This window comes from Saccoglossus kowalevskii, chromosome 15 (assembly GCF_978046115.1).
Source record: "Saccoglossus kowalevskii chromosome 15, keSacKowa6.1, whole genome shotgun sequence".
Classification (NCBI taxonomy): Eukaryota; Metazoa; Hemichordata; class Enteropneusta; family Harrimaniidae; genus Saccoglossus; species Saccoglossus kowalevskii.
Genome location: NC_140655.1, coordinates 11,682,958 through 11,804,853, shown reverse-complemented (window position 1 = coordinate 11,804,853; position 121,896 = coordinate 11,682,958). Strand labels below are relative to the sequence as shown.

At 34.8% G+C, this 121,896-nt stretch overlaps 6 protein-coding genes, 7 long non-coding RNA genes and 1 pseudogene across 13 annotated transcripts; 9 read left to right on the top strand and 5 right to left on the bottom strand.

The window, feature by feature from the left end:
* Nucleotides 1-1,818: 1,818 nt before the first annotated feature.
* On the top strand, nucleotides 1,819-2,207 carry LOC146733945 (uncharacterized). The gene is made up of 2 exons (XR_014931664.1): nucleotides 1,819-1,892; nucleotides 2,092-2,207. It is a non-coding gene; the product is annotated as an uncharacterized LOC146733945 (long non-coding RNA).
* Nucleotides 2,208-5,617: 3,410 nt separating this feature from the next.
* Nucleotides 5,618-10,223, top strand: LOC146733944 (acidic leucine-rich nuclear phosphoprotein 32-related protein-like). Its single transcript, XM_085508427.1, has 4 exons — nucleotides 5,618-5,634; nucleotides 7,445-7,490; nucleotides 8,272-8,426; nucleotides 10,112-10,223. Exons 1-4 carry the CDS (start codon nucleotides 5,618-5,620, stop codon nucleotides 10,221-10,223), a joined length of 330 nt encoding a protein of 109 aa, XP_085364553.1.
* Nucleotides 10,224-13,110: 2,887 nt separating this feature from the next.
* Nucleotides 13,111-15,669, bottom strand: LOC146733943 (tripartite motif-containing protein 2-like). The gene has a single exon (XM_085508426.1). It carries the CDS (start codon nucleotides 15,465-15,467, stop codon nucleotides 13,245-13,247), a length of 2,223 nt encoding a protein of 740 aa, XP_085364552.1. The 5' UTR covers nucleotides 15,468-15,669; the 3' UTR covers nucleotides 13,111-13,244.
* A 5,153-nt stretch (nucleotides 15,670-20,822) lies between these two features.
* LOC146733939 (uncharacterized) lies at nucleotides 20,823-72,258 on the top strand. Its single transcript, XM_085508424.1, has 7 exons — nucleotides 20,823-20,863; nucleotides 21,388-21,487; nucleotides 21,688-21,909; nucleotides 23,040-23,182; nucleotides 69,408-69,453; nucleotides 70,222-70,376; nucleotides 72,137-72,258. The coding sequence occupies exons 1-7, from the start codon at nucleotides 20,823-20,825 to the stop codon at nucleotides 72,246-72,248; spliced, it is 819 nt and encodes a 272-aa protein (XP_085364550.1). The 3' UTR covers nucleotides 72,249-72,258.
* Nucleotides 25,669-28,030, top strand: LOC144362782 (uncharacterized). The gene is made up of 2 exons (XR_013422616.2): nucleotides 25,669-25,945; nucleotides 27,785-28,030. It is a non-coding gene; the product is annotated as an uncharacterized LOC144362782 (long non-coding RNA).
* On the bottom strand, nucleotides 31,999-32,695 carry LOC146733942 (uncharacterized). The gene is made up of 2 exons (XR_014931663.1): nucleotides 32,597-32,695; nucleotides 31,999-32,073 (listed from the first exon to the last, which is right to left on the bottom strand). It is a non-coding gene; the product is annotated as an uncharacterized LOC146733942 (long non-coding RNA).
* Nucleotides 41,612-42,007, top strand: LOC144346128 (uncharacterized). The gene is made up of 2 exons (XR_013419477.1): nucleotides 41,612-41,649; nucleotides 41,843-42,007. It is a non-coding gene; the product is annotated as an uncharacterized LOC144346128 (long non-coding RNA).
* On the bottom strand, nucleotides 51,367-52,722 carry LOC146733941 (uncharacterized). Its single transcript, XM_085490771.1, has 3 exons — nucleotides 52,635-52,722; nucleotides 52,020-52,177; nucleotides 51,367-51,496 (listed from the first exon to the last, which is right to left on the bottom strand). Exons 1-3 carry the CDS (start codon nucleotides 52,650-52,652, stop codon nucleotides 51,367-51,369), a joined length of 306 nt encoding a protein of 101 aa, XP_085346897.1. The 5' UTR covers nucleotides 52,653-52,722.
* Nucleotides 64,526-66,893, top strand: LOC146733940 (uncharacterized). The gene is made up of 2 exons (XR_014931662.1): nucleotides 64,526-64,808; nucleotides 66,648-66,893. It is a non-coding gene; the product is annotated as an uncharacterized LOC146733940 (long non-coding RNA).
* A 2,998-nt stretch (nucleotides 72,259-75,256) lies between the features above and the next one.
* On the bottom strand, nucleotides 75,257-78,685 carry LOC146733938 (tripartite motif-containing protein 2-like; annotated as a pseudogene).
* A 226-nt stretch (nucleotides 78,686-78,911) lies between these two features.
* LOC146733937 (uncharacterized) lies at nucleotides 78,912-82,086 on the bottom strand. The gene is made up of 2 exons (XR_014931661.1): nucleotides 81,892-82,086; nucleotides 78,912-79,161 (listed from the first exon to the last, which is right to left on the bottom strand). It is a non-coding gene; the product is annotated as an uncharacterized LOC146733937 (long non-coding RNA).
* Nucleotides 82,087-90,141: 8,055 nt separating this feature from the next.
* LOC146733936 (uncharacterized) lies at nucleotides 90,142-90,996 on the top strand. The gene is made up of 2 exons (XR_014931660.1): nucleotides 90,142-90,502; nucleotides 90,649-90,996. It is a non-coding gene; the product is annotated as an uncharacterized LOC146733936 (long non-coding RNA).
* Nucleotides 90,997-99,333: 8,337 nt separating this feature from the next.
* LOC146733935 (uncharacterized) lies at nucleotides 99,334-105,494 on the top strand. The gene is made up of 4 exons (XM_085508290.1): nucleotides 99,334-99,421; nucleotides 99,879-100,036; nucleotides 100,561-100,748; nucleotides 105,283-105,494. The coding sequence occupies exons 1-3, from the start codon at nucleotides 99,404-99,406 to the stop codon at nucleotides 100,688-100,690; spliced, it is 306 nt and encodes a 101-aa protein (XP_085364416.1). The 5' UTR covers nucleotides 99,334-99,403; the 3' UTR covers nucleotides 100,691-100,748; nucleotides 105,283-105,494.
* Nucleotides 105,495-107,333: 1,839 nt separating this feature from the next.
* LOC146733934 (uncharacterized) lies at nucleotides 107,334-116,248 on the top strand. The gene is made up of 5 exons (XM_085490446.1): nucleotides 107,334-108,938; nucleotides 109,272-109,322; nucleotides 109,694-109,842; nucleotides 110,142-110,249; nucleotides 112,729-116,248. The coding sequence occupies exons 1-4, from the start codon at nucleotides 108,728-108,730 to the stop codon at nucleotides 110,220-110,222; spliced, it is 492 nt and encodes a 163-aa protein (XP_085346572.1). The 5' UTR covers nucleotides 107,334-108,727; the 3' UTR covers nucleotides 110,223-110,249; nucleotides 112,729-116,248.
* Nucleotides 116,249-121,896: the final 5,648 nt, after the last annotated feature.

Sequence of the window (121,896 nt, the reverse complement as noted above, 5' to 3'; positions counted from 1 at the left end):
CAAAGCTAGCTTAGAATGTGCACTATCAGAATTAAAAGAAAAAGAAAACCTTGAAAGTTAGAAATTTCGAATAGTTGTTATTCAAGTTGTTACCTCAGGTCTTTATTTTGATGTGTATTTCGTGATGTCATCAATTCATGTGTAGGTACGTTTTGTGGAGTTTGGCAGTTTCTCGATGGCATTTTACTGTATGTGTTCAGCATTACATAACATTACATTACCCCTGCACACTACGATCCACGCTGCAACAACTAAGAGTGCCACATCAATCAGGCTGCCATGGCCAATGGGAAACAATATCTTATCGGCACATGATTAGCCTTAGCAACTATTGTCACACTAAGAATGACAACATCCTGTATTTTCGAATTTTATTGTTTCAGCTTACTGTCTTCACACTCCACTCGTGGATAAATCGATGTCGTACGATTCGACAACTGCGTTTAGATGTGTCGTCGTTCTGCATCTAAAATATTAGTAAAACCTCTAAGAATATAAGACCTCTTAATTATTAGACGACTAGAAGTAACAATATCGACGCTTTGACCGGCCAATGTGACACCCATTCACATCACTGAAACGTTTCTTCGATATCTTCATTTTTGATGTACGTCAACTACTAGAAATATAATTCTAAACCTTTGCGATGACTATTCATGTGAAATTCACTGAGATCACTGATCTGATAGGCACTTTTATTGTTCTCGTTCAGCTGTTGCTAGTCTTTGACTTTTTATTCTGCTTTTGTGACTTGAATTTGTAGTGTGAACCATACAGAATTATGACTAGGTGACTCACTGTTTTCTTCATGTTTTGAACGCTATATTTTCCCCTATTTTAAAAGTGTCACGTTTTCAATTTGTTGATGTGTTTGAAGAATTATTTTGTTTCGGATCAAAAGGATCACGTGACATGTGCTAGCAATGGCTGCAGCGAATCACATCAAAGCGTGACAGACCAAGATGTGTTCGTCGATATATGGAAATTAGTATGATATGATAATGATAACACACAACAGGACATTGTTGTAATTATATAAACTAATTCTGCAATTTCTTGACATGTCTTCACGTTTTAGCATCAAAGAGACCGCATACTCCTTATGTCAGAGGCGTTGATTTAATATAGGTTTCACACCATAATTAGAATGTGCGGCGTGAATTTATTTTACTTTTATTGAACTTGATCTGTCAATCATGCAGGATCATTTCCGTCGTTCAGTCGACTCAACTCCAGTGTAAGACCCCAAGTTAATTATATTCATTTCAAAAGTTTCCCACAAAACTAAAAAAAAAACGTACCACATACATGCTGAAAAACGTTCTGAAAGACACATTGTCTTATCAGTAGGTTCAAGATATTCACACTGACCTAGAATACCTACCCACTTAAACTTGTTTCAATGGTGTTTCCTCAATTTCCACTCACCATTCAAATTAGTAACAAGTCGGAAGATCAATTTGTGGGTCAATACATTCTAAAAGGAAGATATATTATTTTTCGGGGAAGTGTTAGAAAGGGGGAATTAGCAATTCTTAGGGGGTCATTGCAAAAGAAGGGACCCATTTGGAGAGCAGCAATGATCCTCGTATCTGTTGCTGTTGCACGTGACTTGATCCTCATGTCTGTTGTTACATGTGACTTGCAGCTGTCAACTGTGTTCGTACTTCGATGCCCGCTTTGTCGGCTATGACTGGCTTCCGTGTGAGGTAGTATTGTTGTGTCCTGTTATTGGGGCGACTTGAGTTCTTGATATACTGAAGCTGCTGTTATGTCTTTAAACTTGTATTAGTACTACTGCTGTATCGCTTACTGGCAATGAACCAAGTGTGCCCTCATTTGCCACAAAGGAGCCAAAACTACCACCACCAAACAGACTGGACTCCACTCAGGTAAGTTGGGATCTTATTGGAATTGATCATGGTGCATAATAGCATTAATAACATGTTCTGTCTGATGTGCTATTTGGAGATTATATTATAGCATTATGTAGCCTACGATAGAAGCTTGATGAATTATAAAATACATAAATTACATGTACTAGTATAAAATACAATTTGAATTTGTCTGTACACATGTTTGCTTTCACAGTTACCGTCCCATAAATTACGCCATTCGGTATGGCATGATTTGAGAGAAACCGACGTGAAGGGAAACGAACTAAACTGTCCACGGGTTAGGAAAGCACCAGAGAAAAAAGAACACAACTTGTACAGAGTGACAGATGAAGACAGTAATAAACTGCATCATTCCAAAGTTGGAAAGGATAAATTAGATCACCGAAATAAAACTGAAAACTGGGAAAACTGTACGGTGAGTTACTCTCATTTATAGATACGTGTTACTCGCCTAAAAATAATGTATTTTACATGTGTTATGTGTGCCAAATGTGACCAGTATTTATATCAGTTATTTTTTTATTAGTCCGCGTTCGGACGAAGTCCAAAAACAGGGACTTATAATTCGGTCTCCGTCCTTCTGTCCGTCCGTGCGTCCGTGCGTCCGTCCGGAGTCATATTTCAGATTCCCTTGGACCGATTCCGTTCATTCTTTGCATGTGCCTAGTACCTTATGTGGGACATATGCAAATGCAGTGGTTTAGCGATTCGATTCAAAATGGCCGACTGGCAGCCATCTTGTTTTTTGAAAATGTTGTATTTTGGACATGCTTTGTCAATTGTCATTCAAACTTGTACATAGATTATACATGTCCATGACGATTTATTTCGCAATTGGAACAAAGATGGTCGACTGGCAGGCATCTTGTTTTTGTTTTTTTATGCGGTATCTTGGACGTGCTCTGTCAGTTAAAATGTACTTTATACATGTTAGGATGCATGTCCATGACAATTTGTTTCAAAATCTGGTCAAGGATAGCCGATTGACAGCCATCTGACTTTTTGGCCTTACTACTATATTTCCACTATTTATGTACTATTTTCATTCGTATTTGGCACATACATCATACATATCAGTGTGTTTCATAATCAGATCAAAGATGGCCGAATAACTGCTGTTTTTATTTTGGTCATATTACTATGATTCAGTGGAAAAGCCGAAAATTGATTAATCATTATCTCAAATACTAATCATCTCATTTTAATGAAACCTCGTACATGGATGTCATAGGACACTGCACAGACCTGATAGTTTTTAGAGTAATATAAGTACATATTAATTACCTAATTTGCATAATTAATTGATTTTTTTTCAATGAAACTTGGTACATACTCAATGACTATGCAGAGATCAATTGTTTGCATAATTAGTTAATTTTCAGCTTTTCCACTGATATCTCAAGTACTAATTGTCACATTTCAATGAAATTTGGTACATAGATGCTCTAAGACAATAGACAGATCTGATTAATTTGAGTTAAAATCTGTACATGTTAATTACCTAAATTGCATAATTAACCAATTTTAAGCTTTCACACTAATACCGTAAAATTCCTTTTTGAGGCCGCAGCTTTAATAGAAGCCGCACCCCTAACTTGAGACATTGTTTCATGTTGAAATTGACAAGTTTTGATCCCAGGGAAAAGTCTGCAATATAAGCCGCACCCCAAACTTTCACAAACCAAACAGCCATCACATATTTCAGAAAAAGATATACCATTTAATTTTAAATTAAGGCATAATTTTTCGAACATTTCAATGATTCCCGACGCTTAAATTATATTCTAATTAAGGTTTTTCGTAGTCATTGACGCTTATTCCAGAGTACAGGTTTATTGTGGGTAACGTGACTGGGTAAACTGCGTTTCGACAATGAGCTGTTATTATCTTCAAAAGTGTTAAATTCTTCTTCAATGCTCAGCTTATCTTTCGAAAACAACTAATTTCTTGATTTAAAAAATAAATCATGCCGTTTTCCCATCAAAATCAAAGCCAAACGATCGCACTACAACAACGGTAAATCTCTTCCGTGTTTCGTTTACCATGAGGTCGCTGAACTACATTAACGTATTTAAAAGCGCTATGGTAATTTAATCACGTTGCCACCATCCAGCGTTTCGATTGGTTAATTAGCGACTTGACCTATCACGTCAACCTAACAGTTTCAAGTCACTACCCTTACGAAAAAGTTCTATAAAACTTCTATAGACTTGTATAGACTTCTGTAGAAATCTTATAGAATCTGAATAGACTTGACTTTTCTGTAGAATTTGTATAGATTTTCTTTATAGCATTTCTATAGACATTTTAAGGATTCTCTTTAGGTCTTTTATAAACTGATTGTATTTACATTAATTCTAATGAGGGGAGATTTCTTATATAATTTTTCATGTTTAAGTCAATATAGTGTATTATTAAAGTCTTATTTCTGATTAGTAGAATCTGTATAGAATTTCTAAAGAATTTCTGAAGAGCAGATCAACTCTGTTTACACAATGAGATTTCATTATTAAATTGTATTCATCTCATTCTCGCTTGTAAACTCAAATCAGGAATGGAAAAATGGTTATAAGAGATGTTTTTCATTCCTACAATTTATAAAAAAATATCTATCAAAAATCTATATGATTCTTTTAAAACTTCTATAAAACCTAATATTGTATGTTATAAGCCCTAAAATAAATGCAAAGCCAGCAATTATTGTAATTTCCACTAATGTGTAGTATTAAACTGAGATGGTCAGTACATGACATACTTGTAATTTGTTTTATTATTAACTTTCATTCATATTGCTTTCTAGGTAAATATTTTATAAAAAAACTATACGATTCTTTTAAAACTTCTATGAAACTTAATATTGTTTGTCAAAAGCCCAAAAATGAATGCAAAGCCAGCAATTATTGTAATTTCCACTCATGAGTAGTGCTAAACTGAGGTGGTCAGGACATGACATACATGTAATTGTTTTACTATTAATTTTCATTCATATTGTTTTCTAGGTAAATATTTTATAAGAAAACTATACGATTCTTATAAAACTTCTATGAAACCTAATATTGTTTGTCAAAAGCCCAAAAATAAATGCAAAGCCAGCAATTATTGTAATTTCCACTAATGAGTAGTGCTAAACTGAGGTGGTCAGGACATGACATACATGTAATTTGTTTTACTATTAACTTTCATTCATATTGGTTTCTAGATAAATATTTTATAAAAAAACTATACGATTCTTATAAAACTTCTATGAAACCTAAAACTGGATGTCATAAGCCATCATTTATTGTAATTGCTACTAATATGAAGTGCTTAACTGAGGTTGTCAGAACATGTGTTTTAAAATTTGTTTTCATTCCTACATTCTGTCAATCTATCCACCACCACCACCACCACCACCCCCCACTACTGAAGCGCCCTCAATTTTCATTCCTGACCAGACTGGGGTTCCCATAATGCAATGCACTTTTCAAAATGGCCGACTGTTGCTTAGTTGCTGTTGATTGTTCTCAGTTCAAATGTTTGAAGCATGTGTGCACCTTGCATTTATGCTGAGGGCAGGCACTCAGTGAAATAGCAGAGTACACATGGATACAAAATCAATGCACATTTATTTGGTGTCTGGAAGGAGTTGTGATCATAACCCAGACAGTTTTCTGGGATCTCCCCAGCTAGACAAGTTTGACAAAGATTCAAGACAAAGGAGATAATGCTGTCAGAGCATTATGAAGCCTGTAGATCGGTAAGTGGTTCAAATGTAATTGTTTTCCTGCCATGTAAATTCAAGTTTCATTTGAGAACAATATAAATGAAGATGGCACACCATATTATAATTTTTTTCTTTCTTTCATTTTGTTCCTTTGTTTACTATTTTTAAAATAGCGCCATGCATAAATTATGCAAATGAGGATTGTAAAGTAAACTTTACAATGACTGAGCATGTGTCTGAGTCTGGTCCTTGACAACTCTGTATTCTTAATTTGATTTTCAAAAATAATGATTTATGAATAGAGTGTCACATTGTGTAATTTGAAACTTCTGAAGTTTATTTCTAATGAATATGAGCTTATACATGGATAACATTTTCCTTAGATCCAGAATTAATTGTTTTTGCATCTCGGATGTAAGTTAAAAATGTGTGTACAACTTCTTTAGATTTTGTGTAAGTAAAACAAGTAAAACCAAAATTAAAGAGAAATTCAACTTTCAAGAAAAAACAATAAAAATTTAAGTTAAAAAATAACTGCATACGCACAATCATTATTGGATTAATGCTAAAGAATTTGATTAATACAACACCCATACAAAACTTTGTTTCATGGTTATTGAAGCCCATTCAAGGATACAAAATCATGACGAAAATGAATAGGTAAACTCTGTTTAACAATTAGCTGATATCGTGCTGAAAAGTGTTAAATACTGTAGAATACTTTATTTTCGCTTGGAATTTATTTTCGCTGAAGGGATGATTCCGTGAAAATAAAATCTAGCGAATATACTTTTTTCCTATATTTCACATTAAACTCATCAAAAATCAGTGGAAATAAATTCCAAGCAAAACACCCAAAAAGCCTTTTCAGTGAAAATTATTTCCAGCAAAAATAAAGTATTCCACAGTACTTTTTCAATTTATCTTCAATTTATCAAAAATTCCTGGATATGTTTAACCCTAACCATTCGGAATTGTTAACAACCAGTTTGACTTATCAGGTCAAATAATGCGTACAATTTCAAGTCAGCTGATGCATAAAATAAACATGGCGGGTTTTATTTTACATTGAGTTTGTGTGTGCAGCGATCATGAACATTTGCTGCTAGAATGAAAATAAATTTTACTTGTACATCTACTTCATGACAAACCAACAAACTGATATTTTATATGCATTTATGATTACGACTGAGTAATAATCAACAATTGCAACAAAACAATTAAGTTTCACCTGTGAAATGCATTTACTAACCCAAATTAAAACCAGTGCATATTATTACATTAAATTAATTAAGTTTCACCTGTGAAATGGCATGATCATTTGCTCCTAATGTACATGTAGTACATTTTTATTTAAGTTGTTTTTACTTGTATTTAATAACCCAAATTAAAACCAGTGCATATTGGTACATTAAAGTAAGAGTACTTTTTGTATTTCTTTGAAATAGGTACATGCCATTTTAATGAATTTGAATTTAGGTAAATGAGTGAATTCTTGAAATTATGGTTTAAATTAGCTAAAATAACATGCTTTAAAGTATTTTAGAACCAGTTGAAGGTCTTAATTTTATTCTCATTAGACGTCTAAAATATAATACCGACTACAATATTCTTGATATCTGCAACCCCTGTCATGACAATTGCATTCCAAATAATTTAGTATATAGGATTTAGGGTTGTGTTCACCTTGAACCTAATCAAGTTTGCTATTTTGAAAACAAAACTAAATATTCCATTGCACAAGAATGATAAAACACTACACACTACACATTTATAAGTTTTGTTTCTGTTGATTTGGTGCTGGGTAATACTAATTCTGTCTTGCTGACGTGATCTATTTCAGATGTACACACCTGACATTGTGCATGAATTATTTTGAACACTTTAAGGTAAGTATTCATTTAACATGTAAACACTATGGTAAGTCTTAATATAGACAATAAAAGTTGTTTTTGTATGCTCACATACAATGATTATGCATTACCATGGTATGTGTACATTACGTCTGGTTTCTATTGCTGGTGCACACAGGCAGTTTATTTGTATAATACTGTAAAACAATTTATTTTTCACTATTTCGATGTTTCAAGCCATTTCACTGTTGTTTTTCTAAGTCCATGAACTTGACAAGAAAACAATGAGTTCTATTGTTATTCTTTATGTTCACATAAAACCAGCAAATAATTAATGCATTTACAGTAAACTTGTTTTCTTTTCTTATAAAGGCTGTACTTCCTTGATATTTTCAAGTATCATTTTTGGGGGTTTAGAATTCATGCTTTTTTTTATCACATGTGTTATTAATGCTTGCTGGACACGAATGTGCTGGGAATGTAGGCTCATAACTTGAACATGCATGAACCAATTTGATTTAAATTTGGTACACATGTCAGGTTGTGGTCTATAATCACCAAGTGATAAATAATTGTCATTGTGGTCTTGTTAGCAGTATTAGCTTTGTATTTTGAAATTGTCACTAAATTTGTTATTTTTTATGAAACTGGATTTTTTTTTATTTTCTCTAATAAAAGCCGTGACTTAGACACTTGCGTGGTGACCATCATATTTTGTCCCGCCCCAAGTTGTATTTGTGACACTTTCAGGTTTCAACGTTTACAGTCATATCAGTTAAAATCTCACATATTGTACACGTTTTATTTTAATTTCCAGTACCTTCCCAAAGCCCCACAATTGAAGATCTTAAACCTTGCTGACAATCATATCCAAACTCTGGATGGACTTGCAGTATTAAGGAAGCGGACACCACTGGAAAGTTTAGACTTGAGAGGTAATCCCCTCGTCTTTACAGATAATTATCGATACAGGTGAGATATTTCACTAAAGTCACTCTCAATGTTATGTTCATTTATGTATACAATGTGTAGAATTTGAATTATAGACAAGGCGTGTATAATACCCAGATGTTGCCATGTGCAGGGCAACCCAAGGACCTCTAAAATCTCTCAAAATTCAAAAGTCACATATGACATCTGTCATTTTTACTCATTTTGCTTATAGCTATGTATGCTAAATTGAAACATGGGGAATACCGGTGTACGCGTTGTTTCATTCACAAATCAATGAAATGAAAACTTCTGGAATATCGACACAATTTATTTAAACCACCATAATTTAATCCAATGAATACCAACATTTCTACAGAATTGTATACTACCGGATTCTGCCGTAAATTTGCCCAGGGCTGTTAAACGGCAGTTCGGGTTTAAAAATAAATTGGGACCAAGAAACCGCCCAGGTCGATTTTTCGGCAGTTTTTTAAGGTGGTATTTTAATCTTTTCTGATGCCTAAAAGTTTCGCCGTAGTCGCCTATTCAAGAGTATGATGTTTATTGCGACTAGCGTGAATGGGTTAGCTTCGTTTCGACAGTGAGCTGTTATCACTGTAAACAATGTTAAATTATTCTTCAAATGCTCAGTTTATCTTTTGAAAACAACTATTTTTTTTTATTTAAAAACAAATCATGCCGCTTTTCCATCAAAATCCAAGCCAAAAGATCGTACAACAACATCGGCAAATCTCTTCCGTGCTGCGTTCAATAACATTAACATTTATATGAGCTATGGTATTTTGAACTCTTTTCCATCGTTTTCATTGGTTAATTATTGATTTGACCGTCAGAACACAGGCTCAGGTCAAACATGGCGGATATTCATTTCTACAGCATCGAGGAGATGTGAGTGCAGAAAATGTGATCGGAATCATTCGCTTACGATGAAACAAGTTGAAATTTATTTGCATTTCATAACAATTCAACAAACGCAGCATAACCGGATTGCGATACCGCGATCATTTGCTACTAAGCAATGCAGTTGCAGTTCGTTTTTATTTGAAATATATAATTGTATTTGGCGCACGAGGTTCGTTAATGTGATTTTTTTGGAGAAAGATGCGCTGTCTACTTTTTAATCCAGCAAGAAAAAAATGTATACAATTTTAGATTAGCTTCTGTAATGGTTTCTTTGGTTTTGGGTGGACCAACTGCCGGCGTTGAAAATCGGCTGAGGTGGATTTTTCAATGAAAATATAAGCCCCCTAAACATATTTGATGATAATTTTTTGAACCCCAAATAAGGGCCCACCAGCCGTGAAACCGCCCAGGGAGATTTTTTGAATGGGCAAATTTACGGCAGAATCCGGTACATGCGAAATTTTAAATGTCGCAGTCATGTTTTCATGATACAGCAGCCAAATGCATCATTTCTTTTAAAATGAAATAATTAATGCCGTTTTAATTTTTATCCACTATCTTCTACATTGACACCAATCCACATAAACACGTTCTTGGGCAATATAAAATCTTTAATTTAGGCGCCGGGGAAGAGTGAAACTCTTTAATTTGGTTCTAAAATAATTGAAAAATGTCAATTAAAAAAATTGTTCGCATTTTCACAAAAAATACTATTTAGTATATTATTCATTTATATTCATCACATTATACAGAATTAAGTATTTATAACTAACACGTATAATATTATGTTATCTTTTCAGAGTATTCAAGACTTTACCAGATTTAAAGGAACTTGATGGTATTCCAAAACTGTCAACTGACGATACACAGGAATATTATGGTGATAATGCATCCTCCTGCGTAGTATCTTAAGATCATTTAACGATATAATGAAAAAGAAATGTAAACAGCAGTGTGGTATGTTCCTTCAATACAGTGGAGAGAATTGACATTCCTATACCAAACTGTATTTGACCTAATAGAAGCACATCTTTGTGAAAAGTGCACACAAGACAAACGTAAACACATTTCTGCTATTTATATAAGCGTATAGTACTAATAGACTCGGTTCTAGTCCTTGGCTGCTGCTCTTACTCGGCTCTCTTGTTTTCACAGATTTGTTCGAACGATAAGTTTGTACCTCAGTAGAAATTATATTCCATTAACTGTACTCGTATCTCTGTGCATGATCTAGTTCAACACAACTGTTTGATTTAGCAATTATTGTCTAGACACTGCCGTCTCGGCACATCAACTGCATCACAAATAATAACTAAAACTACTAAGATTGGTAAGCAGTACACAACATAGACACACAATTCTGGTAATTACCAGTCTGGAATATGGGCTGGTACAACCCACTGCTGCCAGGATTCTCCAGTCTGTGTCTCTGTATATAATTAGTACTATTGAGGGCAGTGTACCAGTAATGCGGGGAGGGACACTGGCTTGAAATAGAGATTAGCTAATAGACAAGTTTTACAGTGGTACCATAATTGCTCTAAGCCAAACCCTATGCGAACTTACCACAATATCTGATTCACTATGATCTGATTTATAAACCAAATACCACAGACTATGGATTCATGACAGTCAGTTATTTGGTTCTTGTACATTTCAATCTTTTTCCTGTTAATCCTGTCCTTGTAATCACAAAGGGAATATCACTTTGGTATTTGGTTTATACAGGTTGAAATGTTTTAAATTACACTTCCTGTTTCTATGCATTTGTTATACTGTTAAAAAAATTGTAAATACTACGTTTGATATTGTACATTTACAAAGCTTATTTTGTAAAATTTATATCATATTTAAGATGTTATTTTACATGTAAATGGTTCTATATTATCTAATTTTTAATCTAATAATTATACATGCAACTTCACCAATGGAGAATTTTCCATTCATTGCATTATACGCGAAATCAAACTTAGAAACAGGACAAACAAAGGTCATCATGTAAGATTCAGTTTTTGACGATGGTAAAGTAAGGATATCTCAACACCATATTAACCTCTGAAAGATCACTTTCTGAGCATTAAACAAATTCTAGTGCAAAATCAAATGATTTGTTTATCGTGACACAATGTTTGGTCTATGCCATTAATGCATTACATAAGATCTCGTAGTTGGCGGGAAAACCACTCATTTGACAAACATACCTCACATTGATTATTGTGATTACATTGAGAAAATCAGTTGGTATGGCAACAAATCCTGAAATATTGGAGCACTAAAGCTATATGATACACTTGACAGAAACACTGTTGTGGTGTCTGTTGGATAATATTTCTTGTGTACTGTACAAAACTAAAAAAAAATCCTTATGATTACAGGGGGTCAGTTGATACAATTTCTGTACAAGCAGGTAAACATGTAATATAGAATGTTTCTTAGTAATTCAAACTTCCTTCATCATAATATACTGTGAACAAATGGTTGTAATGTTTTCACCTGGTAAACAATATAAAAATCATGGATTGATATTCTTTTTGGCTCTGGACAAAAATTATTTACTTATTAGTATGTTGATGTAAATATAATCTGTACATAATAAATACACAACAAATATCACGTATTATATTTATTCATAGATAAAATTTGCTTTCATCTAGTATCAAGATTACTTATATTCAAGGTATTACACTAATGGTTTGTAGAATGCAAGGAAAATATTTCAGTCAGATTATGTACATTTTAAATAAATTTATAGACAACAATACACTACTACAAATATTACTGTTCATTTACAATACATTGTGTTTTTCATTAAATAACCAGCTGGATCTGGTGTTCATTTGACAATTTATTGTACCCGGTATGTTATTTCATTTGTATTTTTAAAGTTTTAAAGAATTAATGGCTGTTCCTTTTTACTGTGGCAGGAGTGAAGCTACTAGCCGTCTATATAATTGTAGTATGAACCAAAAAAATATTAAAATTTACAATTCATTGAGTTGTTAGAATTGTCAGTTCCATGAAAATTGATATTATGACTAACCAAGACATTTTTAAAATTAGCTACAAATTAATTACAAATCTGAATAAATGGGCTAAGAAAGCTGCAGATGCTGATCTATACTCACAACATTGCGTATAATGTTTGGCAAAAGTGTCAATAAATTATGTAACAATGTGCAGACTTATCGTCATGCATGGAGGTTGACATTGGCACAGACTCCCATAATGCATCACACTTCACGTTTGACCAACTTGAAAGACAGAATAATGACACCAGTTCGTATAACGTCACCATACAGATCTACATACAACTAAAATGATTGTACAGTTGATTAAACCTTCAATACAATCAAAATTACTACTGACAATGATTGGATTCCTATAAAATCACCTTGTTTTCTGGTATAGATAAAAATATATCAGAACACAAAGCATACATCTGTGATTTTGTTTTATGTATTGGCTAAAAATAATCTTATGGCTGCTAAAATATGCAAAGTTGTAACGTTATGCCTGAAAGGACGACTCAATGATTCAAAATTATCAACCCTTAGTTACCAAAATTACATGTAACATATTTTGTGAATTTCAACATTTCTGGTCATAAAACCATACTGTGAATGTACAAATTTGTTTATATGAAATATTTTCAAAATTGTAAATTGAAAACAGCTTGACCAATTGTCCAAAATAAATGTTTTAATATTTTTTTTTTAAATTGCCAAAAAATAAATTCACATCTATTAATATAAATTGACAGTTTTACACATACTACATCTGTACAAATAGACAACTAGGTTATATATAATACATAATATGGTCATATGACACATGCATTGACATCAGCCATTTACAAATTGTAATAAAATTGTAGATTTATATAGGAATACAAGGTTACTTATTCAGAACTATTGATAATTAAACTTATTTAAACTATTGTTCAAATATTTTAATACAGTTATTCCCATAATCAGCCACTACAACTTTACCAAATGGTTTATCATTTGTGACACAGATACCATGGGGAAACCACAACCCATCAGCAGGACTATCAATACGACATACAAATTGACCATGGGAGTCATACTTCAGGACCCTTTTATTACCATTTTCACTCACATACACATATCCATCTGTATCAGTAGCTACACCTAAAGGATACTGTAGTTGACCATCAGAATTTCCACGACTTCCAAAATTGAATAGAAATTCTCCTTCACCAGTCAGTACTTGTATGCGGTGGTTCCAGCTATCTGCCACAATGAGATTACCTTTACTATCAGTAGTAATTCCCCAAGGATAATGAAACTGACAGTCCCCATCACCCTGTGATCCGAATGAATTTATATATCCCCCATCTTGGTTGTAGATTCTTATACAATGGGAACTCATGTCAACAACATACACCCTTCCATTCACAGGGCTAATGCTAATACCCCTAGGTGATGTCAGTTTCCCACTGCCAAAACATCTAATTAGTTCAAAATTGTTATTACATACAACTACTTGTTTGTTATCATCGTCTGTTATGAAATAATTACCATCCTGTGACTCTGCTGCACAGTGTGGACAGAATGGTTTATTAAAACCAGTGAATTGAATCATTCGTTTATGTTTTCCATCCAAAGTCAGTAATTGAAGTAGTTTATTTCCACTTTCACAAACTAATACATTCCCCTCACTGGTTATCAGGACACTCTCAGAATAGTTAAACTGACTGAATCTTGACCCACCATAATTACCCACCAACCCCTTCTTAGGAATTACATTAATCTTAACAGGTGAACCCTGCACTGATTTGTTATTCACTAAAACTGTCAATTCATGCACCCCTTCTACCTTAGCCTGATATGTCAGGCTACAAGTCCCGTCTTTATTGTCAGTCACTTTCATTTCTTCTGTCGTGTTGAATGGAGTCTTCATTTCAGACTGGATTTTCTGTTTTAGTGCCATACAATTCACCCCAGTACCACCAGTTGTTGCCATGGTTATGGATACATCATCACCAATCCTATAATATTTGGATACATCTTTTATCTCAAAAATGTATTTGTTGTGAAGTATCTCTCCCAGAGTTTTTGTCTCACAGAAGTCATCATAGCTTTGAAACTCCATGTAGTCGTCTTCAGCTGGATGTTGTTTGGTTTTTAGTTTCAGCAGTTCATCTATCTGTGACGTCATTCCCTTCTTAGCAGACATCAGTTGTGCAGCATTCCCATAATTCATTAGATGTGTGGCAAAGTCACGTGCATGTTTCATATCACTTTCAGCCATTTCCAGTTCTTTCAATTGCGCATGCAAATTCTGTTTTCTCTCACTGAAAACATTGTTCATTTCATGCAATAACGCTTCACCGTTTTTGCGAATTTTAGCCGTGATTTCCGCCACCACCGTCTCAATGTGAACATTTAGTTTATGTTCTTGCTCACTAAATCGATTTTCTAGCAGTTCTGTCATCTGCTGAACGTTTTCTTTGCTCTCCTTCGCTTCTTTTTCTTTCTCTGCTAGCATGTTTGTCACCTTGGTCAAATCCGTGGTATACTGGGAGGCAGCGTCTTTCAGATATCGGTGATTATGATCAGTTATTTTATGATTTAGAGCGGCACACGCGACGCAAATTGGAATATCACAGGTATCACAATGTAATTCCAGTTGGTTACCAGGGTGATGACTACAGTAGACAGGTGGTTGAACCGTAGCAATATCAGCGGATTTTGCAGCCTGGTACGTTTGTAGTGACATCAGGTTATGGGACTTCGTAGACGGAAGTCGTTTATGGGTCGATATACAAATGTCACACAGTCCTATTGTACAATCAATACAGTGGGTGGTCATCGGATCTCGCTGACACCCTTCACATTTTTGTACTTCGTTTGTCTTTTTGTCTTTTTGTTTTCCAAGTAAGACGACCAACTTGTTTAGAAAGACGTTCGACTGCACACTACTGGCTCCTTCTGGGAGGTCATGAACTCGTCTACACACTAGGCAGGGTATATTCTTACCTCCCGATTTCTGTACCAGTTTGTCGACACACTGCTCACAGAAACTGTGCAGACACGGTAGAATCTTGGCATTACGGTATCTCTCAGAACACACCGTACATACAAGAAAGTTTTCATCGATTTTTTCAAGTATTTTCGATTCTGCCGTAGCCATGGTTAGCCAACAGTTGTCACGTCTATCGGTTTTATCTTACAATACTTCCGCCTGCGCTTTGTGTCAAGGTTCAAAAACCACGTGATATAAATACAATAAATGGGATGACGTCGTTGCACAGAAAAGAGTGTTGATGTTACGAATTTCAATAGAAAATTTCAATTTAGTCGATTAGGGTGATAATACATGTATCGCCCTCAGGTCTGGTAGACTGATCTAATCACGTGGCATAAATACTAAGAATTACGACTATTTACTCGGAAATGTCAATCACGTGACTGCATTGAACATACGGGTATTTATCATAAAGTGACATCTACAAATCATTGACGTATACGAGGCCTTGTTCCACATTACCAAAAAAAATTAGGAAACAAGAACATATATTTAATTATTTGAACGAAATATACCATTGTTTTTTTTATTCAATAACAAAATAACATGCATACCGTAACTTCATGAACAGAAATCATAATCATTAACAACATTTTCCCCAATATTATCAAGATTATTGTACGATTAAATCCAACTTACCGATTGTCATGAATCTGATATGGGGTCATTTCGTTGGCTTAAACATATCCGCTCTACGGTTTCCTATCCATTCATCCCTGTATTATGTGGAGGTAGTGACCTGGAACAAATTCAAAATGCCCCACAAGCGCAAATTTTGAACAACTGCAAGACACAAGGGTTCATTCGTATACGTGCTCCCATCGCATGTAGTAATGAGTCAGTCACTTGGGCTGAAATTCAATAAATACTATTTAAAAAAAAAATCATCCGCTATACGCATATAAATGAACTTATTATTTATATTCGTATAGCGGATAACTTTAAAAAAATATAGTATTTATTGATTTTCAGAACCAAGTGACTGTAATGAGTCCCTGTGTTGCCAGGTATAGTATTCCGCTACTCATTTAGACAAAGGTGTGAATTTTAACTAATTTGTAACAACACACATGACGGGTGGCTTTACGAATAATTGACTACTAGTATATATGATTAAGTGGTTGTAGTTTTACAACAGCGTGGCTATCACGGAATTTGTCTGTTTGTGGTTGATATTATTTGAACATCATGAAACGAAACATATGGATTCTCATACCACATATTTACGCCAACATAATTGAAAGTGCATACGTCTTTGATAAATTTATAAACTCATCACTGATTTATACAACATCTTAGGGTCAGATATCACATTTACCTTGCGTGTGACATTCTGAGCAATGTCTGCAGATGTTCGAGTTACGCCCTCTATCGATAAGATTTCAAGGTTGTTGAGCAGAGAAAGAGGGCAACGATTATTAAAAAAGTCTTAAGATTTTGTTTAATCACGAGTGTGCATTGCAAATAATGTTAAGGTGGTTCGAGTTCACCCAGGGACGATGATCATTTTGATTCCGTGATCCAATTATGGCAATTCATACGACTTTATTCGTCTATTTTATTATGATACTGTGTTGTGACGGTCTATCATTATAATTCAGCAAAATGCGATTAAAGTTACACATATTTATATGGTAATCACTTTACGGTGAAGGATGAATCATACAAAATCCGAAAGGTTTTCAGGGGGGAAATTGCAAACATACATTTGTAACAAAAAAATGCAAATAGGGTCAGTGAAATCGGACACAAACAATTTTGTTTTAGATGAAGCAATGATTTGGCAAATTTAATCTGTGCGCGAAGTCAAAAAAAGGTAAAATGTTTATAAAAGGTTCATTTTTCCCTCCAGAATTATACACAGAATAATACACAATCATTGTTTGTATTATATTTACGTAACCAGTGACTATGATGAAATCTCCCGTCCTTCTGAAGATAATACTTTGCATGGTACGTTCACAATTTTATGTGGCAGATCTCAAACTGAGGTCACGTGAACACCATCAAATAGCAAACATGACAAGGGAACGGCCCTATAAATTTAGAAATATTAAAAGTGAGCCATGGACTAAACATTTTTTTTGAAGTTCAATATTACACGTAGGAGTGGATGGGTTGTATAAACAAAAGTAACGTTAAAGTTCATATTTTAAAATATTAAAAATCAAGAAAGAATACAAAATAAAAATTACGATACTGTCACAAATATTATAATTATGAATTGTTAAGCATGTGAAAGGTTAGCCGCCTAACACCAACTGTTTGAGGTCACCCAGAGACGAAGTATTAATTTAATTTTTGTCATGAATAATATTATATGCGTATTAGTGTTTCCATTTAAGGTCGTTATACTTTGTTGGTATTATGTCATATTCACGCAACTCGTGGTGTTACAGAACCGACACTCTCGTTACGTAAGGGCCGTTACGTATGCAGACAACAATCGAATGTCGAAAATATGAAATTATGTAAAAGTAACAAAAACACGTTTACCTAAATTTGTTTGGGGTTTAGGTGTTCTGATGGAACTGCTGTGGTTGCAGTTAATGTAATCAGTTGAAACAACATAATATTATCGTGTGACGAACATAGTTTAATACCAATTTGTTACGCGAAGTATTATCAACACAACAAACCCGTTCCCATCATTTTCATAAACATTTGTAATTTTCACAATTCAAATAAGTCAGGGCAAATTCGTCAAAATCGTGCGATAGAATGACATTGGAATATTTTCAAAGATATCACTTCACACTGGGCTCGTTGATTGGATTCAACTGCTTTTTAAAATTTATAAATATTCAAAAAATGCGGAAGGAAAGGGGTTTGTTGTGTCAACTTATGGGTATAATTAACAAATAGAATAAAGGACGGGTTAGTAATACTAATCAGATGCAGAATACAAATAATTGAGGATGCTTCGACGGCTTGTGGCATTCAGTTACTAACTCGCAGTTTTGAAATTTGAAGTAATTTAACAACGCCACGTGAGCCTGCGTGGAAGTTACGTGAACCATTGTCCTCAAACGTTAAATGTGAACACGTTTGTGAAACGCCGATTGAAAAGTCAAGAAGTTTGTATAAAAAAACACAGTTTTCACGTGCAGATCTACAACACTGATGTTCATGTAAAAAGCTTGGAAAATGAAATCAATGCCTAGACAGAAAACAGGAATATAATGCATTATTTAGTCAATAGCCGTGATTGGTACATGGAATAAAAAATCCTCATCCTCAACGCGCAAGAATAAAATAAATAAAAAAAGGTACATTTAATTTAACAAAATGACAAAATAATGAAGAGTATAACAACTTGAATACGATGTAAAATAAAATAATTAGCGGTTAGCGGCATTAAAAGAAATTTAGAATAATTTTAGAGATTACCAAACTAGTAATGCGGTATAAAGGAGAACTAATAGCTACATGGCTGATTCATGTTTGTGTATACATATTACCGGTGTTTTGAAGACTTCCAGGTGAGGCGTCGATGCTTGGGTGAAACCAGTCACGTAAGGCAAACACTTGGTATGGCAGAGAGTACAGCAACACAATTCAACGGTCTTGGAATGTCCCCAGTTTCACAAATTCACCAAACAGACAGGGTCCTCTGGTAACTTGGCCAGAATCACAGCGACGTCAGTAGACTTGTGGTCTGCTCCTTATGTTGAAACGAAGACTCGTTTTATAGAATATGGACATGCAAATTTGTTACAGTCACTACATCTGGTGAAATGCCATCCAATCAGGTTGCACATAATTGAATAAAGAGTTAACAGTTCACACAATGAAAGATCCACCTGCTTACATTATACAGGCATTGTTTCAGTACACAGACCAATGTTGTGAAATGAATTGTAGATAACACCAGCTGCCTCGTTCAATTAAATCTGCACACGTTTAGAATTATCTCTGGCGTCAGCTCCGTATAAATTTATTCTATGAAAAGATTATGCGGGTGTCACAGTTCAGCAATTCCAAATGTTCCAGCCCAAGTTAAATTAAAGCGGGGGAGTCGTCACCTGCGCATGCGTCAGATGGCCACAGCGTGTCATTGTTTACAAACAAGCGTCTACCCATGAGCCTTTGCGTTTCATCGTGTGTTGTTATCGTCGTTTGGGACTCAATTCTCGCGCGTGCTCAGGTGAAGACCATCCCGATTTAACTACTGTGTATATCATGTGTGCAAGATATTAATGTGTTAGTTAAACTTGATATAGAATACAATATATACAATATGTAGCTGTACTAAATATATATTATTCAAAGCTAGCTTAGGATGTGCACTATCAGAATTAAAAGAAAAAGAAAACCTTGAAAGTTAGAAATTTCGAATAGTTGTTATTCAAGTTGTTACCTCAGGTCTTTATTTTGATGTGTATTTCGTGATGTCATCAATTCATGTGTAGGTACGTTTTGTGGAGTTTGGCATTTTCTCGATGGCATTTTACTGTATGTGTTCAGCATTACATAACATTACATTACCCCTGCACACTACGATCCACGCTGCAACAACTCAGAGTGCCACATCAATCAGGCTGCCATGGCCAATGGGAAACAATATCTTATCGGCACATGATTAGCCTTAGCAACTATTGTCACACTAAGAATGAAAACGTCCTGTATTTTCGAATTTTATTGTTTCAGCTTACTGTCTTCACACTCCACTCGTGGATAAATCGATGTCGTACGATTCGACAACTGTGTTTAGATGTGTCGTCGTTCTGCATCTAAAATATTAGTAAAACCTCTAAGAATATAAGACCTCTTAATTATTAGACGACTAGAAGTAACAATATCGACGCTTTGACCGGCCAATGTGACACCCATTCACATCACTGAAACGTTTCTTCGATATCTTCATTTTTGATGTACGTCAACTACTAGAAATATAATTCTAAAACTTTGCGATGACTATTCATGTGAAATTTACTGAGATCACTGATCTGATAGGCACTTTTATTGTTCCCGTTCAGCTGTTGCTAGTCTTTGACTTTTTATTCTGCTTTTGTGACTTGAATTTGTAGTGTGAACCATACAGAATTGTGACTAGGTGACTCACTGTTTTCTTCATGTTTTGAACGCTATATTTTCCCCTATTTTAAAAGTGTCACGTTTTCAATTTGTTGATGTGTTTGAAGAATTATTTTGTTTCGGATCAAAAGGATCACGTGACATGTGCTAGCAATGGCTGCAGCGAATCACATCAAAGCGTGACAGACCAAGATGTGTTCGTCGATATATGGAAATTAGTATGATATGATAATGATAACACACAACAGGACATTGTTGTAATTATATAAACTAATTCTGCAATTTCTTGACATGTCTTCACGTTTTAACATCAAAGAGACCGCATACTCCTTATGTCAGAGGCGTTGATTTAATATAGGTTTCACACCATTAGAATGTGCGGCGTAAATTTATTTTACTTTTATTGAACTTGATCTGCCAATCATGCAGGATCATTTCCGTCGTTCAGTCGACTCAACTCCAGTGTAAGACCCCAAGTTAATTATATTCATTCCAAAAGTTTACCACAAAACTAAAAAAAAACGTACCACATACATGCTGAAAAATATTCAAGATATTCACACTGACCTAGAATACCTACCCAATTAAACTTGTTTCAGTGGTGTTTCCTCAATTTCCACTCACCATTCAAATTAGTAACAAGTCGGAAGATCAATTTGTGGGTCAATACATTCTAAAAGGCAGATATATTATTTTCCGCGGAAGAGTTAGAAAGGGGGAATTAGCAATTCTTAGGGGGTCATTGCAAAAGAAGGGACCCATTTGGAGAGCAGCAATGATCCTCGTATCTGTTGCTGTTGCACGTGACTTGATCCTCATGTCTGTTGTTACATGTGACTTGCAGCTGTCAACTGTGTTCGTACTTCGACGCCCGCTTCGTCGGCTATGACTGGCTTCCGTGTGAGGTAGTATTGTTGTGTCCTGTTATTGGGGCGACTTGAGTTCTTGATATACTGAAGCTGCTGTTATGTCTTTAAACTTGTATTAGTACTACTGCTGTATCGCTTACTGGCAATGAACCAAGTGTGCCCTCATTTGCCACAAAGGAGCCAAAACTACCACCACCATACAGACTGGATTCCACTCAGGTAAGTTGGGTTCTTATCGGAATTGATCATGGTGCATAATAGCATTAATAACATGTCCTGTCTGGTGTGCTATTTGGAGATTATATTATAGCATTATGTAGCCATACGATAGAAGCTTGATGAATTATAAAATACATAAATTACATGTACTAGTATAAAATACAATTTGAATTTGTCTGTACACATGTTTGCTTTCACAGTTACCGTCCCATAAATTACGCCATTCGGTATGGCATGATTTGAGAGAAACCGACGTGAAGGGAAACGAACTAAACTGTCCACGGGTTAGGAAAGCACCAGAGAAAAAAGAACACAACTTGTACAGAGTGACAGATGAAGACGGTAATAAACTTCATCATTCCAAAGTTGGAAAGGATAAATTAGATCACCGAAATAAAACTGAAAACTGGGAAAACTGTACGGTGAGTTACTCTCATTTATAGATACGTGTTACTCGCCTAAAAATAATGTATTTTGCATTTGTTATGTGTGCCAAATGTGACCAGTATTTATATCAGTTATTTTTTTATTAGTCCGCGTTCGGACGAAGTCCAAAAACGGGGACTTATAATTCGGTCTCCGTCCTTCTGTCCGTCCGTGCGTCCGTGCGTCCGTCCGGAGTCATATTTCAGATTCCCTTGGACCGATTCCGTTCATTCTTTGCATGTGCCTAGTACCTTATGTGGGACATATGCAAATGCAGTGGTTTAGCGATTCGATTCAAAATGGCCGACTGCCAGCCATCTTGTTTTTTGAAAATGTTGTATTTTGGACATGCTTTGTCAATTGTCATTCAAACTTGGTACATAGATTATACATGTCCATGACGATTTATTTCGCAATTGGATCAAAGATGGTCGACTGGCAGGCATCTTGTTTTTGTTTTTTATGCGGTATCTTGGACGTGCTCTGTCAGTTAAAATGTACTTTATACATGTTAGGATGCATGTCCATGACAATTTGTTTCAAAATCTGATCAAGGATAGCCGATTGACAGCCATCTGACTTTTTGGTCTTACTACTATATTTCCACAATTTATGTACTATTTTCATTCGTATTTGGCACATACATCATACATATCAGTGTGTTTCATAATCAGATCAGAGATGGCCGAATAACGGCTGTTTTTATTTTGGCCATATTACTATGGCACGAAACACGTCTGTTGTATCTGCCACTTAGAACTCAAGTTTCAAGGACACACTCGCGACAACCCCTCCGCTTTAATATGACGAGCAAAAAAAGAACTTAACGGGGACTGTGTCATTTTCAATGACTTGTTATTGTAATTTTTCTTCTTGTCTTATAATTGACAATATTTACTGTCTGAATATCATATCATCTGAAATAGGATTCATTGCAGAAATAAGAATGTCCATCATTGCTAATGGCGTTCATTTTGAAATTTATCTGTGTACAGTATATTGCAAAACCTCATCTATGGCACACCTGAAGTGAACGTGTTCACACTTGGTAAATTTCTATAATACCCCCTAATTCATTTTGGTCTGAATCACATTGAAATTATTATAAGTTTTGTCTCTCTTACAGGATGTCAACTTGTCATACCAAGATCTGGGACACCGATATCAGCTTGAAAATTTTGTCCGTGTTTTAAAGAGACTCATTCGTGTGGAAAGACTTAATCTTGCTGACAATACTCTTACCAATTTGCAGTCCGTTTCTTTACCAAGGTAAATACATTTTCATTGACTGCCATGTGCAAAGCATGCAATAGGCGTGCGTGCGTGCGTGTGCGTGTGTGTGTCAAGAACCATACATCGGATTTTTTGATGAAACTTGGTGCATAGATGCGCAGAATTGATTAGTTTTAGGTGAAAATCCGTGCATATTAATTACCTTATTTGCATAATGATTAATCAATTTTCGGCTTTTCCACTGATCTCAAATACTAATCATCTCATTTTAATGAAACCTCGTACATGGATGTCATAGGACACTGCACAGACCTGATAGTTTTTAGAATAATATAAGTACATATTAATTACCTAATTTGCATAATTAATTGATTTTTTTTCAATTAAACTTGGTACATACTCAATGACTATGCAGAGATCAATTGTTTGCATAATTAGTTAATTTTCAGCTTTTCCACTGATATCTCAAGTACTAATTGTCACATTTCAATGAAATTTGGTACATAGATGCTCTAAGACAATAGACAGATCTGATTAATTTTGAGTTAAAATCTGTACATGTTAATTACCTAAATTGCATAATTAACCAATTTTAAGCTTTCACACTAATACCGTAACATTCCTTTTTGAGGCCGCAGCTTTAATAGAAGCCGCACCCCTAACTTGAGACATTGTTTCATGTTGAAATTGACAAGTTTTGATCCCAGGGAAAAGTCTGCAATATAAGCCGCACCCCAAACTTTCACAAACCAAACAGCCATCACATATTTCAGAAAAAGATATACCATTTAATTTTAAATTAAGGCATAATTTTTCGAACATTTCAATGATTCCCGACGCTTAAATTATATTCTAATTAAGGTTTTTCGTAGTCATTGACGCTTATTCCAGAGTACAGGTTTATTGTGGGTAACGTGACTGGGTAAACTGCGTTTCGACAATGAGCTGTTATTCTCTTCAAAAGTGTTAAATTCTTCTTCAATGCTCAGCTTATCTTTCGAAAACAACTAATTTCTTGATTTAAAAAAAAATCATGCCGTTTTCCCATCAACATCAAAGCCAAACGATCGCACTACAACAACGGTAAATCTCTTCCGTGTTTCGTTTACCATGAGGTCGCTGAACTACATTAACGTATTTAAAAGAGCTATGGTAATTTAATCACGTTGCCACCATCCAGCGTTTCGATTGGTTAATTAGCGACTTGACCTATCACGTCAACATAACAGTTTCAAGTCACTACCCTTACGAAAAAGTTCTATAAAACTTCTATAGACTTGTATAGACTTCTGTAGAAATCTTATAGAATCTGAATAGACTTGACTTTTCTGTAGAATTTGTATAGATTTTCTTTATAGCATTTCTATAGACATTTTAAGGATTCTCTTTAGGTCTTTTATAAACTGATTGTATTTACATTAATTCTAATGAGGGGAGATTTCTTATATAATTTTTCATGTTTAAGTCAATATAGTGTATTACTAAAGTCTTATTTCTGATTAGTAGAATCTGTATAGAATTTCTAAAGAATTTCTGAAGAGCAGATCAACTCTGTTTACACAATGAGATTTCATTATTAAATTGTATTCATCTCATTCTCGCTTGTAAACTCAAATCAGGAATGGAAAAATGGTTATAAGAGATGTTTTTCATTCCTACAATTTATAAAAAAATATCTATCAAAAATCTATATGATTCTTTTAAACTTCTATAAAACCTAATATTGTATGTTATAAGCCCTAAAATAAATGCAAAGCCAGCAATTATTGTAATTTCCACTAATGTGTAGTATTAAACTGAGATGGTCAGTACATGACATACTTGTAATTTGTTTTATTATTAACTTTCATTCATATTGCTTTCTAGGTAAATATTTTATAAAAAAACTATACGATTCTTTTAAAACCTCTATGAAACCTAATATTGTTTGTCAAAAGCCCAAAAATAAATGCAAAGCCAGCAATTATTGTAATTTCCACTCATGAGTAGTGCTAAACTGAGGTGATCAGGACATGACATACATGTAATTGTTTTACTATTAATTTTCATTCATATTGTTTTCTAGGTAAATATTTTATAAGAAAACTATACGATTCTTATAAAACTTCTATGAAACCTAATATTGTTTGACAAAAGCCGAAAAATAAATGCAAAGCCAGCAATTATTGTAATTTCCACTAATGAGTAGTGCTAAACTGAGGTGGTCAGGACATGAAATACATGTAATTTGTTTTACTATTAACTTTCATTCATATTGGTTTCTAGATAAATATTTTATAAAAAAACTATACGATTCTTATAAAACTTCTATGAAACCTAAAACTGTATGTCATAAGCCATCATTTATTGTAATTGCTACTAATATGAAGTGCTCAACTGAGGTTGTCAGAACATGTGTTTTAAAATTTGTTTTCATTCCTACATTCTGTCAATCTATCCACCACCACCACCACCACCCCCCACTACTGAAGCGCCCTCAATTTTCATTCCTGACCAGTCTGGGGTTCCCATAATGCAATGCACTTTTCAAAATGGCCGACTGTTGCTTAGTTGCTGTTGATTGTTCTCAGTTAAAATGTTTGAAGCATGTGTGCACCTTGCATTTATGCTGAGGGCAGGCACTCAGTGAAATGGCAGAGTACACATGGATACAAAATCAATGCACATTTATTTGGTGTCTGGAAGGAGTTGTGATCATAACCCAGACAGTTTTCTGGGATCTCCCCAGCTAGACAAGTTTGACAAAGATTCAAGACAAAGGAGATAATGCTGTCAGAGCATTATGGAGCCTGTAGATCGGTAAGTGGTTCAAATGTAATTGTTTTCCTGCCATGTAAATTCAAGTTTCATTTGAGAACAATATAAATGAAGATGACACACCATATTATAATTTTTTTCTTTCTTTCATTTTGTTCCTTTGTTTACTATTTTTAAAATAGCGCCATGCATAAATTATGCAAATGAGGATTGTAAAGTAAACTTTACAATGACTGAGCATGTGTCTGAGTCTGGTCCTTGACAACTCTGTATTCTTAATTTGATTTTCAAAAATAATGATTTATGAATAAAGTGTCACATTGTGTAATTTGAAACTTCTGAAGTTTATTTCTAATGAATATGAGCTTATACATGGATAACATTTTCCTTAGATCCAGAATTAATTGTTTTTGCATCTCGGATGTAAGTTAAAAATGTGTGTACAACTTCTTTATATTTTGTGTAAGTAAAACAAGTAAAACCAAAATTAAAGAGAAATTCAACTTTCATGAAAAAACAATAAAAATTTAAGTTAAAAAATAACTGCATACGCACAATCATTATTGAATTAATGCTAAAGAATTTGATTGATACAACACCCATACAAAACTTTGTTTCATGGTTATTGAAGCCCATTCAAGGATACAAAATCATGACGAAAATGAATAGGTAAACTCTGTTCAACAATTAGCTGATATCGTGCTGAAAAGTGTTAAATACTGTAGAATACTTTATTTTCGCTTGGAATTTATTTTCGCTGAAGGGATGATTCCGTGAAAATAAAATCTAGCGAATATACTTTTTTCCTATATTTCACATTAAACTCATCAAAAATCAGTGGAAATAAATTCCAAGCAAAACACCCAAAAAGCCTTTTCAGTGAAAATCATTTCCAGCAAAAATAAAGTATTCCACAGTACTTTTTCAATTTATCTTCAATTTATCAAAAATTCCTGGATATGTTTAACCCTAACCATTCGGAATTGTTAACAACCAGTTTGACTTATCAGGTCAAATAATGCGTACAATTTCAAGTCAGCTGATGCATAAAATAAACATGGCGGGTTTTATTTTACATTGAGTTTGTGTGTGCAGCGATCATGAACATTTGCTGCTAAAATGAAAATAAATTTTACTTGTACATCTACTTCATGACAAACCAACAAACTGATATTTTATATGCAATTATGATTACGACTGAGTAATAATCAACAATTGCAACAAAACAATTAAATTTCACCTGTGAAATGCATTTACTAACCCAAATTAAAACCAGTGCATATTATTACATTAAATTAATTAAGTTTCACCTGTGAAATGGCATGATCATTTGCTCCTAATGTACATGTAGTACATTTTTATTTAAGTTGTTTTTACTTGTATTTAATAACCCAAATTAAAACCAGTGCATATTGGTACATTAAAGTAAGAGTACTTTTTGTATTTCTTTGAAATAGGTACATGCCATTTTAATGAATTTGAATTTAGGTAAATGAGTGAATTCTTGAAATTATGGTTTAAATTAGCTAAAATAACATGCTTTAAAGTATTTTAGAACCAGTTGAAGGTCTTAATTTTATTCTCATTAGACGTCTAAAATATAATACCGACTACAATATTCTTGATATCTGCAACCCCTGTCATGACAATTGTATTCCAAATAATTTAGTATATAGGATTTAGGGTTGTGTTCACCTTGAACCTAATCAAGTTTGCTATTTTGAAAACAAAACTAAATATTCCATGCACAAGAATGATAAAACACTACTGCATCATAATGACATCAGTTGTATTTAGCATCATACTGTATATGCAAGTAGAATGCTGCTATAACAATGTGTACATTTATTAATTTAGTTATTTTGTTTTGTTTCATTACAGACTGTAGTATCAGCAGTTCTTCAAGTCCAAAGTGTATGATGCAGTTGTAATCATAAGAAAGAAAAGCTTTTTACTCTATTATCGCAATTTCTAGCAAAAAAACTATTATGCGGTTCCTACCATTTACACCTACTTAACCACATTGATATAAGTTTAATTTATTGACAAAGTATATATTTACTTATTGCAATTTTTTTGAGTCTGTATGAAACTTCAGAGGAATTATTTAATATATGACATAAAACATGTATTGTGCTCGTTATTTTTTCAAGATTGGATGTGAATTATGTATGTAAATGCTACAGCATTTAACTTTGATAGACATTGTATATAATTTCTATAGAGATTTATAGAATGTCTATAGGAGTTTTATAGAATATTTATAGGAGTTTTATAGGATGTCTATAGAAGTTTTATAGAATGTCTATAGGAATTTTATAGAATGTCTATAGATGTTTTATAGAATGTCTATAGGAGTTTTATAGAATGTTTATAGGAGTTTTATAGGATGTCTATAGAATGTTTATAGGAGTTTTATAAGATGTCTATAGAAGTTTTATAGAATGTTTATAGGAGTTTTATAGGATGTCTATAGAAGTTTTATAGAATGTCTATAGGAGTTTTATAGAATGTCTATAGGAGTTTTATAGAATGTCTATAGGAGTTTTATAGAATGTCTATAGGAGTTTTATAGAATGTCTATAGAAGTTTTATAAGATGTCCATAGAAGTTTTATAGAATGTCTATAGGAGTTTTTATAGAATGTCTATAGGAGTTTTATAGAATGTCTATAGGAGTTTTATAGAATGTCTATAGGAGTTTTATAGGATGTCTATATGAATTTTATAGGATGTCTATATGAATTTTATAGAATGTCTATAGGAGTTTTATAGAATGTTTATAGGAGTTTTATAGAATGTTTATAGGAGTTTTATAGGATGTCTATAGAAGTTTTATAGAATGTCTATAGGAGTTTTATAGGATGTCTATAGAAGTTTTATAGAATGTCTATAGGAGTTTTATAGAATGTCTATAGAAGTTTTATAAGATGTCCATAGAAGTTTTATACAATGTCTATAGGAGTTTTTATAGAATGTCTATAGGAGTTTTTATAGAATGTCTATAGGAGTTTTTATAGAATGTCTATAGGAATTTTAAAGAATGTCTATAGATGTTTTATAGAGTGTCTATAGGAGTTTTATAGAATGTTTATAGGAGTTTTATAGGATGTCTATAGAAGTTTTATAGAATGTTTATAGGAGTTTTATAGGATGTCTATAGAAGTTTTATAGAATGTCTATAGGAGTTTTATAGAATGTCTATAGAAGTTTTATAAGATGTCCATAGAAGTTTTATACAATGTCTATAGGAGTTTTTATAGAATGTCTATAGGAGTTTTTATAGAATGTCTATAGGAGTTTTTATAGAATGTCTATAGGAATTTTAAAGAATGTCTATAGATGTTTTATAGAGTGTCTATAGGAGTTTTATAGAATGTTTATAGGAGTTTTATAGGATGTCTATAGAAGTTTTATAGAATGTTTATAGGAGTTTTATAGGATGTCTAAAGACGTTTTATAGAATGTCTATAGGAGTTTTATAGAATGTTAATAGAAGTTTTATAGAATGTTTATAGAAGTTTTATAGAATGTCTATAGGAGTTTTATAGAATGTTTATAGAAGTTTTATAGAATGTTTATAGGAGTTTTATAGAATTTTCTAAAGAAGTTTTATAGAACAACGGGCGAAAATGCTATAAAACTTTTATATGTTTTCTATAGAAATTCTTTGAAAAACTTCTATAAAAATCAATAGAAAAATGTTGATAGTAGTAAGTTATTCACTTGTGTGAAACGCAGCATGACCGTTACCGTGATCATTTGCTACTAAGAATGCATTCGTTTTTGTTTTGACTTCTTTTAGAATATACTTTTCGTTATCAAAAATAAGAAAATAAATATATATTACATTAAATAATATACTGAGTATTTTTTTCGTTATCATTTTTTTTATTGACTTTTTTATTTTAATTTCCCCGATGTCTAGATTAAACATGGAATGTACTGTCACTCTGTCTGCACGGTTACTAAAAGAGTGACCGGTGCTAACGAATAAGTCCATTCTAGAGATTGTAGTATACAGTACCGTAATCTGCAAATGCATATAAATCTATTTGTAGATATTATTTATTGTGCAGTATGTTATACAGTGTGAAATTTCGTTTGTGTACAAGTTTGTCTGTGTGTAAAAATTCGAAAGTGCCTTAGAATCGCAACAAAGTTGCAATCGAGTGTCGTGCATCTCATTAGCATATCATTATCCCTTCTGGCCTTTGTTTTCTGAAAAAAATTCCCACTGTTACCGAAGTGAATGCTCTAATTAAAGCCGCAACAAGACTTCACGCATCTAAATTCGTCCATTAATTAAAGCCGCGGCCTCAAAAAGGAATTTTACCGTATCTGAAGTACTAATTATTCTATTTCAAGGGAACTTGGTACACAAAATTTTGCCATTCATGACCTAATACTCCTTTTCTGAATACAACTTCTCAACTTTGTGATCTTAGAATGACGATTTAACAACTCCTGTGTCTTATCAGTAACATTCACTTCAGTCTTGTATATTGACATAGTTTCTAGCTTGCAATCATGATATCCCAATTCCAAACTGGGCTGTTGTTGTAAGCCAATAATCATTTGTCTTGAAAAAACCAGTTTAGCTTTGCTGATGACATTAGATACTAACAGGATCTTTTGAATATTTGGGGCAATACGCAGTTTTCTGAATGAGAGCCGATTTCTATCTGAAGCAATTTTTTCAACTGATATACTGATTATCCTTTGTGCATCAGTTGTATCCATGTTTCTTTTTGAATACTGTAAAGAGATTAAAGGTACATGCTCAGTGAATGGTGGCCCAAAAAACTTGTTTGCTAAAAATATGTTAAAGATTGGGGGGGGGGGGTCTCTCTCATGGGTAAACGGGCATTAACAATTGACTTCTCTGGCCAATGAAAACTCATATTTGGATCAAATGTAGCTAATTAATTAATTAATGCTTCAAATCGTATGGCACATTGTTCATTCATAAATGCAACTTGAACTGTGACCTCTTGTTATATGATTTGAATACTCAGATCTTTGTTATGATTTTAGCAAATTAAATGTAATATTTTATATCATGGAAATTGAAGTCAGCTTATTGAAACACGACTCGAATGACAGAATCATGTTCGGTTGTATTATCCACAGCCATTTGCCAGTGTACCACACCCACATGCTCAACCATTTTTAGCACTGAAGTAGGGAAATTCATAAATTTTACGGGTTTGCTATTGGATTTTTTTTTTCAACACTTCAAGGTAATAAATGCATAGTTGAAATGAACCAATACATTGATTTTAATGACTGTTTCACCAAGACAACTTAAATTTTTTTTTGGTTTAGCAATGAAAAATCAGAATATATATATAATAAATAGTACCTAAATAATTATGGTTCTCAGTCGTCACATTGTTGTACATTATTCCCAGGAATTTTAGTCCAGGTTTGTCCTGTTTTAGCTGATCTTGCTGAATGATAGATATCGGTTTTGACTGTCCAAAACTCAGTATGGGCAAACTAATAGCGAACAACATTCCAAACAATAGGCATTTTCAAACCATTAAAAATATTTTTCTGGATATATCTACTGACATACTGCCATACCATACACATGCAAAATTAACAAATACATGTAGCAAGAGCAAGGTCAGGATGTATTTTAGAAAATTAGAAATATTTCACTCAGTCCATATTCTTTTTCATGGGGAAAACAGGAATAATTATACAAATCTTGAACACATCATGACAAGTCAACGATCAGAAGAAAAAATATCACACCAATGGACTTTGCAAACCAGACAATCCTACTGTACTTGTGTTTGTGGTAGTACATGTGCAAGTGTATGTGCAATTTCGAATGGAATCAGTTAAAGGAATGATGTGAACAAATATTACCTATTTCAGACTTTCACCAACTTCTCAACTGGAAATTGTATATAAATATATTTATAAGGCATATGCTGTTATAACATTATTATGAAAATAAGCATTATCTTACCTTATGCTCCCATGGTAATTTGACTGGTCCATAATCATATAATATTTCCTCATTGACGTCAATGTCTTTTACAGCAAATAGTGCCAGGTATGGCTGTCCTTTTCATTCTTGCATTTGGAAATTTTCTTTCATGGTTTACTAGCCGCCCATATTTAGGTCCATTAACAGGTTCATTAGTAGAATCGATACTGCAACATTGGCAAAATATAGCTTTTGAAAAATATATAGCAAGGTAGATTTTTTTTATGGACTAAGAGTTAAAAGATTATTTTTACTGTCACAATCATTCATTTGATACAGACTTAAGAATGACCAGCAATCCCAAGTTATTGATAATAGTAAATTGCATACAGTCATATATGGTCATCCACTACATTAAAAGAAATAAATGAAGAAATATTCTTTGTGGCTAACATGGCAAAGTTGTTAAAGCTTTACTATTACATAAAATAAGAATTTGATATTTGTTACAAATATTGGTAGATGGGGTTACTGGCCTTATTTGTTCATGTAATTTATTGGTGATAGTAGGTATGAATTAAAAAAACACCACATGTGTTGTGTTTGAGTTTGAATAATTTCTGTGGCTGTGGTACAGGGTCACATAGTAGTCACAACACAGACATGTACACAGTACTATGGGATAGGCTAATATTAAATGCAGTTTAAATGAGTTTCATATGAAAAGATTGTAAAGATGTGGACACTAACCAATATGTCTTATCCTTGAATTTAAAAAAAGTAACGGAATACACTGCCATCAGAAGACTCTTCACGAATCTCTCCCTCCGACCCACTAATAAGTTCACCATCATATTGCAATAAGAAATCTCTTTTCTTGAATTGCTTTCCAGCAAAAACACCTCTACCTGGAATAAAATAAACCATAAATGATAAACTAGTCATTACACTTGTGACTTGGATATATTTCGAAATACAAGTTAACATGAAGCAGTGATGAAGCCGTTCAGTTATTTAGGACATTGAGCACCGTGGTAAACGGCAAACAGTCAGATTAAATATATTCTCATCTGAGGGACATCAAAGAATCGTACAACGAACAGCTGAAATACTTGCTGATTATCGCTAAAAACTATAAACAAACGTCTTTTTCAATATACTGAGATCTGAATGCACAAATCTAACGCAGACTGAAGTAAATTTCGATTCCACTGCCATGGTTCGAACGGCACAGGGTCTTCGAAAAACGTGCTGTCAGTCTTTGGTTTAGAATATAATGTGTTGTCAACTGACAGGAAATTGATTGCATATTATTAATCGCGCCGAACTGAGCACAACAAATTTGTTAATTCTTTACATTATTACCTTCCTGAATAACTCCATTCACAGCATATCAAAAATTCACGGCCGATCAGAACAAAACTGCCATTTTTATTGGGACCCCCTAAGCTCTTAAGACCAAAGACTCCCTAAGTTTTATTATAGAATTTTGTATTTGGAAACTGGTGTAATATCAGTGTTCTTACGGCTAATCTCATTTTTGTGTCTAAACAATAAATCACAGTTATTTTTTTTAGCATGCACTTTCATTGCCGCCAGATATTAATGCGTACTGCCGAAATACAAAAACAAAACAACGAGAACGCGTACAAAATAAAAAAATAATTAGATAAAAAAAATATTGTCACTCAGTTTGAAATTATTTTACAGTAAGTGCATTCTACTATAAAAGTGTTCTGTTTAGATTACTAGTATTCGATATGGTAACACCTACGCGCTTGGTCCCAGCATTTAGCACATTGTCGCTGAAGACAGACAACAAATAGAAACAGTAAAGTGAACAGTGGAACGTCATACCTTTCCATAGCACAATCGTCTCATAAAATCCTGGCTGGTCAGTTTGTTTGGCTATATAATGTTCTGCCACTTTTATTTGATCTTCTTTAGAAGAGAGCAGTCGATGTGACCGTCGTGTGCTTCGAGTGCCCGCCATGCTTAACTTGTTGGCCTTTTCTCCATGCCCATATTATGCGCACGTCCACGCGAGTAGTAACATTTCTTCGCTTTCACAAACGTTTTCCATTTTACATTGAAAGACAAGTACTGGAACCATGTGTTCCCCAATATTCTCGCTTTCGCGGTCTGAGCACCATTTTACCCGCAAAAAAAATAATTCCTCGGAAAACATTAAAGTCCTCGCTTGCGCAATTCTTTGCATTTAACGTGAGTGCTACGTCTTACAGCCGAATTCATGAAAGTTGGACGCACGACATACTTTTGTAACATGTTTACTAAAAAACGCGTTCAGACAGCGCCACATTCAGACACAGTACAAACTAAACAAATGTGAAGTATGGTAATACAATACCATGATGCCAATGTACTCATTAGAAATACTTCATTCACAAAGAAAGATTTTAGTTTTGACAGGTAAATGAACAAACGTCCAGTCCTTGAGGAAGGCGAAATAAGATATCGCATTTTTAATAACTGACTAAATGGAGTAGCTCCAAATTACTTATGGCCAGAAAATGTCCCTAGGAGGGTCTGACCCAGTTTTCAAGAACGTTTCTTTCCTGTGTATTATTATCGAAACTAATTTAAAATACATGATTCATACTCATTTTGCTATATGATCTGAGGACTGTTTTGGAACCTGTCTCCGAGGACGTTTTCTTTTTTGTGTATTATAAAAACCGTATACAAATATATTGCAAGTGTATGATTCTTACTTATTTTGCTATATGATCTGAGGACTGTTTCTAGAACCTGTCTCCGAGGACGTTTCTTTTCTATGTATTATCAAAACCCTATACAAATTAATTGCAAGTGTATGGTTCATACTTATTTTGCTATATGATCTGAGGACTGTTTCTAGAACCTGTCTCCGAGGACGTTTCTTTTCTGTGTATTATAAAAACCGTATACAAATTAATTGCAAGTGTATGATTCATACTTATTTTGCTATATGATCCGAGGACTGTTTCTAGAACCTGTCTCCAAGGACGTTTCTTTTCTGTGTATTATAAAAACCGTATACAAATTAATTGCAAGAGTATGATTCATACTTATTTTGCTATATGATCTGAGGACTGTTTCTAGAACCTGTCTCCGAGGACGTTTCTTTTCTGTGTATGATAAAAACCGTATACAAATTAATTGCAAGTGTATGATTCATACTTATTTTGCTATATGATCCGAGGACTGTTTCTAGAACCTGTCTCCGAGGACGTTTCTTTTCTATGTATTATAAAAACCGTGTTCAAATTAATTGCAAGTGTATGATTCATACTTATTTTGCTATATCATCTGAGGACTGTTTCTAGAACCTGTCTCCGAGGACGTTTCTTTTCTATATGTTATAAAAACCGTCTACAAATTAATTGCAAGTGTATGATTCATACTTATTTTGCTATATGATCCGAGGACTGTTTCTAGAACCTGTCTCCGGGGACGTTTCTTTTCTATGTATTATAAAAACCGTGTTCAAATTAATTGCAAGTGTATGATTCATACTTATTTTGCTATATGATCTGAGGACTGTTTCTAGAACCTGCCTCCGAGGACGTTTCTTTTCTGTGTATTATAAAAACCGTATACAAATTAATTGCAAGAGTATGATTCATACTTATTTTGCTATATGATCTGAGGACTGTTTCTAGAACCTGTCTCCGAGGACGTTTCTTTTCTGTGTATTATAAAAACCGTATACAAATTAATTGCAAGTGTATGATTCATACTTATTTTGCTATATGATCTGAGGACTGTTTCTAGAACCTGTCTCCGAGGACGTTTCTTTTTTATATGTTATAAAAACCGTCTACAAATTAATTGCAAGTGTATGATTCATACTTATTTTGCTATATGATCTGAGGACTGTTCCTAGAACCTGTCTCCGAGGACGTTTCTTTTCTGTGTATTATAAAAACCGTATACAAATTAATTGCAAGTGTATGATTCATACTTATTTTGCTATATGATCCGAGGACTGTTTCTAGAACCTGTCTCCGAGGACGTTTCTTTTCTATGTATTATAAAAACCGTATACAAATTAATTGCAAGTGTATGATTCATACTTATTTTGCTATATGATCCGAGAACTGTTTCTAGAACCTGTCTCCGAGGACGTTTCTTTTCTATGTATTATAAAAACGGTATACAAATTAATTGCAAGTGTATGATTCATACTTATTTTGCTATATGATCCGAGGACTGTTTCTAGAACCTGTCTCCGAGGACGTTTCTTTTCTATGTATTATAAAAACCGTGTACAAATTCATTGCAAGTGTATGATTCATACTTATTTTGCTATATGATCTGAGAACTGTTTTTTAGAACCTGTCTCCGAGGACGTTTCTTTTTTGTGTATTATCAAAACCGTTTATGAACTAATTGCAAGTGTATGATTCATACATATTTTGCTATATGACCTGATTTAGGTTGAGAATTACTTGCCAAGTAACTGAAAAAAACGTACTCAAATAGTATAGAGTATCCGTGTTAGATATTTCTAAATGTATGCTCATTAAAACTTGTGCATTGGTACTCTTGTTTATACCTCTGTTTTCATTTTTCCTGATCACATTGAATTTATGTCCCAGTTATTTGGATTAAACATGTTTGTTTACGGGAAACACCGACATAGCGATATTTATAAATACTAATACGATTGTAACCGTGCCTGTTACATAACATATACTCTGCTTCCCCAAAATTGAATTAACTATCACGTATTAACTGATAGCAAAATACTGATATCCGCCGAAAAAGAATCTTTGACGCATGTGTACGAAGCTTCACCAAATGACAAATCCTACAGACGATGCAAGAGAAAATAAGTTAATGTCTATACTTAATAAAATATATAAGTAAAACAACTTCGCTCATGCAACATACTCCATGCAATTTTAGTCTTTATCGATTTTATGATTTTGGCGTTGTTTGTGGTGGCGGTGGTGGTAGAGACAGCCACATTTATTATTCCTTAAATTGGTCTTGGAAAAGCATATGGCGTTTGACAGTTCGACAAATCATGTACGATAAAAAAGTACAAACTGTTTCAACGAGGTTTATGTTTCTTCATGAAATCAATTGCAGTGGATATTTATACGGCATTTACTAAAGTAGTCTTGATAGGCATATAGCACCGTTAACCTTGGTCCTATTTCCGACAGTGTGGGCAGAATTCTTTCACACAAAAACGTTTCTATAAAGTAACTAACACAGCGCATCATAAAGGTCAATACTGTAAAAAAGATTCTTGGCAAGGAAAACTCTGAAATCACTATCAAAATATCAGCGTGATTGTTTATTTTCGTGTGAAATAATGCATGTTCAAGTTGTCAAAAATTTGCAAGATTATTTTTGTTAAATTGTTCAATGGACATACATTATATTTTCGAGTATTTTTAAGTTTAAGTTGTTAAGACGTTTATTAATACGACATATTTTGATATTGTCGCACTTGATTCTAAATTTTTTGCAGGGTTGTCTATTATTGAGTATTTTTAGAATAGATCTGTTTTTATCTAACGTGTACTCCCAGTATGGGCAGACATCGCACTTCGTATTGTTCAAACCAAAATAAATCACAATGTGAATGCGCACATGAGTTATTAGAACAAAACAAAATTCAATATCGGGATTTTGTTCTGTTTATTACAATGTGTTATTTAGCTTCACACATGTCCTACTACCTTGCGTACAGTGATATCCCATTCGGAGTACTAGCATACAATTCATGGGGCTCAACAATTTGAACTTTAAGTATAGGTTATTATTAGCGGACTGTCTGACATGTCAATAGCATTTTTGATTGTCGATGCTTTTTGAGTACACACTGTGGTTACATGTTCTAATACTTTCTAACAAATGTAATGACAGTCGGCAGCAGAGATTATGCCTACTATCAAAATCGAAATATTTGTAGTTATAAAACGGCATGTTCAACGGGATAAAAAATTGATGAATAAGATAGAGTTGTTACGTGCCCAATTCTAATATTCAAAAGAAAGAACAAAAAAGGAAAGAACTCGGCTACACTTCAGTTAAACATTATCAACGACCACGGCACTACATCGCCTGCTTCAGCAGTTGAGCGGATGTTCTTAAAATACGGCAAATATATTACAAAATAACTAATTAAGACAAAACCAATTAATCCTATTCAAATTGCACACGTTGCTTTTTACGTGTCTAAATTATTATAAAACACGCAGTGCATCAGACCACAGTGATCAGACAGACCTTTTTATTCTCGACCATGTTCAATAGAGTTATCCATTTAAACAAATATCAGTCACATTATAGCCTGGTGGATTTAAAGGTTATTTGTGCCATGGCGGCTGTGTTGGGAGTTTTGTTACTGTAATTGCAGTTTATTCACCGCTTCGCGCAGTGAGATAACGTGATTGGCTATATTTGAATCTATGAATCTGAATATAGAAAATAAAATATATTGTAATATTGATCGGAATCTGTAGCACACCCACTGAGTGTAACATGTTATATATCAATGCACATTTCAAACATGACATGCAATTTTATCTTTTAATATTTTGCCTATTTTGTAGCAGCTGTCCCTCAGTTTGGGAAAGGTTGCTGGAAAACTAAACTGGGGTAGCAAATAGCCGGCATAATTCGTGAGCAGGTGTCGCATGACACCGTGTACCCGCGGCCTAGCCACCCATGGTGGGGAAACATATTATACTTTCATTACAATTCATTTTAATCAATCTCGTCAGCGTTTTGAGTCACCTTTCCCGTAGAAACACGCTTCGTGATTGTCCTTGTAAAATGACTTGTCTTGGACAGCAGACAAATACACAAGTATGTACTTGGTCGTGTTCGCAGCGATTGATCCCTGGCCGATGCACGTGAAGAAACTGTATTCCATTCATGCCAAATATATATATATATGTAGTCTTCAGAATAAAGTTCTACAGTCTTGATCTAATTTACGACAAAATACTGGCCAGGCCTGAAACTATGTTACTTGGCGTCAATGAAATTGTATCCCTAAGTTTCAGTGATAGTTCAAGTCTTCCAGCTTGAGGGACTGCTTGGTCCATTTTTGTATATTTAATTTGGATTCATGTACAACCGGCCCGACATCGTTTAAATACATAATTATCAGGCATCGTTCCAGTGAATTATCTCAAAATTCAAAATTTATATACACCATGATCGAACATGGTTTCCCTAAATTCGATGGATTTAATGCCATATTTGTATCTCAAAATTCACCACTTCCAGACAAGTGTATCGTATTTTTGAGTGAGTGATAAATATATAATTTGTCCAAATTTGCACAATATTCGGGTAAACATCCTGTTAAGGATTCTGATATAACAGGTGTAAGCTTCCTATCGTAAACAGTGCGTGTTTATCTAACGTCCATTGTCAGCATTGTGTTGATCGACGCCCGTCCTAAACTCAGTATGAAGAAACCAACGATATTCCAAACAAATACTAATTAATATTAACAAATACACAAAGAGGTGTAATATTAGGTTTTATTTTAGGCTTAGAAAATATTTTCTTTCACTCAGAATGGAACTGCCATTTAGCTTCATGGTCTTTCAGCTTGTCTTCGCCTCGGAGGAAAACAACAATACTTATACAAAACACATTGCGAAGACTCAATAATCAGGAAAGAAAACCCAGACAACCATGTCGTACTTGTGTCGAAATACATTTTGTATTTCACGTCAGAATATTGTTTAAAATAAAATATTCAGTCCAAGCCAAATCTAGGTCAAAGGGTCAGGTTGCGTGCATATAATTATATATATAGTTAAAACAAAAAGTATTTGAACTTGTGTCAGCTGTTCAACATATATAGAAAACAGAAAAACAATGATAAGGCAATGTGAACCTCGGAATTTTTTTGTTAGTCCGAATGATATTTCGGGAATTGCGCGGTCGAAAATAAAGCGGAAATTGTTCGGTCGAATTCAGCAAGCGGTAGCAAAAGCGAGACAAAAAAGTGATTGGAAAACGGAAGTTTCGTTTAAATAGTTTTATTTTCCAAGTCAATATTCTATTTTACTAATACCATTTTTTCTAACGCAATGGCGAGGAAAAAAAAGCGTTGACAGACGAGGCAAACAAAATCTGCCACTCAGCGTCACACTCTGACACAGCAATTTTTTTTTCACCATGAAACCCGTTCTGTTAGATTTCTTATCAGAGACACTTGAAGGATTAGCTTGTTTGTAAACTGTCAGCGTGTACAGTGGGACAGTAATGTTTGTCAGAGGATTATCCCTCGTTGTTCGTTTGCATAACAATGAAAACCCAAACCACGGTTACTTTTTTAGTAACCGTGCCCGAACGTTCCTGAAGTACGAACTCAAATGCCAGCAATTTTCTTCATTTTTCACGCTTGAAATTATTCATTATATCTGACACACTTTATGAGTTCTATGATATCAGTGGTTAATGTGTTTGGCCATTTTAGTGCATATTTATAATAACGCAGCAAATTTCCAATGTTTTATTATCGAAAACTGTTTTTCGCGTTTTTCTTGAGTTGAAGTTTTGATTGAGTACGACTTATTGGGACCACCGCCAAATCAAGTGCCTTCGGACTAGGACATTCAAACTCGCAGTTAGCATTCAAAAGATAATGATGGTGTGCGAAATATTTCTGGTTTTTTTAGGAAAATGCTTTGTCACAGAATAATAGTATGTTAAAGGTGCCAAGTGTGGAGTAATTAGGGGACCAAAAACAAACCTGCGTAGAAATCGGAAGAATAGGTCTTTTGACTATGGAAGACGCATTTCAATAGACTTGATTACAGACAATGCCTTGCCCAAATTTCACCCGGAAATTCCCTCATTGTACTCTCGCAATCGCAGACTTGGTCATTTTTACAAAAAGTTTTGCCATTTTTGCGGTCACGTAGTAATTATGTAAACATTGACTCTCCAGATTGTGCCAACGTGCCCCTCTATACTTAGGCTTTTGAAATATATAAGCTAAATTACGGTTCTGAATGAGATAATAGACAGAGAATGCTTTAATCAGAAACGTCATCAAACCCTTCTCGCTACCTTTACACATTGTGTATCATGTTTTGGACAACAATGAGGCCTCTCATGTCCCCCGGGGTCCTCGGATCTCACTTAAAACTAGAATTGTGGTAATACCTTTGCTATATGCCATTAAAAGGTGGCGCACTAACCAGTGAGACGCGTTATAACTGTTGAATTGCGTGTATCTTTGAAATGTGTGTATCTGTCAAATTGGGGGCGCCCGAGGCTGAAATGGGCCTCCAACGAAAATGTGTAAATTTTTCACACTTTACGCGTTCTTCGAGGACGTGTCTCAGAATGGTGTCACGTGGTTAATAGGTCATTTGAAGCCATTCTATAGCACTTTAATCCGAGGACCCTGAAAATGTCCTCGCTAGCATTGAGACGTCCTCGGAGGCAGGTCAAATAACCTATCAACGTCCTCGAAGCATATAGTAATGCGAGTACACACATACACACATACACACATACACACACACATACAGACACACTAACTGCAAAGACTCCCATTTTGTGCTTTGCACATGGGAGTCAAAAACGTACCACATACATGCTGGGAAACGTTCTGAGAGACACATTGACTCATCTTTTTGTGTTCTGTTATTAGGGTGACTTGAGTTCTTGATATACTGAAGCTGCTGTTATGTCTTTAAATTTGTATTAGTACTACTGCTGTATCGCTGACTGACAATGAACCCAGTGTGCCCTCATTTGTCACAAAGAAGCCAAGACTACCACCACCATATAGACTGTACTCCACTCCGGTAAGTTGGGTTTTTATTGGAATTGATCATGGTGCATAATAGCATTAATAACATGTCCTGTCTGATGTGCTATTTGGAGATTATAATATAGCATTATGTATATAGAAGCTTGATAAATTATAAAATACATAAATTACATGTACTACTATAAAATACAATTTGAATTTAGCTGTACACATGTTTGCTTTCACAGTTACCGTCCCATAAATTACGCCATTCGGTATGGCATGATTTGAGAGAAACCGACGTGAAGGGAAACGAACTAAACTGTCCACGGGTTAGGAAAGCACCAGAGAAAAAAGAACACAACTTGTACAGAGTGACAGATGAAGACGGTAATAAACTGCATCATTCCAAAGTTGGAAAGGATAAATTAGATCACCGAAATAAAACTGAAAACTGGGAAAACTGTACGGTGAGTTACTCTCATTTATAGATACGTGTTACTCGCCTAAAAATAATGTATTTTGCATGTGTTATGTGTGCCAAATGTGACCAGTATTTATATCAGTCATTTTTTTATTAGTCCGCGTTCGGACGAAGTCCAAAAACGGGGACTTATAATTCGGTCTCCGTCCTTCTGTCCGTTCGTGCGTCCGTGCGTCCGTCCGGAGTCATATTTCAGATTCCCTTGGACCGATTCCGTTCATTCTTTGCATGTGCCTAGTACCTTATGTGGGACATATGCAAATGCAGTGGTTTAGCGATTCGATTCAAAATGACCGACTGGCAGCCATCTTGTTTTTTGAAAATGTTGTATTTTGGACATGCTTTGTCAATTGTTATTCAAACTTGTACATAGATTATACATGTCCATAACGATTTATTTCGCAATTGGATCAAAGATGGTCGACTGGCAGGCATCTTGTTTTTGTTTTTTTTATGCGGTATCTTGGACGTGCTCTGTCAGTTAAAATGTACTTTATACATGTTAGGATGCATGTCCATGACAATTTGTTTCAAAATCTGGTCAAGGATAGCCGATTGACAGCCATCTGACTTTTTGGCCTTACTACTATATTTCCACAATTTATGTACTATTTTCATTCGTATTTGGCACATACATCATACATATCAGTGTGTTTCATAATCAGATCAAAGATGGCCGAATAACTGCTGTTTTTATTTTGGTCATATTACTATGATTCAGTGGAAAAGCCGAAAATTGATTAATCATTATCTCAAATACTAATCATCTCATTTTAATGAAACCTCGTACATGGATGTCATAGGACACTGCACAGACCTGATAGTTTTTAGAGTAATATAAGTACATATTAATTACCTAATTTGCATAATTAATTGATTTTTTTTAATGAAACTTGGTACATACTCAATGACTATGCAGAGATCAATTGTTTGCATAATTAGTTAATTTTCAGCTTTTCCACTGATATCTCAAGTACTAATTGTCACATTTCAATGAAATTTGGTACATAGATGCTCTAAGACAATAGACAGATCTGATTAATTTGAGTTAAAATCTGTACATGTTAATTACCTAAATTGCATAATTAACCAATTTTAAGCTTTCACACTAATACCGTAAAATTCCTTTTTGAGGCCGCAGCTTTAATAGAAGCCGCACCCCTAACTTGCGACATTGTTTCATGTTGAAATTGACAAGTTTTGATCCCAGGGAAAAGTCTGCAATATAAGCCGCACCCCAAACTTTCACAAACCAAACAGCCATCACATATTTCAGAAAAAGATATACCATTTAATTTTAAATTAAGGCATAATTTTTCGAACATTTCAATGATTCCCGACGCTTAAATTATATTCTAATTAAGGTTTTTCGTAGTCATTGACGCTTATTCCAGAGTACAGGTTTATTGTGGGTAACGTGACTGGGTAAACTGCGTTTCGACAATGAGCTGTTATTATCTTCAAAAGTGTTAAATTCTTCTTCAATGCTCAGCTTATCTTTCGAAAACAACTAATTTCTTGATTTAAAAAAAAATCATGCCGTTTTCCCATCAAAATCAAAGCCAAACGATCGCACTACAACAACGGTAAATCTCTTCCGTGTTTCGTTTACCATGAGGTCGCTGAACTACATTAACGTATTTAAAAGAGCTATGGTAATTTAATCACGTTGCCACCATCCAGCGTTTCGATTGGTTAATTAGCGACTTGACCTATCACGTCAACATAACAGTTTCAAGTCACTACCCTTACGAAAAAGTTCTATAAAACTTCTATAGACTTGTATAGACTTCTGTAGAAATCTTATAGAATCTGAATAGACTTGACTTTTCTGTAGAATTTGTATAGATTTTATAGCATTTCTATAGACATTTTAAGGATTCTCTTTAGGTCTTTTATAAACTGATTGTATTTACATTAATTCTAATGAGGGGAGATTTCTTATATAATTTTTCATGTTTAAGTCAATATAGTGTATTATTAAAGTCTTATTTCTGATTAGTAGAATCTGTATAGAATTTCTAAAGAATTTCTGAAGAGCAGAACAACTCTGTTTACACAATGAGGTTTCATTATTAAATTGTATTCATCTCATTCTCGCTTGTAAACTCAAATCAGGAATGGAAAAATGGTTATAAGAGATGTTTTTCATTCCTACAATTTATAAAAAAATATCTATCAAAAATCTATATGATTCTTTTAAAACTTCTATAAAACCTAATATTGTATGTTATAAGCCCTAAAATAAATGCAAAGCCAGCAATTATTGTAATTTCCACTAATGTGTAGTATTAAACTGAGATGGTCAGTACATGACATACTTGTAATTTGTTTTATTATTAACTTTCATTCATATTGCTTTCTAGGTAAATATTTTATAAAAAAACTATACGATTCTTTTGATACTTCTATGAAACCTAATATTGTTTGTCAAAAGCCCAAAAATAAATGCAAAGCCAGCAATTATTGTAATTTCCACTCATGAGTAGTGCTAAACTGAGGTGGTCAGGACATGACATACATGTAATTGTTTTACTATTAATTTTCATTCATATTGTTTTCTAGGTAAATATTTTATAAGAAAACTATACGATTCTTATAAAACTTCTATGAAACCTAATATTGTTTGTCAAAAGCCCAAAAATAAATGCAAAGCCAGCAATTATTGTAATTTCCACTAATGAGTAGTGCTAAACTGAGGTGGTCAGGACATGACATACATGTAATTTGTTTTACTATTAACTTTCATTCAAATTGGTTTCTAGATAAATATTTTATAAAAAAACTATACGATTCTTATAAAACTTCTATGAAACCTAAAACTGTATGTCATAAGCCATCATTTATTGTAATTGCTACTAATATGAAGTGCTCAACTGAGGTTGTCAGAACATGTGTTTTAAAATTTGTTTTCATTCCTACATTCTGTCAATCTATCCACCACCACCACCCCCCACTACTGAAGCGCCCTCAATTTTCATTCCTGACCAGACTGGGGTTCCCATAATGCAATGCACTTTTCAAAATGGCCGACTGTTGCTTAGTTGCTGTTGATTGTTCTCAGTTCAAATGTTTGAAGCATGTGTGCACCTTGCATTTATGCTGAGGGCAGGCACTCAGTGAAATGGCAGAGTACACATGGATACAAAATCAATGCACATTTATTTGGTGTCTGGAAGGAGTTGTGATCATAACCCAGACAGTTTTCTGGGATCTCCCCAGCTAGACAAGTTTGACAAAGATTCAAGACAAAGGAGATAATGCTGTCAGAGCATTATGAAGCCTGTAGATCGGTAAGTGGTTCAAATGTAATTGTTTTCCTGCCATGTAAATTCAAGTTTCATTTGAGAACAATATAAATGAAGATGACACACCATATTATAATTTTTTTCTTTCTTTCATTTTATTCCTTTGTTTACTATTTTTAAAATAGCGCCATGCATAAATTATGCAAATGAGGATTGTAAAGTAAACTTTACAATGACTGAGCATGTGTCTGAGTCTGGTCCTTGACAACTCTGTATTCTTAATTTGATTTTCAAAAATAATGATTTATGAATAGAGTGTCACATTGTGTAATTTGAAACTTCTGAAGTTTATTTCTAATGAATATGAGCTTATACATGGATAACATTTTCCTTAGATCCAGAATTAATTGTTTTTGCATCTCGGATGTAAGTTAAAAATGTGTGTACAACTTCTTTAGATTTTGTGTAAGTAAAACAAGTAAAACCAAAATTAAAGAGAAATTCAACTTTCATGAAAAAACAATAAAAATTTAAGTTAAAAAATAACTGCATACGCACAATCATTATTGAATTAATGCTAAAGAATTTGATTGATACAACACCCATACAAAACTTTGTTTCATGGTTATTGAAGCCCATTCAAGGATACAAAATCATGACGAAAATGAATAGGTAAACTCTGTTTAACAATTAGCTGATATCGTGCTGAAAAGTGTTAAATACTGTAGAATACTTTATTTTCGCTTGGAATTTATTTTCGCTGAAGGGATGATTCCGTGAAAATAAAATCTAGCAAATATACTTTTTTCCTATATTTCACATTAAACTCATCAAAAATCAGTGGAAATAAATTCCAAGCAAAACACCCAAAAAGCCTTTTCAGTGAAAATTATTTCCAGCAAAAATAAAGTATTCCACAGTACTTTTTCAATTTATCTTCAATTTATCAAAAATTCCTGGATATGTTTAACCCTAACCATTCGGAATTGTTAACAACCAGTTTGACTTATCAGGTCAAATAATGCGTACAATTTCAAGTCAGCTGATGCATAAAATAAACATGGCGGGTTTTATTTTACATTGAGTTTGTGTGTGCAGCGATCATGAACATTTGCTGCTAGAATGAAAATAAATTTTACTTGTACATCTACTTCATGACAAACCAACAAACTGATATTTTATATGCATTTATGATTACGACTGAGTAATAATCAACAATTGCAACAAAACAATTAAGTTTCACCTGTGAAATGCATTTACTAACCCAAATTAAAACCAGTGCATATTATTACATTAAATTAATTAAGTTTCACCTGTGAAATGGCATGATCATTTGCTCCTAATGTACATGTAGTACATTTTTATTTAAGTTGTTTTTACTTGTATTTAATAACCCAAATTAAAACCAGTGCATATTGATACATTAAAGTAAGAGTACTTTTTGTATTTCTTTGAAATAGGTACATGCCATTTTAATGAATTTGAATTTAGGTAAATGAGTGAATTCTTGAAATTATGGTTTAAATTAGCTAAAATAACATGCTTTAAAGTATTTTAGAACCAGTTGAAGGTCTTAATTTTATTCTCATTAGACGTCTAAAATATAATACCGACTACAATATTCTTGATATCTGCAACCCCTGTCATGACAATTGTATTCCAAATAATTTAGTATATAGGATTTAGGGTTGTGTTCACCTTGAACCTAATCAAGTTTGCTATTTTGAAAACAAAACTAAATATTCCATTGCACAAGAATGATAAAACACTACTGCATCGTAATGACATCAGTTGTATTTAGCATCATACTGTATATGCAAGTAGAATGCTGCTATAACAATGTGTACATTTATTAATTTAGTTATTTTGTTTTGTTTCATTACAGACTGTAGTGTCAGCAGTTCTTCAAGTCCAAAGTGTATGATGCAGTTGTAATCATAAGAAAGAAAAGCTTTTTACTCTATTATCGCAATTTCTAGCAAAAAAACTATTATGCGGTTCCTACCATTTACATCTACTTAACCACATTGATATAAGTTTAATTTATTGACAAAGTATATATTTACTTATTGCATTTTTTTTGAGTCTGTATGAAACTTCAGAGGAATTATTTAATATATGACATAAAACATGTATTGTGCTCGTTATTTTTTCAAGATTGGATGTGAATTATGTATGTAAATGCTACAGCATTTAACTTTGATAGACATTGTATATAATTTCTATAGAGATTTATAGAATGTCTATAGGAGTTTTATAGAATATTTATAGGAGTTTTATAGGATGTCTATAGAAGTTTTATAGAATGTCTATAGGAATTTTATAGAATGTCTATAGATGTTTTATAGAATGTCTATAGGAGTTTTATAGAATGTTTATAGGAGTTTTATAGGATGTCTATAGAATGTTTATAGGAGTTTTATAAGATGTCTATAGAAGTTTTATAGAATGTTTATAGGAGTTTTATAGGATGTCTATAGAAGTTTTATAGAATGTCTATAGGAGTTTTATAGAATGTCTATAGGAGTTTTATAGAATGTCTATAGGAGTTTTATAGAATGTCTATAGGAGTTTTATAGAATGTCTATAGAAGTTTTATAAGATGTCCATAGAAGTTTTATAGAATGTCTATAGGAGTTTTTATAGAATGTCTATAGGAGTTTTATAGAATGTCTATAGGAGTTTTATAGAATGTCTATAGGAGTTTTATAGGATGTCTATATGAATTTTATAGGATGTCTATATGAATTTTATAGAATGTCTATAGGAGTTTTATAGAATGTTTATAGGAGTTTTATAGAATGTTTATAGGAGTTTTATAGGATGTCTATAGAAGTTTTATAGAATGTCTATAGGAGTTTTATAGGATGTCTATAGAAGTTTTATAGAATGTCTATAGGAGTTTTATAGAATGTCTATAGAAGTTTTATAAGATGTCCATAGAAGTTTTATACAATGTCTATAGGAGTTTTTATAGAATGTCTATAGGAGTTTTTATAGAATGTCTATAGGAGTTTTTATAGAATGTCTATAGGAATTTTAAAGAATGTCTATAGATGTTTTATAGAGTGTCTATAGGAGTTTTATAGAATGTTTATAGGAGTTTTATAGGATGTCTATAGAAGTTTTATAGAATGTTTATAGGAGTTTTATAGGATGTCTATAGAAGTTTTATAGAATGTCTATAGGAGTTTTATAGAATGTCTATAGAAGTTTTATAAGATGTCCATAGAAGTTTTATACAATGTCTATAGGAGTTTTTATAGAATGTCTATAGGAGTTTTTATAGAATGTCTATAGGAGTTTTTATAGAATGTCTATAGGAATTTTAAAGAATGTCTATAGATGTTTTATAGAGTGTCTATAGGAGTTTTATAGAATGTTTATAGGAGTTTTATAGGATGTCTATAGAAGTTTTATAGAATGTTTATAGGAGTTTTATAGGATGTCTAAAGACGTTTTATAGAATGTCTATAGGAGTTTTATAGAATGTTAATAGAAGTTTTATAGAATGTTTATAGAAGTTTTATAGAATGTCTATAGGAGTTTTATAGAATGTTTATAGAAGTTTTATAGAATGTTTATAGGAGTTTTATAGAATTTTCTAAAGAAGTTTTATAGAACAACGGGCGAAAATGCTATAAAACTTTTATATGTTTTCTATAGAAATTCTTTGAAAAACTTCTATAAAAATCAATAGAAAAATGTTGATAGTAGTAAGTTATTCACTTGTGTGAAACGCAGCATGACCGTTACCGTGATCATTTGCTACTAAGAATGCATTCGTTTTTGTTTTGACTTCTTTTAGAATATACTTTTCGTTATCAAAAATAAGAAAATAAATATATATTACATTAAATAATATACTGAGTATTTTTTTCGTTATCATTTTTTTTATTGACTTTTTTATTTTAATTTCCCCGATGTCTAGATTAAACATGGAATGTACTGTCACTCTGTCTGCACGGTTACTAAAAGAGTGACCGGTGCTAACGAATAAGTCCATTCTAGAGATTGTAGTATACAGTACCGTAATCTGCAAATGCATACAAATCTATTTGTAGATATTATTTATTGTGCAGTATGTTATACAGTGTGAAATTTCGTTTGTGTACAAGTTTGTCTGTGTGTAAAAATTCGAAAGTGCCTTAGAATCGCAACAAAGTTGCAATCGAGTGTCGTGCATCTCATTAGCATATCATTATCCCTTCTGGCCTTTGTTTTCTGAAAAAAATTCCCACTGTTACCGAAGTGAATGCTCTAATTAAAGCCGCAACAAGACTTCACGAATCTAAATTCGTCCATTAATTAAAGCCGCGGCCTCAAAAAGGAATTTTACCGTATCTGAAGTACTAATTATTCTATTTCAAGGGAACTTGGTACACAAAATTTTGCCATTCATGACCTAATACTCCCTTTCTGAATACAACTTCTCAACTTTGTGATCTTAGAATGACGATTTAACAACTCCTGTGTCTTATCAGTAACATTCACTTCAGTCTTGTATATTGACATAGTTTCTAGCTTGCAATCATGATATCCCAATTCCAAACTGGGCTGTTGTTGTAACCCAATAATCATTTGTCTTGAAAAAACCAGTTTAGCTTTGCTGATGACATTAGATACTAACAGGATCTTTTGAATATTTGGGGCAATACGCAGTTTTCTGAATGAGAGCCGATTTCTATCTGAAGCAATTTTTTCAACTGATATACTGATTATCCTTTGTGCATCAGTTGTATCCATGTTTCTTTTTGAATACTGTAAAGAGATTAAAGGTACATGCTCAGTGAATGGTGGCCCAAAAAACTTGTTTGCTAAAAATATGTTAAAGATTGGGGGGGGTCTCTCTCATGGGTAAACGGGCATTAACAATTGACTTCTCTGGCCAATGAAAACTCATATTTGGATCAAATGTAGCTAATTAATTAATTAATGCTTCAAATCGTATGGCACATTGTTCATTCATAAATGCAACTTGAACTGTGACCTCTTGTTATATGATTTGAATACTCAGATCTTTGTTATGATTTTAGCAAATTAAATGTAATATTTTATATCATGGAAATTGAAGTCAGCTTATTGAAACACGACTCGAATGACAGAATCATGTTCGGTTGTATTATCCACAGCCATTTGCCAGTGTACCACACCCACATGCTCAACCATTTTTAGCACTGAAGTAGGGAAATTCATAAATTTTACGGGTTTGCTATTGGATTTTTTTTTTCAACACTTCAAGGTAATAAATGCATAGTTGAAATGAACCAATACATTGATTTTAATGACTGTTTCACCAAGACAACTTAAATTTTTTTTGGGTTTAGCAATGAAAAATCAGAATATATATATAATAAATAGTACCTAAATAATTATGGTTCTCAGTCGTCACATTGTTGTACATTATTCCCAGGAATTTTAGTCCAGGTTTGTCCTGTTTTAGCTGATCTTGCTGAATGATAGATATCGGTTTTGACTGTCCAAAACTCAGTATGGGCAAACTAATAGCGAACAACATTCCAAACAATAGGCATTTTCAAACCATTAAAAATATTTTTCTGGATATATCTACTGACATACTGCCATACCATACACATGCAAAATTAACAAATACATGTAGCAAGAGCAAGGTCAGGATGTATTTTAGAAAATTAGAAATATTTCACTCAGTCCATATTCTTTTTCATGGGGAAAACAGGAATAATTATACAAATCTTGAACACATCATGACAAGTCAACGATCAGAAGAAAAAATATCACACCAATGGACTTTGCAAACCAGACAATCCTACTGTACTTGTGTTTGTGGTAGTACATGTGCAAGTGTATGTGCAATTTCGAATGGAATCAGTTAAAGGAATGATGTGAACAAATATTACCTATTTCAGACTTTCACCAACTTCTCAACTGGAAATTGTATATAAATATATTTATAAGGCATATGCTGTTATAACATTATTATGAAAATAAGCATTATCTTACCTTATGTTCCCATGGTAATTTGACTGGTCCATAATCATATAATATTTCCTCATTGACGTCAATGTCTTTTACAGCAAATAGTGCCAGGTATGGCTGTCCTTTTCATTCTTGCATTTGGAAATTTTCTTTCATGGTTTACTAGCCGCCCATATTTAGGTCCATTAACAGGTTCATTAGTAGAATCGATACTGCAACATTGGCAAAATATAGCTTTTGAAAAATATATAGCAAGGTAGATTTTTTTTATGGACTAAGAGTTAAAAGATTATTTTTACTGTCACAATCATTCATTTGATACAGACTTAAGAATGACCAGCAATCCCAAGTTATTGATAATAGTAAATTGCATACAGTCATATATGGTCATCCACTACATTAAAAGAAATAAATGAAGAAATATTCTTTGTGGCTAACATGGCAAAGTTGTTAAAGCTTTACTATTACATAAAATAAGAATTTGATATTTGTTACAAATATTGGTAGATGGGGTTACTGGCCTTATTTGTTCATGTAATTTATTGGTGATAGTAGGTATGAATTAAAAAAACACCACATGTGTTGTGTTTGAGTTTGAATAATTTCTGTGGCTGTGGTACAGGGTCACATAGTAGTCACAACACAGACATGTACACAGTACTATGGGATAGGCTAATATTAAATGCAGTTTAAATGAGTTTCATATGAAAAGATTGTAAAGATGTGGACACTAACCAATATGTCTTATCCTTGAATTTAAAAAAAGTAACGGAATACACTGCCATCAGAAGACTCTTCACGAATCTCTCCCTCCGACCCACTAATAAGTTCACCATCGTATTGCAATAAGAAATCTCTTTTCTTGAATTGCTTTCCAGCAAAAACACCTCTACCTGGAATAAAATAAACCATAAATGATAAACTAGTCATTACACTTGTGACTTGGATATATTTCGAAATACAAGTTAACATGAAGCAGTGATGAAGCCGTTCAGTTATTTAGGACATTGAGCACCGTGGTAAACGGCAAACAGTCAGATTAAATATATTCTCATCTGAGGGACATCAAAGAATCGTACAACGAACAGCTGAAATACTTGCTGATTATCGCTAAAAACTATAAACAAACGTCTTTTTCAATATACTGAGATCTGAATGCACAAATCTAACGCAGACTGAAGTAAATTTCGATTCCACTGCCATGGTTCGAACGGCACAGGGTCTTCGAAAAACGTGCTGTCAGTCTTTGGTTTAGAATATAATGTGTTGTCAACTGACAGGAAATTGATTGCATATTATTAATCGCGCCGAACTGAGCACAACAAATTTGTTAATTCTTTACATTATTACCTTCCTGAATAACTCCATTCACAGCATATCAAAAATTCACGGCCGATCAGAACAAAACTGCCATTTTTATTGGGACCCCCTAAGCTCTTAAGACCAAAGACTCCCTAAGTTTTATTATAGAATTTTGTATTTGGAAACTGGTGTAATATCAGTGTTCTTACGGCTAATCTCATTTTTGTGTCTAAACAATAAATCACAGTTATTTTTTTTTAGCATGCACTTTCATTGCCGCCAGATATTAATGCGTACTGCCGAAATACAAAAACAAAACAACGAGAACGCGTACAAAATAAAAAAATAATTAGATAAAAAAAATATTGTCACTCAGTTTGAAATTATTTTACAGTAAGTGCATTCTACTATAAAAGTGTTCTGTTTAGATTACTAGTATTCGATATGGTAACACCTACGCGCTTGGTCCCAGCATTTAGCACATTGTCGCTGAAGACAGACAACAAATAGAAACAGTAAAGTGAACAGTGGAACGTCATACCTTTCCATATCACAATCGTCTCATAAAATCCTGGCTGGTCAGTTTGTTTGGCTATATAATGTTCTGCCACTTTTATTTGATCTTCTTTAGAAGAGAGCAGTCGATGTGACCGTCGTGTGCTTCGAGTGCCCGCCATGCTTAACTTGTTGGCCTTTTCTCCATGCCCATATTATGCGCACGTCCACGCGAGTAGTAACATTTCTTCGCTTTCACAAACGTTTTCCATTTTACATTGAAAGACAAGTACTGGAACCATGTGTTCCCCAATATTCTCGCTTTCGCGGTCTGAGCACCATTTTACCCGCACAAAAAATAATTCCTCGGAAAACATTAAAGTCCTCGCTTGCGCAATTCTTTGCATTTAACGTGAGTGCTACGTCTTACAGCCGAATTCATGAAAGTTGGACGCACGACATACTTTTGTAACATGTTTACTAAAAAACGCGTTCAGACAGCGCCACATTCAGACACAGTACAAACTAAACAAATGTGAAGTATGGTAATACAATACCATGATGCCAATGTACTCATTAGAAATACTTCATTCACAAAGAAAGATTTTAGTTTTGACAGGTAAATGAACAAACGTCCAGTCCTTGAGGAAGGCGAAATAAGATATCGCATTTTTAATAACTGACTAAATGGAGTAGCTCCAAATTACTTATGGCCAGAAAATGTCCCTAGGAGGGTCTGACCCAGTTTTCAAGAACGTTTCTTTCCTGTGTATTATTATCGAAACTAATTTAAAATACATGATTCATACTCATTTTGCTATATGATCTGAGGACTGTTTTGGAACCTGTCTCCGAGGACGTTTTCTTTTTTGTGTATTATAAAAACCGTATACAAATATATTGCAAGTGTATGATTCTTACTTATTTTGCTATATGATCTGAGGACTGTTTCTAGAACCTGTCTCCGAGGACGTTTCTTTTCTATGTATTATCAAAACCCTATACAAATTAATTGCAAGTGTATGGTTCATACTTATTTTGCTATATGATCTGAGGACTGTTTCTAGAACCTGTCTCCGAGGACGTTTCTTTTCTGTGTATTATAAAAACCGTATACAAATTAATTGCAAGTGTATGATTCATACTTATTTTGCTATATGATCCGAGGACTGTTTCTAGAACCTGTCTCCAAGGACGTTTCTTTTCTGTGTATTATAAAAACCGTATACAAATTAATTGCAAGAGTATGATTCATACTTATTTTGCTATATGATCTGAGGACTGTTTCTAGAACCTGTCTCCGAGGACGTTTCTTTTCTGTGTATGATAAAAACCGTATACAAATTAATTGCAAGTGTATGATTCATACTTATTTTGCTATATGATCCGAGGACTGTTTCTAGAACCTGTCTCCGAGGACGTTTCTTTTCTATGTATTATAAAAACCGTGTTCAAATTAATTGCAAGTGTATGATTCATACTTATTTTGCTATATCATCTGAGGACTGTTTCTAGAACCTGTCTCCGAGGACGTTTCTTTTCTATATGTTATAAAAACCGTCTACAAATTAATTGCAAGTGTATGATTCATACTTATTTTGCTATATGATCCGAGGACTGTTTCTAGAACCTGTCTCCGAGGACGTTTCTTTTCTATGTATTATAAAAACCGTGTTCAAATTAATTGCAAGTGTATGATTCATACTTATTTTGCTATATGATCTGAGGACTGTTTCTAGAACCTGTCTCCGAGGACGTTTCTTTTCTGTGTATTATAAAAACCGTATACAAATTAATTGCAAGAGTATGATTCATACTTATTTTGCTATATGATCTGAGGACTGTTTCTAGAACCTGTCTCCGAGGACGTTTCTTTTCTGTGTATTATAAAAACCGTATACAAATTAATTGCAAGTGTTTGATTCATACTTATTTTGCTATATGATCTGAGGACTGTTTCTAGAACCTGTCTCCGAGGACGTTTCTTTTTTATATGTTATAAAAACCGTCTACAAATTAATTGCAAGTGTATGATTCATACTTATTTTGCTATATGATCTGAGGACTGTTCCTAGAACCTGTCTCCGAGGACGTTTCTTTTCTGTGTATTATAAAAACCGTATACAAATTAATTGCAAGTGTATGATTCATACTTATTTTGCTATATGATCCGAGGACTGTTTCTAGAACCTGTCTCCGAGGACGTTTCTTTTCTATGTATTATAAAAACCGTATACAAATTAATTGCAAGTGTATGATTCATACTTATTTTGCTATATGATCCGAGAACTGTTTCTAGAACCTGTCTCCGAGGACGTTTCTTTTCTATGTATTATAAAAACGGTATACAGATTAATTGCAAGTGTATGATTCATACTTATTTTGCTATATGATCCGAGGACTGTTTCTAGAACCTGTCTCCGAGGACGTTTCTTTTCTATGTATTATAAAAACCGTGTACAAATTCATTGCAAGTGTATGATTCATACTTATTTTGCTATATGATCTGAGAACTGTTTTTTAGAACCTGTCTCCGAGGACGTTTCTTTTTTGTGTATTATCAAAACCGTTTATGAACTAATTGCAAGTGTATGATTCATACATATTTTGCTATATGACCTGATTTAGGTTGAGAATTACTTGCCAAGTAACTGAAAAAAACGTACTCAAATAGTATAGAGTATCCGTGTTAGATATTTCTAAATGTATGCTCATTAAAACTTGTGCATTGGTACTCTTGTTTATACCTCTGTTTTCATTTTTCCTGATCACATTGAATTTATGTCCCAGTTATTTGGATTAAACATGTTTGTTTACGGGAAACACCGACATAGCGATATTTATAAATACTAATACGATTGTAACCGTGCCTGTTACATAACATATACTCTGCTTCCCCAAAATTGAATTAACTATCACGTATTAACTGATAGCAAAATACTGATATCCGCCGAAAAAGAATCTTTGACGCATGTGTACGAAGCTTCACCAAATGACAAATCCTACAGACGATGCAAGAGAAAATAAGTTAATGTCTATACTTAATAAAATATATAAGTAAAACAACTTCGCTCATGCAACATACTCCATGCAATTTTAGTCTTTATCGATTTTATGATTTTGGCGTTGTTTGTGGTGGCGGTGGTGGTAGAGACAGCCACATTTATTATTCCTTAAATTGGTCTTGGAAAAGCATATGGCGTTTGACAGTTCGACAAATCATGTACGATAAAAAAGTACAAACTGTTTCAACGAGGTTTATGTTTCTTCATGAAATCAATTGCAGTGGATATTTATACGGCATTTACTAAAGTAGTCTTGATAGGCATATAGCACCGTTAACCTTGGTCCTATTTCCGACAGTGTGGGCAGAATTCTTTCACACAAAAACGTTTCTATAAAGTAACTAACACAGCGCATCATAAAGGTCAATACTGTAAAAAAGATTCTTGGCAAGGAAAACTCTGAAATCACTATCAAAATATCAGCGTGATTGTTTATTTTCGTGTGAAATAATGCATGTTCAAGTTGTCAAAAATTTGCAAGATTATTTTTGTTAAATTGTTCAATGGACATACATTATATTTTCGAGTATTTTTAAGTTTAAGTTGTTAAGACGTTTATTAATACGACATATTTTGATATTGTCGCACTTGATTCTAAATTTTTTGCAGGGTTGTCTATTATTGAGTGTTTTTAGAATAGATCTGTTTTTATCTAACGTGTACTCCCAGTATGGGCAGACATCGCACTTCGTATTGTTCAAACCAAAATAAATCACAATGTGAATGCGCACATGAGTTATTAGAACAAAACAAAATTCAATATCGGGATTTTGTTCTGTTTATTACAATGTGTTATTTAGCTTCACACATGTCCTACTACCTTGCGTACAGTGATATCCCATTCGGAGTACTAGCATACAATTCATGGGGCTCAACAATTTGAACTTTAAGTATAGGTTATTATTAGCGGACTGTCTGACATGTCAATAGCATTTTTGATTGTCGATGCTTTTTGAGTACACACTGTGGTTACATGTTCTAATACTTTCTAACAAATGTAATGACAGTCGGCAGCAGAGATTATGCCTACTATCAAAATCGAAATATTTGTAGTTATAAAACGGCATGTTCAACGGGATAAAAAATTGATGAATAAGATAGAGTTGTTACGTGCCCAATTCTAATATTCAAAAGAAAGAACAAAAAAGGAAAGAACTCGGCTACACTTCAGTTAAACATTATCAACGACCACGGCACTACATCGCCTGCTTCAGCAGTTGAGCGGATGTTCTTAAAATACGGCAAATATATTACAAAATAACTAATTAAGACAAAACCAATTAATCCTATTCAAATTGCACACGTTGCTTTTTACGTGTCTAAATTATTATAAAACACGCAGTGCATCAGACCACAGTGATCAGACAGACCTTTTTATTCTCGACCATGTTCAATAGAGTTATCCATTTAAACAAATATCAGTCACATTATAGCCTGGTGGATTTAAAGGTTATTTGTGCCATGGCGGCTGTGTTGGGAGTTTTGTTACTGTAATTGCAGTTTATTCACCGCTTCGCGCAGTGAGATAACGTGATTGGCTATATTTGAATCTATGAATCTGAATATAGAAAATAAAATATATTGTAATATTGATCGGAATCTGTAGCACACCCACTGAGTGTAACATGTTATATATCAATGCACATTTCAAACATGACATGCAATTTTATCTTTTAATATTTTGCCTATTTTGTAGCAGCTGTCCCTCAGTTTGGGAAAGGTTGCTGGAAAACTAAACTGGGGTAGCAAATAGCCGGCATAATTCGTGAGCAGGTGTCGCATGACACCGTGTACCCGCGGCCTAGCCACCCATGGTGGGGAAACATATTATACTTTCATTACAATTCATTTTAATCAATCTCGTCAGCGTTTTGAGTCACCTTTCCCGTAGAAACACGCCTCGTGATTGTCCTTGTAAAATGACTTGTCTTGGACAGCAGACAAATACACAAGTATGTACTTGGTCGTGTTCGCAGCGATTGATCCCTGGCCGATGCACGTGAAGAAACTGTATTCCATTCATGCCAAATATATATATATATGTAGTCTTCAGAATAAAGTTCTACAGTCTTGATCTAATTTACGACAAAATACTGGCCAGGCCTGAAACTATGTTACTTGGCGTCAATGAAATTGTATCCCTAAGTTTCAGTGATAGTTCAAGTCTTCCAGCTTGAGGGACTGCTTGGTCCATTTTTGTATATTTAATTTGGATTCATGTACAACCGGCCCGACATCGTTTAAATACATAATTATCAGGCATCGTTCCAGTGAATTATCTCAAAATTCAAAATTTATATACACCATGATCGAACATGGTTTCCCTAAATTCGATGGATTTAATGCCATATTTGTATCTCAAAATTCACCACTTCCAGACAAGTGTATCGTATTTTTGAGTGAGTGATAAATATATAATTTGTCCAAATTTGCACAATATTCGGGTAAACATCCTGTTAAGGATTCTGATATAACAGGTGTAAGCTTCCTATCGTAAACAGTGCGTGTTTATCTAACGTCCATTGTCAGCATTGTGTTGATCGACGCCCGTCCTAAACTCAGTATGAAGAAACCAACGATATTCCAAACAAATACTAATTAATATTAACAAATACACAAAGAGGTGTAATATTAGGTTTTATTTTAGGCTTAGAAAATATTTTCTTTCACTCAGAATGGAACTGCCATTTAGCTTCATGGTCTTTCAGCTTGTCTTCGCCTCGGAGGAAAACAACAATACTTATACAAAACACATTGCGAAGACTCAATAATCAGGAAAGAAAACCCAGACAACCATGTCGTACTTGTGTCGAAATACATTTTGTATTTCACGTCAGAATATTGTTTAAAATAAAATATTCAGTCCAAGCCAAATCTAGGTCAAAGGGTCAGGTTGCGTGCATATAATTATATATATAGTTAAAACAAAAAGTATTTGAACTTGTGTCAGCTGTTCAACATATATAGAAAACAGAAAAACAATGATAAGGCAATGTGAACCTCGGAATTTTTTTGTTAGTCCGAATGATATTTCGGGAATTGCGCGGTCGAAAATAAAGCGGAAATTGTTCGGTCGAATTCAGCAAGCGGTAGCAAAAGCGAGACAAAAAAGTGATTGGAAAACGGAAGTTTCGTTTAAATAGTTTTATTTTCCAAGTCAATATTCTATTTTACTAATACCATTTTTTCTAACGCAATGGCGAGGAAAAAAAAGCGTTGACAGACGAGGCAAACAAAATCTGCCACTCAGCGTCACACTCTGACACAGCAATTTTTTTTTCACCATGAAACCCGTTCTGTTAGATTTCTTATCAGAGACACTTGAAGGATTAGCTTGTTTGTAAACTGTCAGCGTGTACAGTGGGACAGTAATGTTTGTCAGAGGATTATCCCTCGTTGTTCGTTTGCATAACAATGAAAACCCAAACCACGGTTACTTTTTTAGTAACCGTGCCCGAACGTTCCTGAAGTACGAACTCAAATGCCAGCAATTTTCTTCATTTTTCACGCTTGAAATTATTCATTATATCTGACACTCTTTATGAGTTCTATGATATCAGTGGTTAATGTGTTTGGCCATTTTAGTGCATATTTATAATAACACAGCAAATTTCCAATGTTTTATTATCGAAAACTGTTTTTCGCGTTTTTCTTGAGTTGAAGTTTTGATTGAGTACGACTTATTGGGACCACCGCCAAATCAAGTGCCTTCGGACTAGGACATTCAAACTCGCAGTTATCATTCAAAAGATAATGATGGTGTGCGAAATATTTCTGTTTTTTTTAGGAAAATGCTTTGTCACAGAATAATAGTATGTTAAAGGTGCCAAGTGTGGAGTAATTAGGGGACCAAAAACAAACCTGCGTAGAAATCGGAAGAATAGGTCTTTTGACTATGGAAGACGCATTTCAATAGACTTGATTACAGACAATGCCTTGCCCAAATTTCACCCGGAAATTCCCTCATTGTACTCTCGCAATCGCAGACTTGGTCATTTTTACAAAAAGTTTTGCCATTTTTGCGGTCACGTAGTAATTATGTAAACATTGACTCTCCAGATTGTGCCAACGTGTCCCTCTATACTTAGGCTTTTGAAATATATAAGCTAAATTACGGTTCTGAATGAGATAATAGACAGAGAATGCTTTAATCAGAAACGTCATCAAACCCTTCTCGCTACCTTTACACATTGTGTATCATGTTTTGGACAACAATGAGGCCTCTCATGTCCCCCGGGGTCCTCGGATCTCACTTAAAACTAGAATTGTGGTAATACCTTTGCTATATGCCATTAAAAGGTGGCGCACTAACCAGTGAGACGCGTTATAACTGTTGAATTGCGTGTATCTTTGAAATGTGTGTATCTGTCAAATTGGGGGCGCCCGAGGCTGAAATGGGCCTCCAACGAAAATGTGTAAATTTTTCACACTTTACGCGTTCTTCGAGGACGTGTCTCAGAATGGTGTCACGTGGTTAATAGGTCATTTGAAGCCATTCTATAGCACTTTAATCCGAGGACCCTGAAAATGTCCTCGCTAGCATTGAGACGTCCTCGGAGGCAGGTCAAATAACCTATCAACGTCCTCGAAGCATATAGTAATGCGAGTACACACATACACACATACACACATACACACATACACACACACATACAGACACACTAACTGCAAAGACTCCCATTTTGTGCTTCGCACATGGGAGTCAAAAACGTACCACATACATGCTGGGAAACGTTCTGAGAGACACATTGACTCATCTTTTTGTGTTCTGTTATTAGGGTGACTTGAGTTCTTGATATACTGAAGCTGTTGTTATGTCTTTAAATTTGTATTAGTACTACTGCTGTATCGCTGACTGACAATGAACCCAGTGTGCCCTCATTTGTCACAAAGAAGCCAAGACTACCACCACCATATAGACTGTACTCCACTCAGGTAAGTTGGGTTTTTATTGGAATTGATCATGGTGCATAATAGCATTAATAACATGTCCTGTCTGATGTGCTATTTGGAGATTATAATATAGCATTATGTATATAGAAGCTTGATAAATTATAAAATACATAAATTACATGTACTACTATAAAATACAATTTGAATTTAGCTGTACACATGTTTGCTTTCACAGTTACCGTCCCATAAATTACGCCATTCGGTATGGCATGATTTGAGAGAAACCGACGTGAAGGGAAACGAACTAAACTGTCCACGGGTTAGGAAAGCACCAGAGAAAAAAGAACACAACTTGTACAGAGTGACAGATGAAGACGGTAATAAACTGCATCATTCCAAAGTTGGAAAGGATAAATTAGATCACCGAAATAAAACTGAAAACTGGGAAAACTGTACGGTGAGTTACTCTCATTTATAGATACGTGTTACTCGCCTAAAAATAATGTATTTTGCATGTGTTATGTGTGCCAAATGTGACCAGTATTTATATCAGTCATTTTTTTATTAGTCCGCGTTCGGACGAAGTCCAAAAACGGGGACTTATAATTCGGTCTCCGTCCTTCTGTCCGTTCGTGCGTCCGTGCGTCCGTCCGGAGTCATATTTCAGATTCCCTTGGACCGATTCCGTTCATTCTTTGCATGTGCCTAGTACCTTATGTGGGACATATGCAAATGCAGTGGTTTAGCGATTCGATTCAAAATGACCGACTGGCAGCCATCTTGTTTTTTGAAAATGTTGTATTTTGGACATGCTTTGTCAATTGTTATTCAAACTTGTACATAGATTATACATGTCCATAACGATTTATTTCGCAATTGGATCAAAGATGGTCGACTGGCAGGCATCTTGTTTTTTTTTTTTTTATGCGGTATCTTGGACGTGCTCTGTCAGTTAAAATGTACTTTATACATGTTAGGATGCATGTCCATGACAATTTGTTTCAAAATCTGGTCAAGGATAGCCGATTGACAGCCATCTGACTTTTTGGCCTTACTACTATATTTCCACAATTTATGTACTATTTTCATTCGTATTTGGCACATACATCATACATATCAGTGTGTTTCATAATCAGATCAAAGATGGCCGAATAACTGCTGTTTTTATTTTGGTCATATTACTATGATTCAGTGGAAAAGCCGAAAATTGATTAATCATTATCTCAAATACTAATCATCTCATTTTAATGAAACCTCGTACATGGATGTCATAGGACACTGCACACACCTGATAGTTTTTAGAGTAATATAAGTACATATTAATTACCTAATTTGCATAATTAATTGATTTTTTTTAATGAAACTTGGTACATACTCAATGACTATGCAGAGATCAATTGTTTGCATAATTAGTTAATTTTCAGCTTTTCCACTGATATCTCAAGTACTAATTGTCACATTTCAATGAAATTTGGTACATAGATGCTCTAAGACAATAGACAGATCTGATTAATTTGAGTTAAAATCTGTACATGTTAATTACCTAAATTGCATAATTAACCAATTTTAAGCTTTCACACTAATACCGTAAAATTCCTTTTTGAGGCCGCAGCTTTAATAGAAGCCGCACCCCTAACTTGAGACATTGTTTCATGTTGAAATTGACAAGTTTTGATCCCAGGGAAAAGTCTGCAATATAAGCCGCACCCCAAACTTTCACAAACCAAACAGCCATCACATATTTCAGAAAAAGATATACCATTTAATTTTAAATTAAGGCATAATTTTTCGAACATTTCAATGATTCCCGACGCTTAAATTATATTCTAATTAAGGTTTTTCGTAGTCATTGACGCTTATTCCAGAGTACAGGTTTATTGTGGGTAACGTGACTGGGTAAACTGCGTTTCGACAATGAGCTGTTATTATCTTCAAAAGTGTCAAATTCTTCTTCAATGCTCAGCTTATCTTTCGAAAACAACTAATTTCTTGATTTAAAAAAAAAATCATGCCGTTTTCCCATCAAAATCAAAGCCAAACGATCGCACTACAACAACGGTAAATCTCTTCCGTGTTTCGTTTACCATGAGGTCGCTGAACTACATTAACGTATTTAAAAGAGCTATGGTAATTTAATCACGTTGCCACCATCCAGCTTTTCGATTGGTTAATTAGCGACTTGACCTATCACGTCAACATAACAGTTTCAAGTCACTACCCTTACGAAAAAGTTCTATAAAACTTCTATAGACTTGTATAGACTTCTGTAGAAATCTTATAGAATCTGAATAGACTTGACTTTTCTGTAGAATTTGTATAGATTTTCTTTATAGCATTTCTATAGACATTTTAAGGATTCTCTTTAGGTCTTTTATAAACTGATTGTATTTACATTAATTCTAATGAGGGGAGATTTCTTATATAATTTTTCATGTTTAAGTCAATATAGTGTATTATTAAAGTCTTATTTCTGATTAGTAGAATCTGTATAGAATTTCTAAAGAATTTCTGAAGAGCAGAACAACTCTGTTTACACAATGAGGTTTCATTATTAAATTGTATTCATCTCATTCTCGCTTGTAAACTCAAATCAGGAATGGAAAAATGGTTATAAGAGATGTTTTTCATTCCTACAATTTATAAAAAAATATCTATCAAAAATCTATATGATTCTTTTAAAACTTCTATAAAACCTAATATTGTATGTTATAAGCCCTAAAATAAATGCAAAGCCAGCAATTATTGTAATTTCCACTAATGTGTAGTATTAAACTGAGATGGTCAGTACATGACATACTTGTAATTTGTTTTATTATTAACTTTCATTCATATTGCTTTCTAGGTAAATATTTTATAAAAAAACTATACGATTCTTTTGAAACTTCTATGAAACCTAATATTGTTTGTCAAAAGCCCAAAAATAAATGCAAAGCCAGCAATTATTGTAATTTCCACTCATGAGTAGTGCTAAACTGAGGTGGTCAGGACATGACATACATGTAATTGTTTTACTATTAATTTTCATTCATATTGTTTTCTAGGTAAATATTTTATAAGAAAACTATACGATTCTTATAAAACTTCTATGAAACCTAATATTGTTTGTCAAAAGCCCAAAAATAAATGCAAAGCCAGCAATTATTGTAATTTCCACTAATGAGTAGTGCTAAACTGAGGTGGTCAGGACATGACATACATGTAATTTGTTTTACTATTAACTTTCATTCAAATTGGTTTCTAGATAAATATTTTATAAAAAAACTATACGATTCTTATAAAACTTCTATGAAACCTAAAACTGTATGTCATAAGCCATCATTTATTGTAATTGCTACTAATATGAAGTGCTCAACTGAGGTTGTCAGAACATGTGTTTTAAAATTTGTTTTCATTCCTACATTCTGTCAATCTATCCACCACCACCACCCCCCACTACTGAAGCGCCCTCAATTTTCATTCCTGACCAGACTGGGGTTCCCATAATGCAATGCACTTTTCAAAATGGCCGACTGTTGCTTAGTTGCTGTTGATTGTTCTCAGTTCAAATGTTTGAAGCATGTGTGCACCTTGCATTTATGCTGAGGGCAGGCACTCAGTGAAATGGCAGAGTACACATGGATACAAAATCAATGCACATTTATTTGGTGTCTGGAAGGAGTTGTGATCATAACCCAGACAGTTTTCTGGGATCTCCCCAGCTAGACAAGTTTGACAAAGATTCAAGACAAAGGAGATAATGCTGTCAGAGCATTATGAAGCCTGTAGATCGGTAAGTGGTTCAAATGTAATTGTTTTCCTGCCATGTAAATTCAAGTTTCATTTGAGAACAATATAAATGAAGATGACACACCATATTATAATTTTTTTCTTTCTTTCATTTTATTCCTTTGTTTACTATTTTTAAAATAGCGCCATGCATAAATTATGCAAATGAGGATTGTAAAGTAAACTTTACAATGACTGAGCATGTGTCTGAGTCTGGTCCTTGACAACTCTGTATTCTTAATTTGATTTTCAAAAATAATGATTTATGAATAGAGTGTCACATTGTGTAATTTGAAACTTCTGAAGTTTATTTCTAATGAATATGAGCTTATACATGGATAACATTTTCCTTAGATCCAGAATTAATTGTTTTTGCATCTCGGATGTAAGTTAAAAATGTGTGTACAACTTCTTTAGATTTTGTGTAAGTAAAACAAGTAAAACCAAAATTAAAGAGAAATTCAACTTTCATGAAAAAACAATAAAAATTTAAGTTAAAAAATAACTGCATACGCACAATCATTATTGAATTAATGCTAAAGAATTTGATTGATACAACACCCATACAAAACTTTGTTTCATGGTTATTGAAGCCCATTCAAGGATACAAAATCATGACGAAAATGAATAGGTAAACTCTGTTCAACAATTAGCTGATATCGTGCTGAAAAGTGTTAAATACTGTAGAATACTTTATTTTCGCTTGGAATTTATTTTCGCTGAAGGGATGATTCCGTGAAAATAAAATCTAGCGAATATACTTTTTTCCTATATTTCACATTAAACTCATCAAAAATCAGTGGAAATAAATTCCAAGCAAAACACCCAAAAAGCCTTTTCAGTGAAAATCATTTCCAGCAAAAATAAAGTATTCCACAGTACTTTTTCAATTTATCTTCAATTTATCAAAAATTCCTGGATATGTTTACCCCTAACCATTCGGAATTGTTAACAACCAGTTTGACTTATCAGGTCAAATAATGCGTACAATTTCAAGTCAGCTGATGCATAAAATAAACATGGCGGGTTTTATTTTACATTGAGTTTGTGTGTGCAGCGATCATGAACATTTGCTGCTAAAATGAAAATAAATTTTACTTGTACATCTACTTCATGACAAACCAACAAACTGATATTTTATATGCAATTATGATTACGACTGAGTAATAATCAACAATTGCAACAAAACAATTAAATTTCACCTGTGAAATGCATTTACTAACCCAAATTAAAACCAGTGCATATTATTACATTAAATTAATTAAGTTTCACCTGTGAAATGGCATGATCATTTGCTCCTAATGTACATGTAGTACATTTTTATTTAAGTTGTTTTTACTTGTATTTAATAACCCAAATTAAAACCAGTGCATATTGGTACATTAAAGTAAGAGTACTTTTTGTATTTCTTTGAAATAGGTACATGCCATTTTAATGAATTTGAATTTAGGTAAATGAGTGAATTCTTGAAATTATGGTTTAAATTAGCTAAAATAACATGCTTTAAAGTATTTTAGAACCAGTTGAAGGTCTTAATTTTATTCTCATTAGACGTCTAAAATATAATACCGACTACAATATTCTTGATATCTGCAACCCCTGTCATGACAATTGTATTCCAAATAATTTAGTATATAGGATTTAGGGTTGTGTTCACCTTGAACCTAATCAAGTTTGCTATTTTGAAAACAAAACTAAATATTCCATGCACAAGAATGATAAAACACTACTGCATCATAATGACATCAGTTGTATTTAGCATCATACTGTATATGCAAGTAGAATGCTGCTATAACAATGTGTACATTTATTAATTTAGTTATTTTGTTTTGTTTCATTACAGACTGTAGTATCAGCAGTTCTTCAAGTCCAAAGTGTATGATGCAGTTGTAATCATAAGAAAGAAAAGCTTTTTACTCTGTTATCGCAATTTCTAGCAAAAAAACTATTATGCGGTTCCTACCATTTACACCTACTTAACCACATTGATATAAGTTTAATTTATTGACAAAGTATATATTTACTTATTGCAATTTTTTTGAGTCTGTATGAAACTTCAGAGGAATTATTTAATATATGACATAAAACATGTATTGTGCTCGTTATTTTTTCAAGATTGGATGTGAATTATGTATGTAAATGCTACAGCATTTAACTTTGATAGACATTGTATATAATTTCTATAGAGATTTATAGAATGTCTATAGGAGTTTTATAGAATATTTATAGGAGTTTTATAGGATGTCTATAGAAGTTTTATAGAATGTCTATAGGAATTTTACGAATGTCTATAGATGTTTTATAGAATGTCTATAGGAGTTTTATAGAATGTTTATAGGAGTTTTATAGGATGTCTATAGAATGTTTATAGGAGTTTTATAAGATGTCTATAGAAGTTTTATAGAATGTTTATAGGAGTTTTATAGGATGTCTATAGAAGTTTTATAGAATGTTTATAGGAGTTTTATAGAATGTCTATAGGAGTTTTATAGAATGTCTATAGGAGTTTTATAGAATGTCTATAGGAGTTTTATAGAATGTCTATAGGAGTTTTATAGAATGTCTATAGAAGTTTTATAGAATGTCTATAGGAGTTTTTATAGAATGTCTATAGGAGTTTTTATAGAATGTCTATAGGAATTTTATAGAATGTCTATAGATGTTTTATAGAATGTCTATAGGAGTTTTATAGAATGTTTATAGGAGTTTTATAGGATGTCTATAGAAGTTTTATAGAATGTCTATAGGAGTTTTATAGAATGTCTATAGGAGTTTTATAGAATGTCTACAGGAGTTTTTATAGAATGTCTATAGGAGTTTTATAGAATGTCTATAGAAGTTTTATAAGATGTCCATAGAAGTTTTATAGAATGTCTATAGGAGTTTTTATAGAATGTCTATAGGAGTTTTTATAGAATGTCTATAGGAGTTTTATAGAATGTTTATAGGAGTTTTATAGGATGTCTAAAGACGTTTTATAGAATGTCTATATGAGTTTTATAGAATGTTAATAGAAGTTTTATAGAATGTTTATATAAGTTTTATAGAATGTCTATAGGAGTTTTATAGAATGTTTATAGAAGTTTTATAGGATGTCTGTAGGAGTTTTATAGAAGTTTTATAGGATGTCTATAGGAGTTTTATAGAAGTTTTATAGGATGTCTATATAAGTTTTATAGGATTTCCATAGAAGTTTTATAGCATGTTTATAGGAGTTTTATAGAATTTTCTAAAGAAGTTTTATAGAACAACGGGCGAAAATGCTATAAAACTTTTATATGTTTTCTATAGAAATTCTTTGAAAAACTTCTATAAAAATCAATAGAAAAATGTTGATAGAAGTCTATAGAAAGTCTATCAAAAGTTTTATAGACTTTCTATAGAACATTTTCGTAAGGGTAAAGATGTTTGAACTAACATGGCGGATATCATGGCGGATCGAGCATTTATATGTGACCAAAATCATTCGCTTGCGGTGAAACTAATTTGAATTTTCACAACAATTCAACGAATTTATATTTTGTACATTATTGTAATCACTACTGATTAATAATCAGCAATTGTAACACTTCGAAAACAAGTAAGTTATTCACTTGTGTGAAACGCAGCATGACCGTTACCGTGATCATTTGCTACTAAGAATGCATTCGTTTTTGTTTTGACTTCTTTTAGAATATACTTTTCGTTATCAAAAATAAGAAAATAAATATATATTACATTAAATAATATACTGAGTATTTTTTTCGTTATCATTTTTTTTATTGACTTTTTTATTTTAATTTCCCCGATGTCTAGATTAAACATGGAATGTACTGTCACTCTGTCTGCACGGTTACTAAAAGAGTGACCGGTGCTAACGAATAAGTCCATTCTAGAGATTGTAGTATACAGTACCGTAATCTGCAAATGCATACAAATCTATTTGTAGATATTATTTATTGTGCAGTATGTTATACAGTGTGAAATTTCGTTTGTGTACAAGTTTGTCTGTGTGTAAAAATTCGAAAGTGCCTTAGAATCGCAACAAAGTTGCAATCGAGTGTCGTGCATCTCATTAGCATATCATTATCCCTTCTGGCCTTTGTTTTCTGAAAAAAATTCCCACTGTTACCAAAGTGAATGCTCTAATTAAAGCCGCAACAAGACTTCACGCATCTAAATTCGTCCATTAATTAAAGCCGCGGCCTCAAAAAGGAATTTTACCGTATCTGAAGTACTAATTATTCTATTTCAAGGGAACTTGGTACACAAATGGTCTGTTACATTGTGCAGACCTATTCAGTTTTACACTCAAATCGGCCTTCTCTGTGTTGTGTACAGTCTGGATATGTCTTAGAACTTTAACACCACTCTACGATGATCATTCTAACCTCACTAACTTCAATTGACGCATTAGATTATTGTTTTTTTCTGCTATTGCATAAAAAAGACTACTGCATGCAACAAATTTAGAAAACAATGATTACAATTTTTTTTTATTATAAAAGACTCCACGGATAGCCAAAATGAATTATGGGAAAAACAACGCCATTTATAAGTTTTGTTTCTGTTGATTTGGTGCTGGGTAATACTAATTCTGTCTTGCTTATGTGATCTATTTCAGATGTACACATCTGACATTGCGCATGAATTATTTTGAACACTTTAAGGTAAGTATTCATTTAACATGTAAACATTATGGTAAGTCTTAATATAGACAGTAAATGTTGTTTTTGTATGCTCACATACAATAATTATGCATTACAATGGTATGTGTACATTACGTCTGGTTTCTATTGCTGGTGCATACAGGCAGTTTATTTGTATAATACTGTAAAACAATTTATTTTCACCATTTCGATGTTTTGAGCCATTTCACTGTTGTTTTTCTAAAGTCCATGAACTTGACAGGAAAACAATGAGTTCTATTGTTATTCTTTATGTTCACATAAAACCAGCAAATAATTAATGCATTTACAGTAAACTTGTTTTCTTTTCTTATAAAGGCTGTACTTTCTTGATATTTTCAAGTATCATTTTGGGGGGGTTTAGAATTCATGTTTTTTTTTGACCACGTGTTATTAGTGCTTGCTGGGAATATAGGCTCATGAACCAATTTGATTTAAATTTGGTACACATGTCAGGTTGTGGTCTATAATCACCAAGTGATAAATAATTGTCATTGTGGTCTTGTTAGCAGTACAAATACTGAGCCCTCATGATGCTTTGTATTTTGAAATTGTCACTAAATTTGTTATTTTTTATGAAACTGGATTTTTGTTATTTTCTCTAATAAAAGCCGTGACTTAGACACTTGCGTGGTGACCATCATATTTTGTCCCGCCCCAAGTTGTATTTGTGACACTTTCAGGTTTCAACGTTTACAGTCATATCAGTTAAAGTCTCACATATTGTACTTGTTTTATTTTAATTCCCAGTACCTTCCCAAAGCCCCACAATTGAAGATCTTAAACCTTGCTGACAATCATATCCAAACTCTGGATGGACTTGCAGTATTAAGGAAGCGGACACCTCTGGAAAGTTTAGACTTGAGAGGTAATCCCCTCGTCTTCACAGAGAATTATCGATACAGGTGAGATATTTTACTGAAGTCAATCTCAATGAAACTTAGTACAAACATGCTCTAGGACAATGTACAAACCTAATTAGTTTGGGGTAAAAATCTGTTCATATTAATTCCCTAATAAGCATAATAATTCATAATTTTTTGGTTCTAATCACATTTCAATTAAACTTGGAAACATAGATTTTCTGTTACATTGCACAGACCTCATTAGTTTTACACTCAAATCTGTTCATATTAATTTTCTGATTTGCATAATTAGTTTTCAGCTAAGTAATTTCGAATTATATTTAATGTGTCTCCAATACTCTCAGCACATGGGAGTTCTTTCTAAGCTTTCTTTGATTGCTCATTTTGCTTATAGCTATGTATGCTAAATTGAAACACGGGGAATACCGGTGTACGCGTTGTTTAATTCCCAAATCAATGAAATTAAAACTTCTGGAATATCAACACAATTTATTTAAACCACCATAATTTAACCCAATGAATACCAACATTTCTACAGTATTGTATACTACCGGATTCTGCAGTAAATTCGCCCAGGGCTGTTAAACAGCAGTTCGGGTTTAAAAAAAAAAAAAATTGGGATCAAGAAACCGCCTAGGGCGATTTTTCGGCAGTTTTTTTAAGGTGGTATTTTAATCGTTTCTGATGCCTAATTCAAGCCAAAAGATCGTACAACAACATTGGCAAATCTCTTCCGTGCTGCATTCAATAACATTAACATTTAAAAGGCTATGGTATTTTGAACACTTTTCCATCGTTTTCATTGGTTAATTATCGATTTGATAGTCAGGTCAAAGAACACCGTCTCAGGTCAAACATGGCGGATATTCATTTCTACAGCATCGAGGAGATGCGAGTGCAGAAAATGCGATCATAAACATTCGCTTACGATGAAACAAGTTGAAATTTATTTGCATTTCATAACAATTCAACGAATTTATTTTTTGCACGTTATTATAATCATTACTCGGTAAAAATCAACAATTGTAAAACACAGCATAACCGGATTGAGATACCGCGATCATTTGCTACTAAGCAATGCAGTTGCAGTTCGTTTTTATTTGAAACGTCTTTTACTAATAAAATGAAACAATATAATTGTATTTGGCGCATGAGGTTTGTTAATGTGATTTTTTTGGAGAAAGATGCGCTGTCTACTTTTTAATCCAGCAAGAAAAAAAATGTATAACATTTTAGATTAGCTTCTGTAATGGTTTCTTTGATTTTGGGTGGTCCAACTGCCGGTGATGAAAATCGGCTTAGGTGGATTTTTCAATGAAAATATAAGCCCCCTAAACATATTTGATGATATTTTTTTGAAAATTTGAACCCCAAATAAGGGTCCACCAGCCGTGAAACCGCCCAGGAAGATTTTTCGAATGGGCAAATTTACGGCAAAATCCGGTACATGCGAAATTTTAAATGTCACAGTCATGTTTTCATGATACAGCAGCCAAATGCATCATTTCTTTTAAAATGAAATAATTAATGCCGTTTTAATTTTCATCCACTATCTTCTACATTGACACCAATCCACATAAACACGTTCTTGGGCAATATAAAATCTTTAATTTAGGCGCCGGGGAAGAGTGAAACTCCTTAATTTGGTTCTAAAATAATTGAAAACGTGAATTAAAAAAAAGCAATTGTTCGCATTTTCACAAAAAATACTATATGGTATATTATTCATTTATATTCATCACATTATACAGAATTAAGTATTTATAACTAACACGTATAATATTATGTTATCTTTTCAGAGTATTCAAGACTTTACCAGATTTAAAGGAACTTGATGGTATTCCAAAACTGTCAACTGACGATACACAGGAATATTATGGTGATAATGCATCCTCCTGTGTAGTATCTTAAGATCATTTAACAATATAATGAAAAAGAAATGTAAACAGCAGTGTGGTATGTTCCTTCAATACAATGGAGAGAATTGACATTCCTATACCAAACTGTATTTGACCTAATAGAAGCACATCTTTGTGAAAAGTGCACACAAGACAAACGTAAACACATTTCTGCTATTTATATAAGCGTATAGTACGAATAGACTCGGTTCTAGTCCTTGGTTGCTGCTCTTACTCTGCTCTCTTGTTTTCACAGATTTGTTCAAACGACAAGTCTGTACCTCAGTAGAAATTATATTCCATCTACTGTACTCTTACTCGTATCTCTGTGCATGATCTAGTTAAACACAACTGTTTTATTTAGCAATTATTGCCACGACACTGCCTTCTCGGCACATCAATTGCATGACGAATAATAACTAAAACTACCATGATTGGTTAGCGGTACACAACAGAGATACACAAACCCACTGCTGCCAAGATTCTCCAGTCTGTGTCCTTGTATATAATAAGTACCATTGAGGGCAGTATACCAGTAACTGCGACACCGGCTTGAAATAGTGACTAGCTAATAGAGCAAGTATGGTACCACAGTAAAACTTGTCTAAACCAAACCCTATGCCAACTGGGATCCAGTCAATAAACTGACCACTAATTTCCCAGATTACTTCTAATTTACTTACCAAAATACCTCTGACTGGATTCATCTTATTTCCTGTAAATTCTGTAAATCACAAAAGGTACATCACTTTGGTTTACACAGGTTAAAATTATTTAAATTACATTTCCTGTTTTTACGTTATATTGTAAAAAATGTAAATAGTATTTTTGATATTGTACATTTACAAAGCTTATTTTGTAAAATTTATATCATATTTAAGATGTTATTTTACATGTAAATGATTCCATATTATCTTTGTACATTATCTTTCAAAGGCTGTATCAGTTTTTAATCTAATAATTATACATGCAACTTCACCAATGGAGAATTTTCCATTCATTGCAACATCCTGCATTATACATGAAATCAAACGTAGAAACAAAACAATCAAAGGTCATCATGTAAGATTGTACAAACATAAAAGTATTTTGAGGCTTTTTCGCTCTCAATAATGTCCTATATAATTTGATGGTCAAGGAAGAATATCGCAACACCATATTACCCTCTGAAGGATCACTTTCTGGGCATTAAAAGAAAATTCTAGTTCAAAATCAAATGATTTGTGTATTATCACAAAACGTTCGGTCCATGCCATTAATTCATTATACAAGATGTCACAGTGGACGGAAAATCACCTATTGTTGGGCAAAAGCAGTTGGTATGGCAACAAATTCGGAAATATTGGAACACTAAAGCTATATAATACACTTGACAGAAACACTGTTGCTGGGTCTGTTGAATAATATTTCTTGTGAACTGTACAAAACTCAAAAACGCTTATGATGCTTACAGGGGGGGGGGTCAGTTGATACAATTGCCGTACAAACGGGTACACATGTAATATATCACATCATAATATACTGTAAACAAATGATTGTAATGTTTTCAACTGGGTAAACAATATAGAAATCACGAATTGCTAGATAAAAATTATTAGTGTTTTGATGTAAATATGTACATAATACACAACAAATATCACTTATTTTATTATATTCAAGGACAATTTGCTATTTAGTATCAAAATTATTTTTATTCAAGGTATACAAACACTACTGGATTGTAGAATACAAGGAAAACATTTCCAATGTATGTGTCAACGAGTCTGTAGATTCTGTTAATTTTAAATAAATTATAGACAAAACAAAACTAAAAATATTATTGTTAATTTAGAATACATTTTGTTTTTCAATAAATAACCAGCTGGATCTGGTGTTCATTTGACAATTGATTGTACCCAGCATGTTATTTCATTTGTATTTTAAAGTTGGCTATTCCTTCTTACTGTGACAGGAGTGAAGATGCTAGTACGTGAATCGACTAGCTGTCGTCTACGGACAGCCCTGCTTTTCAATTACATTGTCGTCTACGGACAGCCCTGCTTTTCAATTACATTGTCGTCTACGGACAGCCCTGCTTTTCAATTACATTGTCGTCTACGGACAGCCCTGCTTTTCAATTACATTGTCGTCTACGGACAGCCCTGCTTTTCAATTACATTGTCGTCTACGGACAGCCCTGCTTTTCAATTACATTGTCGTCTACGGACAGCCCTGCTTTTCAATTACATTGTCGTCTACGGACAGCCCTGCTTTTCAATTACATTGTCGTCTACGGACAGCCCTGCTTTTCAATTACATTGTCGTCTACGGACAGCCCTGCTTTTCAATTACATTGTCGTCTACGGGCAGCCCTGCTTTTCAATTACATTGTCGTCTACGGGCAGCCCTGCTTTTCAATTACATTGTCGTCTACGGGCAGCCCTGCTTTTCAATTACATTGTCGTCTATGGGAGGTATAATTCTAGTATGAACCTATAAAGCATTGAGATTCATGTTCAGACACTGTGTCATGACCCCCAAAATAAACTTTGTACAAGTTTGCACTAAGAACTTCTAAACATCATTGGAGAAACTAACTACTATTTTAACCAACTTCAGGCTATACGAAATGTTGCATAAATCTTTCATTAAAAACGAGAAGCAATATTACATATTGTCAGTTCCATAAAATAGATTTCCTGGAAATTGATGTTATAATTAACCAAGAAATTTTTAAAATTAGCTACAAATTAATTACAAATCTGAATAAATGGGCAAAGAAAACTGGATGCTGATCCATACTCAACACCCACCCAACATTGCGTATAATGGTTGTCAAAAATGTCAATTATGCCACAATGTGCAGGCTTATAGTCATGCATGGAGGTTGACATTGGCACAGACTCCCATAATGCATCGTTCTTTTTTTTACCAACTTGAATGACAGAATAATTACATTTCAGATGTCACCAAACAGATCTACATAGGACAACTAAAAATGATTGCAGGATTGATTACACCTTCAATACAATACAATCAAAATCAGTACTTACAATGACTAGTTTATTATAAAATCACCTCGTTTTCTGGTATAGATAATAATATATCAGAACACAAACCATACATCTGTGATATTTTGTGTTTAAACGCATGGAATACAGAAACTATAAATCCATAAAAATTTCACAAATATTAAATTTCAAACTACTTATTTTTTAATGAAAAAAATGGTTGAAATATATATGTATTGGCTAAATATAATCTTATGTCTGCTAAAATATGAGAAGTTGTAGCGTAATGCTTGAAAAGATGACTCAAAATTATCAAATACTGACTTGGATATTTAGATGACGAAATCGCAAAACAAAATTTTAAAGTGACTTCAGATTGTTTGAAATTTTGTGAATTTCAAAATTACAGGACATAAAATTTACTACCAAGGCATAAATTTGTTTTATATGAAATATTTTTAAAATGACAATTGAAAACAACCAATCACATGTCTTGGATAAAAACAGGCGCCCTCTAGCCACGACCTTAACACATGCTTTGACACTGGCTTTGACACTGGCTTTGACACTGGCTTTGACACTGGCTTTGACACTGGCTTTGACACTGGCTTATTTCCCAAAACAGATACGTTTCACATTTCAACAATCTATGCCAAAAAACAATCAGTACAACTCTTGGCAAATATCACTATTTTTAAACAAATTTGATGGTATACATCTTGTGTACATGTCAGTAAATTGGACAATAATGGAGTGAACACTGCAAAGACTCATGGGTAATATGCATTACCAAATGGATTTTACAGCATCTTTAAATTGAAACGTTGGGATCGTCCAGGATAACTATTTTAATATTATTAACCCCCCCAACAAAAAAAAATCACACCTTCTTGCAATGCATGGAAGTTACAATTGAAATTACACATCTGTACAAACAGAGAACTAGGGTATTTATAATATATAAGGTCACATGACACATACAATTTGTAAATGGTTGATGTCAATGTAATAAAATTGTAGATTCATTGTAGAATACAAGGTTAATTATTTAAAATTATTGATAATTAAACTTATTTAAACTATTGTGCAAATATTTTAATACAGTGATTGTTATGATCAGCCACTACAACCTTACCAAATGGTTTATCATTTGTGATACAGATACCACGGGGATCACTCAACCCATCAGCAGGACTATCAATACGACATACAAATTGACCATGGGAGTCATACTTCTGAACCCTTTTATTACCATTTTCACTCACATACACATATCCATCTGTATCAGTAGCTACACCTAAAGGAGACTGTAGTTGACCATCAGAATTTCCTTGACTTCCAAACTTGAATAGAAATTCTCCTTCACCAGTCAGTACTTGTATGCGGTGGTTGCCTTGATCTGCCACAATGACATTACCTTTACTGTCAGTAGTAATTCCCCAAGGATATTTAAACTGACAGTCTTCACCACCCTCTGATCCGAATGAATTTATATATCTCCCATCTTGTTTGTAGATTCTTATACAATGGGAATAATTGTCAACAACATACACCCTTCCATTCACAGGGCTAATGCTAATACCAATAGGATATGTCAGTTCCTCACTGCCAAAACATCTAATTAGTTCAAAATTGTTGTTACATACAACTACTTGGTTGTTACTAGCATCTGTTATGAAATAATTACCATCCTGTGACTCTGCAGCAAAGCATGGATAGAATGATTTATTAAAACCAGTGAATTGAATCATTCGTTTATGTTTTCCATCCAAAGTCAGTAATTGAAGTAGTTTATTTCCACTGTCACAAACTAATACATTCCCCTCTCTGGTTATCAGGACACTCTCATGATAGTTTAACTGACTCAATCCTGACCCACTATAATTACCCATCAACCTCCTCTTAGGAATTACATTAATCTTAACAGGTGAACCCTGCACTGATTTGTTATTCACTAAAACTGTCAATTCATGCACCCCTTCTACCTTAGCCTGATATGTCAGGCTACAAGTCCCGTCTTTATTGTCAGTCACTTTCATTTCTTCTGTCGTGTTGAATGGAGTCTTCATTTCAGACTGGATTTTCTGTTTTAGTGTCATACAATTCACCCCAGTACCACCAGTTGTTGCTATGGTTATGGATACATCATCACCAATCCTATAATATTTGGATACATCTTTTATCTCAAAAATGCATTTGTTGTGAAGTATCTCACCCAGAGTTTTGGTCTCACAGAAGTCATCATTGCTTTGAAACTCCATGTAGTCGTCTTCAGCTGGATGCTGTTTGGTTTTTAGTTTCAGCAGTTCATCTATCTGTGACGTCATTCCCTTCTTAGCAGACATCAGTTGTGCAGCATTCCCATAATTCATTAGATGTGTGGCAAAGTCACGTGCATGTTTCATATCACTTTCAGCAATTTCCAGTTCTTTCAATTGCGCATGCAAATTCTGTTTTCTCTCACTGAAAACATTGTTCATTTCATGCAACAATGCTTCACCGTTTTTACGAATTTTTGCCGTGATTTCTGCCACCACCGTCTCAATGTGAACATTTAGTTTATGTTCTTGTTCACTAAATCGATTTTCCAGCAGTTCTGTCATCTGCAGTACGTTTTCTTTGCTCTCCTTCGCTTCTTTTTCTTTCTCTGCTAGAATGTCTGTCACCTTGATCAAATCCGTGGCATACTGAGAGGCAGCGTCCTTCAGATATCGGCAATTATGTTCAGTTAATTTATGATTTAGAGCGGCACACGCGACGCAAATTGGAATATCACAGGTATCACAATGTAATTCCAGTTGGTTACCAGGGTGATGACTACAGTAGACAGGTGGTTGAACCGTAGCAATATCAGCGGATTTTGCAGCCTGGTACGTTTGTCGTGACATCAGGTTGTGGGACTTCGTAGACGGGTCGATATACAACCGTCACACAGTCCTATTGCACAATCAATACAATGGGTGGTCATCGGATCTCGCTGACACCCTTCACATGTTTGTACTTCGTTTGTCTTTTTGTCTCGTTTTCCAAGTAAGACGACCAACTCGTTTAGAAATACGTTCGACTGCACACTGCCGGCTCCTTCTGGGAGGTCATGAATTCGCCTACACACTGGGCAGGGTATATTCTTACCTCCCGATTTCTGTACCAGTTTGTCGATACACTGCTCACAGAAACTGTGCAGACATGGTAGAATCTTAGCATTACGGTATATCTCAGAACACACCGTACATACGAGAAAGTTGTCATCGATTTTTTCAAGTATTTTCGATTCTGCCGTAGCCATGGTTAGCCAACAGTTGTCACGTCTATCGGTTTTATCTTACAATACTTCCGCCTGCGCTTTGTGTCAAGGTTCAAAAACCACGTGATATAAATTCAATGAATGGGGTGACGTCGTTGCACTGAAAAGAGTGTTGATGTTACGAATGGCAATAGAAAATTTCAATTTAGTCGATTAGGGTGATAATACATGTATCGCCCTCAGCAGGTCTGGTAGACTGATCTAATCACGTGGCATAAATACTAAGAATTACGACTATTTACTCGGAAAGACTGCGTCAATGTCAATCACGTGACTGCATTGAACATAGGGGTATTTATCATAAAGTGAAATCTTCAAATCATTGACGTATACGAGGCCTTGTTCCACATTACCAAAAAAAATTAGGAAACAAGAACATACATTTAATTATTTGAACGAAATATACCATTGTTTCTTTTTATTCAATAAAAAAATAACATGCATACCGTAACTTCATGAACAGAAATCATAATCATTAACAACATTTTCCCCAATATTATCAAGATTATTGTACGATTAAATCCAACTTACCGATTGTCATGAATCTGATATGGGGTTCATTTCGTTGGCTTAAACATATCCGCTCTACGGTTTCCTATCCGTTCATCCCTGTATTATGTGGAGGTAGTGACCTGGAACAAATTCAAAATGCCCCACAAGCGCAAATTCTGAACAACTGCAAGACACAAGGGTTCATTCCTATACGTGCTCCCATCGCATGTAGTAATGAGTCAGTCACTTGGGCTGAAATTCAATAAAAACTATTTAAAAAAAAAAAATCATCCGCTATACGCATATAAATTAACTTATTATTTATATTCGTATAGCGGATAACTTTTAAAAAAAAATAGTATTTATTGATTTTCAGAACCAAGTGACTGTAATGAGTCCCTGTGTTGCCAGGTATAGTATTCCGCTACTCATTTAGACAAAGGTGTGAATTTTAACGTATTGTAACAACACACATGACGGGTGGCTTTACGAATAATTGACTACTAGTATATATGATTAAGTGGTTGTAGTTTTACAACAGCGTGGCTATCACGGAATTTGTCTGTTTGTGGTTAATATTATTTGAACATCATGAAACGAAACATATGGATTCTCATACCATTGATTTGCGCCAACATAATTGAAAGTGCATACGTCTTTGATAAATTTATAAACTCATCACTGATTTATACAACATCTTAGGGTCAGATATCACATTTACCTTGCGTGTGACATTCTGAGCAATGTCTGCAGATGTTCGAGTTACGCCCTCTATCGACAAGATTTCAGGGTTGTTGAGCAGAGAAAGAGGGCAACGATTATTAAAAAAGTCTTAAGACTTTGTTTAATCACGAGTGTGCATTGCAAATAATGTTAAGGTGGTTCGAGTTCACCCAGGGACGATGATCATTTTGATTCCGTGATCCAATTATGGCAATTCATACGACTTTATTCGTCTATTTTATTATGATACTGTGTTGTGACGGTCTATCATTATAATTCACCAAAATGTGATTAAAGTTATACATATTTATATGGTAATCACTTTACGGTGAAGGATGAATCATACAAAATCCGAAAGGTTTTCAGGGGGGAAATTGCAAACATGATACATTTGTTACAAAAAAATGCAAATAGGGTCAGTGAAATCGGACGCAAACAATTTTGTTTTAGATGAAGCAATTTTGCAAATTTAATCTTCCAAAAAATATTGCCTCTGTGCGCGAAGTCAAAAAAAAAGGTAAAATATTTATAAAAAGTTCATTTTTCCTCCCAGAATTATACACAGAATAATACACAATCGTTGTTTGTATTATGTTTACGTAACTAGTGACTATGATGAAATCTCCCGTCCTTCTGAAGATAATACATTGCATGGTACGTTCACAATTTTATGTGGCAGATCTCAAACTGAGGTCATGTGAACACCATCAAATAGCAAACATGACAAGGGAACGGCCCTATAAATTTAGAAATATTAAAAGTGAGCCATGGACCAAACATTTTTTTTTTGAAGTTCAATATTACACGTAGGAGTGGATGGGTTGTATAAACAAAAGTAACGTTAAGGTTGATATTTTAAAATATTAAAAATCAAGAAAGAATACAAAATGAAAATTACGATACTGTTACAAATATTATAATTATAAATTGTTAAACATGTGAAAGGTTAGCCGCCTAACACCAACTGTTTGAGGTCACCCAGAGACGAAGTATTAATTTAATTTTTGTCATGAATAATATTATATGCGTATTAGTATTTCCATTTAAGGTCGTTATACTTTGTTGGTATTATGTCATATTCACGCAACTCGTTGTGTTACAGAACCGACACTCGCGTTACGTAAGGGCCGTTACGTATGCAGACAACAATCGAATGTCGAAAATATGAAATTATATAAAAGTAACAAAAACACGTTTACCTAAATTTGTTTGGTGTTTAGGTGTTCTGATGGAAATGCTGTGGTTGCAGTTAATGTAATCAGTTGAAACAACATAATATAATCGTGTGACGAACATAGTTTAATACCAATTTGGTACGCGAGGTATTATCAACACAACAAACCCGTTCCCATCATTTTTATAAACATTTGTAATTTTCACAATTCAAATAAGTCAGGCCAAATTCGTCAAAATCGTGTGATAGAATGACATTGGAATATTTTCAAAGATATCACTTCACACTGGGCTCGTTGATTGGATTCAACTGCTTTTTAAAAGTTATAAATATTCAAAAAATGCGGAAGGAAAGGGGTTTGTTGTGTCAACTTATGGGTATAATTAACAAATAGAATAAAGGACGGGTTAGTAATACTAATTAGATTCAGAATATAAATAATTGAGGATGCTTCGACGGCTTGTGGTATTCTGTTACTAACTCGCAGTTTTGAAATTTGAAGTAATTTAACAACGCCACGTGAGCCTGCATGGAAGTTACGTGAACCATTGTCCCCAAACGTTAAACTTGAAGGCGTTTGTAAACCGCCAATTGAAAATGGATGAAGTTTGTATAAAAAAAATACAGTTTTCACGTGCAGATCTACAACATGGATGTTCATGGAAAAAGCTTGGAAAATGAAATCAATGCTTAGACAGAAAACAGGAATATAATGCATTGTTTAGTCAATAGCCGTGATTGGTACATGGAATAAAAAAGAATAAAAGAATAAAATAAAAAACGGTACATTTAATTTAACAAAATGACAAAATAATAAAGAATAACAACTTGAATGGGATGTAAAATAAAATAATTACCGGTTAGTGGCATTAAAAGAAATTTTGAATAATTTTAGAGATTACCAAACTAGTAATGCGGTATAAAGGAGAACTAATAGCTACATGGCTGATTCATGTTTGTGTATACATATTACCGGTGTTCTGAAGACTTCCAGGTGAGGCGTCGATGCTTGGGTGAAACCAGTCACGTAAGGCAAACACTTGGTATGGCAGAGATGACAGCAACACAATTCAACGGTCTTGGAATGTCCCCAGTTTCACAAATTCACCAAACAGACAGGGTCCTCTGGTAACTTGGCCAGAATCACAGAGACGTCAGTAGACTTGTGGTCTGCTCCTTATGTTGAAACGAAGACTCGTTTTATAGAATATGGACATGCAAATTTGTTACAGTCACTACATCTGGTGAAATGCCATCCAATCAGGTTGCACATCATTGAATAAAGAGTTAACAGTTCACACAATGAAAGATCCACCTGCTTACATTATACAGGCATTGTTTCAGTACACAGACCAATGTTGTGAAATGAATTGTAGATAACACCAGCTGCCTCGTTCAATTAAATCTGCACACGTTTAGAATTATCTCTGGCGTCAGCTCCGTATAAATTTATTCTATGAAAAGATTATGCGGGTGTCACAGTTCAGCAATTCCAAATGTTCCAGCCCAAGTTAAATTAAAGCGGGGGAGTCGTCACCTGCGCATGCGTCAGATGGCCACAGCGTGTCATTGTTTACCAACAAGCGTCTACCCACGAGCCTTTGCGTTTCATCGTGTGTTGTTATCGTCGTTTGGGACTCAATTTTCGCGCGTGCTCAGGTGAAGACCATCCCGATTTAACTACTGTGCATATCATGTGTGCAAGATATTAATGTGTTAGTTAAACTTGATATAGAATACAATATATACAATATGTAGCCGTACTAAATATAAATTATTCAAAGCTAGCTTAGGATGTGCACTATCAGAATTAAAAGAAAAAGAAAACCTTGACAGTCATAAATTTCGAATAGTTGTTATTCAAGTTGTTACCTCAGGTCTTTATTTTGATGTGTATTTCGTGATGTCATCAATTCATGTGTAGGTACGTTTTGTGGAGTTTGGCATTATCTCGATGGCATTTTACTGTATGTGTTCAGCATTACATAACATTACATTACCCCTGCACACTACGATCCACGCTGCAACAACTCAGAGTACTACATCAATCAGGCTGCCATGGCCAATGGGAAACAATATCTAATCGGCACATGATTATCCTCAGCAACTATTGTCACGGTAAGAATGACAACATCCGGAATATTCAAGATTTATTGTACGGTGTCGTTTAAATCGACAACTGCGTTTAGATGTGTCGTCGTTCTTCATCTAAAATATTAGTAAAACCTCTAATAATAATATACCTCTTAAATATTAGACGACTAGAGGTAACAATATCGACGCTTTGACCGACCAATGTGACACCCATTCACATCACTAAAACGTTTTGTCATATCTTCATTTTGGATGTACGTCAACTACTAGAAGTATAATTCTAAAACTTTGCGATGACTATTCATGTGAAATTCACTGAGATCACTGATCTGATAGGCACTTTTATTGTTCTCGTTCAGCTATTTTTATTTTGCTTTTGTGACTTGAAATTGTAGTGTGAACCATATAGAATTGTGGCTAGGTGACTCACTGTTTTCTTCATGTTTTGAACGCTATATTTTTCTCCTATTTTAAAGTGTCACGTTTTCAATTTGTTGATGTGTTTGAAGAATTATTTTGTTTCGGATCAAAGGGTTCACGTGACATGTGCTAGCAATGGCTGCAGCGAATCACATCAATGCGTGACAGACCAAGATGTGTTCGTCGATATATGGAAATTAGTATGATATGATAATGATAATACACAACAAGACATTGTTGTAATTATATAAACTAATTCTGCAATTTCTTGACATGTCTTCACGTTTTAGCACCAAACGGACCGTATACTTCTTATGTCCGAGGCGTTGATTTCATATAGGTTTCACACCATAATTAGAATGTGCGGCGTGAATTTATTTTACTTTTATTGAACTTGATCATGCAGGATCATTTCCGTCGTTCAGTCGACTCAACTCCAGTGTAAGACCCCAAGTTAATTATATTCACTTCAAAAGTTTCCCACAAAACTAAAAAAACGTACCACATACATGCTGGGAAACGTTCTGAGAGACACCTTGTCTCATCAGCAGGTTTAAGATATTCACACTGACCTAGAATACCGACCTACTTAAATTTGTTTTAATGGTGTTTCCTCAATTTCCACTCACCATTCAAATCAGTAACAAGTCGGAAGATCAAATTGTGGGTCAATACATTCTAAAAGGGCGATATATTATTTTTCGGGGAAGAGTTCGAAAGGGGGAATTAGCAATTCTTATGGGGTCAATACAAAAGAAGGGACCCATTTCGTATCTGTTGTTGTTGTACGTGACTTGATCCAAGTGTCTGTTGTTTTTACATGTGACTTGCAGCTGTCAACTGTGTTCGTACTTCGACGCCCGCTTCGTCGGCTATGACTGGCTTCCGTGTGAGGTAGTATTTTTGTTCTTGATATACTTTTGTTCTTGATATACTTGAAGTTGCTGTTATGTCTTTAAATTTGTATTAGTACTACTGCTGTATCGCCGACTTACAATGAACCCAGTGTGCCCTCATTTGCCACAAAGAAGCCAAGACTACCACCACCAAACATACTGGACTCCACTCAGGTAAGTTGGGATCTTATTGGAATTGATCATGGTGCATAATAGCATTAATAACATGTTCTGTCTGATGTGCTATTTGGAGATTATATTATAGCATTATGTAGTCATACGATAGAAGCTTGATGAATTATAAAATACATAAATTACATGTACTAGTATAAAATACAATTTGAATTTGGCTGTACACATGTTTGCTTTCACAGTTGCCGTCCCATAAATTACGCCATTCGGTATGGCATGATTTGAGAGAAACCGACGTGAAGGGAAACGAACTAACATGTCCACGGGTTAGGAAAGCACCAGAGAAAAAAGAACACAACTTGTACAGAGTGACAGATAAAGACGGTAATAAACTGCATCATTCCAAAGCTGGAAAGGATAAATCAGTTCACCGAAATAAAACAGAAAACTGGGAAAACTGTACGTAGAATAACTCGTGTTTATAGATACGTGTTACTAAGCACATGTTTGAATTTCGCCTAAAAATAATGTATTTTACATGTGTTATTTGTGATCAGTATTGAACATTACACATTACCAGCTTTCAAAATGTATACCAAGCTATCAAGGTAATTATTTGAAGTTAAATAAAATTTATATCAGTTATTTTTCATTATTGTAATTTTTCTTCTTGTTTTATAATTGACAATATTTACATTGCAGAAATAAAAATGTCCATCATTGCTAATGGAGTTCATTCGGAAATGAATTTATTTTGAAATTTATCTGTGTACAGTATATTGCAAAACCTCATCTATGGCACACCTAAAGTGAATGTGTTCACACTTTGTAAATTTCTATAATACCCCCTAATTCATTTTGGTCTAAATCACATTGAAATTATTATAAGTTTGTTTCACTTACAGGATGTCAACTTGTCATACCAAGATCTGGGACACCGATATCAGCTTGAAAACTTTATCCGTGTTTTAAAGCGACTCATTCGTGTGGAAATACTTAGCCTTGCTGACAATACTCTTACCAATTTGCAGTCCGTTTCTATACCAAGGTAAATACATTTTTATTGACTGCCATGTGCAAAGTACACAATAGGTGTGTCTGTATGTATGTATGTGTGTATGTATGTGTATGTGTATGTGTGTGTGTGTGTGTGTGTGTGTACTTGGATTGCTATATGTTGCGAGGACAAAAATACAGATATATAGCTACTTCCGAGGACATACACACCTTCCGAGGACCTTTTTCATAGTCCTCGGAAAACATAATTTATATTAATAGTTAATTCGATTATTAATACGTTTTGCGTAGCTTAGGTTTAGTATCGGGGGAAGGTATGGTTCACGTTATATTAATATTTGTGACAAAATTGTCACTATTTTGGATGCAATAAATTTGAGTACCCTTCTTACCGGTAAAGCACTGGACACGTACTCGCGTTTGGCAGTACAGTCGGCAAGCGATTATGATGCACTAAAGTTGGCTTTGTTTAAGCAGTATAATTTAACCGAAGATGGTTTTCGGAAAAAATTCCGAGGTGCGAAACCTGATGAAACAGAGACGGCAACTCAGTTTGCTGCACGAATAGAAAACTATTTTGATCGATGGATACACATGTCTGAAATTGGTGACTCTTTTGAGGATTTAAAAAATCTGATTCTGAGGGAGCAGTTTATCGATAATTGTGGTCCAAGCTTAGCTACCTTTTTAAAAGAACGCCCATCCAAATTGATTGCTGACATGGCCAAACTAGCTGAACAGTTTGTAGAGGCCCGTGGTACAAAGTTTGGGCAGGTAAATAGACGAGTTAATTGTAATGAAAAGAAACCCTCTCAGGGCAAAGCTGTTAACTCCAGCTCTCCCACTCGTCAACGAAAAACCAGTCAAGGCGATGGTTGTTTTGTCTGTGGTAAAAAGGGACATTTTGCACGGGACTGTCGACAAAGAGTAACTAAAACAGTTAAGGCATCATGTCTCATTGTAAGGGAACCAAATAGGTCCAAACAAGCAGCAGTGTCTACCAACATATCTGAGAATGATATTGTGACCTGCCGGCTTCCAGAAAGCGTGAATGAAATGAATGAATGCTGTCTGCAACAGGATCATGTGACATTGCATTGTGGCCATCAACTCCCTGTTATGAGTGCAGCGTGCCGGGGACAGATGCCACCGAAAATGCCGGTAGCGGTAGGTTGTGTTGGTGGTGTTGAAGTTTCAGTTCTAAGAGATAGTGGATGTAGTGGTATAGTGGTAAGGCGAGCCCTTGTTTCTGATGACCAGCTAACTGGAGAGTTTAGAGTCTGTGTTCTTGTAGATGGTACAGCAAGGAAGATTCCAGTGGCTCGGATAGAGGTATGGTGGACGCCCTGTGTATGAAGAGTCCCGTATATGACCTTATCCTTGGAAATGTACCAGGAGTTCGTGACCCATCTGACCCCGACTTAAATTGGAATGGTGGTTCGCATTTAGATGTGCAGTCTGGAGACTGCAGTGAGCCAGTAAAAGAGATGATATTGGGGGTACAGACGAGAGCCCAAAAGATGTTGGAGCGCAAACCTACACGAGGCTTAAAGGTACCAAACAGTCCCATAGAGATGGTAACAGTCGCCGAATTACAGAAAGAACAGAAAACTGATGTAACCTTGAAGCGCTGTTGGGAACTGCTGAATGAAGGTAGTAAACTGCTTGCAAGGAATGGTAATGAATCAGAGTTTGTTCAACAAAAGGGAATTCTGTACCGGAATTTCAAATCGCCACACATCAAGAATGGTGATGGTTTCCACCAGGTGGTCGTGCCATTGACATTTCGGCACCAAGTAATGAAGCTAGCACACGAGTCAATACTCGGGGGACACCAAGGGACCCAGAAGACGGTGGACAAGATTATCACACATTTCTACTGGCCAGGTATTCAATCAGACATTCGGAGATTTGTTCGATCCTGTGATGCATGTCAGCGAACGTTCTACAAAGGTAAATCCCTCAGAGTACCCTTAGGCAAAATGCCATTGATTGATACACCCTTTGAACGTGTAGCAGTAGATCTGGTTGGGCCAATATTTCCAGCTACGGAGAGAGGTAATCGTTACATTCTCACTCTTGTTGATTACGCAACTCGATATCCTGAGGCAGTGTCGCTGAAGAACATTGAAACTGTTACTGTAGCAGAGGCACTCGTGGACATGTACAGTCGTATAGGTGTTCCACGAGAAGTATTATCTGATCAAGGTTCACAGTTTACATCAACACTTATGAAGGAAGTTAGTAGATTACTGTCTATCAAGGGATTGACAACCACACCATATCATCCTTCTTGTAATGGGTTGGTTGAACGTTTCAATGGTACCCTGAAACAAATGCTCAGACGGATGTGTGGAGAAAGACCCAAAGATTGGGACCGGTATCTAGCCGCCCTGTTATTTGCTTATAGGGAAGTGCCACAGGCAAGTACTGGATTTTCACCATTCGAGCTAATTTATGGGAGAACCGTGAGGGGACCAATGTCAATACTTAAAGAACTATGGACCAATCAAGTGGATGAAGCGGAAGTGCGTACTGTGTATCAATACGTACTTGATCTCAAAGAGAGGCTGGAGAACACGTGTAAACTTGCTCAAGAAAGTCTTGGAAGAGCCCAGGTAAAGCAAAAACACTACTATGACAAACGAAGTGGTAAGCGATATTTCAAGGCTGGGGATTTGGTTTTGTTATTACTTCCAACTGATAATAATAAACTTTTATTACAGTGGAAAGGTCCTTTCCCAGTGTTGGAGCGATTGAATGATACTAATTAAAGGATTAATCTTTCAGGCAAGGAGAAGACATTTCACGCCAACTTGCTAAAACTTTATGTTAAACGGGAAGAAGTCAAAGAGAAAAATGATGAAATGGTCGTTTGTGCTGCTCTTTTGGACACAGAGTCTGATGATGGTAATCCGAATAATGATACCTTTGAGGAGTTGCTGATCTCATCCACCATACAGCCAACTCAAACTATACAGGATGTGGTAGTGAGCTCCAATTTGAATGAGGAACAGAAGGCTGAGGTGGAGAAACTATTGGGGAAATATTCGGATGTTCTGACTGATGTTCCAGGAAGGACAAATCTTGGAGAGCACGAGATAAGGCTCACAACTGATGAGCCAGTGAGACAGAAACCTTACCCTATACCCTATGCTATGAAAGATACAGTGAAGAAAGAGCTGTCAATGATGGAGCGACTTGGGGTTATAGAACGATCTGACTCTCCATACTCCTCCCCAATTGTTCTGGTGAAGAAAAAGGATGGTACGGTGAGATTCTGCATTGATTTCCGCCGCTTAAACAGCATTACAGTCTTTGATGCTGAACCACTGCCCAATCCAGATGAGATATTTGCTTCTTTATCACAAGATACTTATTTCAGCAAACTTGACCTAACCAAAGGTTATTGGCAGGTACCCCTCAAGCTAGAGTCAAGAAGGGCTACAGCATTTAATACCCCATATGGTTTGTACCATTTTTGTATGATGCCCTTTGGCCTCGTAAGTGCCCCTGCATCGTTTACAAAAATTATGCGTTGTATGCTCACTGGAGCAACAGGTATAGACAACTTCATTGATGACATATTGGTGCATACCTCGTCATGGAAAGCCCATCTGTCTACACTGGAAGATGTCCTTATTCGTCTTAGAAAGGCTAATTTGACTGCTAAACCTAACAAATGTGAAATTGGATTTAACTCCCTAGATTTCTTGGGGCATGTAGTTGGTGAAGGGAAGCTCAAACCCCAACCCGACAAGCTGCAGCACCTCAAAGAGGCAAAACGCCCGTCAACCAAGAAAGAAATGCGATCTTTTCTCGGGCTGGCAGGGTATTACCGTCGCTTCATTCCTCATTTTGCTGCAATTGCAGTGCCTCTGACTGATCTGACTAAGAAGAATGAGCCTAATCACCTTAAATGGGGTCCTAGCCAAGAAATGGCTTTTACATCCCTAAAATCCAAACTAACTTCATTCCCTATCTTGCGGCTACCCAATTGTTCAAAGCAATTCCTGTTGCGTACGGATGCATCTAATACTGGATTGGGTGCAGTATTGCTTCAAGGGTGCGAGGTTGAAGGGGAGGTATTTCCAGTTGCGTATGCTAGTCGAAAGTTGTTACCAAGAGAAAAAGCATATGCAACGGTGGAAAAGGAATGCTTAGCCATAGTCTGGGGTGTGCAGAAGTTTGATGTATACTTGTATGGGCGCGAATTTGTGCTACAAACAGATCATCAATCACTTGTGTACATACAACATACTAAGATGACAAATGCTAGGGTAATGCGCTGGGCATTAGCCCTACAACCGTATAGATTCCGGATCGAATCAATTAAGGGTGCAGATAATGTGGGAGCTGACTTTCTCAGCAGAAGTTCTTTTTATGAGAACTAAAGGAAAAAGTATTTTTGCAAAACACCTTTTTGGAAGGAGGGAGTGATGTGACAAAATTGTCACTATTTTGGATGTTATTTGTTATTGTCTAGTTATTTGTGTTTGTAGGTTATAGTATTGTAAAGTAACTTTATTGAATAAACTCATCATATAATAAACTTAATAGTGCTAAGTCTGTTGCCTAGTAACTAGTGTACAGGTGTACATGAATCAGGTCATAGTTTGATTTGCAGTGTGCTGGTATGCGAGTGTGTATTGGAAGTTAGTGGTATGCACTTACAGGTGGGTGTATGGAGGTTTACTAGAGTAGGCTGGAGTGATGAATAGAACTGCTTTTGTGATGCAAAGTAGGTCAGTGTGCTTGGTAATTCTGCAGTGTGATGTGGTTAGTTGTCCAGGAGTGAGCATCTCCTGCAATTCTACTCGTGGTGACTCGTAATTTTACTATCAACTGGCAAGGCGTTCAGGCTTTGAGTTGGTGGGAGTCAGTGGTAACTTCGCTGTATTCGGTCAGCCAAGTATATAGAGTAGAGGTCTGCCAAATTGGTTTTGCAGCTTGGGGATATTCCTGAGACTTGGAGATTCCACCCTTTGGTGAGGGAGATGGACAAGACGCCCGCACATAGAAACTGTAAGTTGAGTTTTCAGTTTAATCATTTCCTAGTAGTTCATTCAACTGTGCCGGGTACAGTAGCCCGATTAAATGCATCCATATTACGTTTCTTTATTTGTGTTTAAAACGGCGAGTATTATGGAATGTACTTGTCCCTTTTCCAGATGACCTGTGAGTGGTGAGCCGTCGTGACGCATGGAGCGCAGTCTGAGTGGAAGGCTGTGAAGTGGAATTCTAGATTGTGTGGAGTGAAGCAAGTGTCGAGCAAGTGAACGTTTTAACTTACCGGACAATAGGACAGTCTGAACGTGTTGTGTGACGTGTTCATGAGGGCTAACCGGTTGTATTACCAACTTGTAATGCTAGTTCTTAATTTACTGCTTGTATTTATAATGTGTATGCTTCACGCATTGTTGTAATTTTGATGAGCGTGTAGTCTAGTTTGTCTTATAATTGTATGCCGTTTTACGGATTGTGACATGTATTAATATAACTAGTAATATTTCCCTTAGCATCACCCCATTGTGTATAGAACTCACTACCAGCTTAATAAAACGTATTAATTCTGAACCGCACACTGGCGTGATTTCTGCTTGTTATTTTATTGCATGTGCTGCCTGCTAGAAAAAATCTGACAATATTAATATAATTATACCATACCTTACCGCGATACTAAACCTAAGCTTCGCAAACATTTCTATGTTCAGTCACGGGATATTCAACTCTTGTTTAATTAAACTTAATTAAAATGCAATTCTCCATTGTATTGCATTGTAATTGAGTTTAATTAAACTCCAATTAAAACGCAACCCTATATAGGAACGCGTTTTAATCGAGTTCATATCGCAACTATATTAAAAGTTAATTCAACTATATTAAAAGTTAATCCAATGGAGTCCTCGGAACATATTGCAATACAAGTATGTGTGTGTGTGTGTGTGTGTGTGTGTGTGTGTGTGTGTGTACTCGCATTACTATATGCTTCGAGGACGTTGATAGGTTATTTGACCTGCCTCCGAGGACGTCTCAATGCTAGCGAGGACATTTTCAGGGTCCTCGGATTAAAGTGCTATAGAATGGCTTCAAATGACCTATTAACCACGTGACACCATTCTGAGACACGTCCTCGAAGAACGCGTAAAGTGTGAAAAATTTACACATTTTCGTTGGAGGCCCATTTCAGCCTCGGGCGCCCCCAATTTGACAGATACACACATTTCAAAGATACACGCAATTCAACAGTTATAACAGTTATAACAGTTATAATGTGTTAAGGTAGTGAGAAGGGTTTGATGACGTTTCTGATTAAAGCATTCTCTGTCTATTATCTCATTCAGAACCGTAATTTAGCTTATATATTTCAAAAGCCTAAGTATAGAGGGACACGTTGGCACAATCTGGAGAGTCAATGTTTACATAATTACTACGTGACCGCAAAAATGGCAAAACTTTTTGTAAAAATGACCAAGTCTGCGATTGCGAGAGTACAATGAGGGAATTTCCGGGTGAAATTTGGGCAAGGCATTGTCTGTAATCAAGTCTATTGAAATGCGTCTTCCATAGTCAAAAGACCTATTCTTCCGATTTCTACGCAGGTTTGTTTTTGGTCCCCTAATTACTCCACACTTGGCACCTTTAACATACTATTATTCTGTGACAAAGCATTTTCCTAAAAAACCCAGAAATATTTCGCACACCATCATTATCTTTTGAATGCTAACTGCGAGTTTGAATGTCCTAGTCCGAAGGCACTTGATTTGGCGGTGGTCCCAATAAGTCGTACTCAATCAAAACTTCAACTCAAGAAAAACGCGAAAAACAGTTTTCGATAATAAAACATTGGAAATTTGCTGCGTTATTATAAATATGCACTAAAATGGCCAAACACATTAACCACTGATATCATAGAACTCATAAAGAGTGTCAGATATAATGAATAATTTCAAGCGTGAAAAATGAAGAAAATTGCTGGCATTTGAGTTCGTACTTCAGGAACGTTCGGGCACGGTTACTAAAAAAGTAACCGTGGTTCGGGTTTTCATTGTTATGCAAACGAACAACGAGGGATAATCCTCTGACAAACATTACTGTCCCACTGTACACGCTGACAGTTTACAAACAAGCTAATCCTTCAAGTGTCTCTGATAAGAAATCTAACAGAACGGGTTTCATGGTGAAAAAAAAAATTGCTGTGTCAGAGTGTGACGCTGAGTGGCAGATTTTGTTTGCCTCGTCTGTCAACGCTTTTTTTTCCTCGCCATTGCGTTAGAAAAAATGGTATTAGTAAAATAGAATATTGACTTGGAAAATAAAACTATTTAAACGAAACTTCCGTTTTCCAATCACTTTTTTGTCTCGCTTTTGCTACCGCTTGCTGAATTCGACCGAACAATTTCCGCTTTTTTTCGACCGCGCAATTCCCGAAATATCATTCGGACTAACAAAAAAATTCCGAGGTTCACATTGCCTTATCATTGTTTTTCTGTTTTCTATATATGTTGAACAGCTGACACAAGTTCAAATACTTTTTGTTTTAACTATATATAATTATATGCACGCAACCTGACCCTTTGACCTAGATTTGGCTTGGACTGAATATTTTATTTTAAACAATATTCTGACGTGAAATACAAAATGTATTTCGACACAAGTACGACATGGTTGTCTGGGTTTTCTTTCCTGATTATTGAGTCTTCGCAATGTGTTTTGTATAAGTATTGTTGTTTTCCTCCGAGGCGAAGACAAGCTGAAAGACCATGAAGCTAAATGGCAGTTCCATTCTGAGTGAAAGAAAATATTTTCTAAGCCTAAAATAAAACCTAATATTACACCTCTTTGTGTATTTGTTAATATTTATTAGTATTTGTTTGGAATATCGTTGGTTTCTTCATACTGAGTTTAGGACGGGCGTCGATCAACACAATGCTGACAATGGACGTTAGATAAACACGCACTGTTTACGATAGGAAGCTTACACCTGTTATATCAGAATCCTTAACAGGATGTTTACCCGAATATTGTGCAAATTTGGACAAATTATATATTTATCACTCACTCAAAAATACGATACACTTGTCTGGAAGTGGTGAATTTTGAGATACAAATATGGCATTAAATCCATCGAATTTAGGGAAACCATGTTCGATCATGGTGTATATAAATTTTGAATTTTGAGATAATTCACTGGAACGATGCCTGATAATGTATTTAAACGATGTCGGGCCGGTTGTACATGAATCCAAATTAAATATACAAAAATGGACCAAGCAGTCCCTCAAGCTGGAAGACTTGAACTATCACTGAAACTTAGGGATACAATTTCATTGACGCCAAGTAACATAGTTTCAGGCCTGGCCAGTATTTTGTCGTAAATTAGATCAAGACTGTAGAACTTTATTCTGAAGACTACATATATATATATATTTGGCATGAATGGAATACAGTTTCTTCACGTGCATCGGCCAGGGATCAATCGCTGCGAACACGACCAAGTACATACTTGTGTATTTGTCTGCTGTCCAAGACAAGTCATTTTACAAGGACAATCACGAGGCGTGTTTCTACGGGAAAGGTGACTCAAAACGCTGACGAGATTGATTAAAATGAATTGTAATGAAAGTATAATATGTTTCCCCACCATGGGTGGCTAGGCCGCGGGTACACGGTGTCATGCGACACCTGCTCACGAATTATGCCGGCTATTTGCTACCCAGTTTAGTTTTCCAGCAACCTTTCCCAAACTGAGGGACAGCTGCTACAAAATAGGCAAAATATTAAAAGATAAAATTGCATGTCATGTTTGAAATGTGCATTGATATATAACATGTTACACTCAGTGGGTGTGCTACAGATTCCGATCAATATTACAATATATTTTATTTTCTATATTCAGATTCATAGATTCAAATATAGCCAATCACGTTATCTCACTGCGCGAAGCGGTGAATAAACTGAAATTACAGTAACAAAACTCCCAACACAGCCGCCATGGCACAAATAACCTTTAAATCCACCAGGCTATAATGTGACTGATATTTGTTTAAATGGATAACTCTATTGAACATGGTCGAGAATAAAAAGGTCTGTCTGATCACTGTGGTCTGATGCACTGCGTGTTTTATAATAATTTAGACACGTAAAAAGCAACGTGTGCAATTTGAATAGGATTAATTGGTTTTGTCTTAATTAGTTATTTTGTAATATATTTGCCGTATTTTAAGAACATCCGCTCAACTGCTGAAGCAGGCGATGTAGTGCCGTGGTCGTTGATAATGTTTAACTGAAGTGTAGCCGAGTTCTTTCCTTTTTTGTTCTTTCTTTTGAATATTAGAATTGGGCACGTAACAACTCTATCTTATTCATCAATTTTTTATCCCGTTGAACATGCCGTTTTATAACTACAAATATTTCGATTTTGATAGTAGGCATAATCTCTGCTGCCGACTGTCATTACATTTGTTAGAAAGTATTAGAACATGTAACCACAGTGTGTACTCAAAAAGCATCGAAAATCAAAAATGCTATTGACATGTCAGACAGTCCGCTAATAATAACCTATACTTAAAGTTCAAATTGTTGAGCCCCATGAATTGTATGCTAGTACTCCGAATGGGATATCACTGTACGCAAGGTAGTAGGACATGTGTGAAGCTAAATAACACATTGTAATAAACAGAACAAAATCCCGATATTGAATTTTGTTTTGTTCTAATAACTCATGTGCGCATTCACATTGTGATTTATTTTGGTTTGAACAATACGAAGTGCGATGTCTGCCCATACTGGGAGTACACGTTAGATAAAAACAGATCTATTCTAAAAACACTCAATAATAGACAACCCTGCAAAAAATTTAGAATCAAGTGCGACAATATCAAAATATGTCGTATTAATAAACGTCTTAACAACTTAAACTTAAAAATACTCGAAAATATAATGTATGTCCATTGAACAATTTAACAAAAATAATCTTGCAAATTTTTGACAACTTGAACATGCATTATTTCACACGAAAATAAACAATCACGCTGATATTTTGATAGTGATTTCAGAGTTTTCCTTGCCAAGAATCTTTTTTACAGTATTGACCTTTATGATGCGCTGTGTTAGTTACTTTATAGAAACGTTTTTGTGTGAAAGAATTCTGCCCACACTGTCGGAAATAGGACCAAGGTTAACGGTGCTATATGCCTATCAAGACTACTTTAGTAAATGCCGTATAAATATCCACTGCAATTGATTTCATGAAGAAACATAAACCTCGTTGAAACAGTTTGTACTTTTTTATCGTACATGATTTGTCGAACTGTCAAACGCCATATGCTTTTCCAAGACCAATTTAAGGAATAATAAATGTGGCTGTCTCTACCACCACCGCCACCACAAACAACGCCAAAATCATAAAATCGATAAAGACTAAAATTGCATGGAGTATGTTGCATGAGCGAAGTTGTTTTACTTATATATTTTATTAAGTATAGACATTAACTTATTTTCTCTTGCATCGTCTGTAGGATTTGTCATTTGGTGAAGCTTCGTACACATGCGTCAAAGATTCTTTTTCGGCGGATATCAGTATTTTGCTATCAGTTAATACGTGATAGTTAATTCAATTTTGGGGAAGCAGAGTATATGTTATGTAACAGGCACGGTTACAATCGTATTAGTATTTATAAATATCGCTATGTCGGTGTTTCCCGTAAACAAACATGTTTAATCCAAATAACTGGGACATAAATTCAATGTGATCAGGAAAAATGAAAACAGAGGTATAAACAAGAGTACCAATGCACAAGTTTTAATGAGCATACATTTAGAAATATCTAACACGGATACTCTATACTATTTGAGTACGTTTTTTTCAGTTACTTGGCAAGTAATTCTCAACCTAAATCAGGTCATATAGCAAAATATGTATGAATCATACACTTGCAATTAGTTCATAGACGGTTTTGATAATACACAAAAAAGAAACGTCCTCGGAGACAGGTTCTAAAAAACAGTTCTCAGATCATATAGCAAAATAAGTATGAATCATACACTTGCAATGAATTTGTACACGGTTTTTATAATACATAGAAAAGAAACGTCCTCGGAGACAGGTTCTAGAAACAGTCCTCGGATCATATAGCAAAATAAGTATGAATCATACACTTGCAATTAATTTGTATACCGTTTTTATAATACATAGAAAAGAAACGTCCTCGGAGACAGGTTCTAGAAACAGTTCTCGGATCATATAGCAAAATAAGTATGAATCATACACTTGCAATTAATTTGTATACGGTTTTTATAATACATAGAAAAGAAACGTCCTCGGAGACAGGTTCTAGAAACAGTCCTCGGATCATATAGCAAAATAAGTATGAATCATACACTTGCAATTAATTTGTATACGGTTTTTATAATACACAGAAAAGAAACGTCCTCGGAGACAGGTTCTAGGAACAGTCCTCAGATCATATAGCAAAATAAGTATGAATCATACACTTGCAATTAATTTGTAGACGGTTTTTATAACATATAAAAAAGAAACGTCCTCGGAGACAGGTTCTAGAAACAGTCCTCAGATCATATAGCAAAATAAGTATGAATCATACACTTGCAATTAATTTGTATACGGTTTTTATAATACACAGAAAAGAAACGTCCTCGGAGACAGGTTCTAGAAACAGTCCTCAGATCATATAGCAAAATAAGTATGAATCATACTCTTGCAATTAATTTGTATACGGTTTTTATAATACACAGAAAAGAAACGTCCTCGGAGACAGGTTCTAGAAACAGTCCTCAGATCATATAGCAAAATAAGTATGAATCATACACTTGCAATTAATTTGAACACGGTTTTTATAATACATAGAAAAGAAACGTCCTCGGAGACAGGTTCTAGAAACAGTCCTCGGATCATATAGCAAAATAAGTATGAATCATACACTTGCAATTAATTTGTAGACGGTTTTTATAACATAGAAAAGAAACGTCCTCGGAGACAGGTTCTAGAAACAGTCCTCAGATGATATAGCAAAATAAGTATGAATCATACACTTGCAATTAATTTGAACACGGTTTTTATAATACATAGAAAAGAAACGTCCTCGGAGACAGGTTCTAGAAACAGTCCTCGGATCATATAGCAAAATAAGTATGAATCATACACTTGCAATTAATTTGTATACGGTTTTTATCATACACAGAAAAGAAACGTCCTCGGAGACAGGTTCTAGAAACAGTCCTCAGATCATATAGCAAAATAAGTATGAATCATACTCTTGCAATTAATTTGTATACGGTTTTTATAATACACAGAAAAGAAACGTCCTTGGAGACAGGTTCTAGAAACAGTCCTCGGATCATATAGCAAAATTAATTTGTATACGGTTTTTATAATACACAGAATAGAAACGTCCTAGGAGACAGGTTCTAGAAACAGTCCTCAGATCATATAGCAAAATAAGTATGAACCATACACTTGCAATTAATTTGTATAGGGTTTTGATAATACATAGAAAAGAAACGTCCTCGGAGACAGGTTCTAGAAACAGTCCTCAGATCATATAGCAAAATAAGTAAGAATCATACACTTGCAATATATTTGTATACGGTTTTTATAATACACAAAAAAGAAAACGTCCTCGGAGACAGGTTCCAAAACAGTCCTCAGATCATATAGCAAAATGAGTATGAATCATGTATTTTAAATTAGTTTCGATAATAATACACAGGAAAGAAACGTTCTTGAAAACTGGGTCAGACCCTCCTAGGGACATTTTCTGGCCATAAGTAATTTGGAGCTACTCCATTTAGTCAGTTATTAAAAATGCGATATCTTATTTCGCCTTCCTCAAGGACTGGACGTTTGTTCATTTACCTGTCAAAACTAAAATCTTTCTTTGTGAATGAAGTATTTCTAATGAGTACATTGGCATCATGGTATTGTATTACCATACTTCACATTTGTTTAGTTTGTACTGTGTCTGAATGTGGCGCTGTCTGAACGCGTTTTTTAGTAAACATGTTACAAAAGTATGTCGTGCGTCCAACTTTCATGAATTCGGCTGTAAGACGTAGCACTCACGTTAAATGCAAAGAATTGCGCAAGCGAGGACTTTAATGTTTTCCGAGGAATTATTTTTTTTGCGGGTAAAATGGTGCTCAGACCGCGAAAGCGAGAATATTGGGGAACACATGGTTCTAGTACTTGTCTTTCAATGTAAAATGGAAAACGTTTGTGAAAGCGAAGAAATGTTACTACTCGCGTGGACGTGCGCATAATATGGGCATGGAGAAAAGGCCAACAAGTTAAGCATGGCGGGCACTCGAAGCACACGACGGTCACATCGACTGCTCTCTTCTAAAGAAGATCAAATAAAAGTGGCAGAACATTATATAGCCAAACAAACTGACCAGCCAGGATTTTATGAGACGATTGTGCTATGGAAAGGTATGACGTTCCACTGTTCACTTTACTGTTTCTATTTGTTGTCTGTCTTCAGCGACAATGTGCTAAATGCTGGGACCAAGCGCGTAGGTGTTACCATATCGAATACTAGTAATCTAAACAGAACACTTTTATAGTAGAATGCACTTACTGTAAAATAATTTCAAACTGAGTGACAATATTTTTTTTATCTAATTATTTTTTTATTTTGTACGCGTTCTCGTTGTTTTGTTTTTGTATTTCGGCAGTACGCATTAATATCTGGCGGCAATGAAAGTGCATGCTAAAAAAAAAATAACTGTGATTTATTGTTTAGACACAAAAATGAGATTAGCCGTAAGAACACTGATATTACACCAGTTTCCAAATACAAAATTCTATAATAAAACTTAGGGAGTCTTTGGTCTTAAGAGCTTAGGGGGTCCCAATAAAAATGGCAGTTTTGTTCTGATCGGCCGTGAATTTTTGATATGCTGTGAATGGAGTTATTCAGGAAGGTAATAATGTAAAGAATTAACAAATTTGTTGTGCTCAGTTCGGCGCGATTAATAATATGCAATCAATTTCCTGTCAGTTGACAACACATTATATTCTAAACCAAAGACTGACAGCACGTTTTTCGAAGACACTGTGCCGTTCAAACCATGGCAGTGGAATCGAAATTTACTTCAGTCTGCGTTAGATTTGTGCATTCAGATCTCAGTATATTGAAAAAGACGTTTGTTTATAGTTTTTAGCGATAATCAGCAAGTATTTCAGCTGTTCGTTGTACGATTCTTTGATGTCCCTCAGATGAGAATATATTTAATCTGACTGTTTGCCGTTTACCACGGTGCTCAATGTCCTAAATAACTGAACGGCCACATCACTGCTTCATGTTAACTTGTATTTCGAAATATATCCAAGTCACAAGTGTAATGACTAGTTTATCATTTATGGTTTATTTTATTCCAGGTAGAGGTGTTTTTGCTGGAAAGCAATTCAAGAAAAGAGATTTCTTATTGCAATACGATGGTGAACTTATTAGTGGGTCGGAGGGAGAGATTCGTGAAGAGTCTTCTGATGGCAGTGTATTCCGTTACTTTTTTTAAATTCAAGGATAAGACATATTGGTTAGTGTCCACATCTTTACAATCTTTTCATATGAAACTCATTTAAACTGCATTTAATATTAGCCTATCCCATAGTACTGTGTACATGTCTGTGTTGTGACTACTATGTGACCCTGTACCACAGCCACAGAAATTATTCAAACTCAAACACAACACATGTGGTGTTTTTTTTAATTCATACCTACTATCACCAATAAATTACATGAACAAATAAGGCCAGTAACCCCATCTACCAATATTTGTAACAAATATCAAATTCTTATTTTATGTAATAGTAAAGCTTTAACAACTTTGCCATGTTAGCCACAAAGAATATTTCTTCATTTATTTCTTTTAATGTAGTGGATGACCATATATGACTGTATGCAATTTACTATTATCAATAACTTGGGATTGCTGGTCATTCTTAAGTCTGTATCAAATGAATGATTGTGACAGTAAAAATAATCTTTTAACTCTTAGTCCATAAAAAAAATCTACCTTGCTATATATTTTTCAAAAGCTATATTTTGCCAATGTTGCAGTATCGATTCTACTAATGAACCTGGTAATGGACCTAAATATGGGCGGCTAGTAAACCATGAAAGAAAATTTCCAAATGCAAGAATGAAAAGGACAGCCATACCTGGCACTATTTGCTGTAAAAGACATTGACGTCAATGAGGAAATATTATATGATTATGGACCAGTCAAATTACCATGGGAGCATAAGGTAAGATAATGCTTATTTTCATAATAATGTTATAACAGCATATGCCTTATAAATATATTTATATACAATTTCCAGTTGAGAAGTTGGTGAAAGTCTGAAATAGGTAATATTTGTTCACATCATTCCTTTAACTGATTCCATTCGAAATTGCACATACACTTGCACATGTACTACCACAAACACAAGTACAGTAGGATTGTCTGGTTTGCAAAGTCCATTGGTGTGATATTTTTTCTTCTGATCGTTGACTTGTCATGATGTGTTCAAGATTTGTATAATTATTCCTGTTTTCCCCATGAAAAAGAATATGGACTGAGTGAAATATTTCTAATTTTCTAAAATACATCCTGACCTTGCTCTCGCTACATGTATTTGTTAATTTTGCATGTGTATGGTATGGCAGTATGTCAGTAGATATATCCAGAAAAATATTTTTAATGGTTTAAAAATGCCTATTGTTTGGAATGTTGTTCGCTATTAGTTTGCCCATACTGAGTTTTGGACAGTCAAAACCGATATCTATCATTCAGCAAGATCAGCTAAAACAGGACAAACCTGGACTAAAATTCCTGGGAATAATGTACAACAATGTGACGACTGAGAACCATAATTATTTAGGTACTATTTATTATATATATATTCTGATTTTTCATTGCTAAACCAAAAAAAAATTTAAGTTGTCTTGGTGAAACAGTCATTAAAATCAATGTATTGGTTCATTTCAACTATGCATTTATTACCTTGAAGTGTTGAAAAAAAAAATCCAATAGCAAACCCGGAAAATTTATGAATTTCCCTACTTCAGTGCTAAAAATGGTTGAGCATGTGGGTGTGGTACACTGGCAAATGGCTGTGGATAATACAACCGAACATGATTCTGTCATTCGAGTCGTGTTTCAATAAGCTGACTTCAATTTCCATGATATAAAATATTACATTTAATTTGCTAAAATCATAACAAAGATCTGAGTATTCAAATCATATAACAAGAGGTCACAGTTCAAGTTGCATTTATGAATGAACAATGTGCCATACGATTTGAAGCATTAATTAATTAATTAGCTACATTTGATCCAAATATGAGTTTTCATTGGCCAGAGAAGTCAATTGTTAATGCCCGTTTACCCATGAGAGAGACCCCCCCCCAATCTTTAACATATTTTTAGCAAACAAGTTTTTTGGGCCACCATTCACTGAGCATGTACCTTTAATCCCTTTACAGTATTCAAAAAGAAACATGGATACAACTGATGCACAAAGGATAATCAGTATATCAGTTGAAAAAATTGCTTCAGATAGAAATCGGCTCTCATTCAGAAAACTGCGTATTGCCCCAAATATTCAAAAGATCCTGCTAGTATCTAATGTCATCAGCAAAGCTAAACTGGTTTTTTCAAGACAAATGATTATTGGGTTACAACAACAGCCCAGTTTGGAATTGGGATATCATGATTGCAAGCTAGAAACTATGTCAATATACAAGACTGAAGTGAATGTTACTGATAAGACACAGGAGTTGTTAAATCGTCATTCTAAGATCACAAAGTTGAGAAGTTGTATTCAGAAAGGGAGTATTAGGTCATGAATGGCAAAATTCTCCCCAGAGATGGTAATGGGACAAACATTTCAGTTTTTTTTTTAATTTACAACATGCTGTAATTTGGAGTGTATTTTAGTCCCCGTTCTAACGAAGTCCGTGCGTTCGTCCAGAGTCGTATCTCAGAATCCCTTGGACCGATTCCGTTCATTCTTTGCATGTGCCTAGTACTTTATGTGGCACATATGCACATGCAGTGGTTTAGTGATTCGATTCAAAATGGCCGACTGGCAGCCATCTTGTTTTTTGAAAATGTTGTATTTTTGACATGCTTTGTCAGTTTTCATTCAAATTTAGTACATAGATCATACATGTTAGGATACATGTCCCTGACCGTCTGTGAGTTCCTGAGTCTGTCCGTTCGTCCGTCCGTCCGTGCGTCAGTCAGTCTGTCCTGAGTCATATTTCAGAATCCTGTAGACCGATTCTGTTCATTCTTTGCATGTGCCTTGTGCCTTATGTGGGAGATACGCACATGCAGTGGTTTAGCGATTCGATTCAAAATGGCCAACTGGCAGCCATCTTGTTTTTTGAAAATGTTGTATTTTTGATATGCTTTGTCAGTTGCCATTCAAACTTGGTACATAGATTATACATGTTAGGTTACATGTCCATGCCGATTTTTTTCGTAATTGGATCTAAGATGGTCGGTATCTTTTTTTTTTTTTTATGCGGTATCTTGGACGTGCTCTGTCAGTTTTCATTCAAATTTGGCACATACATGTACTTTATACATGTTAGGATGCATGTCCATGACAATTTGTTTCAAAATCTGATTGACAGCCATCTGACTTTTTGGCCTTACTACTATTGATATTTCCACAATTTATGTACTATTTTCATTCATATTTGGCACATACATCATACATATCAGTGTGTTTCATAATCAGATCAAAGATGGCCGAATAATGGCTGTTTTTATTTTTGGCCATATTACTACTACACAGAACACGTGTTTTGATGTACCGTACTCGACCGGGTTAGCGCCCAGAGGCCTCAACTCAGAAAATCACGATTTTGTAGGGGTGGGCGCTTACCCGAGCACCCCCCTCGAAAAAGAGTGCAAATGAAAATTTTGATTCATCAAGTGACAGATTACGTCTTTGAGGGAAAATCAAATTACTAAATTAATTTGCGTCGTCATTGATTTTCACAATGAAGAAACAGAAATGATCACAAAAAATATGCACATTTTATTACAATATTAATTACGTACCACCATAATTTACGGAATTAAAAACATTTGAGTCTTTTGGAACACAGTCGAAGTCAAAATTGTCATATTATTTCCACTGACGAAGTTGTTGGATCGTACGCAAACTCTCGATGAAAATCACTTTCCGCCATGATGCAATTGCAGATTTGACCTACAGCAGCGTCGTTTGACCTAATGGGTCAAAGTTGGTTATTAACTAATCAGAATGCTGTGTTGTACTGACGCAAATTCCCGAAGACTTTCCGGTAACGCAATGCGGAAGTGAATAATCGATGTCGAAGTACGATCTGTTGGAATTGATTTCAGCGAATAAACGACATGGTTTTTCCAAAAAACTAGTAACTAGCCATTTTTGAGAATTAGACTGAATATGGCATGAAATATGTATCGCATTTTACTTGTATTAACAGGTCATTGTCGAAGCGTAGTTTACGCACGGTTACCGTGTTCTACGCATCCACAACATGTTCACAGCGGTCGATGTCCACGCTGTATCATATAAAAACGATTACCAAGATTCGTTACGCAAGACCAAGTTTTAAATTAGTTGCATTTTGAAGGGGTGGGCGCTTTGCCGAATGTGACCCCAAATATAAAAATTGCGCAAAAGTGGGGGGTGGGCGCTTGCTCGGGCATAGGCGCTAATGCGGTCGAGTACGGTAAATAGACAATCTGTTGTATACGCCACTTGGAACTCAAGTTTCAAGGACACGCTCGCGACAACCCCTCTGCTTTAATATGATGAGCACAAAAAGAACTTTCAAAAATTTAATGGGGACTGTGTCATTTTCAATGACTTGTAAACAATGTACCGGTAGTAGGGCTTGTAGGGCTTTTGAAATATGTTATAGAAAAGCTGACCTAATTTTATCCCACGTGTCCATTAGTAAATTTTCGCAGCTGGTTAAGTATTCAAAACAAGAAAAATTTTTGCATTATGCCTGTCACCTTTTTTGGGGAGAACAATGCCATTCCGGTTCCAGACCTTGGTCATGTATGGATAGATCTTGTGTGAACTTAATACATACATGTACATTGAACGTTTGCAAGTAATTTTGTTTCTCAGACTGGATTCAAAATGGCTGACTGGTGGTCATTTTGTTGTTAGTTTTGAATGTGGGGTGGGGGTTGGGGGAATTTTGTTGTAATGAATGTGGTTTCAGAGCTGTATCTGACATTAATTGACCAGGATGGATCTGATTCAGAATGGTGGAATGCTGTTATAAAGTATGCCTCTGACATATATTGATTGATGGCAATCAAACTACTATTCCTATGTCATTTCTTTCATGCTCTGATTCAAAGTGGCTGACTAATTTCAGTTATGTTTACTGTTAAAATAAGGATGACTCTTGTCATATCATGAAATGACTTGTTTTGGTAAAAAATTGTTTACTGGTAGCCATTTTTTATGAATTCTTTACCAGATCGCTGACATGCTTGAATATGCTTCAAACATCACATAAGCATCAAACTTAATGTTGTACATTTCCATATATATGGAACTGAATCTCGCTCATACATGAACAGATTTTGTTTACTACATGGTATATGCATTTTTCACATATAATGGTATTTAAAACATTATGTTGAAAAAGTAACGTGAAATAGCTGTGCTATTTCCAATGACTTGATTTTCTTGTATGCTGTTGAGTGAGATTAAATATAAATATTTATTGCTCTAAAATCTTTGTCTTCTTCTATTTGTATTGCTTTTGTAGATATTAAACTTGCAACAAACACATGGCATACCAGCATGTACCAGGGTGTCACGTATTACCAGAACGCACATCATCTGATGAAATCAGTTGTCTGTTAGCCAAGTCTCAAGTACCAGGGTGCGACATATTACCAGACCACACGTCACCAGATGGAATCAGTTGTCAGTTAGCCAAGTCTCAAGTTCCAGAGTGTGACGTATTACCAGACTGCACATCACAGGACGGAATCAGTTGTCAGTTAAGCAAGTCTCAAGTACCAGGGTGTGACATATTACCAGACCACACATCACCGGATGGAATCAGTTGTCAGGTAGCCAAGTCTCAGGTACTTGGGTCTGACACAATACCAGACCGCACATCACCGGATGGAATCAGTTGTCAGTTAGCCAAGTCTCATGTACCAGGGTGTGACATATTACCAGACCGCACATTAACGGATGAAATCAGTTGTCAGGTAGCCAAGCCTCAAATACCAAGGTGTGACATATTACCAGACTGCACATCACAGGACGGAATCAGTTGTCAGTTAGCCAAGTCTCAAGTACCAGGGTGTGACATATTACCAGACCACACATCACCTGATGGAATCAGTTGTCAGTTAACCAAGCCTCAAGTACCAAGGTGTGACATATTACCAGACTGCACGTCACAGGACGGAATCAGTTGTCAGTTAGCCAATTCTCAAGTATCAGGGTGTGACATATTACCAGACCACACATCACCAGATGGAATCAGTTGTCAGTTAGCCAAGTCTCATGTACCAGGGTGTGAGATATTATCAGACCACACATCACCGGATGGAATCAGTTGTCAGTTAGCCAAGTCTCAAGTACTAGGGTGTGACATATTACCAGATCGCACATCACCGGATGGAATCAGTTGTCAGTTAAGCAAGCCTCTAGTACCAGGGTGTGACATATTACCAGACGACACATCACCGGATGGAATCAGTTGTCAGGTAGCCAAGTCTCGGGTATTTGGGTCTGACACAATACCAGACCGCACATCACCGGATGGAATCAGTTGTCAGTTAGCCAAGTCTCAGGTACCTGGTTCTGACATATTACCAGACTGCATTTCACCGGATGGAATCAGTTGTCAGTTAGCCAAGTCTCAAGTACCAGGATGTGATGTAATACCAACCACACAACACCTGATGGAATCACCACTCAGTCAATCCAGTGTCAAGTACCACAGTGTGACATATCGTCAGACCACACATTATCCGATGAAATTAGTAGCCCGTTAGCTGAGATTGTTACTGATCGTCACTTGAACGCTGCTCCATTAACAAATGTTTTTTACGAACAATACTGACTCAGAATATGGCTGTACATGATTTGTGATGTTTCCATAATTCAGTTCGGATGAAATATCCTAAACAGGCTGGACAGGGAACATATTCAGTTGCAGCTATATGATATGATGGTCTTTTAAAGGGAATTAAAAAACCCTTTCAAGCCTTGAGTACTTCCACATTATGTGCATGATTTCCTTTGTTTGTTAGCTTTTGCCACAGCAATTTTCTTTTAGCGCTTCTGTATTTGAAACTCAACACATGAGCTACATCTGGTTCTTCACTATGCTTGCTTTCAAAATGCCTAGGTAACTTTGCAACTGGCTTCATACAGTACACACAATACTGGTATTTGTCCCATTTCCTTTTTTCTTTGTGTTATTTGCTGTAAGAACCAACACAGATGAAGTTTCAGATACAGTTGCCTTATTTTTGAGAGGATGATGAAGTATCAGGTTTCAAAACAGCACATACATTACTTGAACATTTGTTTTCTTCAACATCTTTTCCAATGCTTAATGACTGAAATTGGGGTGTAATGTTAAACACCTCTGACTCACAATCCGACGATTCAGATGTAGAGGCTCCATGATCATCATAATCCTCACCATAACTTTTATTTCTAGACATTTCATTAAATAGCTTTCTTTGTGATGTGCAGTCTGGTAATATGTCACACCGTGGTACTTGAGACTTGGCTAACTGGCGACTGATTCCATCCGGTGATGTGTCGTCTGGTAATATGTCACGCCCACATTTCTGTGCATATTTGTTCAAGCACATGGTAGCACGTATTGGATTCTCTAAATCCTGGAGACAGGCAAACACATACAGATTGGTTTTCAGAACACCAACCGACTCTCTCTTATCCATAAGCAATGTGACTTGATTTTTCACATGGTGTGTCAGAATGACCGGAACATTTCTACCTCTTTTTCCTCTTATTTCAACTCGTTCAAACAACTGACATAGGGCTTTCTCCCAATCCGACAAATGACATGCTTCTTCCATGTTTGCTCCACGAGATTCCCTGAAATCTGTAATTGTTATACGTTCCATCTCGCCACTTCTTTGACGATTGAAGATAATTAACTGTATGAGGGTGACTTCACTTAGCTTCTTCCATGACGTTTTACAGGTGTTTTCTTTAAGATTTTCATAATTGTGCTGCTTTTTTCAGATATTTGTTCATCCTTACAACATCTTCCACTAATGGTAGATCGTTTCGTTTGTTTCTCTTTTGTTCTAGCTTTGAGCTTAGTGCATGAGAACTAATTTTTTGAGCCCACTGCATCTCACACAACTTGAGGAACCTTGTATATGCTATTTCCATATTAGAATTTTCACTCTTTATGGCATCAGTTATACAGATTGCAGCACGCTTTTTCAAGGCATGTCCCAACATCAACGCTAGAGATAGTTTTCCAGCTTCATTTGTGCAGCTTCGATTACAGCATCAAATTTTGTAGGATGAATAAAATCCCTTAAACAAGAGTCTTCTTTACTCTGCTTCCTCAACTCTAAAAGTAGTCTTGCTAGTTCCCTCATCTTTTGTTTGACATACTGATGTCAGGTAGAGGCAGTACCAACTTTGATGTATTCTCTGTAGCCATATTCTACAATCAGATCATCATTTCCTGCTGTAATTGACACATCATCCTGAATCATTTGGGATAAAAAAATTTCAGCCATACCAGCATTTTTACTATGAGGTGACAACATTCCGGCAACTTGCTGTATACGATTATGAAATGCCTGCTGTGGTGCTTTTTGAAACATCCAGACTGTACATGATTTGTGATATTTCCATAATTCAGTTCGGATGAAATATCCCAAACAGGCTGGACAGGGAACATATTTAGTTGCACCTATCTGATATGATGGTCTTTTAAAGGGAATTAGAAAACCCTTTCCTGCCTTGAGTACTTCAACATTATTTGCATGATTTCCTTTGTTAGCTTTTGCCACAGCAATTTTCTTTCAGCATTTCTGGATTTAAAACTCAACACATGAGCTACATCTGGTTCTTCACTATGCTTGAGAATCCAATACGTGCTACCATGTGCTTGAACAAATATGCACAGAAATGTGGTTTGACTTGCCCTGAATGTTTCAACTCAACCAATCTTAAGAAAGCAAATTGCAACTATGTCTCAACTTTTCAACTTGAAAGACAATGGACAGGAAATTTTGGCTGGTTTTTTGGGTCATTACATCAGAGTTCATAGGAAGTTTTATAGGCTCCCACAAGACACCCTGCAGATCACTAAAGTCAGCAGAATTATACTTGCTTGTGAAAGAGGATCTGTGGAAAAGTACAAGAACAAATCACTTGATGACATAGAGATTGACTTGAATGGTAAGTATGGATTTACTTTAACGTACATGTATGCCAGAATATTTTCAATGAATGTGGTGATGGTATGTTCTTTTTTACCGCCCTATATTCGTGAAAGTAATTTCTGATTGGATGAAGTCATTTCGAAATTGTATTTATGCCAAAGCCACAGTTCCTGTGGTTGGCAAAATGGTTTTCAACTGCAGTTTTGAAATTTTTAAATGTTATTCTAAAATTGTTAACTTTATCGTAAATCACATTTATGCCTAAACAAAAATGGATGTTCTTACATCAAAAAAAAAATTAATTTCTCATTACTATTGTATGCTTCATCAATATGTGTGTTTATTTCAGAGGTTTCAGATGATGAAGAATCAGTGCTGATTGATATCAAGACTCCTGAAGGTATGTGAGAGTTATAATACTGGAAAATCAAGAATTTATGGATGGATTGACGATTAGAAACAAGGTGGCTGAATGTCAATCATTTCAGTGTTAAAAAAATCATAATTAAGCATCAGCTTCTGGATCCATATCTCTGACATGTTTATGTTCCAACTATATTACTATAAACAAAACTATACATCTTAAGTTTGATAACTAACTGGGACTGTGCCATGCATGGCTTGTTTTTTTATAAAGGGGAAATAAAATCCAACCATGAAACTATTACATTACGTTATTCTTCATGAACAGCGTCTGTGTTTGCACACACTGTCACAGATCAGTACATTTCCGAATCTTTATTACTTTCATTATACCTGGTATTTTTTCAGCACCTACTGAGAAAACAGCAGATTCAGCTGTATGTAAGATAGAACCGTATTTGATACTAGAATCCAGTTTTAGGAATCTCAAGAATGGGAATGAACTTTCTGATGATATTGTCAATTCTGCTGTCTATCCTGCCACTCAAAAAAGAGAGGTAACTTAAAGTTATATTAATTTAAAGTTATATTAATTACTTCACTGAGTCTGTGTCACATGTACATCATTGTAATTAGATAAGAAATAATTTGTGTACACTATAGCATGCTGTACAGTTATCATGTGCTAGATAATATAATTAAAAAATAGAAATGATAATATTATAAAAGCTAAATTAAATCTTGTTTAAATTGTTAATACAATAGGGGACATTATACTATATAGTTTTTTATGAATTGCAGGATTCATTTTTCTTCTTTCTTTTTCATTTACATTTTACTTGATTCTTCCTTTTAGTTCAGCATGAGCTTGCTTATCCTAAAAGAAGGGCATCTGGCAAAAGTGATGCTTTTTTCACTCAGACTTCATCTAGTGTAAAGAAAAAAAGCAGACAGATGCCTCAAGGTATGGAACTGTTTCAGTATGTAGCTGCCAAAATTTCAATGTGTATTGCACCTCATAGACTATGACTTTATGATGTCTATTTAAACAATAATGAACGACCCGCCAACCTATAATGGACGAAAGCTCACTCCATTATGAGTTGACAAAGAATTTATTATTGTTATTTTTTGAAGCATTTTCAATATCAGTGGATTTGCTGCCACTAAAAAATGGAAAATTTCGAGAAAAATCCACAGTGAACAGAACTGTTTCGCAGTCACTGGCCTGTAAATCTGAATAATTTAAAATGTCTTTCTGAAAATTGTATTCACAATCTCATATGGCAAACTAAGAAAGAAACTAGTTTTTATCCATCAAATATTCTTGTAATTAAATAATTCACAGTGTGGTGTGGAGTAGCATTGTAGTGGTCGCCCGAGTGAACGGCACACAGTGACTAGTACTTTTGGTGTCCGTCACGACCTTGCACTATGCTATGCTAGACCGCCGCCTATGGACTGACGGAATTGACTGTGCGTAGGAGTGTGTACCATGGGTACATGTACGTTGTCGTATTGTTACCCAATCCAGCAAGTGTTTTCAAACCATTGAGGTGGATTTTATTGGCGACAGTCCTGTAATAGCTATTTTCAAATGCTACGAGAGGCCCATGATTTGATGAATACTTCAAGCCAAACGAATGCGTAGCGAGTGAGTGAACATGGCTGGAAAGCTAGTGGGTGTTAGCCATCCTACAAACAGTGATTTTAATCTTGCTGTATAAATAACAAGTCATTGTTAACGACACAGTCCCCGTCCAAAATTTTGTGATTTGACATATCAATTTGATGCTGATGAAGTCATTGAGATTAGATTGAAACCATTAATAGGAGATGGATTTGTAAAAAAAATATGATTTATTGCTTTTACATGAGACTTGGACAATCATATTGAATCAAATTACAAAAATAATGTTCGTGTTGATGTATCTATTGGTATACTGTTTTTGTACAAAATTTAAACAGAAATATTCATTGCATTCATAGGAAAGTAGGCATGGGTACCATGAAAAACAAAATGGCCGCCATATTTGTTTGAATCACGAAAAAAGTATGACGTGCACCTATAACCAAATGTGTATGATCATCATTCCAAGTTTAATCCAAATCGACCCAGTCATCTTTGAGAAACAGCCTCGGACATGTGAAAATGACGATTTAGCGCTTTTACATTAAAATTGGGCATCGGCCAGCCATATTGAATTGAATCACAAAAACCATGCTGGTGCAGATGTATCTCTTGGTATACTATCTCTGTACAAACTTTAAACAGAGACATTCATTGCATTCAAGATAAAGTAGCATGAGTACCATGAAAAACAAGATGGCCGCCATATTTGTTCGAATCACGATTAAAAAATGACGTGCAACTACAAACCAATATGTATGATCATCATACCAACTTTGATCCAAATCGGCCCAGTCATCTCTGAGAAACTGCTGCAGACACGTTTAGGTATCAGAAATAGCAAATTTTACATCCAAAATGGCCACAAGTCGCCCATTTTTGCTCCGATAATAAAGTAACTTGACGCGTATATGTAAGATATTATGTCTTCATGTAAAGTTTGAATGAAATCAGTCAATTGGTGTTTGAGATATAGCTCCGTACGTACATACATAGGAATGGACGGACGGACGGACGGACGGATGGAACTAACCCAAAATGATAGTCCCCGTTTTCGGACTTCGTTCGAACGGGGACTAAAAAAAAGACACCTGACAACAATCTTGTTTCACAAATAAGTGTAGTACTACTATTCATTTTTCTGTACTCACACTCTGTAAACATAGCAGCATCTGCTTGGTTGAATCACCCCGGGTTAACCTTAGTTCATTGACACGATTAGGGACATGACAGCGGCATCAGTCGTAGAATCTAGAAGCATGCCTACTAGATGAAATGCTTCAGCCGAGCGTGCTTTAACGTAGAGAGCTAACGAGGATGCTTGCAATTTCTCTTCTTAAATAGTTTCTCCTTTATTCGTTTTCGAAAACTACATTGTAATCAAATCCATGGTACAGGGATCAATAATGGGATACATTATTGCAAATAATCTGCTGCATTGACATCATAAAATCCACTGATATTGATAATGCTATAATATAATTAAATATAAGGTTTACTTTAAAATTGCATTACATCATTTATTACATATCCATGTTGATTTGTTTTTGTTATGTTTGACTGACTGGTGGTCATTTACAAAACCATAAAAAATCAACATATGAAAATGTCATTTAATTTGAAATTACTCATAGGATATTACTTATACACCTTGTTTTGATTTTGAGTGATGGCAATTTTTCAACTATTATTTCAAACAACTTCTTTTTGAAAATCTAAACAATTTTGCAGCAACAGATTTTGATTTGCGGCTGTCTATTTACCTTGTTACTTTGTAACAGTAGATTTACTTGATATTTTCTTTTTGTGTTAGGTGCAGAATATAAGATATGGAGTGTTGAAGAACAGATGGCTGTTAAAAATTATTTTTCGCAAGATATTAGACTTCTACACATGTCTGGAAAGGCTGCTTGCAGTAGTTGTTTACAACAGAATCCAGTTTTGTGCCATAGGTCCTGGAAAAATGTAAAAGATTGTGTTCGTAATTTGATTACGGTACATAAGAGGCGGAAGGATAAATGAATTCTGTTATTATTGCTGCCAGATGTTATATAATAATGTGGTATACATCAAACTGTAAAAGAACTGCTAAAGAGCCGCCAGTTCATATTTGCTACCACACCTGATTCTACATCTCACCTCATCAGGTGCTCGGCTATGGTAGTATTAAACTCTTTTTATAGAAAGGGAATCGTTCCAGCAGGATTATGATTTAAGGTATAGATACAGGTTCTTGGGCACTTGGGAGTGAATTTTTTTTTTTTTTTGCTTTTTTTATCCAAAGTCTTGGCTATAGATTGTTAAAATTTCGCAGTATTGTGAATAGTGGAACATACTCAAAAGACGATTTTAAATTATAGAAAACAGGTACAAACATTTTCTTTTTTGAATGTTTAGCAAGATTTAGCAAGGCTGTACATAAATAATCAAAAAGAAACATGGTGAAAAAAGTAATGACGGGATCTCCATATTATGCACTGTATTTAACTTTTTTCAAAACAATAATAGGTTGTTGTCAAAATAGTGTGAGAATTTCAAGACAAACTAACATAAACTGTGGGAGCTAATTAATTTCCAATCTCTGTGACTAACCAGAAAACACGAACAGAGATAATGCCTGTTTTATGAAAGTGACGACGTTAATCGTCTACAAAAATGGCTATTGCATCACAACGACATGCCAAAATCCATCATACATCGATGCTTGCTGATGTTCAATTGTCAGATAAAAAATAAAATAAAAATATTTACAATTCAAGGGAAACGGACGTAAAATTGTCTGCAGAGTCAACACCTTGCGCGAAAACTGTCACGGTGTCGTGTTATCATTTCCACTGAGTGAGGGGCACAATGGATCACGTAAAGCTGATGAGATATTCATACAGTTATATAAACATTGCGGATTGAGTCTAAATTTACTTTCCCTCAAACCTTAAAAAAATACATTGTATGACTCAGTTTTTCGTGATCTCCAGTGAAATGGACCATGCGAAGTTAGACGACCAGTTTGAAATGGGCCGTAATATTTTGCTACACAACGGCTATTTGCAGTTTTTACTACTCAATCAGTCAACTGCCTGTGAGAAAAAATCTAAATGGGAGGGAAAATATTGTAAATCGAGACAGGTTTCATTCAACTAAAGATGAGATGGGTCGATAAAAATTAAACGAACCCTGACCTCTGGAAGTACCCGATTTATAGAGTGCCTTAGTACCAGAGGTTGCAGAGCATACATACAATGTACTTTTCAACATCGCTACAGGTGCATGCTAGCTGACAAGGGGTTTCCGATTGAGGTAACCAAGATGGCATCACAGAGTGCTTCATTTTTCCGTGGTGCTTAAAAACAGAATCTTGTTGGCAATTTTTCTGTAATTTCCAGGGTATTTTTTTATTTTTAATTAACCAAGCATTTTACGAGCATGCCATTGACAAGTTATCGATACAGCTCAGCAATGGTGTTTATCCATTGCATTGCAATGCTATCAGCAGGGTGATCTCTACAGCAAAACGAAAAATGTTTACTTTGTATACTTCAGTTTTAAAATACCTTGGGAGAAAAAAAATGTGTGAAAACAAAAATATTTAGTAATATAACAATATGCCAGGCTAGAAGTTGTTGACATGTTGCGAGATAAGGGTGAAACTGTTTACTTATCATTTACAACTGTAAGCAACGTAAACAAACTTCGGGACTTTTAATCACATACGTGTGCCTCGGTTCCCTCTATTTTAAAATCGTTTTTTTGAGTGTTTCAGCATTGACAATGCTCCAAAATTTTAACATTATCTAGCCAAGACTGTCTGGGTAAGAAAAAGCAAAAAAAAAATAATTCACTCAAAGTGCCCACGAACATGCATCTATACCTTAAGGCCACTTCATTGTTATTGCAATGAATCTCACACTGTCAGATATTGTGGTCAAATCTATGCAGGTTGTTGTAACCTTTGCAGTTGGGTCATACCTTCATTAATTTCTGATAACTGGTACTATAGAAACAGTGACAGGTTCTTAAAGCGACAATAGATTTTGAAAATTTTTGTTTAAATATACCTACATAAAGATTACCAAAATACTGTTTTAGACATAATTGCGTGGAGATTGGTCAGCCTTTCAAGCTGGGAACGTATTTGACCCAGGGCCCTCAGTAAGTTATCATGTACTGTAATTTTTCATCAAAACTGGAATTCAATAGATGGAGACCATGACGCAACCGTGCCCCCCCCCTTATTTCACTGACAATGATTTAATGTACAATGTCCGTTTATGCTATGCTTTCAGTGTCTGCAGGAAATGTTTTATTAAAATGAAAATATCGATAGTTGCATCTATTGTCGTTTTAACTACAGTGGTCACAAAAAAATTATGTCTTTATACTGAACTGAATGTGTGATCAGGTGAAACAAACCTATCTCTGCTACTCAGTAATACTACATGTGCACTTGTCCTACATTCTAAAAAAACATGTTACACTGATTGGTCTTATGGTAATCATGTCAATCAAAATCATGCTTTGCTCCAAAAGCCAATAGCAAGTTTGAGATATTCTGTGTACATCATTTGTTACTTAGGATGAATTATAAAAACATAATTGGATTCTAGAAATGTAAATGTTATTGAATTGAGCTCAATCTGAAATAAGTGGCTGAATTCATGGCTTCATTAATGGAGTTCCTGTGTTCTTTGTTATGATTAATTAATATTTTCATGTATTTCTACCTCCATATATTTTGTTTTTCATCAAATAAATCCTAAAGCAAGGTGGTCGTTGCACCATGGCCTGGTTGATAATGGACTTGTACCAATGCACACAATGCGTGTGAAATACATTGTTTACGTGTAATTCAAACACCCGCTGCGCCGACCACCACCCTTTAAGTTTATGGGCATAAGCATTTAGATCATTTACAATGATCATTTTGTGCATTTGATCTTAGGTGTACTTGAGTTCCAAACAGGTTTATTCCTTCCACTACCATAGTTATCTGTGGTCATCCACAACATGGTCTTGTTTAAATGTTGGAGTACCGTATGCTCTATCTCACCTAAATTTGGGATGGAAAATTACCACCTTTTCATGCTGGAAGTTTGAAAATAAGAATAAACATTTTGTTTGATATTGCATTCCAACAGAAACAAAAATATACTAAAAATATTTACAAATTTTCTATACATAATGCCACATGTGGCTGAGAAAAAACACAACTATGGAAAACTCCCTGCCTATACTATTAACAAGTACACTTTGATCTCTGCTCATTTCTCATTATAATGTAAGAAAGGAATATGTATTCCTTCAAACTATTGCAAATAAAGTTGGTTAGTAGAAAATAGCGTGATGATATTCTGTGTGAAAGTTGTATCAACCAGATTCCAACCCCATTCTATTTTATCGAATTCAAAATTTGGAAACAATGCTAGATAAATACTGATACGAGTTCATTGCTCTGAGAATTACAGTTGCAGTTTATGCAACTATCAGTGTTGTCCCCTACTGGAGATGTACATTGCCATTTTGTACAAAAAAAGTTAAAAAGAAATGCTTGCTTCCCTAATAAAATTGTGCAGAACGAGAGGGGAGCAGCTACCTTCCCTACCCAATTTTCAGCACCACTAAGTTATTGAACGATGTTGTATATACAAAAATATCCACACCTATTTTTATTTATACATTCAATCACTTAACATCCATTGGAATGGATGATAATGGATAAATGAAAAGTGACATGACAAAGAAAAAACAATTAAAAATTTAGGAAGTGTTGCTGTCTAAATTCAAATCAGATTTACAAATATTAAACTAAAGGTATTCACAGAGATTTAATGCTCAAGCAAATTTGTGAATATTTTGTATACATAAATGGAATGTTTTTGTGCTGGGCATAGACAGGGCAAGGCATCACAAATTGTTTTTCATTTTTTCGATCTGATTTTTGTTACAGAGAAGACATACCTAGCATTTGCTGGTAACTGAGTGTATGAGTTTCAATTCTCTATAACAAATATTTGACAATCTTACTGCCATTTGTGAATTGCACTTATATGTGTGAATGCTATGCTATTGTTCATATCAGTTCGAGGACATGTGAAGTGACACTTTGCACATGAGGGAGTGACACCCCCGAGATTTTCCACGTCCTCTGAAAAAAAATCGCGTCCTCAGAAAGGTGGTCCTCAGTATGATAGTCAAAGGCAGGTCCTTGAAGAAATGGTCTGATTGCTAAACTCTACTAACCCATGTATACCTACAATAATATTAAATTATGTAATTAAATATCAAGCCTGTAAACCCACTAGAAAGTGACGTCCTCGGAGACTGGTCTAGAAACCGAGTCCTCTGAGCATATAGTAATGCGAGTATGTGTGTGTGTGTGTGTGTGTGTGTGTGTGTGTGTGTGTGTGTGTGTGTGTGTACTCGCATTACTATATGCTTCGAGGACGTTGATAGGTTATTTGACCTGCCTCCGAGGACGTCTCAATGCTAGCGAGGACATTTTCAGGGTCCTCGGATTAAAGTGCTATAGAATGGCTTCAAATGACCTATTAACCACGTGACACCATTCTGAGACACGTCCTCGAAGAACGCGTAAAGTGTGAAAAATTTACACATTTTCGTTGGAGGCCCATTTCAGCCTCGGGCGCCCCCAATTTGACAGATACACACATTTCAAAGATACACGCAATTCAACAGTTATAACGCGTCTCACTGGTTAGTGCGCCACCTTTTAATGGCATATAGCAAAGGTATTACCACAATTCTAGTTTTAAGTGAGATCCGAGGACCCCGGGGGACATGAGAGGCCTCATTGTTGTCCAAAACATGATACACAATGTGTTAAGGTAGCGAGAAGGGTTTGATGACGTTTCTGATTAAAGCATTCTCTGTCTATTATCTCATTCAGAACCGTAATTTAGCTTATATATTTCAAAAGCCTAAGTATAGAGGGACACGTTGGCACAATCTGGAGAGTCAATGTTTACATAATTACTACGTGACCACAAAAATGGCAAAACTTTTTGTAAAAATGACCAAGTCTGCGATTGCGAGAGTACAATGCGGGAATTTCCGGGTGAAATTTGTGCAAGGCATTGTCTGTAATCAAGTCTATTGAAATGCGTCTTCCATAGTCAAAAGACCTATTCTTCCGATTTCTACGCAGGTTTGTTTTTTGTCCCCTAATTACTCCATACTTGGCACCTTTAACATACTATTATTCTGTGACAAAGCATTTTCCTAAAAAACCCAGACATATTTCGCACACCATCATTATCTTTTGAATGCTAACTGCGAGTTTGAATGTCCTAGTCCGAACGCACTTGATTTGGCGGTGGTCCCAATAAGTCGTACTCAATCAAAACTTCAACTCAAGAAAAATGCGAAAAACAGTTTTCGATAATAAAACATTGTAAATTTGCTGCGTTATTATAAATATGCACTAAAATGGCCAAACACATTAACCACTGATATCATAGAACTCATAAAGTGTGTCAGATAATGAATAATTTCAAGCGTGAAAAATGAAGAAAATTGCTGGCATTTGAGTCCGTACTTCAGGAACGTTCGGGCACGGTTACTAAAAAAGTAACCGTGGTTCGGGTTTCCATTGTTATGCAAACGAACAACGAGGGATAATCCTCTGACAAACATTACTGTCCCACTGTACACGCTGACAGTTTACAAACAAGCTAATCCTTCAAGTGTCTCTGATAAGAAATCTAACAAAACGGGTTTCATGGTGAAAAAAAAAATTGCTGTGTCAGAGTGTGACGCTGAGTGGCAGATTTTGTTTGCCTCGTCTGTCAACGCTTTTTTTCCCTCGCCATTGCGTTAGAAAAAATGGTATTAGTAAAATAGAATATTGACTTGGAAAATAAAACTATTTAAACGAAACTTGCGCAAAGTTACAGTATTTTCGCACAACCTCCCGCCCGCTTCCGTTTTCCAATCACTTTTTTGTCTCGCTTTTGCTACCGCTTGCTGAATTCGACCAAACAATTTCCGCTTTATTTTCGACCGCGCAATTCCCGAAATATCATTCTGACTAAAAAAAAAAATTCCGAGGTTCACATTGCCTTATCATTGTTTTTCTGTTTTCTATATATGTTGAACAGCTGACACAAGTTCAAATACTTTTTGTTTTAACTATATATAATTATATGCACGCAACCTGACCCTTTGACCTAGATTTGGCTTGGACTGAATATTTTATTTTAAACAATATTCTGACGTGAAATACAAAATGTATTTCGACACAAGTACAACATGGTTGTCTGGGTTTTCTTTCCTGATTACTGAGTCTTCGCAATGTGTTTTGTATAAGTATTGTTGTTTTCCTCCGAGGCGAAGACAAGCTGAAAGACCATGAAGCTAAATGGCAGTTCCATTCTGAGTGAAAGAAAATATTTTCTAAGCCTAAAATAAAACCTAATATTACACCTCTTTGTGTATTTGTTAATATTTATTAGTATTTGTTTGGAATATCGTTGGTTTCTTCATACTGAGTTTAGGACGGGCGTCGATCAACACAATGCTGACAATGGACGTTAAATAAACACGCACTGTTTACGATAGGAAGCTTACACCCGTTATATCAGAATCCTTAACAGGATGTTTACCCGAATATTGTGCAAATTTGGACAAATTATATATATATATATCACTCACTCAAAAATACGATACACTTGTCTGGAAGTGGTGAATTTTGAGATACAAATATGGCATTAAATCCATCGAATTTAGGGAAACCATGTTTGATCATGGTGTATATAAATTTTGAATTTTGAGATAATTCACTGGAACGATGCCTGATAATTATGTATTTAAACGATGTCGGGCCGATTGTACATGAATCCAAATTAAATATACAAAAATGGACCAAGCAGTCCCTCAAGCTGGAAGACTTGAACTATCACTGAAACTTGGGGATACAATTTCATTGACGCCAAGTAACATAGTTTCAGGCCTGGCCAGTATTTTGTCGTAAATTAGATCAAGACTGTAGAACTTTATTCTGAAGACTACATATATATATTTGGCATGAATGGAATACAGTTTCTTCACGTGCATCGGCCAGGGATCAATCGCTGCGAACACGACCAAGTACATACTTGTGTATTTGTCTGCTGTCCAAGACAAGTCATTTTACAAGGACAATCACGAGGCGTGTTTCTACGGGAAAGGTGACTCAAAACGCTGACGAGATTGATTAAAATGAATTGTAATGAAAGTATAATATGTTTCCCCACCATGGGTGGCTAGGCCGCGGGTACACGGTGTCATGCGACACCTGCTCACGAATTATGCCGGCTATTTGCTACCCAGTTTAGTTTTCCAGCAACCTTTCCCAAACTGAGGGACAGCTGCTACAAAATTACATGTCATGTTTGAAATGTGCATTGATATATAACATGTTACACTCAGTGGGTGTGCTACAGATTCCGATCAATATTACAATATATTTTATTTTCTATATTCAGATTCATAGATTCAAATATAGCCAATCACGTTATCTCACTGCGCGAAGCGGTGAATAAACTGAAATTACAGTAACAAAACTCCCAACACAGCCGCCATGGCACGAATAACCTTTAAATCCACCAGGCTATAATGTGACTGATATTTGTTTAAATGGATAACTCTATTGTACATGGTCGCGAATAAAAAGGTCTGTCTGATCACTGTGGTCTGATGCACTGCGTGTTTTATAATAATTTAGACACGTAAAAAGCAACGTGTGCAATTTGAATAGGATTAATTTGTTTTGTCTTAAGTAGTTATTTTGTAATAAATTTGCCGTATTTTAAGAACATCCGCTCAACTGCTGAAGCAGGCGATGTAGTGCCGTGGTCGTTGATAATGTTTAACTGAAGTGTAGCCGAGTTCTTTCCTTTTTTGTTCTTTGTTTTGAATATTAGAATTGGGCACGTAACGACTCTATCTTATTCATCAATTTTTTATCCCGTTGAACATGCCGTTTTATAACTACAAATATTTCGATTTTGATAGTAGGCATAATCTCTGCTGCCGACTGTCATTACATTTGTTAGAAAGTATTAGAACATATAACCACAGTGTGTACTCAAAAAGCATCGACAATCAAAAATGCTATTGACATGTCAGACAGTCCGCTAATAATAACCTATACTTAAAGTTCAAATTGTTGAGCCCCATGAATTGTATGCTAGTATTCCGAATGGGATATCACTGTACGCAAGGTAGTAGGACATGTGTGAAGCTAAATAACACATTGTAATAAACAGAACAAAATCCCGATATTGAATTTTGTTTTGTTCTAATAACTCATGTGCGCATTCACATTGTGATTTATTTTGGTTTGAACAATACGAAATGCGATGTCTGCCCATACTGGGAGTACACGTTAGATAAAAACAGATCTATTCTAAAAACACTCAATAATAGACAACCCTGCAAAAAATTTAGAATCAAGTGCGACAATATCAAAATATGTCGTATTAATAAACGTCTTAGCAACTTAAACTTACTGTAAAAATACTCGAAAATATAATGTATGTCCATTGTACAATTTAACAAAAATAATCTTGCAAATTTTTGACAACTTGAACATGCATTATTTCACACGAAAATAAACAATCACGCTGATATTGTCATAGTGATTTCGGGGTTTTCCTTGCCAAGAATCTTTTTTACAGTATTGACCTTTATGATGCGCTGTGTTAGTTACTTTATAGAAACGTTTTTGTGTGAAAGAATTCTGCCCACACTGTCGGAAATAGGACCAAGGTTAACGGTGCTATATGCCTATCAAGCCTACTTTAGTAAATGCCGTATAAATATCCACTGCAATTGATTTCATGAAGAAACATAAACCTCGTTGAAACAGTTTGTACTTTTTTTATCGTACATGATTTGTCGAACTGTCAAACGCCATATGCTTTTCCAAGACCAATTTAAGGAATAATAAATGTGGCTGTCTCTACCACCACCGCCACCACAAACA

Excerpts from the sequence above, each read along its gene's own strand:
- LOC146733944 (XM_085508427.1), top strand. Across the intron at positions 7,491-8,271 it reads ATTATTTTGAACACTTTAAG|TACCTTCCCAAAGCCCCACA; the intron begins GTAAGTATTCAT and ends TTTAATTTCCAG. Across the intron at positions 8,427-10,111 it reads ACAGATAATTATCGATACAG|AGTATTCAAGACTTTACCAG; the intron begins GTGAGATATTTC and ends TTATCTTTTCAG.
- LOC146733943 (XM_085508426.1), bottom strand. The coding sequence starts at position 15,467 with ATGGCTACGGCAGAATCGAAAATACTTGAAAAAATCGATGAAAACTTT.
- LOC146733939 (XM_085508424.1), top strand. The coding sequence starts at position 20,823 with ATGCAGGATCATTTCCGTCGTTCAGTCGACTCAACTCCAGT. Across the intron at positions 69,454-70,221 it reads ATTATTTTGAACACTTTAAG|TACCTTCCCAAAGCCCCACA; the intron begins GTAAGTATTCAT and ends TTTAATTCCCAG. Across the intron at positions 70,377-72,136 it reads ACAGAGAATTATCGATACAG|AGTATTCAAGACTTTACCAG; the intron begins GTGAGATATTTT and ends TTATCTTTTCAG.
- LOC146733941 (XM_085490771.1), bottom strand. Across the intron at positions 51,497-52,019 it reads TTCAAGGATAAGACATATTG|TATCGATTCTACTAATGAAC; the intron begins GTTAGTGTCCAC and ends CCAATGTTGCAG.
- LOC146733935 (XM_085508290.1), top strand. Across the intron at positions 100,037-100,560 it reads TTCAAGGATAAGACATATTG|TATCGATTCTACTAATGAAC; the intron begins GTTAGTGTCCAC and ends CCAATGTTGCAG.
- LOC146733934 (XM_085490446.1), top strand. The coding sequence starts at position 108,728 with ATGTCTCAACTTTTCAACTTGAAAGACAATGGACAGGAAATTTTGGCT. Across the intron at positions 108,939-109,271 it reads CATAGAGATTGACTTGAATG|AGGTTTCAGATGATGAAGAA; the intron begins GTAAGTATGGAT and ends TGTTTATTTCAG. Across the intron at positions 109,843-110,141 it reads CTGCCACTCAAAAAAGAGAG|TTCAGCATGAGCTTGCTTAT; the intron begins GTAACTTAAAGT and ends TCTTCCTTTTAG.